Source organism: Carassius carassius, chromosome 22 (genome assembly GCF_963082965.1).
Source record: "Carassius carassius chromosome 22, fCarCar2.1, whole genome shotgun sequence".
NCBI lineage: Eukaryota > Metazoa > Chordata > Actinopteri > Cypriniformes > Cyprinidae > Carassius > Carassius carassius.
Window position 1 is genome coordinate 13,427,212 of NC_081776.1, and position 121,896 is coordinate 13,549,107.

At 40.6% G+C, this 121,896-nt stretch overlaps 3 protein-coding genes and 1 long non-coding RNA gene across 4 annotated transcripts; 3 read left to right on the forward strand and 1 right to left on the reverse strand.

Annotated features, from left to right (window-relative positions):
* Window positions 1–48,603: 48,603 nt before the first annotated feature.
* LOC132099013 (sialic acid-binding Ig-like lectin 7) lies at window positions 48,604–113,191 on the forward strand. The gene is made up of 6 exons (XM_059505375.1): window positions 48,604–48,713; window positions 48,904–48,974; window positions 49,446–49,814; window positions 49,970–50,296; window positions 50,378–50,665; window positions 113,097–113,191. Exons 2-6 carry the CDS (start codon window positions 48,929–48,931, stop codon window positions 113,189–113,191), a joined length of 1,125 nt encoding a protein of 374 aa, XP_059361358.1. The 5' UTR covers window positions 48,604–48,713; window positions 48,904–48,928.
* On the reverse strand, window positions 59,136–61,295 carry LOC132098394 (uncharacterized). Its single transcript, XM_059504518.1, has 2 exons — window positions 59,946–61,295; window positions 59,136–59,519 (listed from the first exon to the last, which is right to left on the reverse strand). The coding sequence occupies exon 1, from the start codon at window positions 61,047–61,049 to the stop codon at window positions 60,297–60,299; it is 753 nt and encodes a 250-aa protein (XP_059360501.1). The 5' UTR covers window positions 61,050–61,295; the 3' UTR covers window positions 59,136–59,519; window positions 59,946–60,296.
* A 1,710-nt stretch (window positions 113,192–114,901) lies between the features above and the next one.
* LOC132098578 (uncharacterized) lies at window positions 114,902–117,818 on the forward strand. Its single transcript, XM_059504643.1, has 9 exons — window positions 114,902–115,122; window positions 115,815–115,968; window positions 116,225–116,447; window positions 116,528–116,654; window positions 116,807–117,105; window positions 117,196–117,286; window positions 117,374–117,490; window positions 117,582–117,593; window positions 117,765–117,818. Exons 1-9 carry the CDS (start codon window positions 114,955–114,957, stop codon window positions 117,816–117,818), a joined length of 1,245 nt encoding a protein of 414 aa, XP_059360626.1. The 5' UTR covers window positions 114,902–114,954.
* A 165-nt stretch (window positions 117,819–117,983) lies between these two features.
* On the forward strand, window positions 117,984–118,760 carry LOC132099016 (uncharacterized). Its single transcript, XR_009423009.1, has 3 exons — window positions 117,984–118,022; window positions 118,191–118,362; window positions 118,659–118,760. It is a non-coding gene; the product is annotated as an uncharacterized LOC132099016 (long non-coding RNA).
* The last annotated feature ends 3,136 nt before the right edge of the window (window positions 118,761–121,896 follow it).

Sequence of the window (121,896 nt, forward strand, 5' to 3'; positions counted from 1 at the left end):
CAGTGGCGTGATGCATTTCCAAATGCATTTCAAATCCACACTGACTTTATATTCATCAAGAGGTATTAAGTGAAAATGCAACTGAAACATCTTGTAAGTGTCAATCCACTTCTTCAAAGCACTAAGAATAATAGAAATTTAAACCATTTTGCGGCACCTTTGGCTCAGAATGCATTCTGAAATTCTCACTGTATTTTGCTACAATTATCACGCTTTATTTTGATGAAAATGCAATCCCAAGTGTCCTACCCCCAAGTCAAAATTTGTTTAGGAAAAACAGCATTTAAATGATAATTTAACTACAGTTTTTTCTTGGACTTATTAAACCTAATCAATTTTTGTAATATATTTTCATTTTAATTTTGCAACTTATAAAGCATTAAAATATGTTTTTATTTTGCATAATACAAATATGACTTATCAAATGTTTAAACTGAGAAAATTTATCACTTAAGAAAATAATCACTTAAAAGGGAAAAATAAGTTGATTTTAAATTTCATGGCATCAACACATCTCAAAAAAGTTGTGACAAGGCCATGTTTACGACATGTGTGTGGCATCCCCTCTTCTTTTTATAACAGTTGGAAAACGTCTGAGTGCTGATAACAACTTGGGTTGTCCTTGTTCTCTTTAGTCCGGATGACATGGCGTCCCAGTTTTCCAAAAAGAACTTCAAATTTAGAAAAAATTCTGAACCACAGAAGAGTTTTCCACTTTGTCACAGCCCATTTTAAATGAGCCTTGGCCCAGAGAAAACACTTGTGCTTCTGGATCATGTTTAGATATGGCTTCTTTTTTGACTTATAGAGTTTTAGCTGGCAACGGCGAATGGCATGGTGGATTGTGTTGACAGACAATGTTTTCTGGAAGTATTCCTGAGCCCAGGTTGTGATTTCCATTACAGTAGCATTCCTGTATGTGATGCAGTGCCGTCTAAGGGCCTGAAGATCACGGGAATCCAATATGGTTTCCGGCCTTGACCCTTACGCACAGAGATTGTTCCAGATTCTCTGAATCTTTGGATGATATTATGCACTGTAGATGATGATAACTTCAAACTCTTTGCAATTTTTCTCTGAGAAACTCCTTTCTGATATTGCTCCACTATTTCTCGCCGCAGCATTGGGGAAATTGGTGATCCTCTCGGTCCTCTTTACTTCTGAGAGACAGTGCCACTCTGAGAGGCACTTTTCTTACCCAATAGTAGTTAAAATGCGCCAGCACCCTTAAACTATTATGATTGATGTGACCTTTGACCTATAAATTATGTCCAGATGTGAACCTCCGGCATGCGTGAAATTGATCCATCATCCTTTGGGCTTCGGTAGATGGTGTTGTTTGTTCAGCGACCAAGTGATGAATGAGCTCCTTGAAGAATTTGTTTGAAGAATTTGTTTGAAGATTATATGGCTCGTTCCCATATTCAGACTCTTCTGGACATGTCTGTGTGTAGCCTACTTGACCGCGATATCAGGTTGCACCCTGTAATATGGGAGCGCGCTCTATCACTCTCTGTGTGTTTGTATGTGTGTGTGTGTGTGTGTGTGAGAACTGTGATAAAAACAAGTACATGTTGATGAAAAAAAAAAATATTAAATGACTTTAACCGATCGTATCAGTGTGTGTGTGTGTGTGTGTGTGTGCGTGTATGCATTTAATATGACGATGTAACAATAAAACCTTCATAATCATCGGCAAGAAGGAGGCGGCAACCAGCGGACAATCAACTGAAACTTTAATGATCAAAATAAAGACAAAACAGCGCATCAGCCCCTCACCGATGACTGACGACTGAATTAAAATCAAAACACAAAATAAAGTCCAGGCCTGGTCCTCTCTCGTCCGTCACTGTCGTCGCTCCGGTTTTGTATCCCTCCATCTCCTCCGTGGGACTCGAGACCGGTGAGTGTCGCAGGTGTCGCTCATTTCCCAATCACTCCACCGGCCTCGCTCCGGTTCCCACGTCTCTCGGCCCCGCCCCACTCGTCACATACCACCATCGCCCCTCGCAGGCAGGGGGGTATTCCCGAGACTGCGCCCCCCCCCCCCCATCGGGGACCTGCGGGAACCTGGGGGTAGGACAGACGAGGCGAGAGAAAAGGAGATGGAAGGAGGAGCGACAGAGACGAGAGAGGGGAAAAATAAATAAATAAATTCCGGTTCCCAGAAGCACTGCTGCTCGGCCCTCCACCAGCTGGGTGATCTCCTCCGCGGTGCCTGGCGGTGGCACTGGATGGCCCCCGGCGGACGGCACGACACTCCTCCGGTTTTGGGCAGCCGGCAGGAGTCCCCCTTTCCCTGCTCCTCACCGTTCCGGCGGATGGCAGCAGGCTCCGGCCCCCTGGCGAACGGCGCTGACTCCTCTGCTCCCTCACGGACGGCAGCCGCCCCTCCACATCACAGGCGGCCGGCAGCGAGCTCGCCCGTCCCCGGCAACTCACTCCAGCCCACCGCCTCGAGCGTCCATGGCGGCACACTTCCTCGCCAGCTCAATGGCACCGCGGATTCACCACAGCGACGAGGGATCTTCAGCAGCGCGTCCCTCTTTCTCCCGGGTTTTGGCACCACTGTAACAACAAAACCTTCATAATCATCGGCAAGAAGGGGGCGGGAACCGGCGGACAATCAACTGAAACTTTAATGATCAAAATAAAGACAAAACAGCGCATCAGCCCCTCACGGATGACTGACGCGCACAAATAAAAATCAAAACACAAAATAAAGTCCAGGCCTGGTCCTCCGTTTCTTCATCGTTCCGGTTTTATATCCCTCCATCTCCTCCGTGGGACTCGAGACCAGTGAGTGTCGCAGGTGTCGCTCATTTCCCAATCACTCCACCGGCCTCGCTCCGGTTCCCACGTCTCTCGACCCCGCCCCACTCGTCACAGACGGTTATATAAAACAATTCTAAACTTATTAATAAACAGCGAATAAATAAATATAAAATTCCCCATACATTATTTTAGGAGAGAAAGTCTCCCGCGTGAAAGCACTACGATTCCTCAATGAGGTTCACAACATTCTGTTGTGTTTAAACTAAATCGCGAGCCCTCTATTTCTCTCTCTCTCCGCATGTGTGAGCGCATGCTCCTGTCATTTCGGTCCGCTGCGAACGATAAAGCGGATAAGCTGAGTAAACTTTTTAAATGCAGTACATCTCTCACGACTGAACAATATTACTTTAATGTTTAAATAAACAGACTCCCATTACATCTGTTGTCCAGTGGTTCTTGTTTTAACTAAGTGTCTTATTTTAATCATGGTATGGCATTTTTACGTGATCTAGATTGGATAAGCGGTCTACGCAGTCAAATTTTTACAGACTTCAGGCTCTGTATGTAAACAGAATGCTATGTTTACCCATGTGGAAGTAATCACACTGAAAAGTTTATGGTGTCTCATGCAACCCTTTTACAAATTAAAATATTAACCATCACACCTTGTATATTAGAAATAAGCAGTATATTAAAAATAAGAATAAGCACGCAAACAACGATATAACTTTTGTTTTAACAAATAAATATTTAGTAGATTTTTCCAACATAATCTCATGATGCTCTAATGCAGGGGTTAGAAGTAGGCTAGTCAAATGAGCCTCTGGTGAATGCAATGCGCTCACAGAGAGTTTTCTTTATGCATTAGACCTATACTGAAAATCAGTGGTCATAAGTTTGTTTGCAACAGAATAACTTTTAAAAAGGCGCTACAAATGTCTCACAGAATTTTTACAACCGATTACATGTTCTTTCTCACTAAAATTGTATCGTTTACCATGATGTTTAAATGCACTGTATTTATGTTCACACTATGATGTTTTATTTTATTAAAATAAAAACAAGAGGGTCTATTATATTATTAAGTATTATATTATTAAGCTTTGATCAAATAATTGCTAAGCAATAATCAGATAATCAATAAGTCAAACTTATCACCCCTCGCCTGATTTATCTGATGGCTTTTGATTATATAAATATCTTACTGACACAGAAGTTCAATATTACTGTTAAAATTGTTTAAAATGTAATCTTTTTAGTTTTAATGTCCACCAAATTAATGTCCACAATCAAATCCATAGAGAAAAATATTTCATACAATCTATTTTCATTTGTCTAAGTCACTAAGATATTTGTAATTAATGACTAAAAACTTCAGATTGATTAAAACAATCGAGTTTATACTGTACATTTCTCTTGAATACGTATACAACTAGCAGCGAGTATACATGAAACAGTATAAATACATAAACTCATCATGATTCTATCATATTAATGAATAAATATATAAATATAAAACTTAATTTATATACATTATCAGACTTTCTCTTCAAAACACAACAAACTTTCTTATGACTTTTTGTTGTTGTTGAACAACCGGTTTGTTGGGGAAAAACATACTGCAGTGTTATTTTTCTAAGGTAGGATGTTTGTAGTTAAATAACATCTTTAACCTAAAATGTGACAGAAGAAGAAACTTGAAATACACTATAACATCTATAAAGACACCCTTCATGCTTTCAGTGTGGAACTAGCTACAGCTAGACCAAACTTATTCTCAAACCTTATAACTTAAACACAAATGAACAACAACATCTTAAAACAAACAACAATAGCAACATTTTGGAAGAAATAGTACAGCACCTTAAAACATTAACCTGCTATCTTGGAACACTTCTCACATCTTTTTTCAAAAGTGTGTTTAACTGTTTGGAAGTGGATGTCTTAGAAGTGGTGAACGCCTCACTTCTTTCTGGGACTCTTCCAAATTTGATGAAACTGCAGTTGTTAAACCCCTTCTGAAAAGGGCAGTCTTGATAACACCATATTGAGCAACTATAGACCAATATCAAATCTTCCTTTTACAGGCAGAACTATTTAAAAAAAAATGTAGTTTTTAATCAGCCAAACAGCTACTTAAATTCAGATGGATTCCTGGGACATTTTTCAATCTGGTTTCCGACCACAGCACAGCACAGAGACAGTGCTCATTAAGATAGTAAATGATGTTCTATTAACAAGATTCGGGAGGAGCGCGTCAGATACTTAGCCTAAACCAACACAGGTGGACCACAATCAAGTAATCAATACCACAGTAAAAATATTGCTTACTTACCTCTGTCCATTGACGTTTATCAGCATCCCTCCTACACCCCATCTCCTCACTTCGAGTTCACTTTATAAATAGATGGGGAAGAGGGGTGGTACTCTAGGTTCGGGCCATTCCCGAGCTCTGCGACCTTCCCCCGAACAGCACGCCAAATACGCATACTATACCTCAGCTATTTATATTTTAAGCGTGAACTCGTGAAATTATATTAGCTTAAATTCTGATTCTGGCAAAATATCTGTGCTGCTATTACTAGCTCGGAGTGCTGCGTTTGACACTGTCGATCAAAACATATTACTAGAGAGACTGGATAACGGGGTCTTGCTTTCTGGGATGGTATCAATTGGTTCAGGTCATACTTAGAAGGGTGAGGTTATTATGTGGGTATAGGAGAGCATAAGACTAACTGGATGTCCATGACACGCGGAGTCCCACAAGGCTCAGTTCTTGCCCCGCTCTTGTTTATACTGTATATGCTCCCACTATAGGACAAATAATGAGAAATAACCAAATTGCCTATCACAGATTTGCAGATGTTACCCGGGTTTACCTAGACTTGTCACCTAATGATTACGGCCCCACTGACTCCCTCTGCCAATGTACTGATGAAATTATCAATTGGATGAGCCAAAACTTTCTTCAGTTAAACAATGAGAAAACTCAAGTCGTTGCATTTGGAAACAAAGATTTATTTCTCAAGCCGTATGCATACCTTGACTCTAGGGGCAAACAACTAAAAATAATTCAAGAATCTTGGTGTGATTATGGAGCCAGAGTAATTTTCTTTCTGTTTAACCGTGCATTTACTGAATGAATTAAGCACTGTGTTATGTCCGAATCAGTCGTACAGTATCTTATCAATAACCATTTTCTATTCTTAACGGTTTTAATTCATTTTAAATCATTTAAAAAGTATTTTATTTTATTTTTTATTCCTTGTTTACTGTTGCGATTATTATTTTTTATGATTATTCTACTTCCATTTATGTAAAGCAAATTACCATTTTGTATGAAATGTGCTAAACAAATAAGCTAGCCTTGCCTTGCCTAACAGCCCTGATCACCCTAAATACAGGTCACACTCAGTGAGATGAAGACATACCTCTTTGGGTCATGGAGCACCCTGTCTAACACACCACACATTCTCTCTAGAATGGTTTCATGATTCATGATGAAGACAGACTGAATATTCAGTGAGCAGACGGGACTGTTTGACTCTTTCTTAAGACAAAGACAATTGTCTGATTTAAAAAACACACAACCGAATCCTAATGACATTTCTTGAAATAACACAACAACGGCTGATCCATAACAATGCATACATGTCAAGTTTGTTTTATCATAGTTATATCATATTATTCTTGAATATAATTGTTTAGTCTAATTATGTTTTAACAAATCTTTTCCTTTTTTTATTATTTTTTTTTCCCCAAAGCTGTTAAATTTAACACGAGCAACTAATACCTCATTCAAATGCTACAGACTTCTAGGTCGGGGGAACTAAAAATCCCAGCATAAAGCGCAGACTTCAAACATGACCGCTGGGGGCAAGACCCCAGAATGCTCATACAGGGCCAGTGGTCTAAAACGTCTGATTTCTAAATATACACATGTTCAGATTCCCTATATAAATGACTTGCATCTCCGCACTATTTGTGAAGTATACGCTCCTTCCCTGTGGCGATGTGGCAATTTGGCAATGTTAGTGATGAAAAGTCTGATTCATTTTCACGAAACGATTCTTTTGGGAGTTTGACTCAATCACATTAATGAGATGTTTTGGTTCGTGTCTTACACAACGGTGTGTTACTAAATTTTACATTAAGTTTTAATATAAAAGATAAGTTTGTTTACAATTTAGATTATTTTATTATGAAATCACACAAATAACCACTATTTGTTAACACGTTATTAATTGTTGAACTATGTGTTAATTTCCGGTCTGTCTACGAAAATGCTGCGAGACACAAGGCCTCAAAATTACTATTTCTCTGTACATTTAAAACACTTAAACTTGAAAGATGGTGAGGAACATAGGCGGAGTTTGACATTCGAGTCAGGGGGGGCAAAAAAAAAAATCATTGTAGCAGCTGGGACTTGCATGGCCTATCAATTGGGGAACTCAGCACTAGCACATATGGACAAAACAAACATGCTAAATAAACACATATTTATTTTTAACCCAAGAAAAAACACTACAACAATACAATCATATTTGTAAACAGGTAGGCTACTTCGCATAAGCAGCCACTTGACTTCGCATCGCATCTTCGTTCGAACACAATTAATCAATGAAATGTGGACCACTTTTGCACTGTTAAAATATTATCTTCAACCAAAACGAAAAGATTTTTTAACATTTTTCTTTCCTTTTTTCAAAACACACTGTGGCAATGAGAGTGATTAAAAAACAAGTTATTTCGCATTTTGTTGTAATTCATGAAACATTTAAAACATTTTGAGAGGGAAAAATGAACAGTCACACAATACTCTCCACTTTTGAAACACATTGTGGCAATGAGAGTGATTAAAAACAAGTTATTTCGCATTTTGTTGTAGCCTACTTCATGAAACATATAAAACATTTTAAGAGGGAAAAATGAACAGTCACACAATTCTCTACACATGACCACTTCTCTCCCTCTTCACTAATTTCTCTCAAACACTCCATAATCGCAGAGTAGTGACTTTTCACTGATTTCACACATCTCCACTTGCATGCCCATCTCGTGTCACTGGGCTGAACTACTTCAGTTACTTTCCCGTTTCAGCCACCAGGGGGGGCAATGCTCCCCCTGCCCCCCGCAAACTCCGCGCCTGGTGAGGAAACACTAATTTCTTTGTATGAGTCTCTAAACACGGCTTTAATAAATCGGTTGTTTTAAGCAAAATCGATGATTCAATCCGTTTTGTTCAGTCATAGTGTTTTAGGTGTCCGCCTTTTAGTTTTGTTCCAGAAAATAGGTATGACTGTAACTGGGCGTTGTCATATCTGGCTTTAAGAAATCATGAGGTCAGCAGCTTTTAACATCTATTAATTTTTCACAATTCGAAATGTTTGATTAGCTTAAATGTTAAAAGTTTTTTTTAATAAATGGACTCGTTTCAGTTACGTCAAACTTATATTTATGACAGGTTTCTGTTAGTTGGGCAAACACTTGACAGAGTCTTACCCAACCAGTCCTGAGCATTATCTTTTAACAAAATATTTCATTGTATGGCACAAAGACAAATTCTGTAACAGCGTCTCAAATATGACGAGATGTATGTAAACGTACAAATAGTTATGATGGCAATGAGTACAATATAGCCTAACAACACAAGCACAAATGCTTGTTCTATAACACTAGTCTCATTCCTGGTAAGTAAACCTACAAGTGCTAGATATCTTGACTTTATCCTAGTGTATAAAGGCGCTACTTTCGAGGGTTACACCTCGAAACAAGAACAACTTTATATGTCTCCATGATTTTGTTAGTCCTTTCTGCTTGAATTTGTTTACCGCAGTTTCACCACTCTTATAGTATTTTCCCATCTAATCGTAATCGTTAGGCCTCGTGCTTTGTTTCCTAGTTTTTGATGTCATGTTAGAGAGGTAAGAGGACAATTTTTCTGTGAATTTACTTGATTAAATGAAATATTGCTTTAGCCCTTCGTCTTCTTTCAAGACATTTACGTTGTATTATCATACTATCCTAGTTTATATCAGGTACAAGATCAATTCTTAATAATTCTCTTTCATAATCGTACATTCTATTCCCGTTAGACTATCCAGGACTTGTTGCATCTACCGTGCTCATTTTTAAGTCGCTTAGGATAAAAGGCGTATGCAAACTCAAAAATCCAAAATTTAACTCTGAGGAAAAAAAACAACAAGTAACGTGATTCAACCTTTTATTTACCTTATAAACTGTTCGAGTCATTATTACAAACACTGGTCTACCCAGAAAAGAAAATCTCTGCATGCCAACATGTTTTTGTGTGGTCTGAGAACCGGGGTCCATATCCTCATAAAAGTTGGTCTGGTCTTCTGTCAAACACCACTGAAGCACAGGAGACAAGATGAGAGCTCACATAATTTTAATGGAGAGATAACACACAGGGAAAACACCGCGGAGGTGATAATGATGAGAATGCCCAACATCCGAGAGACTTAACTTCAAAGCACAAGTTCTGGTGTACTTCAGGGAGGAGGAGAATCGTGGACCACTGACCAATGGCTGACGAAGACAATCAGAGAACTGGAGATCGGGAGTTGGGTAAGTCTTGCACATATGCGACAGACGAGACCAGACAGGTAGGTGTCTGTGAGTGCTGATTTATATGCATGTCTTGATTGGGCAGAGGCAGGTGCAAGGACTTAATACTCAGGTGAGCAGGAATGGGAAGGTTGAGCTGTAGGGTCTGATGCTGGTTGGTTGGCTGGATCCATGACCGTTTGTTAGGGTAGATTTCATCCTACATTTTTGAGTAAAGAGTACCTGAATTCAACAGCTACACAGAAAATGACTTAATTTTCATAAGTAATAATATTTTTATTATTAGCAGAAAACAGTTCATCTACTTAGTTATTATTAATAATTATAAAGTCAATAGAAATAATTAAACCTTACTTATTCAGAGATGGTTAGATTTACCTAACAATGGCTGGAAACAGTAATTCATTGGTCACAAAATTACTCTTTATTGACTACATATGTAGACAAAACATTTAATTATTTTTCAAACTTATTATTCTTATATTCTTATTATGCTATCATTTACTCACCCTTATGAATTCTTTATTCTGTTGAACACAAAAGAAGGTATTTTAAAGAATTTTGGCAATCAAAAAGTTGACTGTAGCCATTGAAGTCCATTATATAGAGAAAAAAAATTATATTAAAGTTAATGGGGCCTATAAACTATTTGATTACCAACATTCTTTATAATACTTCTTTTGTATTCAACTGAACAAAGAAACTTAAAGGTTTTGAACAACAAGAGGTAATGATTACAATTTTTTATTTTTGGGTGAACTATCCCTAATGCTATCCTTAGTGCATAAAAGGTACAAAAGAACAGTTTAATTTAATGTGACAAATCTGCTGGATTCTTTCTAATAACTATTCAATTCCTCACCTTATCCATCTGCTCGACAACTTTATCGTATCACCTCCCGATGCAATCCCAGCCGAAAATATCACAACTGTCCAAAAGGGTTTTCTCAGAGCTAGGAATCCCTATTGCGCATGAGAAATCTTTGGGACGAACCCATTTCATCAAATTCTTCGGTATTAACCTGGATTCCATCAAATTCCAGGCTTCTCTGCCAAAGGAAAAAAAAAAATCGACAGAATAATTTTAGTGGATTCTTCCTTGGCAGAGCGCCAAAGTTGTTCAAAGCGCGATCTCCTTTCTTTGCTCGGGCATCTTAACTTCGCAATGCGCATAATCTCGCAAGGCTGCCTCTTCATCTCTCATCTTCTCGCACTCACATACAATGTGCATGCCTTAGATCAGCGGTTCTCAATTCCAGTCCTCGCGCCCCACTGCTCTGCATATTTTGCACGTTTCTCTGTTAACACACCTGATTCAGATTATCAGCTCGTTAGAAATGAACTCCGTGCATGAACTGTGTTCCAATTTTCCATTGCTCCCTACTCCCTGAGCAGGGGAAATCTTTTGAAGTTTACCTCACATCGAAACATTCATTCACTGATTTGTGCTGTGTAGCGTCTTTAAACATGGACAACTGTGACATCATATATATTTTCTCTCCTCTCAATTACTTTATTTCCTTCCTCAGTTCCACGAAGAATCTCCAAGCAGGGTCTATTAAAGGTTACTTAAGTGGTGTTACATTGTTTCACAAACTAATCCACGGCTTCCCCTCCTCTGAGATAAATAATTCACAAACTTCTATTCTAATCAAAGGAATTCAGAGAACTCACCCATCAAACCCGGATTCCAGACAACCCATAACCCTGGACATCCTCACAAACCGCATCCAAAATCTCTGCACAGGGTATCATTCGATCCATAACACTCGTACCCTAGATGCCATGTTCCTATTGGCTTTTTCGGTTTTCTGAGATGCTCAGGAATTACAAGAACCTCTAAATTCAACCCCGAACTCCACCAGACAATCTCTGATTTGTGCATACTGGATAACGAAACCATCGCTTACTCTATTAAACGTAGTAAGACGGACCAAGAAAGGAAAAGCCACTACATATACATTTTCAATCTCCCATCTCCAAATCAACCTTATCAGGCTCTCGTTTCTTATATCCAATTCAGGAATGTCCAAATCTAAATCCGCACTGCACCCTCTCTTTGTTGACGACTCCAACCATCCCGTTACATGGTTTTGGTTCCAAAAACACTTAAAGCTGATCCTTACGCAATCAGGCTTTCCCGCAGAAAGTTTTTTCAGCCAATCATTCCACATCGGGGCAGCAACTACAGCAGCTCAGAAAGGCCTCTCCCAGAATCAGATACAGGCTCTGGGTCGTTGGTAATCAGAAGCTTTCAAAAGTTACATCAGATACAATCAAAGCCACATAAAGGCAGCCCATGCAGCCCTGATCAGCTGATAAAAAAAAATAAAATAATTTGAAGCCTTTCTTTCCCAATACAGTCAGTTACCGCTTCTTTGGCCAAAGTAAGGGCCCTCCAGCCGTAGTTACAATCTCCTCGCATATTCAGCATCGGACAGGGCTCTCCCTCCCGGTGCAGCAGAGCCACAGGCCCCCTTCGGTTGTTGTGACAGCCCTCCATCCGATGCATCAAATCATGCCTCGTATACAATCGCAAGGGGGACTCTCCCTTCCGGTGCAGCAGAGCCCTAGCTCCCTTCGGACGCAGAGTCCCTCCATCAGTCGCATTTTCTTGCCTACTCCGCATCGGACGGGGCTCCCCTCCCGGTGCAGCAGACCCATCGGCTCCCTTTGGTTGCAGGGTCATTGTTCAGTCTGTCGTTCTGAGTATGATGCATGCTCGACGGTGGACGGGGGATCTCCTTCCCAGTGCAGCAGAGCCGTTGGCTCCCTTCGGTCGCAGTGGGAGCCCCCATCAGCTGCATCAAACCATGCCTCTTATTCAGTCAAAAGGGGGACTCTCCCCTCCGGTGCAGCAGAGCCACAGCTCCCTTTGGACGCAGCGAGAGTCCCTCCATCAGTCGCGTTTTTCTGCTTGTTTAGGATCAGAGGGGGCTCTCCCTTCAGCAGGAACGTGGCTCCCTTTGGTCGCTGTGAGAGCCCTCCATCTGACGCTTCAAATCATGCCTCATATCCAGTCACAAGGGGGACTCTCGCAGTGAGAGTCCCTCCATCAGTCGCGTCTTCTTGCCTACTCTGCATCGGACGGGGCTCCCCTACTGGTGCAGCAGACCCACGGCTCCCTTTGGTCGCAGGGTGAACCCCCCCCCATCTGAGTTATGTTGCATGCTCAATGGTGAACAGGGAATAGAGCCGCTGGCTCCCTTCGGTCACAGCAGGAGCCCTCCATCCGATGCATCAAACCACGCCTCGAATCTTCTTGCCTGTTGTGCATTTGACAGGGCTTTCCCTTCCGGTGCAGCAGACCCACGGCTTCCTTCGGTCGCAGGGTGAACCCCCCGTCTGAGTTATGATACACAGTCAAGGGCAGACAGGGATCACCCTCCCAGTGGTATAGAGCCGCTGGTTCCCTTCGGTCGCAGTGAGAGCCCTCCATCAGACACATCAAACCATGCCTCGCATCGCAAGGGTGACTCACCTTTCCAGTGCAGCAGAGCCGCAGCTCCCTTTGGACGCAGCAAGAGTCCCTCCAACAGTCATATTCCAGTTAGCGTCAATCAGGGCTCTCCCCTCCAGGGCAGCCCTCCCGATGCAGCAGAGTTGCAGACCCCCTACGGAGGCTGGGAGAACCCTCCGAGGCATAAAACTGTGCCTCACATCAACCCGCAATGGGGGACTCCCCCTTCTGGTGCAGCAGAGCCGCAGCTCCCTTCGGATGCAACGGGAGTCCCTCCATCATTCGTGTCTCTTTGCCTTCTCAGCATCGGACTAGGGCTCCTCTTTCGGTGCAGCAGACCCACGGCTCCCTTCGGTCGCAGTGTGAACCCCCCTTCTAAGTTATGTTGCATGCTCAACGGTGGCTAGGGATCTCCCTCCCGATGGGGTACAGCCGCTGGCTCCCTTCGGTTGCATTAGGAGCCCTTTATCTGATGTGCCAAACCGCGGCTCGAATCTCATTGCTTATTCAGCATCTGACTGGGCTTTCCCTTCTGGTGTAGCAGACCCACGGCTCCCTTCGAACCCAGTGTGAACCCCCCATCTAAGTTATGTCACATACTCGATGGCAGCCAGGGATCTCCCTTCCGATGGGGTACAGCCGCTCGCTCCCTTCAGTCGCAGTGAGAACCCTCCATCAGATGCGCTAAACCGCGCCTCGTACTCAGCCGCAAGAGGGACTCTCCCTTCCGGTGCAGCAGAGCCGCAGCTTCCTTTGGAGGAAGCAAGAGTCCCTCATTTTTTGATATCCGTCATCGTGCTCCTCTCATAAGTGGCACGGAGGGCTCACTGGTAAGACGTTGCGAGCCGCAGCTCTCGTCGAACACTGCACTGGTTCTCCCGGTCGCTCTGCGTTTTTCTTCTCAACACGCATATTTTGGGGGACAACTAAATTTAGCTCTCTAGCTGCTGTCCTATGCCTTTCAGCTTCTTTTGGGGAGTTAGGGCTATGCTCAGGGCCCGGACCCCTCCCCCAGGACAGCACGCCAAAATATGCCTACTATTCGCCTTCAGATTAGATGTAAGGGTGAACTCGTGAAATGTGGTTGTATTAAAGTTCGGGAGGAGCACGATCAGATAATCATCCAATTTGGCACAGATGCATCTCGTTTAGCTAATCATCTTAACTAGCACACAAGCGTGTATATATATATATATATATATATATATATATATATATATATATATATATATATATATCCCTTTCCTGGGGGACCCCTCCCCCAGGAAAGCACGCCAAAATGCGTCCTACTATTCGCCGTCAGATTAGATGTAAGGGTGAACTAGTGAACAACTTCTTAAAAACTTCCAATTCAAAAATAAGATGGTCTCCATGGTAACATTTTGTGGCAGTACAACAGCTCATTCTATTAATTTTCAAGTGACAATTCACAAATCACTAACAACTTCTTAAAAACTTCAAAAACAGATAAATATCACTGTTGATCAAGTTATATTTCTGCAGTCATTCTGATGATGTTCTGAGACTGACTTTTAATTATGGTCTTTAATGCACATAAAGAACCTGACTCCGTTCACACATCCACACTTTCCTACTTTCACAGCAGACACAGACTGCAGCCTTAATTCTGTAAACTGCCTTTGAACACTGATGCAGGTAATGCAAGGCCACACCTTGAAAGTGGAACTGAAAACTGGGAAACAATTCTCCCAAAAAACAGGAATCATGCCTAGAAACTTTTAATGCAATTTATTTTTTTTAATAATAAAAAATGGTCTCCATGGGATGGAACAGTCTATTCCATTAATTTGCACTTGATACTTTGAAACTTTTTAAGTATTTTTGTTCCATCAAGATCCAAAAAAAAAAAAAAAATGTCTGCTTGTCAAAAAGTGTATTTAAGGCTTTTCGGGTATTCCAAGTTGAGGGCATACATAAACCCCATCAACAGAATGCATGCTGTGGATTTGTTTCCACATCCAGTAAGGACTTTGTTGCCCTCAACAACAACCCATACATCTGATGGGTCATCCTCAGCTGTGGGATTTTGAATCACCAAAATCTTCATCATTTGGTGTGTGTTGCCCTCAGTTTCGTGCTCCTGTTAAAAAGAAAAACATAAAGCATATAAATTTTTTACATTAAGCAAATTAACATTCATCACGTTCATTTATTTCAAGACAAAGCAAAATATTGCCTTTCTGTGTGGAAACCGCATGAATTACACACCATGCATGTGAAGGAAAGACAACTAAACCAGGCCAGCTTCTGTGGATGAAACCTGGACAAATGTATCCTAAAGGTTCAAGGGTAATCAGAATGGAGAAAGGGTATGGACTGATTTCAACTAAAATGGCCATGTTGTAATCTATAGTGTTTTAATAGGTCTAACCTTCTTGATGTTTTGAAATTGCATATTTTGCTAAATATGAAATTCATTTCCCAGAAGGTAAACAGCTATAACATGATGCATAAATACAATTCAAAGATTAGATCAGCATTTAAAACTAGGTGAAATATAATGGAATATGATCCTCTACACTTCATACATTTAAGTTCTGGTTTATTTTTGAGGTTGTAGTTTGCAGTGGTGTAAAACTGGACAGCATTACAAGAGGTGTTTCTAATATCTTGACCACTCCATTTACTTAACGTTACCTGAATCTCAAATTCATGAATAGAATATTAGAAAAACCTTTTAATATAATGTATTCCATTATAACACTACATTTTTATATTGTTTATTGAATAATGTACTAGATTCTGATTTTAATATTGCAAATAAATCACAGATGATTCTTGAGATTCGTGTTCGTGGGTGTGGCTTACCAATATACTGTCCTTCCCTTTGGACTGTCTCTAGCTCCTCGCACTTTCACAAAGTGCATGAACGAGGCGCTTTCCCCTCGAAGACAAATGGGAATCCACGTTCTGACCTATCTCGATGAGTGGCTCATTCTAGCCCAGTCGTGAACTGAGCTAGACCACCACAGATCCGTGCTCCTGAGCCACTTAGAGTGCCTAGGACTCAGGGTCAATTTTGCCAAGAGCTCACTGCTCCCCAGCCAACGCATTACGTTCCTGGGAGCGGTTTTCGACTCAGTCCATATGAGGGCGGTCATATCACCAGAGCGCGCTCTGGTACTTCAGCAGCTCATGGTCTTAATAGACAGAGCCGTAGATCACTGACAAGCTATGCAATAATCGCGTTCATTATCGAAGGCGATTCATCTGCGATAATGAACGCGATATTGCATAACTTGTCAGTGATCTATGACTCTGTCTAGTGCCCCTCCATTTGAAAGCAGGTGATGGCGATTTAGCGTTAATCATGGGACCAGATTAACTGACTAAATGTGCATAATCATATCGCCAAGCCCTAGTCCCAGTGTCTGTTACAATTGTATGCATTCATTGTCTCTTAAAGTGACTGCGCCTAATTTAGCTACTAGATGCTGTAATGTTTGTCAAGTTACTACTTGGATTTCACACATCAGTTTTGCCTCCAACTTGAAAAGGGGCTTAGTCAACCACGGACACAGGAATCACCTTAAAACTGGCTTTTACTTTCAATAAAGTTGTTACAATCTTGATTTGCAATCTGTTGATTTCATATCACGATAGATTGGAACAGATTAATTTTGTTTGCAGTTAGATTAGTCTTGAAACAGTCATTCCTTTAGTAGAAAAGTTCACGCTCAAATTAAATTGATAACCTTTAAAGAAGAAAGAAAAATACAATTCCTAATTACAATCAACAATCTGACACCCTACAATATATACACCTTTAACAGACAGTTAAGTTCATATATGAATCGTATGCACTCTAATGCAGCCTTCATACTCAAAATAAAGAGGTCCCAAAATTGTAAACATTACAAATAGCACACAAGATGCATTTATCTGAATATAAGATAATTTAACTTCAAACAGTCATCCTACCAGCAGCGTCTCGGGTTGATTAATCACTGATGCACATCCCATTTGAGTTGTACTCATTTAGCCTACTCACACCTCATAACGTTTTCCAGTCGCAAACTCAAAAGGAGAAAAGCTGGATAAAACATACTCGGTTACTAAACGTAACCTCGGTTCTCTCTAGAAGAGCGAACGAGTACTGCGTCTTAGCTAAGACGCTACGGGAAAAGTCTCTTTTCACGAAATACTGAAGCAAAAAATTATCCTTAATTTTGTATTTTTGTAAAGCGCATTTGCAGCAGTACACAGCCATAGGCGAGACGGCTCGTTCGCTCATTGGCTTGTTCTGCGGCAACTGCACAGCCTATCGAGCGCAGGCTGATGCAACATCAGACCAATAAGGGCGCTTCGCGCCCTTCTTGCCACTTCCCGCCGAAACGGGTGTGGCCCAACCTATAAAAGGAGCTTGAAAAGGCTCACTCACCTGATTTATTTCATATATCCGTAGATGCGGCAATATGACATCACACAGCCGAGGCAAGGCCTGACTAATGTGGCACTGCGGGTCTTACGCAATACTGCCCATAGAACAGTCGGCAGCGCATAGCGCTCGTGAACTCAGAATTCCCCTCAGGGCCCTGATTCGACTATACCGACAGCAGCCTTGCTTGCAAGGCGGGAAGCTCCAGGTTATAGAACCTGATAAATGTAGACGGCAAGGCCCAACCTGCCGCCATACATATATCCTGCAAGGAGATCCCAGTAGACCACGCCCACGACGAGGCGATGCCTCTTGTGGAGTGTGCTCTTACGCCCAACGGGCACTGAAGGCCCATGGAAGCGTAAGCTAACGCTATGGCGTCAACTATCCATCTGGATAGAGTCTGTCTCGAAACAGCCATTCCCTTGGAACGTCCACCGAACGAGACAAACAGCTGCTCCGTCTGCCGAAAGGCAGCAGAGCGAGACACATAAGCTCTTAAAACCATGACAGGGCAAAGAAGACTCGAGTCTCCATCTTCCCCTGACAGGGCAGACAGGGCAATAACCTGAGCCCGAAACGGTGTGTTGAGGGATTTCGGCACATAACCGTGCCTAGGTTTGAGTATGACTCTTGAGTCATTGGGCCCAAACTCCAAGCACGACTGGCTCACCGAGAGCGCGTGCAAATCACCCACACGCTTCACGGAAGCGAGAGCCAACAAGAATACTGTCTTGAACGACAGATGCTGAAGGCTAATCGATTGGATAGGCTCAAAAGGGGGACCCTTCAAGGCCTCCAAAACCGCCGCGAGGTCCCACATAGGGACTGACGGAGGTCTGGGAGGATTCAGCCTCCTAGCTCCTCTGAGGAACCGGATGACCAAATCGTTCCTTCCTATTGACTGACCGGACGCAGTTTCAGAAAACGCCGCGATGGCCGCCACATAAACTTTGAGCGTGGATGGGGCTCTGCCCTTATCCAACAGCTCCTGTAGGAAGGAGAGGACCTCCGTCACCTCACAACTAAGGGGTGAATAACCTCGAGCTGTGCACCAGCTGGAGAACACCGACCACTTCGAGGCATACAGACGTCGTGTCGACGGAGCTCTAGCCTGAGTGATGGTATTTAGCACTCCCACTGCGAGATCAGCGGGTAACCGTTGAGCGCCCACACATGGAGGGACCACAACTCCGGTTGAGGGTGCCAAATCGAGCCCCTGGCCTGCGAGAGGAGGTCCCTCTTCAATGGTACCGGCCACGGGGCGACATCTGCTAACTGCATCAAATCTGGGAACCATGGTTGGTTCTTCCAAAGAGGTGCTACAAGCAGTATTGAACATCTTGTTTCTCTCACCCGTTCTATCACCTGCGGAAGGAGGGAGACGGGAGGGAACGCATAAAGCGGGCAGCACGGCCATCTCCGTGACAGCGCGCTTTCTTTCTTGGAAAAGAACGCGGGGCAGTGAGCGTTTTCGTGGGACGCAAAGAGGTCCACCTTCGCCATGCCAAATCTCTCCCACAACAGCCGGACTGTTTGCGGGTGTAGAGACCATTCGCCCGTAGGAACATTGCCTCTGGACAGCCTGTCTGGACCCAGATTCTGCAGTCCAGGCACATGCACTGCTCTCAGCGAGCGCACGTTGCGCTGAGCCCAAACCAGGAGGCGTTCCGTCAGCCTGCACAGGTTTCGGGACCCGAGACCGCCCTGGCGATTTATGTAGGACACCACGGACATGTTGTCCGAAACACGTGGTGATCCTTGATATGGGGACAAAAGTGCATCAGCGCGTTCTCCACTGCCAGCATTTCCAGGCAGTTGATATGATGGAGCTTTTCCCGTTCTGACCATAGGCCAAAGGAAGGTCTGCCTTCGAGCAGCGCTCCCCATCCCGAAGTGGAGGCGTCCGTCGACACCATTTTCACACTCGGGGAAGTCCCCAGGCTTACACCTGATCGGTACCAGCCGTTCGCTGTCCAAGGTGCTAGAGCCGCAACACAGCTCTGAATGACCTTGAAATGCAGCCGGCCAGACGCCCACGCTCTGCGCGGCACCCGAGCCTTCAGCCAGAACTGCAGGGGGCGCATGCGGAGCAGGCCCAGCCGCAGAACCGGAGATGCTGAGGCCATGAGACCCAGCATCTTTTGACAGTGTTTGAGCGACACGGTCGTGCCGCAGCGGAAAGAACTCGCTGCGCGCTGAATGCCCATCGCGCGCTGTGGTGACAGCCGCACCGTCATGGAACACGAGTTCAGAACCATACCCAGAAACAGGATCGTCTGACTGGGGTTCAGCGAACTCTTCGCCCAATTGACACTGAGGCCGAGCTTCTCGAGGTGATCTTCGTATGCCTTCGATCTCCTTCGCTGAGCGGGGCTCTGCACGAGCCGCACGAGGGCATCTTTAAAAAGACGCAGCTCTTTTGTGAATGTGCGTCGCAGGGCGAACACACACACAGGATATAACAGAATAAGGATGTAAAGGATATGGGCGCCGGATAGTGCAGCAGGAACGGCAGTGGAAGGCGGCGATGCCAGCGGCTTCAGGATGGCTCGTCCTGCTGATATGCTCTTCCAGACGGCGCTTGCTTCCTCGTGATCCAGCGATGCGTGAGCTTCGCTGAAGAGATGAAAAATCAGGTGAGTCAGCCTTTTCGAGCTCCTTTTATAGGTTGGGCCACACCCGTTTCGGCGGGAAGTGGCAAGAAGGGCGCGAAGCGCCCTTATTGACGTCATCTGGATGAAGACGCTCTTCGTGGCTTTAAATAACAACTTCTATGACAATTAATTCGGCATGCAAATTTTCTCTTCAGTCATCCCCAATAATCTTTAAACTAATAATAAATAAATGTGTTTAACTTGTGTGCTTAATATTAATTAATTTATAAAATAAATAAATTTGTTTAAATTCACAATGTTAATCCAACAAAATGAAAGAGAATCACACATTGCTCTTGAATGAATTTGTAGTTTCAACAAGAATTAAATCATAGTAAAACCAACAATTACTATATATATATATATAGATATTTTTTTTTTTACTAGTAATATATATTTCATGTGAATATAGCAAAATAAAGCGAACTGTGACATGTTATACACAAAAATTCTTCATACAGTGGACTACTAGTGAAAGTGGAAAAAAAAATATTGTGACACTTTGACCTCACCATGTTTGGCTTGTGTGTTTTTTCCTGAATTACAAATGCAACATTCACAGACTGAACAAATTTAAGGATAGCTTGGTAATTGTTCAAAAAAGTATTGATAGTTGTGTAAATATTGTCTTACTAACATAAGTTTTGGTTCATTGTAATTCATTAGCCTACATACCTTTCTATCAAAGTTATCTGATATTATCAAGATTATTTTTTTCTGACAATATAACTCTGAGTTCTTGTCATATTTTATTACCATTTTTAAATGATAGCAAATAAACTGTGATAATGTGAGAAATGTTGAAGGTGTCTGAATACATTTTTGGTTTGACTATTTTATTTATTTATTTATTTCTTTACATTGAAGACTATGCAGTACGTGCTATTTTACATTTAATTATTTGATTTCTGTACCTGGACAGCTACAAAATTGAAAAAACTTAAACATTGTGTAAATAGCACAAATAAAGAAATAGAACAAACAATCAAATTAAACCATTTCAAATGGGGCCCACTGGTACAACCTGCACTGGGGCCCCGCAGACACCAGCTATGACCCTGTCTCTAACGACCCCCTGTAAAAACGAATAGGTCTATAGTTACATGTCCGGGCATGAACACATTTTGACTGACATTCAGTTCTCCCGATCTAAACCAATGAAATTACAGGAATGATAGTCAGGTGATTCAGAAATATGTAAAACCCTAAAGTGCAACAAATTAAATGTCCAGCAGAGAGCAATAGCATCATTAGAAATCATAGTCTTTTGTACAAGTATATTTCTTTCCTTTCTGTGTCATGGACACTTCATTATAATATGCTCTACATTTTCCTCCATATTACAATACACACATTTTCCAGTTTCATGTCAACCCATTTTCTTCAAACTGCTGTTAAGAGCAGTGAGACCAAATCTAAGCCTTGAGATGATATATTCTTCCTGTCTATTTCTTCCCGTTACTCTGTACTTACCAACAATTCTTTGAATGCTATAAAACCATCTCCCTGTTCTTTCTTCTTCCCAATATTTCTGCCATCTATTCTTCACATGTTGCCAGATTAAACACTTAATTTCACTCTTACCATACTTTATCTGCATATCTACAGTATGTTTAATTTCTATGTTGCTTCCTTTGCATATAGGTCTGCTAACTCATTTCCTTTTACTCCCACATGCGCTGGTACCCAACAGAAAGCTACATAAATTTCCATCATCTGGATCCTATACAGTATTTTGTTTGAAGAATCTCAATCATTATATCTGCTCTGCCCTCTGAATGACATGTTTTAATTGTAATTAAACACTTCCCATCCAAAACTTCTTTCTTTCCTTCCTTCCTTCCCAGAAAAGGTTTTAGAACTACCAAGCCTGGTCCTTTCTCCTCCAACACGGTTTACAATCCTCCTTTTACGTTTACGGAGCTACTCCATGGGACTAGAGACCGGGGGTCATTAACTCCACTGGCCTCGCTCCGTTCCCACAGCTCTCGGCCCCGCCCCTCTCGTCACATAGACATTATTCTTCTATTTCAGCTGATAACAAGTCTTAGGGAAAAAAAAATCAAAGAGAAAGCCTGTCTGGTTTTTACCACTTTCATTCCAGTTAAATATTTGTATGTGCATGTGTGTTTTAACTGATATAACATGCTAGAATTTAAGATTGACAAAAATAATAGACAAATTAAAGTAATTAGGCTACTAAATTAAGATGAAAAACTAAATAAAGGAAAATTAAACAAATAAACAAAATTTTCCTGTGGCTTAGAGAAGAAAACTTGTGTAACCTAAAAGAAAGAAAAAATGTCTGGGTTATATAGCAAGCCAGAAGTCTTAAGCGTGACAAAAACCAAATAGTAAATAAAGGAATTACTAATTTAAGTATGAATAACATAAATAAAATAAAACAAACCAAACAACATTATTTCCCCATTTGGCTTAGAGGTGCTTGTTTAGAAGAAAACTTGTGCAACATAATGTTTAAAGTGGAAAAAAATGTCTGGGTAATATAGCAAGCCAGAAGTCTTAAGCTTGTCAAAAACCAAATACTAAATAGAGAAGTTACTAAATTAAGTGTGAATAACTAAACTAAAATAAAATAAAACAAAACAAATAAAAACTTTTTCCTGTGGCTTAGAGGTGTTTGTTTAGAAGAAAACTTAGGCTATTCTAATTTTAAAGTAAAAAAATGCTGGTCTAATATTGAAAACAGGTATAATGTTTTCATCAATTAATAAATGATGATGATTTATTAAAAACATTACTTTGTTGACTTCTTTTAACGCACATTTAAATCTATGTTTGCGATGTATCAGTGTAAGATGGTCAAGTCTTTTTTCTTTTGTTTAACTTTCTGACAGTAACAATGTCTAGCTTTTTAAAGTTGTAGCTAATGGTAGAGTACATTATAGATTTTGACAAGCATCTTTTGCTGGCATTTTAACGACTGCGTCTGATGCATTTTCTTTTAGTTGCAGTTCTTTTTCTTTTGTTTAACTTTTCTACAATTGTCACAAAACGCTAACTTTCCTGAATTGTAATGATAGACTACAACAGATTTTGACAAGTATCTTATTGCTTAACGTTCACTTCTGAACTTATGTTTTGTTTAGATCATGGTAATACAGTCAACATTTTTCTTTTCTTTTATAAGTGGTAACAAACTTTTAAATCGTAATGTTAATGTTACAAGATTTTGACTGCCACGTGCTGTTTAACAAACTTATCTAAACATTCTTTTACTAAAAATTAACATTTTTATTGTTTTGTTTGTTTTAGATAGATGGTCAGTAGCCTACTTTTCATTTGATTTAACTTGTTACAAACTCTAACTAGTTGTTTAATAGGGGTGTAACGATACACCAATGGCACGGTTCGGTTCGGTTTACGGTTTTGGAGCCTAGAATCGCATCGAAAGAGTTAACAAGCCATTACTTGCATTGGTTCTGTATTTCCTGAGTAAAGTGTCACGGTGCATGTAAAGTATGATGCATAGATTCCTGTTGAATCCTGTTAGGAGTGAAACCTTCATCATTTCATCCATGGGTTGACTGCTCCGAAGTGAATCAACAAAGTTGCTGAAAAATGCCAGAAGATTGGACTCCCCGGAAGGGGAGTCGCGAGGTTTCCAAGGTGATGGGCAGGGGCAGACTGGCCATCAGGAGCACTGGGACATTTCCCTGTGGCCTGATGGTCATTCTGGCCTGCCGGCTGCCGCTGTGCAGTCGATCAGGCTGACGTGCAATAGGCTGGTATGCAACTGCGAATTAATTGAGAGACTTATGAATCTACGAATCAGGCAATCGCGGAGTGAAAATGACACCACCACAAGACCCACTTCAGCGAAGCACTGCCTAATTGGCTATATTCAGAGGCAGGCTTTATCTTAGAAAATCTTGCAAAAAATAGAGCGTAAATGCAAAGGAGGAACAGAGAGGGAACATATAAAAAGGAAAAAAGCCCTGGCCACAGACACAGCAAGTTGCTGCAAAATCCCAGCCATGTTCGCCGGTAAGGGAGGAGGTCGGTCAGGATTAGGCTACATTTATATTTACTAGGGGTGGGACGGTTCACTGAAAAAATCGAACCGTTCGGTTCATCACACACGGTTCGGCACACGCTGGGACGCGTTTCTGCTTAAATCCGACAAAGCATTTGCAATATTGTTTACTATAAATAACACGTAAAACTAACAGGGTTCAGTTAATATATGTTTCTGCTGATGGATGCACATTCTGGATTCCCAGACATTACAACAACAGCGATGAAAAAAAAAAAATAAATAAATAAATAAAAAAACACATGGGCAAACCACTCACTTTTGTTTAATACGATTATGAACACTGGATCAGTGCATTCTTTTAAATTGACAGTCTTTATATTAATTGAACAGCAACAACAAAAAAATCACTCACTGCTCTTGATTGAAAAGCTTTTGTAACTTTAATAAAGAACAATCTTTAATTTATAGTCCAAAATGCAATGCTCTTTTACATTTGATTACTTTATTCAATTTCTGTACCTAAAATCTAACGCTATAGGCCTCCCTAAAAAAAGTTTAATTTATTTGTATATTTACTCTGTTGTACTTATTTGTGTTGTTGCATGTAGTTATAATATTCTTAATAATATGATAAAATATATATTCTTTGAAAGTATAGTTTTTCCATAAACATAGCACATACAATGGTACCGAAACTGTGACTCTAAAACCGTGAAACAAACTGAACCGTGAAAAAGCTGAAATGTTCCACCCTAATATTTACATAATAATTTGGCAGACGGATGCTTTCATCCAAAGTGACTTACAATAGATAAAATATATTCTAAAAAAAAATATATATATATTACAAATAAAATAATAGAAGTTTTAAAATAGCATCTTAATGACAAACTAGCACATTGTTTTACATATGGGGATACAGTATTTTTTTGTGCCAAATTTGACCAGAAATTCTGATTATTTTACAATATGTAAAAATCTACAATGTTTATTTATTTATTTTGAAGGTGACGTAGGAAGCAACAGTAGCACTAGTGCACAGTTCAGCTTTTGAGTCAGTGCAGGAACCTTTAAGTAAAATTTAAACTATAAGCAAAACTTAAGATGCTGGCTATGCTCTTAGAAAAATATGTTTTTATGATTTATAAGATCATCAGTAGTAGGACTGTGATCATGGGGACATACAATTGATGGCTGCATATTTAATATAAATTATTGAAAGTGCTTATTTCATATTGCAGAGAAACTCGATGTTCAGAGTGAGAGAGAGGGGAATCAGGGAAAGGTGATATAGAGACAATGAATGCTTTGATACTCCATTTGATTATTTTGCCTTATTTTGAATTATTTTTTAAGTTTCACCCAATTCAAACAACTGAAAGAGCCAAAGAGTTTAGCAGTCTGGTGGACACATGAATTGGGTGGTGGTGACTGCAGCAACAGAGGTGGCCTGGGGTGGAGTCATATTCCCTGCCAGATTTACTGTCCCAGTCCGCCACTGGTGATGGGTGTCTCCATCAGAGATGGGTAGAAGATGGCGCCGCCGAGTCTGGTCGCCGTCCAGGTCGCTCCGCTTAGATTATGTTTTTGTTTACTTTTTTTTACCTACTTTTGCTTTCTCTTTTTACACACATTACCTCTGCACTGATCATATACTACAAAGAAACACTTTTGGACATTGGACACTGCTTCACTTACCCGTTTCAGGACACTTTATCCTTCAACCCATCGTGGCCATCTGAGATTCTCCGGAACGCCGAGATGAACAATCGCCACCTGAATAACCACCCGAGGCGACGGATCAAGAAACACCACGGGAAACGTGCTGGGATTCGCAACAGACTGAGGAAAAGAGCACACAGCCCTCCTTTACCGAGCATTCTGCTCGCCAATGTCCAGTCTCTGGAGAATAAGATGGACGATCTTAGAGCCAGGATAAGTTTCCAACGGGACATTAGGGACTGTAACATCCTTTGTTTGTCTGAAACGTGGCTCACGCCCTTGGTCCCGGACGCTGCTGTAACGCCGTCTGAAAACTTCTCTGTTTTACGGATGGACAGGACAGCCGAGGCCGGCAAATCCAAAGGCGGAAGTGTGTGTTTCATGATTAACAAGAAATGGTGTGACCCCAGGAATATCTCCACTCTGTCGCGCTCCTGCTCGCCTCATCTGGAACATTTATCCATTATGTGCCGCCCATTCTATCTGCCTAGGGAGTTTTCATCGATCATCATAACTGCTGTTTACGTCCCACCACAAGCAGACACCGGTTTGGCTTTGTCTGAGCTTCACGATGCGCTCAGCGGCAACATCAACAAACATCCTGACGCTGCTATTATCATCGCTGGGGACTTTAATAAAGCCAAACTCAGGCAAGTTATGCCTAATTTTTATCAACATGTATCCTGTTCAACCAGAGGACCGAATACACTGGATCATTGCTACACTCAGTTTAAGAATGCCTACAAAGCTCGCGCAAATCGGACCATGCCGCCATTTTCCTCACACCGGAATATAAACAACGGCTTGTTCAAGATCCCCCGGTGCAGAGGGTGGTGACGCGATGGTCCGCCCAATCAGAAGCAACGCTACAAACTGCTCTTGATGGCGTAGACTGGGACATGTTTCGCGCAAGTTCATCTGACGTCAGCGAGTTCACGGATGTAGCATTAAGCTTTGTAAACACACTAGCCGAACAAGCTACGGATACAATAACTATAAGGACATTCTTTAATAAGAAACCGTGGGTGGACAGATCAATCCGTGCAGCAGTAAACAAACGCACTGCTGCTTACAACGCCAGTCTTCTGTCGGGAAACATGAGCGAGTACAAAGCATCGTGCTATGCTCTCCGACGCGCAGTAAGAGCCGCCAAACACAGATACAGGGAACGCATAGAGTCACATTTCCAGCTAAATGAATCCTGACGCATGTGGCAAGGACTAAGGACCATCTGTGCCTTTGGACATAAATCCTCTGCAGAGGTGAGAGCAGATCCGTCGCTGACTGGCGAGCTAAACACTTTCTACGGCCGCTTTGAAAGCAATCTAAGCAGTGTGAGTCTGCCGATCAGAGCGTCAGGAAGCAGCAGTCAGATCAGCGATCATCATGCGATCACCGTGTCGGAGGATGAGGTTCGGAGGGCACTAAAGCGAGTGACTGTAAGGAAAGCAGCCGGACCTGATGGGATTTCTGGCCGTGTTCTGCGGTCCTGAACTGATCAGCTCGCTGGTTTGTTTACATCCATTTTTAATGAGTCCCTTGCTACATCGGTGGTTCCCTCCTTATTCAAAAATTCTGTCATCATCCCTGTGCCTAAGAACAATAAACCCTCTTGTCTGAATGACTATCGTCCAGTTGCCCTCACATGAATAGTCATGAAGGTCTTTGAGGGACTGGTTAAAAACGTCATCTGCTCCTCCATACCGGATACTTTGGACCCTCTCCAGTTTGCCTATCGCCCAAACAGATCCACAGATGATGCCATCTCTCACATCCTGCACTCTTCTCTCACACACATTGACAGCAATAACAGGAATTACGTAAGGCTGCTATTTATTGACTATAGCTCAGCTTTTAATACTATGGTCCCCTTAAAGCCAGCTTCTAAACTCATAGACCTCGGCCTGAATTCTTCACTCTGCAACTGGATTCTTGATTTCCTCACCGGCAGAACTCAAGTGGTGAAACTAGGCCAGAACACCTCCAGCTCCATCACCCTGAACGTAGGAGCCCCAAAGGGCTGTGTCCTGAGTCCCCTGCTCTATTCTCTCTACACACATGACTGCATGTCGCACAGCTCCACATCTATAATCAAATTTGCTGATGATACTGTGGTTCTGGGCCTCATTCACAACAATAATGAGACCGCATACTTGGATGAGGTAGAGAAATTAACATCATTCTCTGAATGTGAGCAAAACAAAAGAACTGATTGTGGACTTCAGGAAGAGACAGCAGCAGCCCTATTCACCTCTTATGATCAGCGGGACCCCTGTGGAGAGGGTGAGCAGCTTCAAGTACCTTGGTGTAAACATCTCCGTGGACCTGACTTGGACTACTCACATTCAAACACAGGTTAATAAAGCCAGGCAAAGACTGTACCATCTGTGACAGCTGAGTAAATTCAGGGTCTCACCAGCAATCCTGAAAACCTTCTATTCTGGGGCTATAGAAAGTGTATTGACTCAGTATATCTCAGTGTGGTATGGGAACAGCTCCAGTCAAGATTGCAAAGCCCTGCAGAGAGTTGTGCGCTTAGCTGAGCGCATTTCAGGGTCTGCTCTCCCCTCTCTGCAGGACATCTACCTCAAACGCTGCATAAGCAGAGCTGCTAAAATCATCAAAGACTCCACCCACCCCAGTAACCATCTTTTCACTTTGCTGCCATCTGGTAAGCGCTTCCGTAGCCTGATGGCAAAAACCGAGAGACTCAGGAGGAGTTTCTTCCCCCAGGCCATCAGGCTCCTAAACTCAAAACCAGCCTCTTAACATCCTCATGCCTCCACTTAATGTACACTTTATCAGTAAGATATTCATCATTCACTACCTCGCATAGACACACTGACAGTCTCACCCTGTTTGCACATTTGCTTCTTGTACATTCCTGTGTATCTTAATATTTAAGACTACAGTATAATGCACATATGCACATTGTACATCCCTGTATATCTTAATATTTAAGACTACAGTTTACTTTCATGCACATTATTTTGCGTTCTATATTTAATCCTACAATATACATCTTTTTTATATTTTATTCTTATATTTTTATTGTTTACTTTTATTTCATTCATACATAGCTTTATTTATGTATATTTTCATCTGTGTTGTTTTCTTTAATAATTGCACTGTCCATGGAGTGGACCTGACTCACATTTCACTGCTGGTTATATATGCTATATATAATTTTGTATGTGACGAATAAAAATCTTGAATCTTGAATCTTCAGGGAACCGCAAGTTAAGAGAAACTCCTTCTTGGGTGTAAGAGAGGTTTTATCTGGTTTCCCGGTAACACCCCTTTTGGTTGGATTGACCAGTAACAAGGCATATAGTTTCAGTGGGAAAGTTTTTCTTAGTCCCAGTGACTCCTCATTTGCACGTTTTATGACTGGTGTGATTATTAACTGGTAACCCAAACTATGGTACAAATAGTATGATGCATTTTAGGATCACATAGTGTATATAATTTTTTGAGAAATAAAAAGCAGATCATTTTGATACCAAGGACGAAACATGTAGAATACCTTGAAGTAGAGATATACTCATATACCTGAATATAAGCATTGAGAGTTTAACGAATACAAATAAAGAATTGTAGCTAGGCTACTACATGGGGAAACATACAAACAATACATGCATATACCAGATATATTTGTTACTGATTAATTATAGTCTAAATCAGGGATTTCCAAAGTGTTGTACGCGCACCCAGAGGGGTACGCGAGCTGCCACCAGGGGGTGCACGAGAGGAAAAATGTAATGGCATTCTGTTTTTTTAAGTTGGATTTTTCCATACAATAAAAAAACATGAACAGTAAACATTTCCTTTGTAATCGCTTTTATTTTAAATAAAACAAATGTAATTTATTCGTTTTTGATAGAAACGTAGAAGACAGCTGCTGTCTTCCTCTACGCACTGCTCTTCTTTTATGCACTGCAGGCTAGGCTATATGCATGGAAGCTTGTGCGTAGCTTTGCTGCATTATATTGAAACTTTGTTGATGTTGTTATTGTCATGCCTGTTCTGGTTAATTGCGCATGATTAAACATGATTCTTTATATGGCGATAAAACAAAGCTTTGTTGCATTTTGCTTATTTTAATTTTTTTTGAAGTGGGGATTGGGAGTGCGCCAACCCGGTTGGGACATAGAAGGGGGTGCGCAGGAAAAAAAAGTTCGGGAACCGCTGGTCTAAATGAATAAAAGTGTGTGTGTGTGTGTGTGTGTGTTGTGTATTGTGAGCTGGCTGGTCAGCCAGGCCCATTTGGTGTCTGGCATCGAGGGCTATCTAGTTATCTCGTAGTGTGTTTGAAGTCGGAAGGGGAGACCCAAGAGTTGGTCTGTTCAGTATCTTCCAGATTATGGGGGTAAACATTGCCATTAAGCAGTCATATAAATATATACCATAAGGCCAGATTCTGTAATTTATATGCAAATGGCAAAAGGCTAAAAGGAATCCGTACAGCATAAAGCCCAAACGTGTAACGTATGACAGACACAGGATGTAAACGCAAGGCGTATTTATTGACAAACAGCACAAGAGTCAGATAATGAGCAAGATCACAGGAGACACAGGCGGGCAGACACAAGGCTGATGGACAGATGACGCAGGGACTTCGGTGGACAACAGGTGGTGGTGATCGGTCCAGTGATGATCCCTTGAATCCCGGTGAGTGAGTAATCCTCGTGACGATCCTGGAACGAACGACGAAGACAGGAAGACTAGGCAGGAACTAAGGACACAGGAACAGCACGGGAGCACACCGGGGAGAAACACTCTCTCCAGATCTTGGTTGGCTCTCTCTGATTGACCATTACTTTGGGGATGAAACCCCGAAGAGAGACTAACCGTCGCCCCCAATAATCTACAAAACTCTTGCCAAAATTTGGACACAAATTGGGGACCCCTGTAGGAGACCACGTCCATCGGGAGGCCATGTAAACGAAAGACGTGATCTATGACAGCAACCACTGTCTCCTTGGCTGAAGGTAATTTGGGCAAGGCGATAAAATGAGCCGCCTTCGAGAACCGGTCCACGACCGTCAAAACGACAGTCTTGCCCTGGGAGGGCGGGAGGACGGTGACAAAATCTAGTGCGATGTGGGACCAGGGTCTCGAAGGGACTGACAGCGGTTGTAGTAACCCATCAGGGGGTCGGTTGGACGTCTTACCAGTGGCACAAACCGAGCAAGCCAAAACAAAACTACGGATATCACGAGCCATTAACGGCCACCAGAATCGTTGCTTAACCAAAAAACTGGTACGATTAACTCCTGGATGACAAGCTATACTGGAGCAATGACCCCACTGAATGACTTCAGACCGATACTCCTTAGGCACAAATAACAGGTTCGGTGGGCAATCAGGCGGAGGCGTAACCCCTTCTAAGGCCTTCATGACCCTCGACTCGACCTCCCTTCTGAGAGTGGAGACCACTAATGTCTCGGGTAAAATACACTCGGGAGTATAATGGGGAAACTGGAGACAGGTGGGGAACAATCAATTAACTAAAACAAGGAGGAAGGTGACCAAATAAGGAAACAGGAAGTGATAATATGACAGACACCGTGGGAACGGAGGACACCTAGTGGACACCCAGGGGGAGAACATCTCCCTCACAGGGAGGGCGGTCCAAGCGCTTGTGACGCAGATGTCCGAGCTCACCCAGCAGATACAACAGCTACGAGTCTCCACTCCGCCACCCACACCGCCGACTCCACCCCCTCTTCCAGAGCCGCAGCCGCGGCGCGAACCGAGAATACCGACACCCGAAGGTTATTCAGGTGAACCAGAGTTTTGCAGAGCTTTTCTGACCCGATGTTCTATGCACTTTGCATTACAGCTTCAGATCGTTCTGTAACGTATGACAGACATTGGATGTAAACGCAAGGCGTATTTATTGACAAACAGCACAAGAGTCAGATAATGAGCAAGATCACAGGAGACACAGGCGGGCGGACACTAGGCTGATGGACAGATGACGCAGGGACTTCGGTGGACAACAGGTGGTGGTGCTTTGTCCAGTGATGATCCCTTGAATCCCGGTGAGTGAGTAAACCTCGTGAAGAAGCTGTAAATCCAGTGCTGAGTGACGATCCAGGAACGAACGACGAAAACAGGAAGACTAGGCAGGAACTAAGGACACAGGAACAGCACAGGAGCACACCGGGGAGAAACAACGATCTGACAACATGAAACACAAGTTACTGAACTTATATAGGAACAAACAATTGAAACCAGCTGGCGCTGCTGATCATCGCTGATCAGTGATCACGCCCACACACACACACACAACAGCACGCTAGACGAAAGAGAGAGAGTGAATTCATGAACCGTGACAAAACGATCATACATGACCCTAAGCAGATGCTACATTTGACTCAAATCTGTTTAGATGTATGAATTAAACATTTATTTTTCTATGCATGCACTTTTGCTATTGGTTTGTTATACTTGTAATTAAAAAAGTATATGTATCGTGTTTATGTAATTTTGTGAACTATTATATGGACTGTCTAACAGTAAATAGACATTTTTTATTCTCCTTTGTTTTCTTTATTCATGCTTTCAGTTTTCAGTCCTGGTCCTGGAGAACCACAGCACTACACATCTTGTATGTCTCTCCTATCTGACACAATCAGTTGAGTTCATGGATTTCTCTTATAATGAGCTGATAATATCAGTCAGATTTATTCATAGGGAAGACATATACAATGTGCAGTGGGAGTCTCCTGGACTGAAAACCACTATTCTAAAGGAAAGGTATGTGGAAAATGGGTGGCAGAAGGCATGGCGAGGGCAAGCAGCATCTTGTTCCTTCTTGGGAAACCATGGTTAAATGCCTAACCCTCGAACGAGTTGTTTCCAATCAGGTATCATTGTTTCTTACACAGAACAACAAACTGGACACTAACCAGTCAACCAGGAGTGGCCATTCAACTGAGACTGTGATATTATCAGTCCCAGAAGCCTTGCTGATTGCAAAAGCTAATTACAATTCATCAGTTCTTATTCTGCTGAAGCTATCTGCTGCTTTTGACACTGGCAATCATCAGATCCTCCTGTCTCCCCTCTCATCACTGGGCATCACATGGATCCCACTTCCCTGGTTTGAATCCTATTTCACTGGTAGGTCTTTCAGGGTGGCTTGGGGAGAGGAGGTATACAAAGCACATCAACTAGTCACTGGGGTTCCTCAGGGATAAATTTTTGGAACCCTCCTCTTCTCCATATACACTACATCAATGGGTCCCATCATACAGGCACATGGCTTCACCTACCATTGCTATGCTGATGACACACAGCTCTATTTCTAATTTCAACCAGATGATCCAACGGTAGCTGCACAGATCTCTGGCTGCCTGGTGGACATCTCAGCATGGATAAAAGAACATCACCTACAGCTGAACCTGGGAAAGGTTGAGCTTCTTGTCTTCCCTGCCACTCCAACTCTACAGCATGACTTCACCATCCAGCTAGGTTGTTCTACAATTACCCCATCAACTTCAGTCAGAACTCTTGGTGTAATATTTGATGACTAGTTGATATCTGAAGACTGCTCAATCTTGCAGGTTTGCATTGTACAACATTAGAAAGATCAGGCACATTCCAATGGAGCATGCTGCACAAATATACACTTATACTTCCACTCACTACCACAAATCTGCATCCCCTCAAGAAGATCCACTAGTGAGTGACGCCTCATGATACCATCACAGAGAGGCTCAAAATCACTTTCCAGAACATTCTCGTTCACCATTCCTTGCTGGTGGAATGATCTTCCCACCCCTATCCGGAATGCTGAATCCCTGACAATTTCCAAGTGACAGCTGAAAACTAATCTCTTTCAAAACAACTTTATCCTTAAAAAAAAGAAAAAAATATTCCTTTCCTTTCTAGCTTGTACTTATTTTAACAATGCCTGAAATTTGGTATTACAAGCACTTCCTGTGTCTGTTTGCCTCTTTAAGAAGAATCACTTCATATTCCAGAATTGTAAGTCGCTTTGGATAAAAGCATCAGGAAAATTACTAAATGTAAATGTTACACGAGAAGTTCCCCTTCTAGGGAGCGTGCTGCGTCCTGAAAGAAATGCAAGCTGTGCCATGTTGCAGCGCATACCTGCCCACCTAGTGAGAGAGTTCAGAAAGAGGTCAAGACACTGACACCCTGGGTCGCTCATCACAGTTTAAATTAAACTAATTTACACTTTTTACCAATCAAAACAAGCACACAAACTGTTGAACAATTTCAACAAAAGCTTTCCAACACTAATTCAACTTTGTCAATCTTTTATATCATTCCACAAGAGAAAGAAGGGGAATTCTGAACATAAAACACTACAAAAATGATGAAAGTTTGTTATGAGTACTAAAAAGGCTAATAGTTCATGAATGTACGTGTAACAGAGCCAATGAGACGAGAGATGTGTAGATCCATATGCAAGCTTTTTATAAAAAGATGTGGTCACAAACACAGACAGGGTCGCAACACCATCAAACAGGTATGCTATGGGTAAAACACAAGATCAGACCAGTAAAAAGGCGTGAGTTGTTCGATGGTGAACAATATCCAACACGGCAAGGCAAAGATCCAGGTACACAGCAATAATCCAGTCAGGGCAAACAGAGTCCAAATGGCAAGACAAAGGGGGTAATCTGAACATACAAAGGTGAGAATCAAAACACAGGAAAAATTGGAAAGGCAAGACTATGAATAAACTGGGAAAGAGAGAACAGGCTCCTTAAAGTAGCTATCAACTAAACAGTGATAAACACTAAACCAGTGGTTTTCAACCTGTGGGCTGCGGTTCGCAGTGGTATTGCAGGTGGGCTGCCAATTACTATCAAAATAAATAATAATATTGTTAATACATGTAAAAATGTCTAAGTGATAACATAATGTGTGGAATAGCGTCCACTATTCAAGCTCACTGGTTTAAGAATAAACCACCAATTTATATTTTTGCTACATGTGGAAAGAAAACAAATTCAAACATGCATAAATGGCTGTCAACAGTGTCAACATAAATGGCTGTTAACATGTTCCCTCCTGACTGCTTTCTCCACTGACTGTCTACCCACTGCCGAGATCTGCCTGGGTCTGGTTTTCCCGTTTTGATGAGCGGTGCCAGCCCGAGTTATTTTCTGTTCATTTCCAGTTCAGTCTAGGGCTGTGTGGTTAATAGAAATCATCATAAAATCCCGATTTGAGTGTGCCCGATTTTCTAAATCTCTTTATAGCACAATTTTCCATGGCCCTGACCTCCCGCAGTATGCTATCCGATCCAATCAGAATGCAACGCGTCTAGCACGAGAACAGAACAGACTGGGCATATGCCTACGTAACTCCAGGTTCACACACTGTCTGTGATGCGCCTTTTTTCCAAGCCCATGTTAACGGATCAGAGCGTTCACACTGCACGCGGTAAAAGGATAGAAATAAAAACGTGCGATTATAATTCATATCTAGCACATGAGCATAGAGAGAATTGTGAGTGCACAGGACGCAGTTTAAGTGAGAGGAGACATGTTTTAAGTGCGCACACTCTCCCCGGGCAAGAGCAGCATGTATCTGAGCAAGCACGTCTGGTTTTGTGAAAGAGCAAAGGAAATCTGCATGCGAACAGTGAGATTTGCACTTGTGCATTATTTTAATGTGCTTTCGCATTACATTAAGGTGCTCTTGCTGCTGCTTCTGCACTGCATACACATACTGTATACACACTGCAAACGGAGTAGGCCTATGTGTGAACCTTTATAATGTATAACAAAGATATTTCAACACCTGAGGCACCACTACAATTAATGAGCTCTATGAACAATGCATGGCAAAAAAATTTTTTTGCCATAAGTCTAGAAGTTTTGTTACACCTTTACTATAGTGATTATTTTGACTTATGTCTGTTCTAGGGATGTTACAACTTTTTGATAAAGCTCTAATTGGTTTTCTTTTGGAAATATGTTTCAAATTCATCCTGAATGCATTTATGACTGTAAAGCATGTCTCTGTGTGTCAAAATTGTGATTAAAATTGAAATCACAAAATTGATCAAAGAAAAAAAAAATTCCATATTGCACAGCCCTAGTTCATTCAATAAATACATTTAACAATCTAGCTTCTGAGTCCTAAGTTATTAACCCAACAATAGCGGGGTCAGTTAATTTTTATGCAGTGGGCCGTGCAAACATATGTGTTTGGTTGTTTGACCGGCAAGTTGAAAAATGTTGGGAACCACTGAACTACTTAATTACATCTTCTCTCTCTGTTACTTTTAAACAAACAAACAAACAAAAAACTATAGGTGATTGTCTTCTGAAATTGTTTTTGTTATACTGGTTGAAAGTCTCCTCACATCCCGATAGCAATCATTAAGTCAAGCTAACTTTTAGAGTTTTCTTGCTGGTCAATGACACATGATGTAGCCCAGCGGTTCCCAATTCCATTGCTCACATAAATGGGTGCCCCTGCTCCAGGTGTGTGTTCACGGCATGTGTGTGTGTTTTCACTGGTGTGCACTTTGGATTGGTTAAATGCAGGGCACAAAGACTGTATCAGAATTTTGGTCTGGAGAAGATTTGAAAAGCTTTTTTTAATGTGTGAATTATGAGCAACAAGTTACAGTACATGTAATTCAAAATACATTATTGGTAATTCAGTAGCCTAATGGTTTGCTTATAATTGTGTGTAAATTAAATTGGTATAGCACATTATTAGACTCTATAAAATGCTTTTGGCCTGGAGAAAACAGTTTCCTTTATTAGAGTGGATCTGAAAAGCCCTTCTTAAAGTGTGAATGCTGAGCAGGAAGCTGATAGTGCTGCCTCATTTATTTTTAATACTGAAGATGATGTTGACTGTCTTCTTAAAGAAGCTGCCGTCACAGTTCACATTAGTTTCATTTTCCAATTATTTTTGTGTCAACAAAGTCCAGGAGAAATTGTTACATTAAAATTTTTTTTTTGAATAACTTATAACAAAACAACACCACCAACAACAAAAAAAGTGACATTTATATAAAATATATTAGGACAAAACATAAAAAAAAAAAAATTTGTTAGGGTTTAAATGATAATAGATAAATTATTTACAAAAGAGACTCAAAAAAGTACTTTGACTATTTGTGGCTGTCAAACACTAATGTGATGATCGTTGCTGTTGTTTCTCTGCTATATTTGTGTGAACTTCACAAGAATAGTCTTTTCACAGCTACTAAAAGCACATTGATAGCAGTCGCCATAACAAATAAAGTGCAGAGAGGGAAGGTAGTTCAGAGAAAGTCTTTGTGTGCGGATCCATATTTGTCATTTTGTATCATGACTTGACATTAATACATTGTGTCACCATACTTTTTGGGGTCTCTGCATTTTAATTCAGTTGAAGTTCAGCTGGTTTTTGATAACCACATCTGCACTAGATAACAGACAGTTGAAGGAATCAGAGGAAGAGCTGTTGACAGACTCTTCTCAGCTTTCTTTCTCAGCAGGTGCATTTTTTGGACATTGAATCAATAGTAGTGACTTGGAATGTCATAACATGAATGTGGTAATCATTAAGTATTAAGGTATTACCATGGTAAACCCACCAAACTTCCTTTTTGTTTCATTTCCACTCTGCCCTTATCACCCAATTTTTTTCAGTAACCCCTCAAAGCAGAACACAAGATCCAGGGAGCATGGTTAGAATCACTTCTAGGGGGTGGAAATTGCTAGGTTTAGGGGTCGAGCTCTGGGAGATGGGTAGGTTTAGGAATCAGGGGGTGAAGATGGGCACGTTTAGGGGTGGAGCTCTGGGAGATGGGTAGGTTTAGGAATCAGGGGGTGGAGACGGTAGGTTTAGGTCTATGTAAGGTGGGAGGAGTTGGATCTGGATCCAGCCTCACCCCCTGGATCTTGTGTTCTGCAGTGAGGACCATTTCAATTTTTTTACTGTCCAACCATCTGTATAGATTGTCAGTTTTTCAAATATAATTATAACAATTTGCTACATTTCTTGAATGTTTATACTTTATCTTGTAGTGTTTCATTATTTATAAACAATATTAGCATATTGCTGGTTACAGGGCAGAGAGCTCTTACTTACTGCTGCATGTCTTAGACAACCATCGCCACCTTCAGCTTATTTGCCTTATTTCACTTGTGTGGTTTGGTAAAGTTTATCACAACTCCACTAACCAGAGTGCCTATGACCCCCTGTCCACCCTCGAAAACACCTACAATGGGCACGTGAGCATCAGAACTGGACGATGGAGCAGTGAAAGATGGATTCAATGACAACGACAAACTGGTGGAGAGAGTGTGATGCCCTGGCCAGTGTTCTGCTGGGAATCCTTGGCTCCAGTTATTAATGTGGATGTAAATTTGACACGCGACACCAACATTAGTTAATTATTGAAACATTTTTTTTTTTTTTACAAATATTTTTAATTAATAATTAAAATTAGATTTTTTTTGGACTAATTGAAAGCACTCCCATTGGGTACTCACTTTGGTTTTCAAAAAAAGAGCAAAAAAAAAACCAACAAAACAAGAAGAAGAAAAAAACAGATATTGAGTTTAAAATTAACAGTTTGTGGTTGTCTAGCACTAATGTGATGTGTTGTTCATCATCCTTACTCTGCTGGGTGAAAGTGAAGGGAACTGACTTCACTTCACACATCCACTAAAATTATTTTGACCCAATCTGGTTTAGCAAAATAATGCATGGAATAGAGTAGTAAGTTCTAAAAAAAACTCTTGCATAATTTCTTTGCAAATGCCTTTTCAGAAAAGAAAAGAAATTACTTGTAGACAAGCTATCAAAAACATTTCACCAATGAAGTGCGTTATAACTGACATAAGTTGTGGCCAAGGTTGTGGGTTTGAGTCTCAGGCTGGCAATACCATGACTGAGGTGCCCTTGAGCAAGGCACCAAACCCCCAACTCCTCCCCAGGCGCTACGCATAAATGTCTCCCCACTGCTCCGGGTGTGTTTTCACTGCTCTGTGTGTGCACTTTGGATGTGTTAAATGCAGAGCACAAATTCTGAGTATGGGTCACCATACTTGGCTATATGTCACTTCACACATAAAATCACCAAAATATTTTCACAACACAAAAACATTATGTTTTAAACAAAGTTACACTTTTTACCAACTAAAACAAGAATTCAAACTGCTGAACAATTTTTAACAGACACAGCTTTCTTTACACTACTGCAACCACGTCAGTCTTCTATATCACCTTTTTATGAGACAATGAAGAGGAGTTTAAAATAAAACTTGCTTATTAAAAAACAAATAATGATAATTTATTTTAGGTTCATTCATGTATGGGTGATTGGAGAAACATTGAAGCAGGAGCTAACTGTATTCTTTGTTGTAGTGACTCTAGATTGCAGTGGGAGTTGGAGGTGAGTGGAAATAAGTCAGTTATAAGGCACATCATACATTGCAATTTATGTTCTAGAATTATCGTAAAAATCAAATAAGTTCGATGACCACCAACTGGATAACTCGCATAAATAAATAAATAAATAAATAAATAATAATAATAATAATAAAACACATTTCATTTGGGTCCTATGTTTTGATAGATTGTAAAAGCATGAAGACCATAGGCCTCACTGCCAACAAAATATCAATTTCATGGCATATTTGACTCAAATCTATTTAGATGTTTGAATTAAACATTTATTTTTCCATGCATGCATGCACTTTTCCTCTTGGTTTGTTATGTTATTTTAAAAAAGAATTAAAAAAGGGTGCATAAATATTCAAATTTTTTATACTATATATTTATCTAATTTTGTGAACTATTATATAGACTGTCTAACAATAAATACACATTTTATATTTTCCTTTTTTATCTTTAATCATGCTTAAACCACAGCACTGCAGATTTTGGATGTCTCTCCTATCTGACACAATCAGTTGAGTTTATGGAGTTCTCTTCTAATGAGCTGATGATATCAGTCAGGTTTATTCATAAGGAATACATACACAATGTGCAATGGGAGTCTCCTGGACTGAAAACCACTGTTCTAAATGAAAGGTATGAGGAAAATTGGTGGCAAGGGGTTAAATGAATAACCCTCAAACTAGTTGTTTTCAACCAGGTATCATTGTTTCTTTCACAGAACAGCAAACTGCAAAACCGCATTCTTCCATCTTAGAAACATTGCCAAGCTACGAAACATGTTATCTGTTTCTGATGCAGAAAAGCTAGTTCATGCATTCATGACCTCTAGACTGGACTATTGTAATGCACTTCTAGGTGGTTGTCCCGCTTCTTCAATAAACAAGCTACAGGTAGTCCAAAATGCAGCAGCTACAGTCCTTACCAGGTCAAGAAAATATGATCATATTACCCCAATTTTACAGTCTCTGCACTGGCTACCTATTAAGTTCCATATCAGTTACAAATTATCATTACTTACCTATAAGGCCCTAAATGGTTTAGCACCTGCATACCTAACTAGCCTTCTACCACGCTACAATCAATCACGCTCTCTAAGGTCACAAAACGCTGGACTTTTGGTAGTTCCTAGGATAGCAAAGTCCACTAAAGGAGGTAGAGCTTTTTCACATTTGGCTCCCAAACTCTGGAATAGCCTTCCAGAAAATGTTAGGGGTTCAGACACACTCTCTTTGTTTAAATCTAGATTAAAAACGCATCTCTTTCGCCAAGCATTCAAATAATGTATCTCTTAAATTGTGAGTGCAGTTGCATCTGATCAAATGCACATTCTTATTCCTTAGCTTGGGTTAAACTAATTAATTTTACTTTGTTGGAACAGCAGCTATGCTAAGGATGTCTCTATTCGTTTCTATGTTTTGCCACGGGATGTAGGATTTACAATAGCTCCAGTCTGTATCTAGAACACCTGAGAAGAGATGATGCTGACCCCTCAGAGGACCCCAGATGACGCTAGCGCAACTTCGTTTATTACACACACGGAACCACGTGTGACACTCGCTGTGATTTCAGCATCTGCTGTCTCTCTAAATAAGGACGTGAACACATGAAGAACATCTCCAGAACTGCACTGAGAATAACTTCGTGACTGTTTGATTTGAGTAAAACGTACTCGGTTACTAAACGTAACCTCGGTTCTCTCTAGAAGAGCAAACGAGTACTGCGTCTTAGCTAAGACGCTACTGGAAAAGTCTCTTTTCACGAAATACTGAAGCAAAAAATTATCCTTAATTTTGTATTTTTGTAAAGCGCATTTGCAGCAGTACACAGCCATAGGCGAGACGGCTCGTTTGCTCATTGGCTTGTTCTGCAGCAACTGCACAGCCTATCGAGCGCGGGCTGATGCAACATCAGACCAATAGACCTTCCCGCCGAAACGGGAGTGGCCCAACCTATAAAAGGAGCTCGAAAAGGCTGACTCACCTGATTTATTTCATAGCCGAAGCGAACCAGAGTGAATCGTGCGCACGGCAGAGAACGCAGTACTCGTTCGCTCTTCTAGAGAGAACCGAGGTTACGTTTAGTAACCGAGTACGTTCTCTTACGAGAGCTCCCTCGTACTGCGTCTTAGCTAAGACGCTACGGGAACCCAATGTAAAACGCCGTGCGCGCAGGGATCACACACCAATAAACCTGAAGCAACGCCCAGGATTTACAGTGCACAGTCACCTGAGGGACTCACAGAGAGTCCGGGACAGAAAAGGGGGAAAGCCCTCCGTCCTATATCTAGCAGCATCCGTAGATGCGGCAATATGACATCACACAGCCGAGGCAAGGCCTGACCAATGTGGCAATGCGGGTCTTACGCAATACTGCCCATATAACAGTCGGCAGCGCATAGCGCTCGTGAACTCAGAATTCCCCTCAGGGCCCTGATTTGACTATACCGACAACAGCCTTGCTTGCAAGGCGGGGACTTCCAGGTTATAGAACCTGATAAATGTAGACGGCGAGGCCCAACCTGCCGCCATACATATATCCTGCAAGGAGATCCCAGTAGACCACGCCCACGACGAGGCGACGCCTCTTGTGGAGTGTGCTCTGATGCCCAACGGGCACTGAAGGCCCCTGGAAACGTAAGCTAACGCTATGGCATCAACTATCCATCTGGATAGAGTCTGTCTCGAAACAGCCATTCCCTTGGAATGTCCACCGAACGAGACAAACAGCTGCTCCGTCTGCCAAAAGGCAGCAGAGCGAGACACATAAGCTCTTAAAACCCTGACAGGGCAAAGAAGACTCGAGTCTCCATCCTCCCCTGACACCGGCAGGGCAGACAGGGCAATAACCTGAGCCCGAAACGGTGTGTTGAGGGATTTCGGCACATAACCGTGCCTAGGTTTGAGTATGACCCTTGAGTCATTGGGCCCAAACTCCAAGCACGACTGGCTCACCGAGAGCGCGTGCAAATCACCCACATGCTTCACAGAAGCGAGAGCCAACAAGAATACTGTCTTGAACGACAGATGCTGAAGGCTAATCGATTGGATAGGCTCAAAAGGGGGACCCTTCAAGGCCTCCAAAACCGCCGCGAGGTCCCACATAGGGACTGACGGAGGTCTGGGAGGATTCAGCCTCCTAGCTCCTCTGAGGAACCGGATGACTAAATCGTTCCTTCCTATTGACTGACCGGACGCCGTTTCAGAAAATGCAGCGATGGCCGCCACATAAACTTTGAGCATGGATGGGGCTCTGCCCTTATCCAACAGCTCCTGTAGGAAGGAGAGGACCTCCGTCACCTCACAACTAAGGGGTGAATAACCTCGAGCTGTGCACCAGCTGGAGAACACCGACCACTTCGAGGCATACAGACGTCGTGTCGACGGACATTTAGTGCTAAATGAGTGATGGTATTTAGCACTCCCACTGCGAGATCAGCAGGTAACTGTTGAGCGCCCACACATGGAGGGACCACAACTCCGGTTGAGGGTGCCAAATCGAGCCCCTGGCCTGCGAGAGGAGGTCCCTCCTCAACGGTACCGGCCACGGGGCGACATCTGCTAACCACATCAAATCTGGGAACCATGGTTGGTTCTTCCAAAGAGGTGCTACAAGCAGTATTGAACATCTCGTTTCTCTCACCCGTTCTATCACCTGCGGAAGGAGGGAGACGGGAGGGAACGCATAAAGCGGGCAGCACGGCCATCTCCGTGACAGCGCGCTTTCGTTCTTGGAAAAGAACGCGGGGCAGTGAGCGTTTTCGTGGGACGCAAAGAGGTCCACCTCCGCCATGCCAAATCTCTCCCACAACAGCCGGACTGTTTGCGGGTGTAGAGACCATTCGCCCGTAGGAACATTGCCTCTGGACAGCCTGTCTGGACCCAGATTCTGCAGTCCAGGCACATGCACTGCTCTCAGCGAGCGCACATTGCGCTGAGCCCAAACCAGGAGGCGTTCCGTCAGCCTGCACAGGTTTCGGGACCCGAGACCCCCCTGGCGATTTATGTAGGACACCACGGACATGTTGTCCGAACGGACTACGACGTGGTGATCCTTGATATGGGGACAAAAGCGCGTCAGCGTGTTCTCCACTGCCAGCATTTCCAGGCGGGTGATATGATGGAGCTTTTCCCGTTCTGACCATAGGCCAAAGGATGGTCTGCCTTCGAGCAGCGCTCCCCATCCCGAAGTGGAGGCCTCCGTCGACACCATTTTCACACTCGGGGAAGTCCCCAGGCTTACACCTGATCGGTACCAGCCGTTCGCTGTCCAAGGTGCTAGAGCCACAACACAGCTCTGATCGACCTTGAAATGCAGCCGGCCAGACGCCCAAGCTCTGCGCGGCACCCGAGCCTTCAGCCAGAACTGCAGGGGGCGAATGCGGAGCAGGCCCAGCCGCAGAACCAGAGATGCTGAGGCCATGAGACCCAGCATCTTTTGACAGTGTTTGAGCGACACGGTCGCGCCGCAGCGGAAAGAACTCGCTGCGCGCTGAATGCCCATCACGCGCTGTGGTGACAGCCGCGCCATCATGGAACAAGAGTTCAGAACTATACCCAGAAACAGGATTGTCTGACTGGGGTTCAGCGAACTCTTCGCCCAATTGACACTGAGGCCGAGCTTCCAACCTTCCACTGATATGGAGCGTTCCAAGCCTTCACCACCTCTTCGTGAAGCTCAGGAAGAAATGAGGCGGGCTTTGAGAAGTACGCTTATCCGAAAGGGAAATACCATCCAGCCGGGAACGAGAGGGGGGGCGCTGGTGCAAACCACTCGCGGCCGAGACTCATCGCGGCCAACACAAGCATTCGCCCCGGCTCTTCTCGATGTCAGCTCGTCTGCTTGGCTTCTGAGCAGAAGGCTCGGAGCTCGCCCAGCCCTCACTGCCCAAAGCTAGCAGAGAGCGCGTGTCCTCTTCCCCCGACGCGGCCCTGAGATCGACTTCCTCGGACGACGCGCCGGCAAACAGCAGGCGCTGCCCACCGGGAAGCGATGCAGGGGGGAGCCGGTGAAGCAGGGCGAACCGGCGAGCTCGGTTGAGCTGAAGACGGTTCCGGAATCCGCTGGAAGCGATGCTTTTACGGCGCCTCAGCGCAGCGGAGAATGCAGGCTCAGAGAAAAAGGCCAGGCGAGTCCTCAGAGTCACCATGGCAACAGCTTGCAGTGGGGGCATCCGCCCCTGGATGATCTTCACCCAGGCAGGAGACACAGATGACGTACCGGTCTCCCTCGCTGAGTGGGGCTCTGACGAGCCGCAGGAAGGCATCTTGAAAAAGACGCGAGCTCTTTTACGAGTGTGTGTCGCAGGGCGAACACACACACACACACATAAAGAACAGCTTGGATATAACAGAATTGAAAGGATATAGGCGCCGGATAGCGCAGCAGGAACGGCAGTGGAAGGCGGCGATGCCAGCAGCTTCAGAATGGCTCGTCCTGCTGATGTGCTTTCTCAGACGGCGCTTGCTTCCTCCGTGATCCAGCGATGCGTGAGCTTCGCTGAAGAGATGAAAAATCAGGTGAGTCAGCCTTTTCGAGCTCCTTTTATAGGTTGGGCCACACCCGTTTCGGCGGGAAGTGGCAAGAAGGGCGCGAAGCGCCCTCATTGGTCTGATGTTGCATCAGCCCGCGCTCGATAGGCTGTGCAGTTGCCGCAGAACAAGCCAATGAGCGAACGAGCCGTCTCACCTATGGCTGTGTACTGCTGCAAATGCGCTTTACAAAAACACAAAATTAAGGATAATTTTTTGCTTCAGTATTTCGTGAAAAGAGACTTTTCCCGTAGCGTCTTAGCTAAGACGCAGTACGAGAGAGCTCTCGTAAGAGAACTAGCATCACATCACATACACAGAACTTTAAAGCTATTCACGGTAACCCGAGAAAAATAAAAGTCTGTTTTAATTTAAAGACAAGTATTTGCCAGTAATGTATTACTATTGTTCAGCAGAATGTACATACTCTACTACTAAAATGAAACAAACGTTATTTTTTTAAAGAAATCAAACAACACTTCTTCTATGTTTTACTTTTTAATAGTAAATCCCCTTTGTTTACCAAAAAAATTAAGTTTGCTTAAATTTCAATTAAAAAATTTATAAATAAATGAATGTTTTATGCCTTCATTTGATAACCAGAAAATTTGGATATACAAAAGAATTTCTGAGGGCGAAAAAACATTTCATGAGGCTATTTTAAGAAAGAAATGAATAAATTAAGTTGTTTTATGCATTTAAATAATTAGACATGCTAAAACACAGAATTAGGTAACAATAAAAAATAAAACATTTCATAGGGCCCTAAACATGTAATTTTTTGTTAAACTTTTGATAAATTGTTGTGAAAATGTATGTGACATGACATGATTAATACAATTAAATGTAACCATTAAAAAGAAGTGTAGAAAAATTAAAACAGGAAAAATGGAATCCAGAAAAAAATTAAACAGAAAAAAAGGAATTTGGAAAAAATTAAAACGGAATTTGGGAAAAAATAAAACTGATTTCATAGGGTCTTACACAGTGTCTGTGCGAGCAGGCTCACTGGGAGATACATATACTTGTGTAGAGCCCGAGGCCAGCTGTGTGTCAGTGCATCCATGACCAGGGTCGTCTGGGTCAAGGAAAAGTACAGCTGGCAGTGAGAGGACTCGTGTAGGCAACCAGGTCTATCTGGGCTTCCCCGAATCGACTTCGGATCAGCTGGACCATCTGGGGATGGAGTAGCAATTCCCCGGGGAATATGAGCTGTCATGAGAGTGAACGATTTTGCACCCCCGGAATATGGGCAGCGCGCAGTGACTTGAGCCATGTCTGACTCTATGAGGAGATGGCAGGCAAGCTCCATACAAGTGGCACCAAAAGGACAGCAATGGAGAGTTGTATTGGATAGCCCTGAAAGCATCGCGTTCTGAGTCATCACAGAAAAACTCCCTGTGTTCTCGGAGGAACTGGCCAGAGATGTGTGGAGAGGCATTGCATCTCCGAACTGCGACCTCTTGGCCACTGGCGAAAGTAGGCGTTGTGGGTGATAAAGAGGAGGCAGTGCGTCACTCATTGTCAGTCCACGAGCCTTGCAACTGTGAGGAAAAGGAAATTGCTCTTTTATTGAAAATGTGGGTACTGCTAACCATTGGACCAGCGTCAGAACAGAAAGAAAAGATAACTGAAGATTCTCCACCCGGCCCTCCCCCGGGGGAAGGAGTGGCGCTGTCTCCGCCAGCTCCTGAAGAGCAGTCTCCCACATCTCAGAGTTGCCCGTGTCAATTCGTGGTATCTTCTTAGAGGATTTCGTGGCCGGATGTGACACGGGGGGTGCCGCTCTCCTGCATAGGGCTCGACGCACCGGCCTCGAAGAATTTTCAGTGCGGGGCGGAGCCGGTGTGGTAATGGTGGTAGCTGGAGGATTCGATTGGAAATTTTCTCTAATTTCTAGCTTTTAATTGGCTTAGAAATCTATAACTGCTGGATGATAACAAATAATAATGATTTTTTTATATACTACAAACATTGTTTATCACATAATAAGGTAATGCTATGTCAATCAGCACTGCATTGTTTATTTATTACCTGCTGGAGATGACTTGAAAAATCATATATTGTCGTAATCGTATATTAACGTCTTTGAGTTTCCAAAAGTTTTAGTTTTTCTGTGAAAACAGAATATAGCTGTGATAGCTGGATGCTTTTGTCCAGGGACGTGCACAGACATTTTGAGGGGCATGGGGCTCAAGTGAAATAAAGGGCACTTCTCATAATTAGTGTTTTTTTTTTTTTTTTTTTTTTTTTTTTTTACTAACACAACTCTGACTTCCTTTTAAAAAAAAATTAAAAAGTTAATTAATTTTATCTTCCTCAAATTCACGCAATTGTTTCATTTTCAAAAGATGTCTACAAAATAATCAGTTCACAGAAACCATGGTCTCCTTAGTATTCACTAGGTTTATAGAGCAGCAAAGGAAACCATTTCACAATGTGCATGTTTTGAAAACATTTTCTATGCTACTAGTTTCAAGTATATATATGAAGAGTTCAGATGCAAAAGCCTCTAAGTGCCATCTGAAATTTTCTTATGAGCTTTTTTTTTTCAAGCTCGTATTTTAGTTCAGTAATTTAACTTAAATGACAATTAATAGGTAATTTCCATTGCGAGTAATGTGAAATAAGTGAACATAAACATACAATCTTGATAAAAATGATCAGTATTGAAGGAAATTTCAGATGGCACTTAGAGGATTTTTCATCTGAACTCTTCATATTTAGAATAACCTAAATAACTGCATCAAACAGAGGGGCATGTTTTACTAATAATTTGTTTATTTTTGCACAAGGCACTACATCGTTTTAATTATTTTGGTGTTATCAGAATACATAACACTTTAAAATTAAACTTACCAAAATAATTGAGTAAAAATTCAATAAAAGCCAATGTCATGTATGTATTTGTGGTGGTATGGAATACTATTTTATAAAGGTTTCGAGGAAATAAAAAAAGTTAAATTACTTAAATAGTTAATTTATAAATATTGTTATTTTTAAAGTTTAATGTTAACTTATTTCTACTCAGTTTAATTTATTAATGTACCAGATGCAGTTACTCAGATTTACTACATTTTTTAGAGTGTATCCTCCATCTGTTTGCATCTGTAGATTTCTTCTAAATTATCCAATTTAGATTTCTAAATTTCAGGGGGAAAGACTCTTGATGTAAGTCAATAACTGGGGACGTTCTGTATGCAAATTAGGCGTCAACTAGTTAAAATGCTCACATTTGCATCTAATTGACAGGGAAATGCAGGTAAATAGGATAAACAAAATAACTAAAGCATATCACCTGGTGGTGATATATGCTTATTTTATTAACTTATTTTATGACATGGCTTGGTTGAATTCCAATGTAGAATGCGGTCTGTTATAACCAACAGACCGCTGTGCGGAGTATAACAGACCGTTGCCATGAAAAACAGAGCGTTGCTATGGACTCACAGGATTCTAAACCGTAGAGACGGAGCGGACTATTTTCTTTAGCGGAAGCAATACAATCGGGTTTAACAATTGGGGGAGAGGGAGCGCTTCAGAACTCCTGACCTGATATTTAGATACTATATTTCAGTAAATATATTTGTTTGACAGGGAAGCTGTGTGCAAACAGAAATAAATATTATTTTTCAAAAATAAAAAAAAATCATCACAGAAAAAAGGGCACTTTCTCTCCAGGAATAAAAAGGGCAGGTGCTCAAGCCTCCTTTCATGTCTATGTGTGCATGTGCCTGCTTTTGTCCATATTAAGAATTTCCTAGAATTTCCTATTAGATAAGTGATGTGTTGAACATCATGTTTCCTCTGCTGGGTTTTTGCACTTGCGAGGAACTGACTTCACAGACACTAAAATACACTCTGACCCAGGTTGGCCTGACAAAAATAAAACACCAAATAAAGAGGTAGAACAGGAACACATGCTTTATAGAAAACAAACTAGAAAACTTCCACAGAGCTGACAAGCTGCAAGAAATTGTCCATCACTAAATCAACTCTTCTCTATCATTCTTTTCTATCAATCTTTTCTATCATTCCTGACTAAAAAGCACTTTCTCATTTACAAGTTAAACATGCAAGCTGATGCTGACACAGGAAGTTCAGTCAGTATTTTGTGCTTGTGATTCACACACTTCCACTCAGTCTCAAATCAGCAGCAGTTCAGACTGTTTTCTTGTTTCTGGTGAGTCTTGAATTCTTCTTTTTCTTTAGATGTTTCATTGTTGGAAACCTTTTGTTGTTGTTAGAAGCTTAATTTTGTATATTTTCAAACTATTAATTTGCATTATTTGTAGGGCTTAATATGTGATTCACATGAATCCTTTTTTTAGCTATTTATGCATGTTCATACTTAAATGTGTTATTCCCCGCAGGTACTGATCATCTGCTAATAAAGAGATGGACACTGCAGAGAAAATCATTATTTTCTGTTTTCTCTTACCAGGTTTGATTTTCATTCCTTCTTCATTTTCTTCATCTTCTTCTAGTAAACTGTGTCCTGTTCAGTGTGACTGAGAATGTAAATTAACTAGATTAACTAGTTTAAGTGATAAATTATCTAGTAAATTAACAAATTTAAGAGTTTTACATTTAGTCTAAATACATCAAATTATACAGAAATTGTCTATACTGATACACAAAATGTTTTCTGAAGTTTGGGATCTCATTCAATATACACAATTTTACGGTTATTATTAAATACATTAATAATACGGTTGAGTTAAATTGCACTGTTTCTGTTGTTCTGCTAATGTTCACCCTTTAAAATGATGCTTAAATACAATTAAATGTAACATAAAAAAAACATAAATTTAGTTTAAAACAGATCAGAAATGTGTTGGTGTGTAAGAATGCTTCAGTGTTTATTTCTGCTTGTGTTTAAATGCTTTTCATCGTGTGTGTGTTTTTACTGTAGCTGTTTGCTGTAGAGATTTTAGCATCAGTCTGCAAGAGAAAATCAAAGCTCTCAGTGGATCCTGTGTGATCATAAAGTGCAGATTTGAGATTCAGGAACACTATGACAAAGACCTCACTGAGAGAGCTACAGGACAGTGGTTCAGGGACGGGTCTGATGTGAACAACAATCTAGTGTTTAACTCAAGCACATTAAGCCAGAAATCCTTCATGAAAGGAAATATAACTGGAAAATTAAAAGACAAGGACTGTACCACTGTTTTTCACTACCTCGGAACAAATCACAGTGGTCAATATTACTTCAGGATTGAGGGTGAAGCTGGACTGAAATATACCTATACAAAAACAAGTGTTTCAATTCATGTGATTGGTGAGTGACTTTATGACTGGAAAATGTTCTAAACTTTAAATTGTTATCTAGTACAGGACAATGAAATCTCTTTCATTTCATATATATATATATATATATATATATATATATATATTTGTGTGTGTGTGTGTGTATGTGTGTGTGTTTGTTTTCAGACTCTCCCCCCAAACCCACAGTGCAGCTGTATGTGGATCAGAAGGAGGTGCAAGATCAGGAGGAGGTGTTGGAGGTGTTGGAGGGGAGCTCTGTGAGTCTGCGCTGCTCTGCTGAGACTCTCTGCTCCTCTCCTCCACCAACTCTCACATGGAGCTCCACTCCCAGAATCCCCCTCAGAGAGAGCAGCAGACGAGAGGAGCTCATCTCTGATCTGAACTTCTCTGCTACTCACCGTCAGCACAGAGTCACTTTCACCTGCACTATAACCTACCAGCTACAGGACCAGAACAAAACAGCACAGGACAGCATCACAGTACACGTTCAGTGTAAGATTTTTGTGACATTAGTTCTTTTATCCTGCATAAGATGTCCATGTATCACATCATCAATCTCTTTCTCTTTTTCAGATGCACCTAAAATCTCTCCATCCTCCAGCTGTACCAGGACTGATGTAACTGTATGTTTCTGTGAGGCTGATGGGAATCCCTCTCCTGAACTGGAGTGGCATCTGTCTGGACGTCCTGTTACTAACTCTTCAAACACGTTCATCAGTGAAGAGCGATTGAGCAGCACAGGCTTGAGGAGCTCCATCACTCTTCATCAGTCTCTCACACACACATCCACTCTGCAGTGTGTCAGCAGAAACATTCATGGAAATGCAAGTCAACTCTTTCAACTGCCTTCATCTGTTGCATGTGAGTTTCAGTTCTGTGATTCATCCAATAGAAGACCATCTGTCAATAATTTATAAATTAAAAAACATGTAAATCTATAGAAAGGCATCAAGGTACATCTGAATCGTCCTGAGATGCCTTCCTCTGATAAATTTTTAAAGGAAGTGTAGCAGAGCGAAAAGAAATTAGATAACCCTAGGAATACCCAAACACTAAGATGATGTATTAATGGTGACTATGCCGACCCTTTAAAGTGAAGGGAACTAACCACTTAACAGATTTTATACACACAGTTTCGTTACCATGGAGGGCAGAGACAAAACAAGATATTAATGTACACAAATGTTTATTAGGTTTAGAATAATCAGAACACTTAAGACCAAAAATTTAGCTCAGTTGAGCTAAACTACCACAACTCAGTAAAACACACACAAAACAAAAAGGCTAAAACTTACCTATGGCCAGGTAGGCTAGCTGTAAAGTGATTATTCTTAAAACGACACACACACACACACACACACACACACACACACACACACACACACACGTGAGGCAAGTGATCACAAGCGGCAATCCACACTCCATGCTCCAAACAACAACACCAAGGTTCTAGTACAGCCAGCCTCCTGACACAGGGGCCTAAAACACACAAAACAACACTTTAATGAAACATGCACAATGCTTAAAATCAACAAGACAATTGTCACATAATAGCAAGCAAAACAAAGCAACAAAACAGCAGCGCCGTCTTAATCCCACTCCATGTAGGAAAGGATCATCTCAACCCCCACAAGATGGAGCACTCCCAACAAAAATTGTTTGTCCTGCGACAATCGGTCAGCAAGACAAGTTGTATGGTTGATCACAAAATGAATCTTAGCAGTTTATCTAATAATTCGACTGAATTATATTCAGATGAATAAACTAGGTGGAGAATAATGACAGCCTACACACCATCGCAAAGTCGCAAACCAGATCCGATTCAAACTACAATAAGAAGATAACATCAGCTAATATGCACAAGGTCATGGTCAAATTAGGTAAACAGCTAAAAACATATCTTTTACGCTGAAGCCCACACGCCAGGTGACCTACTTGCAGCCTTTATATTACACATATCTGGTTCTGGTTCTGTCATTTTAAATGCAGGGGAGGGTACTTACCCAATCTGCCACAGTAGCATAGGTGTATCATTTGAGAGCTAAAAAATAAAAAGTTAGTTATAAGTTAGTATTCTGTTTAAATGTAAAATGTTAAGGTTTACAATCAACTGTTCCTAGGTGAAAAAAAGAAAGACACGTATTTGTACTAATATCAATGTACTTATATTTTTATTATACTATACTAAGTGCATTATAAATGTGTTATTTTGGAACAACTTTAACTTTGTTTAGTGCTCTTTAAGATATACTTAGGATAAATTTTAAGCTAATTGCAGAATATTTAAAAATATTTCAATATATTTAGTTTTGTTAAAATGTCAGATGTCTGAGCTTTTGGAAGCAAATGTTAACATAAGTATGAATGCTAATGCTAATCTGTTTTTAAATACTCATTCCTGTGCCATCATGGTTATTTTGATGTTCACGATAAACAATGTATATGTGTATATTTACACTATAACTCTCTAGAACTTGCTTAATTGAACAAGTGAATCATCAGTTATTTTTTTCTGTATTTTTTAGGTTTGGATCTTGTCTCTGTGCTGACTGGAGTTGCTTTGGGTTTGGTTTTCGTGTTGTTGTGCACCATTACATGTTTCTGTGTACGGTAGGTGTAAGACACATATGAGGTATCAAGAATGATGCATAATAGAAGAGCACTGTGAAACCAGTAACAAAAACAGATTCAGCAAATTTGATCTGCTGAATTTTTTGTACATTAACCAATTTCTGATACATTTTTAAATGTTTATTTGTCAATGGAACACATTCTCATCATAAAAGAGGTTCATTTTGGTCACTGTACATGTTTATGAAAAATCAGTAGATAAAAAATGAGTATAATATAATGGACCATTAAGTCACATCTAAAAATGTTTCAGTGTTGTTGCAGCACTAACATTCTTCTAAACCAAGTGGCATTTATTTTAAGAAAATTATAATAGTATAGTACAATATTGTAAAGTATAATAGTACGAGCTTGTTTATATAATATAATAGTACAAACAGTTTTACAAATTTTCCAAATAGAGGCTTTTGTGGTTATATACTATAGATATACTCTTCAAACTGAAAAAAAGGGAAAAAAAGACTTTGACACGTGTGGTTGTCATGTATTACCGTGATGAACATTGCTGTGTTTTGTCTTACATTTCTATGAAGTAGGGTGGAACCCACTTTAGGTGTGTGTTCACTGTGTGTGTGTGCACTTTGGATGGGTGAAATGCAGAGCATTAATTCTGAGTATGTGTCACCATACTTGGCTGTATGTCACGACACTTTGTAACTACTTTTGTCATCACTTTGTCAAATTCACACCACTAATAATAACCACCTTCACACCATTTGGTGTGGTTCAAAGAATAGAGTATTTAGATATGTGAAACCATTGAGCATACCATAAATAGGTTGTAGATACCAGTTGTTTTGATCATTTGTATCTAATGCAATGGTATTCATATATGCAGGGGCGGAGTGGCAATCGGGACGACCGGGACTTTTCCCGGTCGGCCGATCGACCGGCCGGCCGGTTGATGAATTTTCATGATCGGCCCATTATAAATTATTCATAACGGCCGTGAGAGTGGCTGGAGCGGGAGCGGGCGGCCGGCACTTTATTTCTCAGTCATAGTTACCCCCCTGCACACTCATCTCATCTTCCCCGTCATATTCTTCATACAGAGCTTTCATTATATATATTCATACTATAATGACGTCGCCAATGCCAATTAATAATCAGTAACCCTTTATAATAAAAGTTCAGTTGTAAGTAATTCATAAGTGGTTAGTTTATGATAAACTATATAATTTACAAAAACATTCATAAATGATTAGCAAGTGATATGCTCACATTTTATGTATGTTTTGAAAATTCCGTTACAAGTAATTTACAAGTGATTAGTAATGATTAACTAAATCATTCACAAAACATGACTTTGGGGTTTTTTATGGGACTATGATGGATAAACTGTGCAATTAATCCGATAATGATAGGAACGGCGATTATCAGCTTCTCCTCCATTTTCTCGGAACTAATGTTTTTGTAGGAACGAAAGTTTACATCGTATGTTTCTGCGGAATCAGCCAGCGCGAAGGACGTCTATATTCTGATTGGTTGCTGGCGTTTTGCCGCTGAACCACTTCATAGCTCATTATTACCATAAAGTTGAGCCATTTTCAACTCTCGGATTGAGGCTCTGGTCACTCAAAACGCAACGTCAAGGAATTTGACGCTCCTTGCAGCTGAGAGAAGCCAGCTTCCATTGAAAATGAATGACTTCCGGTAACTTTGGAAGCTCGAGTCAGCGGCGGTGTGAACACCTCTCACGTGGCGTTGTCAAGGTAGCAATTTCACTGGATCTAAACAAATCAGTCTAACCATAGACCATGTGACCAGTAGCAGTGGCACTCTTAATATATGTAAAATAATTTTGCAAGGGTTATGACGTTAGTAGGATATATTTTTCAGCATTTTTTTTTTTTTACCACCGAGGGCCGGTGGTTTACAAAATTTCCCGGTAGATTTTTTGGTCCCACTCCGCCCCTGCATATATGTGGCTTAAATGTCAATCTTGTCAGATTTTTTTATTTTGCTAACTGTGAAGCTCATTTAGAATACAAATTATTTAAACATTGGACTCATGCTTTTTTGTTTGTTTTTTTGTTTTAGAAAAGAAAATGGGACATTTTCACTGACTACACAAGAAGGCCCTAAGAGAAGTGATCATACTACCAATGAAGTGAGTAACAACAGAAACTAGAAACTAGTACACAATAATACACAACTGGTAAACTGCTAAATACTTTAAACAGACACACTGGAGCTTTTCAGCACTGATTCAGTCCTGTCAATCTTTCAGGTCATTCCACAGGAGAATCAAGACAACTCTGTTTATGTCATGATGTCATCTGCTGGAGCCGCCACAGCAAACCAAGAATCCATCATTTATTCCTCCAATGACTTCAGAAACATTAAACCACGAGAGGTCGGGAGCATCTCCTCACTTCATGCTAACTACAGTATGGTCCAGGATTGTTCTGGAGGGCTGGCAAAGTATGAGAGCTCAATGGGAGAGTCTTCAAGAGCAAGAGAAGCACAGGTGATTGTGAGTGCAGATATGCTTACTAAACAAACAGATTCAAAGCAATCAAAGGGAGAGCTGTTTGTAGACTCCTCTGAGCTTTATGCAAAGGTTAAACGCCGTACCCTATTGCTTTAGTCTTTGCCATCCCTCTATTAGTTTTTTTTCTTCAGATATAAGCAAGCTAAAAAAAAAAAAAAAAAAAAAAAAAAAAAAAGTTCCAATTTAGCCCTATTATTGCTGATGCATCACGTAGCTTTAGAGGTTACTGATGGGTTGTGAAATGTGTTGGTTAAAAAACAAACAAGCAAAATGATGACTGTGAGACAAGGATGAATAGTGCACAGTAAAAACTTAGTAGTTCTTACAATTAACTAATTTGTTTTGTATTTACAGTTTTTAAGTTTTATTGTGTATTATATCCGTATTCCCTGAATGTTTCCATTCTTTGATGTCTTGGTATTAACTGAAATGCCTTGGGTTGCCATGAAAACTGGAACATGATACACACTAGTTTATTTATAATACTGCGTTCAGAGCAACACATATTCTGGAGTAATAGCACTTCTGATTGAATGAGTATAAAAAAACATTCTGAGGGTGTGTTCACACTTGTCATGTTTGGTTCGATTAAAACAAACCCTGATGCAATTGCTCTATTAGTGTGGTTCATTTGAGTAAGTGTAAATGCACCAAAAAAGTGGACCGAAAGTGCTAAAAAGATGGGTCTCGTTCCGCTTCCAAATGAACTCTGGTGCAGTTAATATGAATGTAACACGGACCAAATACTTCTAAACGAACCAGAAACAGGAAGTAATGACAAGATGTGACACTATGCAACATGATTTGATGATGCGGAATGAGCGGTGTATCCAAAACAAAATAAGTAGAGGGCAAACGTGGATCAACGAGGAGGTGAAGTGCCTTTTTTGAGCACTTTATGAGTCATAAAAATAAAATATTGCATTTTGCATGAGAGCTGTTGTAAGGTGGTCTTCAAAACACATTACCTCAAAAAAGACACACTAGCCCTGATGCATGGTAGCATGTATGTTCATGTTAGAGTATTTGAAAAAAAAATCAGAAACTTTGACATTCACCACACATTAAATTATGGCAAAGTACAGATCGGCCGTTTCGGATTTCTCAGAAGAAGGTCTGATGACAAGGTCAAGATTCTGCAAAATGCATATAGACTGAAAAAATAGGTCCTGTGGGAGTGTGAATTGAACAAGTTGAAACAGACCGACCCCTTGGTGATTGCGTTTATGAGTACTTATTCGGCTCCCTAGAGGTTGAAGCCTAAGACGCACTTTTTGGCGGTCGAACAAACACTTACAAAGTCTATCACAAAACGACCGAAGAGGGGAACATAAGTTATATTGATTTTAACAGGTTAAACCCCTTCTGCCAAGCTAGGAAAGCATCAAATCGGTCACCCCCAAATCATTTTTAACTGAATGAAAATTATTATGAACTTATCAAGGCCACTGTTTACCCCACACGCAAATTACTACACCCTGCCCTGCCTTACAGATACAGAGGTAAACTAATGTTCCCTGGAAAACCAGACGTCAAGCTGTAACCACACAGATGAGGAGAGGCAGCCTTACGGATATCTTACGGATATACTATAAAGCAAAAACACAGGAACAATATAGGCCCAGAACAGGGTTGCTTTCCAATCGCCAAGTGGTCTACCTCCAGAAAAAAAGAAGAAGAATCTGATCATTCTTCATTGTCTGCCAAGCTTTGTAAGCATCTACCTCTGCTTAAGATGCTACATAAAGCTATGCCTAATCAGCGACGTATTATTTTACAGTCGTCATCTGACAAACTCATTTTAGCACTCTCTACCAATAACTGAAAATCTGAAATTAAATTTCTCGCCAATAAGAAAATCAGTAAAGCCATTAAGAAACGAGTTTTCAACTAGAGCAGAGGCTTTTTTTTACCGCTCTTTAGCATCGCTGTACCGTTTATTTCCAGTTTAATATAGTTTAGACAGGGTTGAACATGGAATATGGCGAGAAGATGTATCTCGTTCACATGCTTGATTAAAACATTTTACAGCTTCACACCAGAACCCTTGTTCAAATCACTGTCGTTCAATCGAAGACAGTGGTTCGAATTTTAATGATGTAATTTATTTAAATGTATGTCTCTGTGAAATTATGCGTATGCCTGCTGTTTGAATATTTAAAAATAAATGACAAAAACAGAATGCTTTTTAAAGACTTTTTATTTATTATCAATCACATACAATGGATAATTCAATCATGGGACATAGAAGCATTACATGTTTGCACACAATGAACACGGCATCATTTTATAATTTTTTATATAATCGTCACTGTACAAATTTATTACATAGTTATAGTCTCGGCCCCTGGCTAGGTGATATAGAAAAAACACACAGTGTTGTCCGCACGTATTCAACATAAACTCCTGAACCCTTTTGGTAGAATATAACACAACAGGGAAGCTGGACATCAGAAAATGTCTGATGGACATTGGGAATAATTCGCTGTCAGGGGCATTAACAAAGCTATCAAAAAAACAGCCATAACCATGTTGAGCTAAATAAACGGCGATCCAATGTTCACCAGGCTGGCTCAACGGGTGAGTGTTAATGATCATCGCCAGTAAGTTCCTTAATGGGGTTTCAGGCAAATGATAGCTTAGGAGGACACCAAGAAAATGCATGAAGTTTTGTCCAAAATAGCAGTAAGTTGCAATGTGTTCATTTTCTGTTCAGTAGTAATCGACCAGGACCTGTCTGTGGTTAGATACTTTGATGATACTGTCAAATACTGTAAACGATGAGATTAATAGTATGCTGTAGCAGCTGTTTGAAGAGTGCTTTGAGTCTTATATTCATTAACTTGATGAGCGATATGTGCAGACCACAATCTTTGTCAGGCATTAGGTTAACCTGTTAGCCAGCACCCAACGCCCTCGTCCCTGAAAGCCCCTAAACTTGCAGTGTTTATGAATAGATTAAATGAAAGGGGACAAATTTAATCTTGACACACTATGTATCATTATCAAGATCTAAGCCTCAAGCATCGATGACAGATCACTGTTTTTCAATGGAAAGCTTATAAAGACTGTATTTGCTACATTTGTGTAAGCAGTAACACATAAAAACATGAGCAATGGAAATGCTGTACATACCAGATCCGTCGTAATAACGAGTCATAAACACATCCACAGCTGTAAATACCTGTTTAGTTAGAAAGGTAAGCGTCCACTGAACGACATCTCATGAAGCACGTTTAGTCCAACGAAGCAATAACGTTGTAATATTGATCATAATTCCTTTGTTTACGTTTCAGTTCTTCAGCAACATAACTGTTTGTGTCCGTTATGGAATAACTCACGGTCGGAAACTGCGTCTTTGTAGTAAAAAAACGGCATGGTTTTGCAGCGTACAGTATCACAAACAGAATGAGATGATCCACCGGAAAAAAGTATGAATGAAAGATAAGCGAAAGATAGTATATTTGAATTTTGGTGCTCCCTTGTGACTTGCTCTGATGCACCTGTCAGCTGATGGAGGCAGAACTTATAGCGATCGCCTCTTTCTTTGTTTCTTTTATTTTTCAACAGTTTTTATATATGTGAGAGTGTGTTTTATGTTGAATGTGAATGTATCTGCATGACTATCATCTGTTTGAGTGCAAATCAGCCCAAATCAGCTCGCTATTACTGTATGATCACAGCTTTCAAAGTGAACGCGTCTATATGAATAGAGAGAGTGGATTATTTACTGTATGGCACAACCTTACTTCCAGCTGTGTAGATCCATCTCTTGGTCAGTCCCGTATTATTCCTAAGAGGGTCAGTGTCATTCTTCTGCCCCACTATGTCTTTGGAAAAAACAGTCCTGCAGAGACGAGCGATTCCAGAGCATCTTTGCTGTAGTTGAGAAGACTCTCGATGATACATCGGTAAGGATATGTGCTTGAACTCTGAGATATCAAGCGGTCACAGAGACTGACGTCAACTTGTGAAAATATAGTGGCTCCGGGGTAATTTATTAGGGATACCTTTGCAGTGTCTGTGATGTCACCCCCATTAGGTTTTGTGATTTTAAGGCATAGAAACAACATTGTGTTATTTAGATTGATGTAATTGTAACAGGGAAAACAGATTAAGTTTAGTGTATTTTACCCAACAAAGTTTAAATAAGGCCTAGGTTCGGCTCTAGGAGGATTTAAATGAGAAGTTTGAGACAAATTTAAATTTAAGCAATTAACAGCCGGCAATTTTATTGCAGAGACTAAAAAAAAAACTTTGAGTGAACAATTTTTCACAATGTACATGAAATCACAATTTTCTGGTTTCCACTCAAGAATGTGAAGTCAAGGAATAAAATAAAATAAAACCAAACAAAAAAGTCTCAATAGTCCTTCTGGATCCCTTGTGTGCATGTGTGTGTAATATACTCAGATGTCCATTGTGTATAAAGGCCTCTTTGTGTTTTCTACCCAGGTAGTGTGTATGTGCTTAGCTCGCAGTTCGGATCCGTGTTGAATCACGATGATTCTTTTGAATCGTAGATCAGGGTCTGGCTCGCCGTTCAAAAGGTGAATCCTCAAACAGAATCAGCATACAAAAAAAAACAATCTGCACAAAACAATGCAGTCACATTAAACATTTCTAAATGTCAACAATTTCTACACCGACATTCACTATCAGCTGCACAAAATGTCTGTGAGTACAAATGTTAATCTAACATGTGAACACAAAATTGCACATAAACATGCTTAAACACATAAAAGTGCTTAAATATACAAAAAAATCTTGTTGTACAACACCTTTTTTTCCCATTTGGTGCATTTACATACTCATAGATGCAATCATTTAACCAACACAGTTAAACTAACGTTGTACACAAATTAATTAACTCTATGCCAATTTGACCTTTTAAACAAATAATTAAATAATTCCCAAAACATCATGTATAACTCTGATTGGTTTTTTAGGACATATAAAGTGAAAGATGAATGTCAATTTGAATGTCAAAGTAATGCATAAATAAGCAAAACTCACCAGAGTTCTCGTAAAAGACAAACCAGTAATCAAAAGCATTGACTGGTGTTTTTTTCTTCCTCAGTAACAGGATGAATTAGCAACCTCGTGCATGCATGTTCAGCTGGCTTCTTCGTCGGAATTCAATATACATCGACTCTCAACATGCCGCGGAGTTAACCACCTCTAGTGGTTCATCAAAGTATTGCACCAAAGATACCAGTTTCTTTTTTTTTGTAGCACACGAAACAAAAATAGTTACAAATAAATTTACTGTAGGACTAAAAAAAAAGAAAGAAAATATGAATGTACAATTCAAAGGGGTTACATCCTCCCCTCCTGAACCTGCAAGCGTCTCTGAATTCAGTGAACCTATAAAATCACTGATCTATCAGGGGTCAGTATCCTAACCTCAGGGAAATCATCTGACTGAAGGGCTTGTGTGAAGGCTTTGTTTAAACCACTTAACAGGGATTGCATAACTAACACTAAGGGGTTTCCTAACGATGTGTAAGTTAGCCTATCAGGTGGCTCCCTGATTCTGGTAGAAAGTCTGGACTCTGGCTCAGGTATTTCCTGCACAGGTGTATTTCCATTTCTTTCAACAGTCTCAATTAGTATTTCACTGTCATCATCCTCTTTCCTCGTTCCATCTCTTTTTCCATCAACAGGTTCCATCCCATCCATGATCAAATCCTCAGTACACTCATCATCGTTGACATCAACAGCCTCAGAATCCAGTTCCTTGACAGGTGAGTTTCCCACATTCTCTTCCAGGATGTCCTCAGGTAAGTTTGTTTCTCCCTTTTCAGATAAAGCTACTTCTTCCTCTGCGTTTCTCCCATCCAATTGCACATGCTCAAATTCAACATCAAAACTTTCCACACCTCCAGAAGGTTCAAATGGTTGTGCATTTGGATTCAGTGTTGTCTCACAGGAACTTCCTTCCACCTCTTTTATGTAGGGCACGTCCTTGACAATGGTTATGGTAGGATATGTCTTTTCCTGCATCATTTGGGGGAAGTAGAAATCTGGTTCTCCAACAGTATCATACGTTTGTTCATCGTCATCCTCTGGAACTATTAGCGTTTTCCTAGAACAAGTCGTTTTTTCCTTTCCCTCCATCCTGTTGTCCTCATCACTGGAATAGGTGGGGGTTAAGAAACCACAGGGCAGGAGTAAATCTCGATGGAGGGTTCTTTCAGGTCCGTCAGTAGTAAGAGGCTTTATGACATAAACTGGAGAATCAGCTATTTGCTTGACTACTTGATAGATGGTCTTGCTCCATCGACAGCTATCTTGTGCTTGCCTCTTATGCCAACATTCTTGAAAAGAACACGGTCTCCAGCTTGTAAAGTGGATTCTCTCACCTTCAGGTCATACCGTTGCTCGTTGCGAAGAGCTGTCTTCTTACTGTATTCAACAGCAATTTTGTAGCTTTCTTGCAGGCTCTCTTGAAGCTTTTTGACATAATCAGCATGTCTAACTCTCTTTTCCCCTTCAGGCTTGATACCAAAGGCTACATCTATGGGAAGGCTTGGCTGTCTTCCGAACATTAGCTGATAAGGAGAAAACCCGGTGGTGTAATTATTCGTACAATTATAGGCATGTACCAGAGGCTGCACAAAATCACGCCATTTTATCTTGTCTTCTTCTTGAAGAGTTCCGAGCATTTGGAGAAGAGTTCGGTTAAACCGCTCCACGGGATTTCCACGTGGGTGGTAAGGAGTTGTTCTAGTCTTCTTTATACCCAGCAAAAGACGAAGGCCTTTGATCACAGCAGATTCGAAATCTCGACCCTGATCGCTGTGCAGGCGTTCTGGTATCCCATAATGAATGAAGAAGTTACCCCAAAGTGCTTTAGCAACTGTTCTTGCTTTTTGATCAGCTGTTGGAATTGTTACAGCATACTTGGTAAAGTGATCAGTGATGACTAAAATGTTCTTAGTACCTTTACCATCTGGCTCAAGAGAAAGGTAGTCCATGCAGACTAGTTCTAAAGGTCGACTGGTCTCGATGTTAACAAGGGGAGATGTTTTTTCTGCTTTTGCCTTCCTTCTGATACACCTCTCACAGATACTGACCTTGGTTTCGACATCCACACACAAAGCACACAAAACAAAAATAGTTACAAATAAATTTACTGTAGGACAAAAAAAAATAAAGAATAAAAATATGAATGTACAATTCAAAGGGGTTACATAATCTTTGCCAGTACCCAAGATAAAATCTCAGTATAAACAGTATAAACATACAACGTATACATGCCCCTGTTGATATTGGCTTGATGAGGCACATTTGTAATAATGCTTTTTGTAAAGTGCATTTTCAAGGTAGGGTGAACGTCCTAAAGAATCCTTGTACCTAAAATAACAGAGTTTCTCGTAGAAGCTTAGACTTTGTTTAGAAATTGATCATAAGACAGTAGTGCCGGTGGTGCGATAAGCTCATTTATCCTACTCACCACATCGCGAACGTTCTCGTAGTCCCCACCATTTGTGGAACTTCCTCGATATGTAAAGCCCTGATAAGTCTTTAAAAACAGCTTCGCCAGGTTTATTTGCATGTTTTTTATTTGCAACTCTTTTTCATAAAACACCCCTTCAATAATGTTGCCATCATAATCAGAGAGTCTATATGCAGGTGGGTCATGATGGATACAGGCGGAGATGGTGAAAAATTCATATATTTAAATCTTTATATCTAAATATTGGGTGCGAATTCTTCTTCATACTGCTGTACACGCTATGAAATACATCACTTTTATTTTCTTCGCAGACATCCATTGGTCTCATCTTAATGCTCCTATGGTAACTGGAGTTGTACCCCTGCTTAAAATCTTGCAAAACGTCTATGTATCTCTGTGAATTTGTAGATGATAAAAATCTCCACATTCGACTTTTTAACATTCTATTAATTTGCTTTACAACACTGGCCTTCAAATCAATAGCCATAGCAAAATGAACGTTGTGGTTTTTTTTCATCAAATCTTGAAAATGCTTGTTAAAAAAATTCCATTCCTCAGTCCGTCTGCAATTTCTTTGACGGATATTTATTATTATCATTTGCAGACATGTCAACTAGATCCACTTGGTACTGCATATCGATACCACAGACCACGACTTTATTACGTTTGTAGTTTATAGGAGCTGTTCTGTGTAAAGTTTACTAATCCTCCCCCGCCAACCAGTCTGAGACCTGTTTATCGCTCAGAGGGATGCCAGTATCATTTAACACAGCATCTTTGAAAAAAAATTGCCTCCTAAAGATCCAGGGTTTACCGGGGTGTAATAGACTTTTTTTCATGAGCTCGGACATGTAGCCGTTACAAAAGAATAACAAGTTTAGTGTTTCTGGCTGTCATTTAAAATAAATAATAATAGTGATAATAATAATAGTGACAAGAATATATATATATAATTTAATTGGATAAATAATGACAAGAATAAAGTTTAAAAGTGTTACATAATGAAGATAATTAAATTTAAATTGATTACATAATGAAGAGAATAAAATTGTGTGAATAATGTATGATATAAGTAATAATGAAAAAACTGATAGAATGACGCTACAGACTGTCTAACCAGTAAAGAAAATTTACACACAACATATACCCACGATCTAGTATGTATGTAGTCGACCAGAATTTCAACCATTTTGCAGACCTTATTTTTCTCATTTTTTGATCAAGTTTCATACATAGATCGGTTACGTATGTACACATACATAGTCCCTCGCTAACACCTATTCATTGATCAGCTGCAGATATCTCATCTAGAATTTTTAGAACAACTTCCAGAACAACTTTCTTGTAGGATTCATCCAGCAGCTTTTCCCTAATTTCTTGCAGTTTTGCGACGATGAATGGCTCGTCTCTTAATTCATGCAGGATAGCGCCGGCAGTTCCTTGAATACTCAGAATGTTATTGGTCATTAAACCGCAGCGGCATAGAGTGAAGTCGATAATGGTCTGAAGATCGGGTTTAAACAGTTTGCAAGACAGCTCGTTGAAGCGTGTGTCTAAATAGTAAGCCATAGGCTCAAACAGACAGGAATGCTGCAGTTGACTCGGATGGTCCGTCATGCAACCCTCACACTCCTCCCTCAGTTTGTTGTTAATAATGTGTTTCAGCACAATCGTGGCTTTTATGATTTTGAACCAGATGCCGCTGAAGCACCCATCTATGGTGTCGAACACTGTGTGGGAGGAGGTAGTGCATTTAGGTAGTTTAGGTTGCGATATCTAAGCTCCGTGCAGAATTTATCCAAACATTCTTTGTGCAAGTCTGTCGAGGTATAATCGATAGAATTAACATCAGGTTCAACAAGGTTGAAAGGAGCGTAATCACAGCGCAAAGAGTCTTTTTGAGACATGATTAAAATGTGATGTGGGAGGGTACTTACTGTTATTTATAATGGCGGTAATAAATGAGAGGGGACGTCAACACCCCTGGTACTTTGCTGGGGTACCTCTCGGGGTACCCCAGCAAACACTTATACATTTTCATAACAATTTATTAAAAGTTTAACAAAGATTATGTTAAGGGTCCTATGAATTTTTCTTTCTTCATATGTTTTATTGTTAACAAATTCTGGGTTTTAGCATATCTAATTATTTAAATGCATAAAAACACTTATTACATTTTCTAAAAATAGCCTCATGAAATGTTTTTTTTTTCCTCAGAAATGGTTGTGTATTTACATTTTTCTGATTATTTTTTTTCTTTATTTGTTTTATTTTTCTTTCTTTTGTCTATAATTTTTTATATATGTGTGAGTGTGTTTTATGTTAAATGTGAATGTATATGCATGATTACCATCTGTTTGAGTGCAAATTAGCGCAAATCAGCTCGCTATTACGGTGTAAATCCATCTATATGAATAGAGAGAGTGGTTTATTGACTTTATTGTGCATCTCTATGATTACCGTCTCTATAACTGGCCATCAGCACATCAACACGTATTTTCATTGTAATTCATTGTAAACGCTGCATTTCTAGCAATCTCAGTATGATCTGTAGTTTTGTTTTCTTTTTTTTTCTTACTCAAATTATTCTTATTGTATTTTTCTAGTGCTCAAATAAATCACTTATATGATGTCTAAGTTTCTGATTCGTTTTTTATAATTGAAAAAAAAATGCAGTGGTACGTTGGAAATGGGGGAGGGGTGCTGGCTAACAGGTTAATTATTTTATTATTTTATTATCTTTAAGGAGATCAGTTAGGGGTGTGACGACAGTAGCAGAGTTCTTACAAAAGCCACCGTGGTACCCGGTCATCCCTAGAAAACGGCGTAACTCCCGCTTGTTACTTGGCCTTGGGAAATTCATAATAGACTCTATCTTAGCTTGCTCAGGCCTCACTTGGCCCTTGCCAACTAATTTGCCAAGGTAGGTCACTTCTGCCTTAGCAAACTCACACTTAGCTAAGTTTAAGGTAAAATGGGCTTACAGCAATCGTTTAAACACCAATTTAAGAGTTTGTATATGTTCCTCCCACGTTGCAGAGTAGATAACTCCATGGACTTCGACTTGGCACTGCAAAGCCATGAGTCAACAAATATTCTACCTCAGTTTTCATAACCTGACGCTTGTTGGGATTTGCACGATATGGATGCTGTTTGATAGGCCTGCATTCCCCAACATCAATGTCATGAGTGACCAAGGTAGTTTGTGATGGTACATCATTAAACAGCATATCATACTTTTCAATTAGCTGGACCACACAATCACACTGGGCTGCAGGTAGATAAGATATATGTGACCACATGAAGCAATGGCATCTTTACTCCAAAGACCATCTAACTCAGGAGAGTACACAGAAAACAAGTTAAAAGCAGTGTTAGCAACAACAGGAAAAAGGGGAACAGGATAAAGCTGAGACTTAACACGATCTCTACTAATGTAAGCCTTAAGCATATTAATGTGGCAAACATGAGTCTTACACTTAAGATCGGGAGTAGAAACTGCATCATTTGTGTCATTCAGATTCTTCTCAATCTGGTATGGTCCAGAAAATCTTGCCTACATGGGTGAACCAGGCAGAGGAAGGAGTACTAAGATCTTATCACCAGGCTGGAAGTTGCGTTGAAGACTACCCTTGTTGTAGCGAAGTTTGACTGGGCTTCAGCAAGATGAACTCTAGCTAACTCCCAAGCTTTGTGTAGATGCCCCCGACAGTACTCACATAGTCTAACACAGACTTCAGAGGAGATTCCTTAGCTAGAAACTGATCACTTAGGAGTTTTAATGGGCCACAAACTGAATGGCCAAAAACCATCTAAGCAGGGCTAAATCCCAGGGACTCTTGAACGAGCTCAGTTTTAGCTTTGATAGTCCGCAAAGGAACAGCTTCAGGGTAATGTGAACTAGCACACATAATTGTAAAAAGGTATTGGTGTCCAGTTTTAGCTTTAGGCAATGGTCCTACGCAGTCAATAATGAGCCTCTCAATGTCACGGTTCGTGAATGCACCGTCTCCAGCTGTATTCATATTACGTCTTGTTGATTGGTTCATGTGGGTGTTGCCGCTGATCGTCTGACTCATTCCAACTGCCTATTTAACGCCCTGTCTTTCGTCTCCCGTTTGTCAGATCGTTGTTTGAGGTCCTCTGTGTAGATGTCTGTTCGTTCTCCTGTGTTCCTGTCCTTGCTCGGTTTCCTGTTTCGGCCATCTCTGGATTATCACAGCCACTCACGGATTATCACCGCCTCTCACAGATCTACCACCACCGTCATCTCTACCAACGCACTCAAGTCACCAACTCACCTGTCTGTGCTGCCGTCGTGGTCCCTGCGTCACTCTCCAGCATTCATTCATCACACCTCCTTTCAATAAACTCTATTTACTTGCATTTGCCTCCTCTCCTCCATTGCTAGTGTCACAGAACATTCCCAGTTTTGTTTTGGCTTGCTCGGTTTGTGCCACTGGTAAGACTTCCAATCAGCCCCCGGATGGGTTACTCCAACCGCTGCCGGTCCCTTCGAGACCCTGGTCCCACATCGCTCTAGATTTTATTACCGCCCTCCCGCCCTCCCAGGGCAACACGGTAGTTTTAACCGTGGTGGACCGGTTCTCGAAGGCAGCCCACTTTTTTCCTTTGCCCAAATTACCCTCAGCCAAGGAGACAGCGTTGACCGTCGTAGACCATGTCTTTCGGTTACATGGCCTCCTGATAGACGTGGTTTCCGACAGGGGACCCCAATTTGTGTCTAAATTTTGGCGAGAATTCTGTAGACTACTGGGAGCGACTGTAAGTCTGTCCTCAGGGTTTCACCCCCAGAGCAATGGTCAAACCGAGAGAGCCAACCAAGATTTGGAAAGGGTGTTGCGATGTTTGGTCTCCAAGAATCCTTCCTCCTGGAGCCAACAATTGTCTATGGTGGAGTACGCCCACAATACCTTACCAGTATCAGCTACGGGCCTATCTCCTTTTGAGTGTAGTGTAGGTTACCAGCCACCTATTTTTCCCAGTATGGAATCCGAAGTTGCGGTCCCTTCCGCTCACGCCTTCGTCCAGAGGTGTCACCGCACTTGGACCAGAGTCCGTGAGACTCTACTCCAAGTGGGGGCGCACACCAAGGCCAAGGCCGATCGCCACCGGTCTAGGCCTCCCGTATACGTCGTGGGTCAAAAAGTGTGGCTTTCTACCAAGAATATTCCTCTCCGTTCCGTATCTAATAAATTGGCTCGCAAATTTATTGGCCCGTTTACTGTCACCAAGATCATTAGTCCAGTGGCAGTCCGCCTTAAACTCCCTCCTACGTACAGGAGAATTCATCCCGCCTTTCATGTGTCCAACATTAAGTCCGTATTTCATTCTCCCATTAATCCGCCTACCCCGGTCCCTCCCCCGCCGCGTCTCGTAGATGGGGAGACCACCTTTTTGGTTAATCGCATTCTGGACTCTAGAAGGAGGGGACGCGGATTTCAGTACTTGGTGGACTGGGAGGGTTACGGTCCAGAGGAGAGAAGTTGGGTACCTGCTAGGGACATCCTGGATCACTCCCTTATCGATGATTACAATCGACAGGTAAGAGATTCTGGGGACGCCAGGAGGCGTCCTTAGGAGGAGGGGTACTGTCACGGTTCGTGAATGCACCGTCTCCAGCTGTATTCATGTTACGTCATGTTGATTGGTTCATGTGGGTGTTGCCGCTGATCGTCTGATCAGCGGCAGGTGCGACTCATTCCAACTGCCTATTTAACGCCCTGTCTTTCGTCTCCCATTTGTCAGATCGTTGTTTGAGGTCCTCTGTGTAGATGTCTGTTCCTTCTCCTGTGTTCCTGTCCTTGCTCGGTTTCCTGTTTCGGTCATCTCTGGATTATCACAGCCACTCATGGATTATCACCGCCTCTCACAGATCTACCACCACCGTCATCTCTACCAACGCACTCAAGTCACCAACTCACCTGTCTGTGCTGCCGTCGTGGTCCCTGCGTCACTCTCCAGCATTCATTCATCACACCTCCTTTCAATAAACTCTATTTACTTGCATTTGCCTCCTGTCCTCCATTGCTAGCGTCACACTCAAACGGTTCTCCAAGAACTGGGATGGGCTGTAGTGGAGCAAGTGGAATTGTTTGATTTTGCTTTCCACCTAACTGACAGACATGATATGAGCGTACGAACCTAGACACAGCGGTTTTCATGCCCGACCAAAAAAAATTGTCAGGCAATTCGGTGATATGTCTTTGTGACACCCAAGTGTCCTGAACACAAATGTTCATGGGCCAATTTTAAAATCTGATTACAGTATGCCTCAAGTAACACAATTTGGAACACAGTCAAAAATTCTGCATCTGTAGCACGTGGTCTCCACCAACGCATGAGAATATCATCATCCCAAAAATAACCCACTGTTATCTGAGGGACTAAAGCCTTGTCCACGGTACCAGCAATACATGTAGCAAGTGACGAATCAGAACGTTGTTCAGTAGCTAACTGGGTTCTATTCACATTTAAAGGGAGTTTACCGTCACCTCTCCTGCCACTATATTCCAACAAAACAGGACTGATACAAAGCTCACTCTCTGCAGTCTGTGGGGAAGACAGAATGGAATCAGAGAGAGAGAGAGAGAGAGAGAGAGAGAGAGAGAAATATCGAATACATTTTCAAACTTCTGTGATTGAGCACGAGTCACGGCGCATGCCGCAAAAGTCAGCGCAGAACTAGTATTATATCTAACATATCACACTACTGCAACTACACTGGATACATCCTTGTCTTGTTACAGGTAAGTTTTAAACTCTTCTTGTTCTTTAGTTGTTTCTTCAGAAGTACTGTTTAGTTTGTTGAGCTGTAAGATGCTTGCTAATACTGTTTGTTCAATATTCCTTATGTAGCCCTCCTGCCAAGTAAATGTCTTATGGTTCACACAATATCAATCTGTCTAGGAGATATTTCCACCACTACCACAGTAAAGAAACATTTCTCTTTCATTACAGTATTTACTCCAGGTATATACTGTAATTTACCACACTAAATTCTTTTTTCATTTGATATAAAAATACACAAAATCAGTCCTTAAGCAATCTAGACAAGTAATGGGTTAAAAGTCACATGTCTCACGAGCTTCTATTTCATATCTGAAGAAGATATCATGAGAAATGAGATTCCTTCAAATATTGTTCTGAGACTATGTCTTCACCCCCCCCCCCCCAATATAATTTTTTTACCAACTGTATTGAATTTAGTCATTAAACATACCACTGCATTCTTTTCAATTATAAAACACTAGACAGAAACTTAAACATTATATAAGTGATTTATTTGAGAACTAGAAAAATACAATAACAATAATATGAGTGAGAAAAATAAGAAATATAAGAAACATAAAGAAGCTTTTACTTTGTATTTTAATTACAGAACATCCTGAGATTGCTAGAAATGCAGCATTTACAATGAAATACATTTTAAATACGTGCTGGTGTGCTGATGGCCAGCTACAAAGATGGTAATAATACAAAGTCAATAAACCATTCTCTATCCATATAGACACGTTCACTTTGATAGCTGTGATTACACCGTAATAGCGAACTGATTTGCATTCAAACAGATTGCACACACTACCACTCTCCTATTAGACACGGGACATATATATGTGGCACCAATGCTCGGCAGTGATGCGCGGGTCAATGTATTAATAACCCGCACCCGACCGACGTTTTCAACTAACCCGCCTGCAACTCGGACCGCAAAAAGAAAAGAAAATATTGTACCCGTCCCGCTTCCTGACCCGCATTTTTTAAAAATAGTAAATGCTTATCATAGCGTCATAGCTTATCATAGCGTCATTGGGCCATAGACGTAGGAACTAGGCAAAAAAAAAATCCTTAATATATTCTAATTTTGTCAAGAATTATAAAAAAAATCGTCAATAAGCTAATAATTTGTTCTAAAATAGTCTAGTCTGGCTATGTCTATTTTGATGTTTCTGTTCAGCAGACAGTGAGGTTCAGGTTTGTTCCGATCAGAGCTCGTGAACAGAAAGCACATTTCTCCATATATTACGCTCCGCTCGCTCATTCCGTGGGGTCTCGCTCAACCCAGAATGGCCTGCTGGTTCGAAAATATGCAAGGAGACATACAATTGCTTAGTATTAAACTGGTGTTTTCTGTGTCGCTGCAAAGATGAAGTTGACGATGCAGACTCGCCACACCAGAGAGAAATGCACATTTCATATGAATTACATAATCAGCGAGTAGCCTATTTATTTTGGTTTTAATATTTTCCTTTAAAAATAGACATTTCAAGCTTTCTGTAATATATAGCCTATATTTCTCAAATCTGCGAGGCACAAGCTGAGTTTCGGCACCCTCCAGTTTAGGGTGACCTGAGAGTAGTTATTGTCTGATAAACATTAAAAACTGTCTGCGGAGGTTGAGTCATCCTGCAACCAGCCCCCGCCGGCTGCTCATTGGCTGCAGAATCTTTTTTCTAAGTTCTAAAAAAATACGGTAGGGGGCTCGATATTTATTTATCTAACTAATCTATATGCACAAAGACAATACGACCTTTTGTCCCCTTTTTGTTTTAAAGCTTGATGAAGAGAGCGCAAGTTGCTGCAGCTGCGAGGAGGACAGTGATTCACACGTACAGGAGTGATTGACAGTTCACGGCATTGTGTACAAAAAAATCCTCCGCTACACAATTATTTTGTTATTTTCGTTTAAGCTTATTAGCATTAGCATTACAAAAAGGTCTGATTTACGCACTGTTACAACAGTCATTGTTTTTTTTACTTTTTACATTGACATTTGAGTTCATGATTTTAATGTTGTTGTTTTTTGTGGCAGACTAAAGACTAATGACAGACTGTTGATCTTTGAATAAAGATGTGTTTAGTTAAGGTTTGAAATTCATTAACTTTTATTATAGGCTACGCAGTCTAATATCAAGCCCCCCCATCCCGTCACCCAAGACCGCAGACACGACCCCCCCCCCCATCCCGAATTTCAGCAAATATCATCTGGTCACCCTACAGTTCACATGCAATTCAAGTGATCGTGTCAGCGCCTCATCACATTGTCTGCTATATATTTGCTTCTTATTTATAAAATACGGGCAATTGATTGATAAAACATTGATCAAAATTAAGATACAATTTATACAAAACGAAAATCTTTTAAAAAGAGTTTTCTTATAAAACAAAACTCAATGAAGTCGTCAAAATCATGTTTTACCAAAAACAGCGTCTTCACCTTTTTTTCTTGCCGCCTCCATCTCTTCCTACAGACTGAGCTCGTGTGTCATCTTCGTGCCAGTTATTCAGCCAATAAAGTGGCCTATGTATTTCAAAATTGTGTCTAATACTATATTGATTACAAAGGTTTAATTGGCATCTTTATTTCAAACGACCCGACCGAGCGCGACCCGAATATCATTCAAAATATTTTTGGATGACTCGTAACCGTGGGCAACCGCGGGTGACCACAGGCACCCGCTCATTTTGGATCAACTTGCGCATCACTGATGCTCGGTAAGCATGTTCAAACGGCTCACAACCCTCCCTCCCCATTATAAGCATGAGCATTTTACCATGCGACTTCTGGTTGTTGTCTTTGTTTCAGATCAAGGATTCAGATTAAGGCTTTCAAATCTTGGCAGGCATGGACCTCACTGCTGAGAGACACTCATCTTCATAACCAGGCTACAGGATAAACGTCCCACTGCAACATCTACATGATTATCACTGTTTGCTTTAAAGACATTATTAAGAGTCTTAATTGTATCTCATGTATCTCCAAGCTGATGGTTCTGGGGGGTTAATGTTTAAAGGTCACATATGTTAAATTATTTTGGGAGCAAGAACCCCAATAAGGAACCATACCGCCAAAGATAAAAGTGTTCAATAAACTCAAGTAAACTTGCCAAAGTGGTTCCTGTCTGAAATCTTATTGTAAATACTGGCACGTGCGAGTTGAGGGGTGTCGAGGAAGCGGGCGTCAGGGTGCAAGCTAAGAGGTACCACCAGAAACGTACTCGGTTACTAACGTAACCTTGGTTCTCTCTAGAAGAGGGAACGAGTACTGCGTCTTAGCTAAGAAGCTACGGGAAAAGTCTCTTTTCACGAAATACTGAAGCAAAATTATCCTTAATTATCCTTAATTTTGAATTTTTGTAAAGCGCATTTGCAGCAGTACACAGCCATAGGCGAGACGGCTCGCTCGCTCATTGGCTGCTCTGCGGCAACTGCACAGCCTATCGAGCGCAGGCTGATGCAATATTAGACCAATAAGGGCGCTTCGCGCCCTTCATGCCACTTCCCGCCGAAACGAGTGTGGCCCAACCCTATAAAAGGAGCTCGAAAAGGCTGACTCACCTGATTTATTTCATCGCCGAAGCGAACCAGAGTGAATCGTACGCACGGCAGAGAACGCAGTACTCGTTCCCTCTTCTAGAGAGAACCGAGGTTACATTAGTAACCGAGTACGTTCTCTTACGAGAGTTCTCTCGTACTGCATCTTAGCTAAGACGCTACGGGAACCCCATGTAAAACGCCGTGCGTGCAGGGATCACACACCAATAAACCTGAAGCAACGCCCAGGAATTACAGTGCACAGTCACCCGAGGTACTCACAGAGAGTCCAGGACAGGAGGGGGGGGAGCCCTCCGTCCCATATCTAGCAGCACCCGTAGATGCGGCAATATGACATCACACAGTTGAGGCAAGGCCTGACCAATGTGGCAATGCGGGTCTTACGCAATACTGCCCATATAACAGTCGGCAGCGCATAACGCTCACAAACTCACGACGGCTGGAAGAGCGAGAACGGGGATCCGAGCTGCGATGCTGACGCTGTCGCGATGAAGCAGCTGGAGGCGGTGGGCGTGACTGAGAGCTTTGTGGGGCCGGTCTAGCGCGGCTCGCTGCAGAACCGGAGCGCTTTGGCAGGAAGTGCTTAAACGCTTGTGACGCTTTCTGATCCTCGACGAATCTCTCGACAAACTCGTTGACAGACGATCCGAAGAGGCCAGCAGGAGTCAGCGGCGCGTCGAGGAACGCAGCGCGCTCAGACTCTGCGATGTCCAAAAGCGTTAGCCACAAATGCCTCTCAGCCACCGTAGCGGAAGCCATGACCCGTCCCATGGCCTGTGCAGCGGACTTAGTAGCGCGGAGGGAGAGATCCGAGATAAACGCTGAAAGCGGCGCTTTTTACGGCGCTGCGGCGCAGCGGAGGATGCAGGCTTGGAGAAGAATGCCAGGCGAGTCCTCAGAGTCACCATCGGCAGTAGCTCGCAGTGAGGGCAGCCGCCGTCAGCGAGCGCGAGCACTGCATGATCCTCACCCAGGCAGGAGACACAGATGACGTGACGGTCTCCTTCGCTGAGCGGGGCTCTGCACGAGCCGCACGAGGGCATCTTTAAAAAGACGCTGCTCTTTTACGAATGTGCGTCGAAGGGCGAACACACACAAGGATATAAAAAGGATATAGGCGCCGGAGAGCGTAGCAGGAACGGCAGTGGAAGGCGGCGAATGCCAGCAGCTTCAGAAGTGGCTTGTCCTGCTGAGATGCCTATCAAACGGCGCTTGCTTCCTTCGTGATCCAGCGATGCGTGAGCTTCGCTGAAGAGATGAAAAATCAGGTGAGTCAGCCTTTTCGAGCTCCTTTTATAGGGTTGGGCCACACCCGTTTCGGCGGGAAGTGGCATGAAGTGCGCGAAGCGCCCTTATTGGTCTGATATTGCATCAGCCTGCGCTCGATAGGCTGTGCAGTTGCCGCAGAGAAGCCAATGAGCGAGCGAGACGTCTCGCCTATGGCTGTGTACTGCTGCAAATGCGCTTTACAAAAATTCAAAATTAAGGATAATTTTCAGTATTTCGTGTAAGTGTATCTTAGCTAAGACGCAGTACGAGAGAACTCTCGTAAGAGAACTGTGTTAGTTTTAAACTTGAGAATACAAATCTTTAGAATTTCCACAGGAAAACACAGAAAGATAATGACGATAAGTAAATGTGCATTTATTTTTTCCAGGAACTCCTTTCTGTGATTCTCTTTTGTGTGACTAAATGATTCAGTTCACACAGTCTCAACCTTATTAATCACAATAAGCATCATAATAAGAAGAAATTAAAAAAAATAATAATAATAATAATAAAAAAAAAAATGAACCCAATGTCAATGTTATAATCTGGTTTTGGTTACAGGGCTGCTGGTGTGTTAGTGAAGAAACACGAGGAAGAAGATATATAAACGGGTTATTTTAATGTTTGCAGGAGAATAAGGGCACATCCAACATAACCATACTATGAGATACAACACTACATCAACATAACATCAACAATATCATACATCCGGATACAAAAATCACGGACGAGGGGGAACTAAAATGACAGGGTATTTAAACACGAGGGAAGTAATCAGGTGAATGGAGACAGGTGGGGATTAATCAATTAACCAAACAAGAACAGGAAAATGACCAAATAAGGAAACTGAAAGTCAATGAATGTAACAGTTCAGTAAAATAGGTTTTAGTAGCAATGTGTTAAATTGGTTTTCTAATTAGTTGAGTGGTAGAACTCAGTGTGTGGCATTAGATAACTGTACTTCATCCCTGCTAGAAGTAAAAATGGGTGTCCCTGAAGGATCAGTTTTGGGCCCTATTTTATATTCCATATATATAAATAATTTAGGTTTGAATCTGAATCAAGCTAAGGCTCATCTGTACGCAGATGATACTATTTTGTACACCTCTGCTATGTCATTGAAGGAAGCAATTCATAATTTACAGTCTGCCTTTAGACAGGTACAAAAATCTCTGGTAGGATTAAAGTTGGTATTAAATGCTAAAAAAAACAAAATTAATGGTTTTTACACGTTCACATTTTCTTATCGATTTCACTATTTTAACACAACGTGGTATATATCTCTCCAATAGAGAGAGTGACTTCCTACAAATACCTAGGAATTTGGTTGAATGATAAATTGTCTTTTGGGGTCCATATTGAGAGCCTTTTAAAAAAAACTCAGACCCAAGTTAGGTTTTTTTTTTTTAGATTAAAGAAGTGCTTTCCTTGTTCAGCAAGGAAAATGTTTTATCAGTTTTGGATTATGGTGACCTAATTTATATGCACTCTACTTCTTTTTTATTAAAAATACTAGATTTACTATACCACTCAGCATTACATTTCATTACAGGTGCAGCAGCTAGGACTCACCACTGCACACTGTATGAAACTGTACAATGGTCCTCCCTCTCCCTCAGAAGCAAAATCCATTTATTGCTTTTTATCGCTAGAGCACTAATGGGTAAATTACCCATCTATATTTAAAATTTGCTTATTTACCAAAATAGTGTTTACAGGACAAGGTCGTCAAAGAAAATAATATTAATTACTCCATCAACAAAAACGGCCATCAGTAAAAAAGCTTTCTCATCATATCCACCAAATGCCTGGAATGAACTCTTTAAATGTAGCATCACTTCCATCTATTAATACTTTTAAAAACCTTTTAAAGTCAACTCTGACTGAACAGTGTAATTGTTTTTAATTAGATATCTTATGCAATTGTATGTTTGTAGCCTATTTGCTGACGTTAATGTCTTGTTTTGTTTTCTAGTATGTATAGTGTATAGATTTTTTTGGTATATTATGTAATTTATGTCCTGCATTTAACCCTTTAGGCGCCAGAGGTTTTCCCTAAAACGTTCGATTTTGACATCTTAATTTCAAAAGGCTATATCTTAAAATTGATAAAAGATAGAGACTTTCTGTCAATTATAAAAATATTAAGGATGACCCAATGTTTATGTAAGGATTACAGTTTCCCATCTAATTTGCATATTATGACGTCATATGGGGGTGGCCATCTTGAATTATAGAATTTTCATGAAAAGTCACATGTTTAAATGATAAAATGCAGCACTTATTTCCCTCCAAAATGTCCCTCATCTTCTGTGTACTATATTGCACAATACTGAATGCTCAGGTAAATAGTAAGTAGTAAACAAACTGTGTAAATCATTACTAATAAATGGAAGAAACAAACCGAATGCATGTAGCGGTTGGTCTTTTGCTGTAGAGATTTTCTATTTACTACATACAGCAGGCACTCTGATTCCATGTATGAGGCACATATATATTATTCATATGACACACAAACACAAGTAGACAAGACCTCTTTAGTTCAAAAGCTCTGCCCCATGTCACATCGGCCAGATCTGCCTCATGCACGCGCCGAGTGTGCACAGCTCGGACTACTGTCAGTGTCATTGCGACTCCCCACCTTGCCTCCTAACTGTCCTATGAATACTTCGACCTCGTCTAACATACCCAGTGGCATTAGACAAAGTCTCCACTACAATACTGTTGCAGCGATTGCGGAGAGGTGCGGTCAGAAGACAAATATACATGTCTAGTGCGGTAAAAATCTCTTGCCTCGTCCCCGCAACAATAACACGCCTGCTAATTTCGCGATGAACACTCCGACCTCGGCAAACATTTTTCACACCTCTGACATTTGGCAAAGGACCATCTACATTGGGCAAATGATTCACCGTTTGTGCTTGGTGTAGGGCTATACTTTCACTTTCAGTATCACCGTCATCTTCTGAATGCAGATATTCCCCTTCAGAATCATTTTCCGCGAATAGAAGTCCCAACACTTCATTGCGGGTTTATTGAAGCTTTATTGATGCCATTAGATAATAATAATAATGATAATAATAATAATCTAATGCCAATACTCGATGACGTTGACAATATTGCTCTGATAAAATGGCTCACTCTCACACTAGCTCTGCTTTTGTTCGCACTGATTCAATGCGCTCTAGCTCGAGGATTTTGTATAGAAGCATGACGTTTTTTTGAGATGAAGTATTACATGTCTGCTATCTGGTGCAGGGGAGGTTGCATGAAATTTTACACCCTATTTGATGTGGCGCCAAAAGGGTTAAACTTTTGGCCACCTGTCTTGGCCAGGACTCCCTGGAAGAAGAGTTTTTGTAACTCAATGGGACCTTTCCTGGTTAAATAAAGGTTAAATTAAAAAAAAATTCATAAGTTCACCCCCTCCCGGAACGGGTGAACTTATACCAGCGGAGGGAGGGTGGGGGTTCTGGAGGCGGGCGTGGGGCAGGCAATGGGCAGGCAAAGAGGAAGCAAGGACCTTGGAACCAGGGTGAAGTGGATGGAGGGAGGAGCCTGGAGCAGGAGGAGCCAGATGGTGCTCCAGAGACCAGCCAGGATGATGACCCACGGGGGAGTCGATGGCGGGAGGAGCCATGGTGGAGGAGCCGACGAAACCAGGGGACCGACAGACGGAGACTGCGCCGGTGGGTGAGGAGCCCATGATGGAGCAAAGCAGCAGCAGAGCCAGGGTGACGCCGAGGGTCACGGTGAAGACGAGGGGCCAGGGTGTCAAGGCGGAGCCGCAAGGTCAAAAGACTGAGGAGGAGTCCAGGGCTCGGAGGCTGGATGCGGAGACAGGGAAATCAACACGCCAAGGCGGAGCTGGAGACTGGAAGTCCCGCGGCGAACCATCGCACCCAGATGGCGCTGACTGAGGGTGAGCTGCAGGACTGACTAGCACCAGTGGAGATGAGGTTGAGGAACTGGCTGGTCTAGGAGGAGATGAAAGTGGGAGGATGGGAGGAAACACAGGAGGATCAGGGCTGGACAGAGCCAGCAGAGAAACAGGAGATACGGGGCTGGACAGAACCAGCGGAAGTGGAGCAGAGGGACTCGCAGGTCTAGGAGGAGGCGGGAGAGGGAGGCTGGGAGGGAATACAGGAGGATCAGGGCTGGACGGAACCATCGGAGAAATAGGAGATTCAGGGCTGGGCGAAACCAGCGGAGAAACAGGAGATTCAGGGTTGGACGGAACCAGCGGAGAAATAGGAGATTCAGGGCTGGGCGAAACCATCAGAGAAGGAGGAAATTCAGGGCTGGACGGAACCAGCAGAGAAACAGAAGATTCAGGGCTGGACGGAACCAGTGGAGAAACAGACGATTCAGGGGGCTGGACGGAACCAGTGGAGAAGGAGAAAATTCAGGGCTGGACGGAACAGGCAGAAAAACAGAAAATTCAGGGCTGGGCGAAACCAGCGGAGAAGGAGGAAATTCAGGGCTCGGTGTTGCCGGCTCACACACCTGGTCAGTCGCGCTCTCGAGTCTTTGCTCTCCGACAATGATTGGCTCGGGCTCTGCGGCTGCTGGAGAAAAATGGATTTTTGTTTACCATCTGCACCACTGAAGAGGATATCTCCAGCCCCACTCCTGAACCTGAGACCAGCCAGCTGCCATCCCGCTGCACGGAGTGCAAGCCAGAGCCCACCGCAGCTGCAAAGCCTGAGCCAATAATTGTCGGAGAGCAAAGACTCGAGAGCACGACTGACCAGGTGTGTGAGCAGGCTACACCGTGCATTGTGGGATTACTGGTGGAGATCGAGGGCATGAAGGAAAAAGCCCTGCCCACACTCCTGCTACTGAGGGTGAGCTGCATTCGGCTTCTGGAAATTATATGGAGGAATTAATGGACCTTATAGAGGTAAGCCCTGAATTTTCTGTTTCTCTGCTGGTTCCATCCAGCTCTGAATTTTCTGTTTCTCCGCTGGTTCCGTCCAGCCCTGAATCTTCTGTTTCTCCGCTGGTTCCGTCCAGCACTGAATTTCCTCCTTCTCCACTGGTTCCGCCCAGCCCTGAATTTTCTGTTTCTCCGCTGGTTCCGTCCAGACCTGAATTTTCTGTTTCTCCGCTGGCTCCGTCCAGCCCTGAAGAACATAGACTGCAGGAAAGTAGGTTTGATGAATCAGTCTGGTGTGTTTGCAATTTAGACTTTGCTTGTGCAAACAAATGAGGTTTTAGTAACAAGGTTAAATTTAAATTTATGCATTTAGCAGACGCTTTTATCCAAAGCGACTTACAGTGCATTCAGGCTATCAATTTTTACCTATCATGTGTTCCCGGGGAATCGAACCCCCAACCTTGCGCTTGATATCGCAATGCTCTACCACTTGAGCTACAGGAACACTAATTAAGGAGGAGCGCATCAGATACTTAGCCTAATCAACACCAGTGGAACACAATCAAGTAATCAATACCATAGTATAAATACTGCTGACTTACCTCTATCCATTGACAGGCATTCAACCAGCCTGGGCCGCACCAGAGTTCTCATAGCAGCAAGCCTCTCTTGCTTCACCATTTACTGGCATGATCACTCAGAATGTATCTAAAATGCAACTACCCTCGTGTTTTGCCGCAGGACAGCAAGTGAGAGTAAAATTTCTGTTGTCTTTTTAGGACTGTAATGTCAGTGCAAAATTCTGTTGTTTATTATAGCCTTCACACAAAGTAAATACCTATAAAAACCAACAACATGCTTTAGACTCATACAGTGGCCCCAAAAAGCGCTTGGATACTAAAAATTTATGAATATTCTAGCATTAGTTGTCAAACCAAGTCACATTTATTACTAGGACTAGCATGCCAATCAAGGCCAAGAAGACTGGCCAAACATTAGTTGGTGTGATGAACAAAACTGTGGTTAATCTGTTTGCATGATGCATCTGTTTGCAAAACAAATAAATAATAATAATAACTATGACAAGGTTGTTGCAAAATATATATAATTTGTTAATATACCTATTATTCTTAACTTATATATTTTTTATACCCCAGACTGTCCACTAAGCAAAAGGTGAGTCTTTAATTTCATAGTGGATATGTTAAGGCAGCATGATGATGATGATGTTGTTGAAGAGTGTTTCTGTTTTCAGGCTCTGTATGAGGAAGCAGGCACATATGTGTCTCCTCAGCTCTCTGCTCCATCCTCTGAATATGAGACTTTGAACATTAAGAGAAGAGACACACAATAATCAACAAACACATGTCTGATTTTCTCCTTTGTCTTCTTCAGTTAATTTCAAGATTTCTATAATACATATATTACATGAAAGACTCATAAAAACAAAACATTTCACTTGTGTCCTGTGTTAATACGCTGTACGAGCATGAAGACCAAGAAATACTGACAGCAATTTATGAATGTAATTACTTTGCAAATATATATTTGAGTGGATTAAAAAAAAAAGTTTTTTTATGTGCATGCATTCTAGTTATTGTTTAGTAAAATATAACTGTTAAAATACAGTACTCTTTTTCTTTGCCTTCTAAAATAAATGTTTATACATTTTAAATGCTTTTTTTCCATTTAATAACTCATACAGTTATTTGTTTTTGCTTTCTGCTGTTAAAGATGATAACCATAAATAAATGTAGCTGTTGATATAAAGAGAAGTGTCACAGCTCTTTAGCATTTCCTCATATGAACCAGTATATTCTAAACATACCCAAAACTAATTTTGAATCCCATTTGTCGAAGCCAAAATATAATCTGTAAATTAAAAATGGCAAATGTTGTATAAAATGAGTGTAAAGCATGAGTTCACTGCCTTTTCTGGTATGGTGCAGATAAAAGTGATTTACCCAGTTAGAGCGATTCACAATGTAAATACACGTAGCTAGCTACAAAAAAGTTCACTGTATTAAATTAATAATTGAAATGTTATTTTAATAATTGATGGTAAATTAAAACAAAATATACATTTTAAAATGAAGAGAAAAAGTATTTTGAGAAGTATTTGAGAAGTGATGTGTTGAACATCATGTTTCCTCTGCTGGGTTTTTGTTCTTTCGAGGAACTGACTTCACAGCCACTAAAATGCTCTCTGACCCAGGTTGGCCTAACAAAAATAAAGCACAAAATAAAGAAGGAGAACATGAACGCAAGTCCTTTAGGAAATAAATTAAAAAAATTCCACAGAGCTGAAATGCTGCAAGAAATGTTTCAGCACTAAATCAACTCTGTCAGTTTTTCTATCATTCCACAAGAGAAAGAAGGGGAGTTCAGAACATATACACTACAACAACGCTGAAAGTTTGTTTTAAGTGCTTAAAATGCTGAAAGTTCATTCATGTACAAGTGATTAAAGAAGCTTTTTCTCATTTACAAGTTAAACATGTAAGCTGATGCTGACACAGGAAGTTCAGTCAGTATTTTGTGCTTCTGATTCACACACTTCCACTCAGTCTCAAATCAGCAGCAGTTCAGACTGTTTTCTTGTTTCTGGTAAGTCTTAAATTCTTCTTCTTAATTTCTTTTCTTTAGATGTTTCATTGTTGGAAACCTTTTTTCGTTAGAAGCTTAATTTTGTATATTTCCCAACTATTAATTTGCATTATTTTCTTCTTCTTCTTCTTCTAGTAGAGTGTGACCTGTTCAGTGTGACTAAGAATGTAAATTAACTAATAAAATAAAAAAATGTATTCAGACACTCATACACAAAATGTTTTCTGACGTTTGGGACCTCATTCAATATACATAATTTTACAGTTATTATTAAATACATTAATAGTAGGTTTGAGGTCAATTGCACTGCTTCGGTTGTTCTGCTAATGTTCACCCTTTATAAAATGATGCTTTAATACAATTACATGTAAGATAATAAAACATACATTTTGTTTATAACAGATCAGAAATGTGTGTCTGAATGCTTCAGTGTTTATTTCTGCTTGTGTTTGAATGCTTTTTATCGTGTGTGTGTTGTTACTGTAGCTGTTTGCTGTAGAAAGGTCGACATCAGTCTGCAAGAGAAGATCGAAGATCTCAGTGGATCCTGTGTGATCATAAAGTGCAGATTTGAAATAAAAAAAATACATGACAAAAATCTCACTGAAAGTGCTACAGGACAGTGGTTCAAAGGCAGGTCTGATGTGAACAACAATCTAGTGTTTAACTCAAGCACATCAAGCCAGAAATCCTTCATGAAAGGGAATATAACTGGAAAATTAAAAGACAAGGACTATACCACTGTTTTTCATGACCTCAGATCAAATCACAGTGGTCAATATTACTTCAGGATTGAGGGTGAAGGTGGACTGATACATACCTATACAAAAACAAGTGTTTCAATTCATGTGATTGGTGAGTGACTTCATGACTAGAAAATATTATAAACTGTAAATTGTGATCTAGTACAGTACAATGAAATCTCTTTCACAATCACTATCTGAAATGAACATTTTATGACAGTAGTCTAAATGACAACACAGTTTCAATCCAAGCCAGAGTTTCCATGATCAATATATACTTTTTTATTCATTATTCATCTTATTTGAGGAAAAAACTAAACAAAACAAACAAAAAAAACTTTGGCTATGATAGTCTTCGACCAAAATGTTTCTTTATAATCGGCATATTCATATATACAACATAAATATGTGTTTGTTTCAGACTCTCCCAAACCCACAGTGCAGCTGTATGTGGAGCAGAAGAAGGTGAAGGATCAGAAGGAGGTGTTGGAGGTTTTGGAGGGGAGCTCTGTGAGTCTGCGCTGCTCTGCTGAGACTCTCTGCTCCTCTCCTCCACCAACTCTCACATGGAGCTCCACTCCCAGAATCCCCCTCAGAGAGAGCAGCAGACGAGAGGAGCTCATCTCTGATCTGAACTTCACTGCTACTCACCGTCAGCACAGAGTCACTTTCACCTGCACTATAACCTACCAGCTACAGGACCAGAACAAAACAGCACAGAACAGCATCTCAGTACATGTTCAGTGTAAGATGTTTGTGGCATCAGTTCTTTTCTCCACCATAAGATGTCCATGTATCACTTCATTCTCTATTTCTCTTTTTCAGATTTTCCTAAAATATCTCCATCCTTCAGCTGTAAAAGGACTGATGTAACTGTGTGTTTCTGTGAGGCTGATGGGAATCCCTCTCCTGAACTGGAGTGGCATCTGTCTGGACGTCCTGTCACTAACTCTTCAAACACGTTCATCAGTGAAGAGCGATTGAGCAGCACAGGCTTGAGGAGCTCCATCACTCTTCATCAGTCTCTCACACACACATCCACTCTGCAGTGTGTCAGCAGAAACATTCATGGAAATGCAAGTCAACTCTTTCAGCTTCCTTCATCTGTTCCATGTGAGTTTCAGTTCTGTGATTTATCCAATAGAATAAAATGTCAATAATTTATAAATTAAAAACATGTAAATCTATAGGAAGGCATCAAGGTATGTCTGAATCGTCCTGAGATGCCTTCATCTGTCAGGGATATGCAGGATTCAGTTGCAGGTAACAAAAAAAAAAAAAGTTTATTTAGCCCTCACTGGGAAAACAAAAGAATGATCACTCCACAGGGAAAAAAGAAATCTCTCAGCGGGGACCGGTCCTAGCGTCCTCTGTGACGCAACGGCAAAGTCACATCAACCAGAGCGTCATTGGGGACGCAACGTCAAAGTCACACTGATCTGAGAGTCCTTGGGACACAGCGTCGAAGGCCCACCAAACTCCCTGAATTAGAGGATAGAGTGCAGAGAGGAGTTGGAGTCAAGTCTTGGGGGATCCCAACAGAAAAGCGATGCAAGGACCGGAGGCAGAACCAGTCTAGTCTGACAGGAAGAGAGGGAACAGTTCCAGACAAAAACAAAAAATCAAAAGACACTTGGAGCCTAAAACAACACTGACAGCAAAACACATGAGCTGCCAAAACAAAACCCATGTGTTCTGAGACTAGGCACACAGACAACAAAGCAAAAACACAGCAACTCAGACCTAAGTCATGACATCATCTGATACATTTTGAAAGGTAGTGTAGCATCAAGGTACATCTGAATCCAATGTTAGCTTCACTTACTCCTGAGATGCCTTCATCTGATCAGTTTTTAAAGGTAGCACAGGAGTATCCTGGTTCGCTGACAAATGTTAAGGTTTTCACCCAACTGTTCCCAAGTAAAAAAGAAAGACACTTAGTTGTACTAATATCGACTTATATTTGTATTATACTATACTAAATGCATAACAAATGAGCTATTTTGGAACAACTTTAACTATGCTAAGTGCTCTTTAAGATATACTTAAAATCAATTTTAAGCTAATTGCAGAATTTTTTATATATTTAGGTTTGTTAAAATGGAACTGGTCAGCTGTCTGAGCTTTGGGAAGCAAATATTAAAATAAGTATGAATTCTAATGCTAATCTCTTATGTAACATATATATAACGTTTAAGATTACACTATAACTCTCTAGCACTTGATTAATTGAATCAGTGAATCATCAGTGGTTTTCCAAACAACAAAACTCATTCATTTTATTTTTTTAGGTTCTAATCTTTCCTCTGTGCTTAATGCAGTTGTTGTGGGTTGGGTGGTCGTGTTGTTATGCACCATTACATGTTTCTGTGTACGGTAGGTGCAAGACACATATAAGATATCAAGAATGGTGCATAATAGAAGTTCACTGTGAAACCAGTAAGAAAAACTGATTATACAAATTTGATCTGATTCTTTTTTTGTACATTAACCAATTATTGATATAGTTTAAATGTATATTTGTCAAGGGAACACATTCTCATCCTAAAAGAGGTTTATTCTATTCACTGTACATGTTTTTGAAAAATCAGTAGATAAAATGTATTATAATTTAATGTACCATTAAGTCACATCTAAAACAATTTTAGTGTTGTTGCAGCAGCACTAACATACTTTTAAACAAAGTGACATTTATTTAAAGGAAGTATAATAGTATAGTAAAATATTGTAAAGTATAATCGTACAAGGCTGTTTATATAATAGTACAAGCAGATTTACAAATTTATATTTTTCAAACAGAGGCTTGAAAGGTTTTATACTATAGATATACTGAGATATACAAACTCAGCACAAAAACACAACTAATAATAACCACCTTCACACCATTTGGTGTTGTTGCAAAGAATAGAGTAGATAGATCTGTGAAACCCTTTGGCATACCATAAATAGTTTGTACATGCCAGTTGTTTTGATCATTTGTATCTAATGCAATGATATTCATTTGTGTGTCTTTAATGCCAATCCTGTCTGATTTATTGATTTTGCTAACTGTGAAGCTCATTTAGAATCTAAATTATTTAAACATTGGACTCATGCTTTTTTGTTTGTTTGTTTGTTTTAGAAAAGAAAATGGGAAACTTTCACAGACTATACAAGAAGGAACTAAGAGAAGTGGTCGATATACCAATGAAGTGAGTAACAACAGACACACGGAAACCTACAAATCATGAATTCATACAAAGTACACATTCACAAAAAAGTAAAGTAAATAAATAATTTTAAAAAATAAAAAAAAACTAAGAAATTAGTACACAATAGTACACAACTAGCACACTGCTGAACAATTTAAACAGACACACCTGAGCTTTCCAGCACTGATTCAGTCCTGTCATTCCTTCAGGTCGTTCCACAGGAAGATCAAGATGACTCTATTTATGTCACAATGTCATCTGCTGGAACCGCCACAGCAAACCAAGAATCCATCATTTATTCCTCCATTGACCTCAGAAACTTTAACCCACGAGAGGTCGGGAGCGTCTCCTCACTTCCTGCTATCTACAGTATGGTCCAGGATTGTTCTGGAGGGCTGGCAAAGACTGACAGCTCAATGGGAGAGTCTTCAAGAGCAAGAGAAGCACAGGTGATTGTGAGTGCAGATATGCTTACTAAACAAACAGAGTAAAAGCAACCAGAGGAAGAGCTGTTTGCAGATTCCTCTGAGCTTTATGCAAAGGTTAAACTTGAGTCTTTGCCATCCCTCTATTAGTCTTTTTTTTTTTTTAGATATAAATAAGCAAAAAGAAAATGTTCACATTTAGCCCCATTATTGTTGATGCACCACATATCTTTAGAGGTTACTGATGGGTTGTCAAATGTGTTGGTTAAAAAACAAACAAGAAAAATGATGACTGTTAGAGATAGTGAAGAGCATAAGGATGACTATTGCACAGTAAAAACTTGGAGTAGTTCTTACACTTGACTAATTTGTTTTGTATTTACAGTTTTCAAGTTTTATTGTGTATTATATCATTATTCCCTGAATGTTCCCATTCTTTAATGTTTTGTTATTATCTGAAATGCTTTGGGTTGCCATGAAAATTGGAACGTGAAATGTTCTACAGTAGTTTATCTATAGTACTGCTTTCAGAGCAACACATATTCTGGAGTAATAACACTTCTGATTGAATGAGTATCAAAATCATTCTGAGGGTGTGCAAACTTTTCATGTTTGGTTCGATTAAAATGAGCCCTGGTGTGATTGCTCTGTAGTGAGGTTCGAGTAAGTGTAAGCACTGCCATCCGAAACCCTGGTGTGCACCAAACAAGTGACTGAAACCGCTAAAAAGATCGGTCTCATTCCACTTCCAAATGAACTCTTGCACGGTTCGGGTGAAATTTGAATGCAACACGCACCAAATACTCAAAATGAGCAAAGGGCAAACGTGGAGCAACGAGTGTTACGGATCACTCGGAGACAGAGGAGTAACAGATGAAAGATGGTTTTTATTGAATAGACACAAGCAGAGGAGCGGGAAGTGAGGAGTGGATGGGTGTTGGGATCCGTGCCGGGAAGGTAGTAACCACACACATGCACGGTAGGGGTTAGGAGGATCTTGGAGGCAATCCTTGGAGAGAAGATGGAGGAAGAGTCTTCGGAGGTTATCCTTGGAGAGAAGGTAAAGAGGAGTTAGTCCAAATAGTTAGCGCACAGGAATGATCTTGTCGCGAACGTGACCGGACAATGACTGGGTGCATGTGTGTGGTTTTATTGGTGCTGTGGTGGATGACAGGTGATGAGGATCAGGTGGTGATGATTAGAATTCAGGTGAGGGTGTGCGCCGTGATTGTGTGGAGGTGGAACCTGGCGTGTTTGTGACAGTACCCCCCTCCCCAGGGCCCGCTCCTGAGGGCCGGGGACCCCGACGTCGTGGTGGGCGTCCTCTTCCCCTGGGAGCTGGTCGATTGGGGTGTCTGGAGTGGAAGGTTTCCAATAAGGCGGGATCCAAGATGTCGTTGCGTGGGACCCAGGAGCGTTCCTCTGGACCATATCCTTCCCAGTCCACTAAGTACTCCAGCTGCCCACCATGCCGCCGGGTGTCCAGGATGTCCTTGATCGAGTAGGCTGCGCCGTCATCTAGGAGGAGGGGGGCTTCCGTCTTGCCAGGTTCTGTGGAGGGAAGAACAGAAGGATGGTGAGGTTTCAACAGTGAGACGTGGAAAGCGGGATGAATCCGGTACTCAGGGGGAAGTTGAAGTTTGTAGGTTACCGGATTAATCTGCTGGATGATTGTGAACGGGCCAATGAACCTGGGACTGAGCTTACGGCAGGGTAGACGCAGGCGGATGTCCCGGGTAGACAGCCAGACCTTCTGACCGGGTTGATATTGGGGGGCCTCGGAACGGCGAAGGTCGGCTGCCATCCTGCGTCTACGGAGCGCCCGTTGCAGTTGGTGATGGGCCGCGTCCCAGACCCTCTCGCTCTCCCGGAACCAATAGTCGACCGCGGGAACATCAGAGGGCTCTCCTGACCAGGGGAATAGAGGTGGTTGGTACGCCGAGTACGCACTGGAAGGGTGTGAGTCCGGTGGTGGGTTGACGGAGGGAGTTCTGTGCGTACTCGGCCCACCCCAGGAATTGGTTCCAGGAGTTCTGGTGGCCGTGACAGAAGGTACGGAGGAAGCGTCCGATCTCCTGGACCTTTCTTTCAGTCTGCCCATTGGACTGTGGGTGGTAGCCGGAGGACAGGCTGATGGCCACACCTAGGAGGGAGTGAAATGCTTTCCATACCCGGGGGATGAACTGGGGGCCCCGATCCGACACTATGTCCTCTGGAATGCCGAAGTACCTGAAGACATGGTTAAACATCAGTTCTGCCGTTTCCATGGCAGTGGGGAGACCCTTCAGAGGAAGAAGACGACAAGCTATAGAAAATCTATCCACAATAATCAGAATACATGTGTTGTTGTCAGAGGGTGGAAGGTCTGTCATGAAATCCACTCCTAGGTGTGACCACGGGCGATTGGGAACGGGCAGAGGATGGAGTTTGCCAGATGGTAGATGGCGAGGAGTCTTGGACATGGCGCAGCTGTTACATCCACTCACGTACCTTCTGACATTGGAGGCCATGTTGGGCCACCAGAAGCGTTCCCGTAGCAACGAGAGGGTTTCATTGACCCCCGGGTGACCAGTGCCAAGTGATGTATGGGTAGAGTGGATGAGTGGAGTGCGACGTGTCCTAGGGATGTACTGGTGTCCTGGTGGGCAACCCGGCGGAGTGTTGTTAGGAGCTTCGGCTGGAGGTAGGGTCTCTGCAGACCAGGTGATAGGAGCGACTATTACCTTGTCCGGGAGGATGGGTTCGGGGTTCTCAGATCTCTCTTCGGGTGAGTAACATCTGGACAGAGCATCGGCCTTCACATTCTTTGCCCCTGGGCGGTAGGTGATGGAGTACTGGAAGCGGGTGAAGAATAGCGCCCAGCGGCCTGTCTGGGGTTGAGTCTTTTGGCTGCTCTGAGGTATTCCAGATTTTTATGGTCAGTGAGAACTTGAAAAGGGTGTTTGGCTCCCTCCAGCCAATGTCTCCACTCCTCCAGGGCTAGCTTGATGGCAAGTAGCTCCCTGTTACCAATTTTGTAGTTTACCTCCGCCGGGTTGAGCTTCCTGGAGAAGAAGGCACATGGATGGAGGCGGCTGGGCATCCCCTGCTGCTGAGACAGGACCGCACCCACTCCGGTGGTAGAGGCGTCCACCTCCACGATGAATGGCTGATCGGGTGTTTGGATGTACGAGGAGTGGGGCGGTCGTAAAGGCCAGCTTCAAGGCCTGGAAGGCTTCGGTGGCGGCAGGAGTCCATGACAGGGACTTGGGCTTCTGACAAAGGAGGTTGGTTAGAGGGCTGGTGATAGTACTAAAATTCTGAATGAATCGTCTATAAAAGTTAGCGAAGCCAAGGAATCGCTGCAGTTCCTTTATGGTGGTAGGAATGGGCCAATCCCGGACGGCGCTTACCTTCCCCTCGTCCATCCGGATGCCACTGTGGTCGATGGTATAGCCAAGGAACTGCACTGAGGGTTGGTGGACAGCTGGATGAATCGCTCGAGGCCGATGGTATCCTCGTATGCAGCGAGATGCAACCGCACTCTGGGCTCCAGTCGTTGGCGATAGGTAGTGAGAAGGGCCTGTTCATTCCACCCACTAGAGGCCGCCAGAGTTCTGAACTGCAAGGCATAATCATTGACAGACATATTCCCTTGTTTTAAGTTGTATAGTCTCTCACCTATCGAGGAGTCCCAGGCTGGTCTGCCGAAAACTTCCCGGAAATGTTTGATGAAGCTAGATTATGACTGGGTTACAGGGTTATTCTGAGTCCAGAGAGAATCTGCCCACTGTAATGCCTTGCCTTGCAACTGGGAGATAATGAAAGCTACCTTTGATCGGTCCGTTGGATATGAGAGCGGTTGCATCTCCAGGACCAGTGAACACTGAAGCAGGTAACCGCTGCATTCCTCCGCCGAACCAGAGTAGGGCGCTGGCCGTACCATGGGACTGGCGTGCATGGCAGGTGAAGGAGGGATGACGGGGTTAGTGGAAGTGCTCGCTGGTGGTGGTGATGCAGGTGCCGACATGAGTGTCCGACGGAGTGCATCCACTAGTTCCTGGAAGGGGTCCGTGAGGCTCATGCTTGTGTCTCTCGGTGTTGGTCCGGTCATCTGTTACGGATCACTCGGAGACAGAGGAGTAACAGATGAAAGATGGTATTTATTGAATAGACACAAGCAGAGGAGCGGGAAGTGAGGAGTGGATGGGTGTTGGGATCCGTGCCGGGAAGGTAGTGACCGCACGCACGCACCGTAGGGGTTAGGAGGATCTTGGAGGCAATCCTTGGAGAGAAGATGGAGGAAGAGTCTTCGGAGGTTATCCTTGGAGAGAAGGTAAAGAGGAGTTAGTCCAAATAGTTAGCGCACAGGAATGATCTTGTCGCGAACGTGACCGGACAATGACTGGGTGCGTGTGTGGTTTTATTGGTGCTGTGGTGGATGACAGGTGATGAGGATCAGGTGGTGATGATTAGAATTCAGGTGAGGGTGTGCGCCGTGATTGTGTGGAGGTGGAACCTGGCGTGTTTGTGACAACGAGGAGGTAAAGTGCCTTTTATGAGCTCTTCGTGAGTTTGCAGGTGGTGAAAATAAATTCATAAGTAGATGCAGCAATGAGCACGCTAAGTCCAGCAGATGGCATTAGGTGTGTTCAACTTAAAGTGGTGCTGACCAGAGCGATCTGTGCAAAATTTACTTTGATGTCATACACATCTTAATATTAACCTGTCAACCATATAGTTGTGTTGTTTTATTTTCTTTCAGTTTTGTTCATTTATTTGTTAAGAATTAAACAATCTTTTAATCTTTATATGTATGTTTTTCAAGGAAAAAAAGTCTTGTTTTAGAAGAGGTGTATTCAAGTCATTTGTTTTTGAATAATTGAGAGTTCAGGTCACCTTTTAAAATGTACGAATGTTGTTTCAATATAATTTTTTTGTTGTTGTTGTTTAGGAGAAACAGAAATGAAATAACTGATAACTTTGAAACATATGCAAGATTATTCAATAAAACCTGCTCTTTTTCAGAAAGAGAAATTGAAAGCAAAAATTACTTTGTGCTTTGTAATCACACCCACATACTGTACAAAAGTTATATATATTTATATTTATTCATTTAGCAGATGCATTTTACCTAAAGTGACATTTCAACATAGGAATACATCAAGTGATTCATCATAAAGAGGCAAATAAACAGGAAGTTTCAGACATTGTGGAGATAAGTACAAACTAGACAGGGAGGGATTCAAGAAAGAGAAAGCCAAGTTTTTTTATACATATATATGTATATATATATATATATACATATATATGTATATATATATATATATATATATATATATATATATACATATATATATATGTGTGTGTGTGTGTGTGTGTGTGTGTGTTAGGATGCAATCAATTTCCATGGAAATTAGTTCTCCGCTTCTATTGCTCAGCAATTGGAGAGGTTGGAGGTAGTTTAAGACCGGCTGGAGCGGGAAGGGTTAAAGGTTAGGCTGGGGAAATGTGCTTTTCTCCAGCAGGAAGTGAGATATTTAGGTCATTTTATTTCTTCTAGGGGAGTAGCAACCGATCCAAGTAAGATAGAGGCTGTGGCCCAGTGGCCCCGTCCCTCTAGTGTTACAGTGGGCCATGACTGAGAAATTCCGTGAGTACTTGTTGGGTAATAAGTGTGTGGTATTTACAGATAATAGCCCCCTTAGCCACCTGACCTCCGCAAAGCTTGGTGCAACTGAGCAACGTTGGGCTTCTCAGCTGGCTGCCTTTGATTTTGACATTAAGTACCGTTCAGGGAAGAGTAACAAAAATGCAGATACTCTTTCACGGCGAGACCCCTTGGAACCTGGTGTGTTGGATGGGTTGGCCCCCGGCTCAGCGATTCCTCAGTCATTGCGTTCATTGGTCGGGTTTGAGTCAACTGGGGTGGTGACCCAATGTGTGGTCTCTACTCTTCCCGGGTACTCAGTTGGTGAGTTAGGGTCGCTGCAAGCAGCCGACCCTGTTATCCAGGAGGTGTTGCGATTTTGGAGACGAGGTACCCGCCCAAGTCCTGATGAATGGCGCCGACTTACTAAGGCAGCCCTAACGTTGCTCCATCAGTGGGACCATCTGGTTGAGCAAGATGGTATGCTTTATCGACGGGTTCACTGCCCTGCGGGTAAGGAAGAGATGTTCCAATTAGTATTGCCTGTGGCCTTGAAGTCGGAGATTCTGAGACAGTTGCATCAGCAACATGGACATCAGGGCAGAGAGCGTACCCTTGAGTTAGTGAGATAGAGGTGCTATTGGCCGGGATTGTCCGCTGATGTGGCAAGCTGGTGTCAAGAGTGTGATCGGTGCCAGGTAGCCAAGGACACCCAGCCACTTGCTCAGGGATTTATGGGGCGGTTATTGTCATCTAGGCCAAATGACATCCTTGCTGTGGACTTCACTGTTTTGGAGCCCACACATTCTGGCATTGAAAGCGTCTTGGTAATGGCAGACGTTTTTAGTAAATATACCCTGGCTGTTCCAACAAGGGATCAGCGAGCCGAGGCAGTGGCCCAAGCTCTGGTGACAGAATGGTTTTATAGGTTCGGTGTTCCGGGCCGTCTCCATTCTGACCAGGGTCGGAACTTTGAGTCCTTGTTAACCCGTCAATTATGTGAGCTCTATGGTGTAGAGAAGTCTCGTACGACCCCATATCACCCGGCTGGCAATGGCCAGTGTGAACGTTTTAAATTGCACCTTACACAACCTGTTGCGCACACTGCCAGTGTCTAGGAAACGAGATTGGGTAACTTGTCTTCCCCAGGTAGTGTTCAGCTACAATAGTACTCCTCATTAGGCCACAGGGGAATCACCACACTTTCTGATGTTCTGTCAGGAGCCTGCAGGTGATGGCCGACAGGCGCAAGGCCCATCACGATCAGTATGTCCGAGATGAACCGCTGGTGGAGGGTCAGCTGGTGTACCTCCGGGAGTATGGGGCAAGGGGCCGTCATAAAATCCAGGACCTGTGGAGCCCAGTGGTTTATTTTACACAATTGCGTCTGTAGATGACCTCATCAAGACCAGGAATGTGCACCGTTCACTGGTAAAGAGTCACGTCTGTAAGGACACTGTGGTTGTGGACTGTGGTAGTCCTTTGCATGACCCAGTTGTGGACCCGTCCTCATTGGATGAGGATGAGGTGGATCTGCTGGCTTTGGTGCAGGAACGGGACCAATTCGCTGTTGAGCCAGAGCCGAGGGGGCTGGCACCTGAGATGGGACTGGGCCCACAGGAGTGGATCGATACTACGGGACCAGTTCCTGTGATTGGGCCAGGACAACTGTGTCCAGAAGGAGGTACAGCTAGTACTCCGGGACCCCGGCCTGAAGGCTTGCCTTGGGCTAATGAGGTTGTTTTGCGCAGAATGAGATGCGTAACTGCGGGGCTGCACCCAAATCGACATCACCTTCCCCGTTCGGTGGGAGAGATGGGCGGAGTTTCTCTTTAGCAAATACAAGGTATAACAGGCATTTTTAGGCCATGGGATTAAGTAGTTGTGATCTGGTTTTGGAATCGTCGGGGCTACGATCTGAGCATGGGGGGTATATTGCGGTGGGACGTATGGTTGCGTCCCTAATTAACCTTATGCTCTTGGGTCATCAAGGTTCCAATTATGAATCGTGCGGGATCATATAAAAGGGGATGTTAGTAACCGTTTGCGTGTGATTTACCGTCTGTGTTTTGCATCATTGCCCGGGGACCGCCCCTTCTGGTTCTTTTCATCTTTGACGCATTGAGGATAGTTCGCTGCGGTGGGCTGTTGGTGGCTACTATTCCCTTACATGCCCTTCTTGCAGTCCTGTGCTTTGTGACGTGGTGGTATCCTTCGGAGTGTGTGTGATTTGGATGTGCGACTAGTATGAAATGAAGGAAGAGTAGACTGTTCCCCGATACTGGCCGTTCGGCGAGGCTTGTGGAGCAACGCTGTTTGGTGCCGCTGCTTTGTGTATCCAGATTTCCCTTATGACAAACTTTCTCGCCAACACGTGCACGCTCAACTAATGTGTTTTGTGTGACACCTGCTAAAAGGGTGGCGTAGTCTTGTATATGAAGAGGCAGTTTTCTCCTCTCAGCGTCCTGCTACATTACTATGACAAGTTAGATATGAATTGTATCACAAGCCAGACTGTGTTTATTGTCTGGTTGTTTAGCTGCATTTAATTCTGAGTTATAAATTTCAGTATTTATCTGACTATGAGAAGTTAAATATATGATGATACTCATCTTTATATATCAATGAGACCAGATGAAACTTCTAAATTATCTAAACTAACAGAGTGTGTTAAAAATGTAAAAGATTGCATGGCCAATAATTTTTTCCTATTAAATTCCGATAAGACACAGATATTACTTATTGGACCAAACAAGAGTACACAGAATCTTGTAGACTACAGTTTGCAACTAGACAGATGTACTGTTACTTTCTCTACAGTCAAAAAACTGGGTGTTATATTAGACAGCAACTTTTCTTTTGAAAACCACATTTCCCATGTTACAAAACAGCATTCTTCCATCTTAGAAACATTACCAAGCTATGAAATGTTACCTGTTTCTGATGCAGCTAGTTCATGCATTTATGACCTCTAGACTGGATTATTGTAATGCACTTCTAGGTGATTGTCCAGCATCTTCCATAAACAAGCTACAGGTAGTCCAAAATGCCGCGGCTAGAGTCCTTACCAGGTCAAGAAGATATGATCAGAGCAGCGAACATCATGTGATCAGCGTGTCTGAGGATGAGGTTCGGAGGGCACTAAAACGAGTGAATGTCAAGAAAGCAGCCGGACCTGATGGGATTTCTGGCCGTGTTCTGCGGTCCTGCACTGACCAGCTCACAGGTATGTTTACATCCATTTTTAATGAGGCTCTTGCTACATCAGGTGGTTCCCACCTCCTTCAAGAAATCTGTCATCATCGCTGTGCCTAAGAACAATCTCTTGTCTGAATGACTATCATACAGTTGCCCTCACATCAATAGTCATGAAGGTCTTCGAAGGACTGGTTAAAAACTTTTTTTTTTACTCTGCTCCTCCATCCCGGATACTTTGGGCCCTCTTAAGTTTGCTTATCGCCCCAACATTATCCACCCATGATGCCATCTCTAACATCATACAATCTTATCTCACACACATTGACAGCAATAATAGGAACTATGTAAGGCTGCTATTTATCGACTATAGCTCAGCTTTCAATACTATAGTCCCCATAAAGCTAGCTATACTGCACTTCACTCTGCAACTGGATTCTTGATTTCCTCACCGGCAGAACTTATGTGGTGAAAGTAGGCCAGTACACTTCCAACTCCATCACCCTGAACCTAGGAGCCCCACAGAGCTGTGTCCTGAGTCCCCTGCTCTACTCTCTCTACACACATGACTGTGTGTCTTCCCACAGCTCCACATCTTTTATCAAATTTGCTGATGCTGTGGTTCTGGGCCTCATTCACAACAATAATGAGACCGCACACTTGGATGAGGTAGAGAAACTAACATTTAGTAGGACTTCAGGAAGAGACAGCAGCAGCCTTACACTCCTCTTATGGAGAGAGTGAGCAGCTTCAAGTACCTTGGTGTAAACATCTCCGGAGGACCTGACTTGGACTTCCCACATTCAATCACAGGTTAATAAAGCCAGGAAAAGACTGTACCATCTACGACAGCTGAGGAAATTCAGGGTCTCACCAGCAATCCTGAAAACTTTCTATTCAGGGGCCATAGAAAGTGTATTGACTCAGTGTATCTCAGTGTGGTATGGGAACAGCTCCAGTCAAGACTGCAAAGCCCTGCAGAGAGTTGTGCGCTTAGCTGAGCGCATTTCAGGGTCTGCTCTCCCCTCTCTGCAGGACATCTACCTCAAACGCTGCATAAGCAGAGCTGCTAAAATAATCAAAGACTCCACCCACCCCAGTAACCATCTTTTCACTTTGCTGCCATCTGGTAAGCGCTTCCGTAGTCTGATGGCAAAACCGAGAGACCCAGGAGGAGTTTCTTCCCCTAGGCCATCAGGCTCCTAAACTGACAGTGTCAAACTGTTTGCACATTTGCCTCTTGTACATTCCCATGTATCTTAATATTTAAGACTACATCTGATATCTCAGATCATTATTTAGTTTTGTGCAAACTTAATATAGCCAAAATTGTAAATTCTTCTTGTTACAAGTATGGAAGAACCATCACTTCTACAACAAAAGACTGCTTTTTAAGTTATCTTCCTGATGTATCCAAATTCCTTCGCATATCCAAAACCTCAGAACAACTTCATGATGTAACAGAAACTATGGACGCTCTCTTTTCTAGCGTTTAAAATACAGTTGCTCTCTTACGCTTAAGGAAGGTTTAGGAAACCAGTATGACACCATGGTATATTGAGCATACTCGCACCCTAAAGAGAGCAGCCCGAAAAATGGAGTGCACCTGGAGGAAAACAAAACTAGAGGTATTTCGTATTGCTTGGCGGGAAAGTAACCTGTCCTACAGAAAAGCATTAAAAACTGCTAGATCCGATTACTTTTCTTCTCTTTTAGAAGAAAACAAACATAACCTCAGGTATTTATTCAATACAGTGGCTAAATTAACGAAAAATAAAGCCTCAACAAGTGTTGACATTTCCCAACATCACAGCAGATAAAATTGTAACCATTCAGCCATCAGCTACAGCATCGCATCAGACAGTGCACTATAGACCCCCTGAGGCACAGTTCCACTCATTCTCTACTATAGGAGAGGAAGAATTGTATAAAATTGTTAAATCATCTAAACCAACAACATGTATGTTAGACCCTATACCATCTAAGCTCCTAAAAGAGGTACTTCCAGAAGTCATAGATCCTCTTCTGACTATTATTAATTCCTTATTGTCATTAGGATATGTCCCCAAAACCTTCAAACTGGCTGTTATTAAGCCTCTCATCAAAAAACCACAACTTGACTCCCAGAGAACTAGTTAATTATAGACCAATCTCGAATCTCTCTTTTCTGTCCAAGATACTAGAAAAGGTGGTATCCTCACAATTATATTCCTTCTTAGAGAAAAATTGTATATGTGAGGATTTCCAGTCAGGATTTAGACCGTATCATAGTACTGAGACTGCTCTCCTTAGAGTTACAAATGACCTGCTCTTATCATCTGATCGTGGTTGTATCTCTCTATTAGTTCTATTGGATCTTAGTGCTGCGTTTGACAAAATTGACCACAACATTCTTTTGCATAGATTTGAACACTTTGTTGGCATTAATGGAAGTGCATTAGCATGGTTTAAATCGTACTTATATGACCGCCATCAGTTCGTAGCAGTGAATGAAGATGTATCATATCGATCACAAGTGCAGTATAGAGTTCCTCAAGGCTCAGTACTAGGGCCGATACTCTTCACGCTTTATATGTTACCCTTGGGAGATATCATCAGGAAACATGGTGTTAGCTTTCACTATTATGCTGATGATACTCAGCTCTATATTTCTTCGCGGCCTGGTGAAACACACCAATTTGAAAAACAAATGGAATATATAGTCCAGGGGCGTAGTTTATGGGGGGGATGGGGGGAGGTAACCCCCCCAATATGCAAATCCATCAGTTACAACCCCCCCCCCAATATTTCAACATGAAAATCACAGTAGATCAAATGAAAAATATAATATGAAAAAATATAATTCATTTATTTTGTAAAAATAATTTTGTTCCTAATCAAATATGAGTATGTCATAATAAATCAGACAAAAAATACTCCCCCTCCATTGAACCGATTGGTAACGCCCAACCAATGAGTCGCACTTTCACCAAAACAAGCGAGTGGTGTTTGAATGCGAGAGCACACGGTTAATGTTAATGGCAAAAATGAAGAGAAGCGCTGCACAGCGGACTATATTTAACTGCTGGTCAGAGAGGGATGCAAAAAAAAAAAAATACAGCATGTACTGACAATGAGGTATGAGAACATTGTGTAATAGTTAGTACACACCACATATATTTAGCTAGCCAATCCATTGCAATGTATTTAGCTATAACTATCAGTATAACAAGTTACCAAAGCAGCTGTCTGTTTTGCTAGTATATTTTTCAATAGTGTCGTAATTATCAACGACAAAAGTATTCACATCTGTGTTTGTTTTCTTACTAAATTAATCTGACTTTTGAACGAATTGGATGAATTAACGATTTAAGTGGCTAACTCATTAAAATAGTGAAACACCGCCGCCTACTGGCGGTTTCAATACTTAATTTCTTTCTTTTGATAATCTCTACTATGTTAGAATTTTATGAATGATGATTATACACAAATTTCATAACGTTATGAGGTGTATAATCTCTTAACATGTTTTTATAACAGATTCGAGGTAAATATAGCTGCAGGGTAGAAAAGTCAGCAGAGGGAGAGGAGGAGCAGGTAGTCAGGTAAAGAAGATGCCATTCAATCAATAAAATAAAATAGGAAACAGTATAGAAAAACAGCAGCTTTGTAAAGTTAGGCTATACATTAATGCCTTTTAATGCGTTTTAAAGATGTGTTTCCCTTTAAAAAAGGTGGAATGTAAAATCTTAAAATAAATGTCTAAATGTTGTCTCTTTCATATTTGTATATGTTGAATTTGTAATCAGTTAATGCATGTTGCCAGATAGATAGATAGATAGATAGATAGATAGATAGATAGATAGATAGATAGATAGATAGATAGATAGATAGATAGATAGATAGATAGATAGATAGGAAGAAATAAATTATCCAATAACAATACACATAAAAAATATAATAGAGTAATTTCTTACTGCTAAATTCTGAAAAAACAGAGGTGTTAATTATAGGACCTAAAAACTCTGCATGTAATAACCTAGAACACTGTCTAAGACTTGATGGTTGCTCTGTCAATTCTTCGTCATCAGTTATGAACCTAGGTGTGCTATTTGATCACAATCTTTCATTAGAAAGCCACGTTTCTAGCATTTGTAAAACAGCATTTTTCCATCTCAAAAATATACCTAAATTATGGCCTATGCTCTCAATGTCAAATGCAGGAATGTTAATCCATGCATTTATGACCTCAAGGTTAGATTATTGTAATTCTTTATTGGGTGGTTGTTCTGCATGCTTAGTAAACAAACATACAGCTAGTCCAAAATGCAGCCGCAAGAGTGCTTACTAGAACCAGGAAGTATGACCATATTAGCCCGGTCCTGTCAACACTGCACTGGCTCCCTATCAAACATCGTATAGATTTTAAAATATTGCTTATTACTTATAAAGCCCTGAATGGTTTAGCACCTCAGTATTTGAATGAGCTCCTTTTACATTATAATCCACTACATCCGCTACATTCTCAAAACACAGGCAATTTGATAATACCTAGAATATCAAAATCGACTGCGGGCAGCAGATCCTTTTCCTATTTGGCGCCTAAACTCTGGAATAACCTACCTAACATTGTTCGGGAGGCAGACACACTCTTGCAGTTTAAATCTAGATTTAAGACCCATCTCTTTAACCTGGCTTACACATAACATACTAATATGCTTTAACTGTCACCCCCCCCCCCCCCCATTTTTTAAATAGGCATTAAAGTGAACTATCCAAACTAAAATTGTTGTAATTTATGAACACTTGGGAATATAAACATAAGGTTGGTCTCTTTTTAAAGAAGAAAATTTGCAGATGTTGGCAAAAGTGGAATTTAAAAAAATGTAAGTATCAAAAAGTTATAGAAGTTTAAATGTACTGTAAATAATATGCGCTATATTAATTTTATTTTATTTATTATAAATATTTTACATAACAGGTTTTACTCTAAAATTGGTATAAAATTAAAGCCTTGTGTCTAAATAAGTTATGTTATAAATTTGAAGTTGATATGAAAAATATTGAGGTTCCTTCCAGTGAGATTTTATTTAGGGCATCATACCACACACAGCCACTGGGAGTCATCAAAACTATTTTGAATTTTGCTTAATGAATTTTTCTCTAGATTCCTCTGTGAATTTTACTTCTATCTCAAAATAGACTCAGACCTTTCCAATGATATGTGTGTTGCCAAGATTATAAAAAGTTTTGGTTCTAGAAGACCGTAATGCATTATGTTTTATTACACTTGACCCTGCCCACTAAGGGGGAGGTGACCACCATTAGATTTTAAAGTACCATTTCCATAGTAAAGCAATGTCCGATTTTTCACAGGATGAATCTTGGGCTTCTAAGCTTTCAAATGATATATAATTTATGATGATTACTAAAATATTTTATAGAGAAAAAGACAACAACAAAAAAGACCCCAGTTATGGGGTCCAAATCCGTTAAAGGATTTTTAGGCTGCATTAATTAGGTAGACCAGAACCGGGAACACTTCCCATAACAACCTATGTACTTGCTACATCATTAGAAGAATGGCATCTATGCTAATATTAGCCACCAGATCCAGTCTGTATCCAGATCAGAGGGTCACTGCAGTCACCCGGATCCAGTACGTATCCAGACCAGATGGTGGATCAGCACCTAGAAAGGACCTCTACATCCCTTAAAGACAGCGGAGACCAGGACAACTAGAGCCCCAGATACAGATCCTCTGTAAAGACCTTGTCTCAGATGACCACAAGGACAAGACCACGGGAAACAGATGATTCTTCTGCACAATCTGACTTTGCTGCAGCCTGGAATTGAACTACTGATTTCGTCTGGTCAGAGGAGAACTGGCCCCCCAACTGAGCCTGGTTTCTCCCAAGGTTTTTTTCTCCATTCTGTCACCGATGGAGTTTGGGTTCCTTGCCGCTGTCGCCTCTGGCTTGCTTAGTTGGGGTCACTTCATCTACAGCGATATTGTTGACTTGATTGCAAATAAATGCACAGACACTATTTAAACTGAACAAAGATGACATCACTGAATTCAATGATGAACTGCCTTTAACTGTCATTTTGCATTATTGACACACTGTTTTCCTAATGAATGTTGTTCAGTTGCTTTGACGCAATGTATTTTGTTTAAAGCGCTATATAAATAAAGGTGACTTGACTTGACTACAGTATAATGCAAATATGCCCATTGCCTCTTGTACATCCCTGGGTATCTTAATATTTAAGACTACAGTTTACTTTCATGCTAATTATTTTCCATTCTATATTTAATTCTACAGTATACATATTTTTATATTTTATTCTTATATTTTTATTGTTTAATTTTATAAAAAAATGTATAGGTATATTTATGTATATTTATTTCTATTTTTATCTGTGTTGTATTATTTAATAATTGCACTGTCCATGGAGCGGCCTGACTCACATTTCACTGCTGGTTATATATGCGCTATATAATTGTGTATGTGACAAATAAAAATCTTGAATCTTGAATAGAACGTTTACGCACACTAGGGATTACCAATATGGTGGTGTAGCGGCTTGATGTCATGAGCAATCCAGTTCTTTATTATATATCAGAGGATACAACCCATCACACTCCATAAGGTCACAAAATGCTGGACTTTTGGTAGTTCCTAGGATAGCAAAGTCCACTAAAGGAGGTAGAGATTTTTCGCATTTGGCTCCCAAACTCTGGATTAGCCTTCCTAATAATGTTCGGGGTTCAGACGTACTCTCTCAGTTTAAGTCTAAATTATGCTCTTTCACCAAGCATTCTAATAATGCATCTCATAATTTGTGACTGTAGTTGTATCTGATCAAATGCGCATTCTTATTCTTTAGCTTGGGTTAAACTAATTAATTTTACTTTATTGGAACAGCAGCTATGCTAATGATGTCTCTATTTGTTTTTCTGTTTTGCTACTAGGATTTACACAAGCTACAGTCTGGATCCAGAACACCTGAGAAGAGATGATGCCAACCCCTCAGAGGACCTCAGATGATGCTAACCCTGAAACAACATACAGAACTAACAAATATATGGCTATTTAGGCCCAGTCCCAATTCTATTTTATACCCCTTCCCCTATATTCTCCTAAAAATTAGGACACCACTACTATAATAATTAATAATAATTCATTACATTTGTATAGCGATTTTCTAAGCACTCAAAGCGCTTTACACAGTCACGGGGTATCTCCTCAACCACCACCAGTGTGCAGCATCCACCTGGATGATGCGACAGCAGCCTTAGTGCGCCAGAACACCCACCACACACCAGCTTACTGGTGGAGAGGAGACAGAGTGATGAAGCCAATCAGCAGATATGGGGATTGTTAGGAGGCCATGATGGTCAGAGGCCAATGGGCAAATTTAGCCAGGATGCCGAGGTCACACCTCTACTCTTTTCGAAAGACATCCTGGGATTTTTAATGACCACAGAGAGTCAGGACCTCGGTTTAACATCTCATCCGAAGGACGGTGCTTGTTGACAGTATAGTGTCCCCAACACTACACTGGGGCGCTTGGACCCACACAGACCTCAGGGTGAGCACCCCCTGCTGGCCTCACTAGCACCTCTTCCAGCAGCAACCTAGTTTTCACAGGAGGTCTCCCATCCAGGTACTGACCAGGCTCAGCCCTGCTTAGCTTCAGTGGGAAACCAGTCTTGGGCTCCAGGGTGATATGGCTGCCGGTTTTATTATGGTGGCCGGTTTTATTTACTATGCCATCACATGTCATCATTCGTCGTATAGCTCTTATAATACACACATATACTGTTGTTCTGGTGTGCATTAGAGCCTTTAATTATCGTTCTGTATTAATGCGCAGCTTACTGACACACACACACACATCAGAAATCGCGCAGCTCACACATCCAGGAGAAAATAAACTTGTCAACGCTGACCCAAGACTTTTATTAAATACAGTTTAAATACAGAATCGCTAAATTATATTTTCCAGCGACGAGAGGATACATTGCTGTTTTTAAGTAAACTCACTCTAAAAAGATAAACGCACAGACGCGAATACACGCAACTTCCATTCCATTATTCCATCTCGAATCGGCAATATTTGAGTAAATGTTTTATCGATTTCTAATTATTGGGGGGATTAGCCCCCATCAATGTCTACGGCAGTTATCGCCCTGATCAGACATATGCTGTTGCACTATCATGCATTCCCTTGGAATTATAAGTTTCTATCTGCATTCCGAGTAATTTTGAGATATTGAGCTTCAGAGCTTTTGCATTCCATTCGACTGTGTAGATAGAACCTTATTGTTTTTTAAATAAAATTCCCATAACATATAAAACATAAAAAAATCTATCACATAATGTTAAGCTGTCACAGAATAACAATATGGGAATAACTCAATTTTGACAAAAATGTCAGATAGAACCTTATAATTCCAAAGGGATGCGCTGCTCTCAGTTTCTTCCACCCGTGAGTGTAGCAGAGCTGAGAGACTCGCTACCCCTTCAGGGGTCTCTAAAACTATTTTCTCACATTTATAAACACAGCCTCAAAACTACACACCAACTTGTGCAAACTTCAAACTTCCAGGTCAAAATCAAACAGTTTAGTCAAAAACATGTTTTCTTTTGTCAGACTCAAACTTTGGCCACAGACGATACACAAACCTGATGTTCAAGGTTTCAAAACACTGTTACAAAGACCTCCTTTTGGGAAATAGGAATCCTTTTGGTAGTCACTGATTCTTACAGTATACGACATAAATAGAAGGATGCGGATACATTAAAATTAGCACTGTCAATCGATTAAAAACTTTAACTAGATTAATCACACATTTTTTCTGTGATTAATCGCAATTAATCGCAATAAAAAAAGAAATGTTTTTGTACGTTTTTAATATATTTTTTAATGTAATAATTTCACAGTTAATCAAATTAATGTAGAAACAACATAAAGACAGTATATTTTAAATACTTGTTTAAATGGCATCTTTTTATGAATGAAGGCCAGTATTACTGATATTAATACAGCTACTGATTTTTTTTTTAATTTTTTACATTTATTATTAGGCTTCAAAAATATAACAGTTTTTAATTTAAGTAAACTTAAAACAATGCTAACATAATAAATGTCATGTTTACTCCTGCCCTTCCTGTCTTAACAGTTAGGAAATATACAGAAATTTAATAAAGTTATCAAAGTTATATGCAGTCTGCACTGCATAAACTATAAATTAAATAGTTAATCCTTATTAAAGCTACAAAAGTTATTTAGTCAAGAGCAGCGAGTCATTTTCTCTGTTCCCTTTGTTCTTTAACTTTACTGACAGGAAGCTTTATTGGCTGCTGTCCCTTTAAGAGCAGACAGACACGCGGATCTCACCGTTTATATACTGTCTATGGATCTCGCCTCATTCTCTCACAACTCTTTTTGTTCATTTTAGACTTTATATAAATCATTTAAGATTGCTCTTATGAGGATAATCGACAAAACTGGCACTTTGGGATGTTTATTGTTAGTTCAAGCGCTTAAGAGAACTGGATTCTGGCGCCCTGTCTATGCATTGTGTGTGTGTGTGTAGCCTACGTGTGTATGTGTCACATAAGGGCATTCACAGACAGCGCATTCTCTTTTGTCTTGCCACGCTTGAAATGTTTAAAAGCATTTAAATGAATAATAGCGTGATCAACGGATGGCAGAAAATACCGATGCTGCGTTAATTGCGTAAAATATTTTGACACGTTAAACCAGACAAAAATTAATCGCATGCGTTAACGCGTTAACGTTGACAGCACTAATTAAAATACAACTATAAACTTTAAGAAAAGTTAACTTTCATTGCACTAGTGTAAAGCGATCTTACAGTAAAAAAAGCACTACGTAAAAAGGCTGAAGGCCAAACAATTGATGGAAAACACACGTTGGGGGAATACAGCCAGTTAAATATATTGTTTTAAATAAAGAATATAATATGGATAGTAAGGATACTTTTAATATAAAATATATAAAATAGAAAACAGCCGTTAGATGTACAGGTGGTCATTTTAATATTTTATTTTTGCTTTTAAATGGAGGTATTTTGGAACAGCTAAACAGAGGACCTGCAAAATGTCTTTCCTGCTCTGTGTCTGAAAGTACCATAGATATGTGTAAGGTTTATGGCCGTAGCAAAGCACAGTTCTCAAATTGCATCTCTAGGATGCATGAGTCCGCACGGCCATCTGTCCTGAACCATATTTAATGGCTGAATACAATCGAGGGTCTTTCTCTGAAAGAATTCTTCTAAAAGATAAATCAACTTCATCTAAACTCCACAGTCTATGCTGTGAAAAACAAAGCTCCTCAGCATACATTTAAAGCAAAATAAATATTTTTAGTTTTATTTTTAAAACATACAGAAAGACTTTGGCATCATGTTTCATTGTGTGTGTGTGTGTGTGTGTGTGTGTGTGTGTGTGTGTGTGTGTGTGTGTGTGTGTGTGTGTGTGTGAGAGAGAGAGGGATGGTATTAAAAATTTGAAGATCATGCTAAAAATAAGAACTTTAAAGAATCTAAAGTGATTAATGCATAACACATCTAATATAATATAATCACATATATGATATGATATAATATGATATTAATTATTATTTATTATATAATATTATATAAAAATATAAATATTTTAGGTAATATATATTATCATTTTGTTGAATTAAGAATCAACGGACATCAGATGTAGTGGGGGTACTGATTATTCAAACATTACATTAATGTTAGCTTTGAAATAATGTACCCCATTGACTTAGATCATGTGGTCTGGAACTCCACCCTCGCTGTGAGGGGTCTGTGAAGCACCCCCTCAGGTTTCACATACAGGAGAATACCCCTACTAGGACCTGTGAGATTCTGTTTATGATTTAACTTTAAACATTTTATTTTATTTTGGGGATATTTCATTCAGGTTTGGACATCTCTTAGCACTCTAAAAAATGTAAGGGATAATTTTTTTATATTTATCATCAGAGATGTTTATTTTATATACTAAGTTACATATAATCACATTTAAAATAAGTTATCTTTTTTAAAAGAAGAGTATGGTGTGTTTTATAAGTTCGATTAACTTAAATGTTTTTTTTTTGTTTAATGAATGAATTGCTTTAGGATGATGATGTAATTATATAATTATTTATTTCCATATTCTTTAACCCCTAGAGTCTGAGTGGGTTTTGGGGGACTGGAGATATTTTGACATCCCCCGACATTGGTGTTTATCATTAAATGTGTTTGTATATGTTGTATAAGTAAATGTTGAATACATGATTAAAAATGTATGATAAATTATTTGCTTTGGTTTAGTAACATGTCTGTTACTGCGATGTGTTTTATAAGTTTGATAAACTTGGTGAATACTTGTTTAAAATGTATGTTCTGCTTTAGTAACATGTTGTCATATAAATTTTTTAATTTGATTTATTTTTCATATTGTTTAAAATAGAGATAAGTCTCTTTTTATCTTGCTATGTTCATGTGTATGTCTGCTTGTTTATATGGTTTATCAGAATACAAATTTGTATAGTGGCATGGATATTAAAGTGATATAACAAGGTACATGTGATTATGATTAAATTTATAGGGTAGTCATAATTCAGATCGCTTAAAAACTAAATTTAATTGTGTTGCATGTAGCATTTTATTGTGTGGTGGTACTGTAGGTGTACAGGAAAAAATAATTAAACAGCTTTTGAAAAAGATCAGTTATACTACATGATCTTTAGAATGTTTACAATGTTTGTAGGTTTAGGGAGTGATACAATAATTATTAATATGATGTGAATATAAATATAAAAGGTTCTACATATAATGTAGAAAAGGTGTTGCAACAATTAATGCAAATTGAATTGTCAATGACATGTCCGGGTTCCTCAATAGCCCATATTCTTCATTCTGTTCAATTATACACACACACATATATATATATATATATATTATTTTTTTCGATCCTGGTAAAATGCATATTTTTTGTGATGACTAAAACTACTGTAAATGTCTTGTTTTATATTGTTTGTGACTGTATAATTTTTTTTATTTTCATTTAATAGAAGAAAATAAGACTTGAAGAGGATTGAATGTGTACACATGCATGAGAGGGGGGGAGAGAGAGAGAGACATGAATGCAACGTAAAAACCGTGCCACGTGGTCCACAGATGCGTCTTCGGATAGAGAGGCTACGGATAACATTGCCGAATCACCGACAATAACCCCTAAAAAATGACAAATGGTCACGTTGTATGGATAGTTCACATGTTTTAACACAAAAGGAATAGTGTAAAGAGATGGGGATTGAATCTCACAAAATTGACAGGAGCACACAGACACACACACTCACACACACACACACACACACACACACGCAGAGAGACTCTAAGAGAGGGGTGAAAAAGAGGACCATGTTTTAGAGGTTTCAACTGTACAATATTAATCTAGTACTAAGAGTAAACTTTTATTATTAGATATTTTATTTAAATCCTATCATTATACAGTTTCTTTATCGATTTATTTCCATTTAATTATTATGATTTTATTTTAAAACTTTTATTATACAGCTTCTTTATTGATTGTTTTTATTTTGATTTAATTATTAGGATTTTATTTTATACTTTTATTATAAAACTTCTTTATTGATTGTTTTTATTTCCATTTAATTGTTACGATTTTATTTTGAAACTTTTATTATACAACTTCTTTATTGATTGTTTTATTTCCATTTAATTATTATGATTTTATTTTAAAACTTTTATTATACAGCTTCTTTATTGATTGTTTTTATTTTGATTTAATTATTAGGATTTTATTTTATACTTTTATTATACAACTTCTTTATTGATTGTTTTTATTTCCATTTAATTATTAGGATTTTATCTTAAAACCTTTGTTATACAACTTTATTGATTGTTTTTACTTCGATTTAATTATTAGGATTTTATTTTATACTTTTATTATACAACTTCTTTGTTGATTGTTTTTATTTCCATTTAATTATAAGGATTTTTATTTAAAACCTTTATTATACAACTTTATTGATTGTTTTATCTCCATTTAATTATTAGGATTTTTATTTAAAACCTTTGTTATACAACTTCTTTATTGATTGTTTTTATTTTGATTTAATTATTATGATTTTATTTTAAAACTTTTATTATACGTCTTCTTTATTGATTGATTTTTTTTCCATTTAATTATTAGGATTTTATTTTAAAACCTTTGTTATACAACTTTATTGATTGTTTTTACTTTGATTTAATTATTAGGATTTTATTTTAAATCTTTTATTATACATCCTCTTTATTGATTATTATATTTTCAATCTTTTATTTCCATTTCATTCTTGGAATTTTTATTTAAAACCTTTATTATATCACTGTGAAACAGTTTATACCATCACCAGATTATATTTGAGGGTACATATTATGATATGAGGTCACATCATCTTTGATCTTGATTCATTCATCTCGCACGCTGTCCGTATTTTCACTGAGAAACCTCGCCATGCACAATCTACTGTTGTACGGCTTTCTCGGCGCCAAAGTCAGCCTTTCCATCATCTCTTCGTCCAATTCCTTCTCGGGGGTTTTAGGTGAGTTTAAGAAGTCCATGTCTAAGTTTTTTTCACAGCTCTTTTTCTGATTTCCTCAGAAATCCGAGGTGGGTCCTATTTATCTAAGCGAATCCAATCTGATGCCGCTGTTGGGGAAATCCCGCCCCACACGTGACAGACCATAAAATCTTTCGCCCGGTCACCGGATGGTCACGCACACACTGGATTTATCTTTCACCTAAAGCACAGCTGTCGCCGGATGGTCAAGTACCGGAGATCCGGTGTCTATTTTACAAACAGGTGACCGTCACACGTCTTTACGACTTTATCTATTACAGACACACTGTGATCATTAAAAGGTCATAGGCCAAGGGCATGCGGGGGAGGGGTCAAGGACAAAAGTTCAAGGTTAAAAGGTCAATGTAATGTGGGGGAGGGGCCAAGGGTCAAAGGTCAAACCCATCAATCAAATTTGGACAGGTGGTGCCCTATATTTACTACTAATATCTTTAGCTTTTACAGGATTTTTAAGGGAGTTGTTATGTTTCATCATCTACCGTTGGTAATTTTGAGATGGCCACTGTATTAGTTGGAGGAGATTTTAATATTATATAGGATGGAACAATTGATAAATGGCCACCAGGTTGACCTAACATAAATAACAGTAATCTTAGAAATTTCATGGATAAATTCAATCTCACAGATATTTGGAGAGCCAAATTTCCATATAATAAGTCATTTACCTGGAGAAATAAAACAGGGTCCAGTCAGTCCAGAATTGACTTTTGGTTAGTGTCCGAGATTTTTAATATAGATAATGTGGTAGTTGATATTTCTTCTACCCCATTAACAGACCATAAGGTATAAGTATTAATATTAAATTATCTAATACAAGTTGTTTCAGTAATGGGGCATACTGGAAACTCAACAATTCATTGTTAATGTATGATGAGGTAAAAAGAGAGGTATCTAGATTGATATGCCAATTCTGGGGTAAAGCTAACAAGGATAATTTTTTTTGTTCAAATTGTGAACTTCTGAAATTTGGGGTCACTAAATATTTAAGGCAATTTGGCAGCCGATTAGCAAAATATAAAAGAGCTGAAGAAACTGCCATTATTTTTGAAATAACTAAATTAACAAATAAATGTCCAGAAAGTTTATTAAATGAAGAAAAAACATTATTATCTGATCTGCAAATCCAGCTAAATGAACTTTATAGAAGGATAGCTGAAGGTGCGTTTGTTCGATCAAGGAGACGTTGGCTTGAGGAAGGCAAGCAAAATTCACAATACTTCTTTAATTTAGAGAGACACCATATAAATAATAACTAAAGTAAATGAAATGTCAATGGGATTGTTACAAAGGACCATAAACTAATTTCTAATTACTGCTGTGAATTTTATAAGAAAATATATACTTCTAATTAATCTCCATCTACTGTATATCTGATGCTTTTTTGATCTGAATTTATTTTATAATGTTTATTTTTCATTTTAATGGCTAAATTTCAAATCCATAAATGTACATTTCCAGGTAAAAAAAATAAATAAATGTTTTAAAGCATTTAAAAATGAGGTGAAATACTATATTGAATCTATATTAACCTTGAAGAAACAAAAAGCTATACGAATTTTGCAAGCATGTACACTTTTTAATGTATTCCTATAATTTTGTTTACATATCCCCTAGCATTCTTTTTTTGTATTGTTATTGTTACTGTGTGTTTTGTATGATTGTGTAATTCTGTGCAAAAAAGAAAAAAAGAAACAGATCAAGGGTAAAATATAATTTACTGCAAGTTAGAAAGGTAGAAATGTCATTTATTTTGAACATTGATATGGTGGCTGAGAAAGATTAGCGTGCTGAAAAAAAAAAAAAAATTCTGGATATGTGATGCAAAGATGCACAGACCACATCGGAATGACCACATTTCTTTGTTTGTGTTGTGAGAATCTGCAGCGCGTTTCTGCATTTGGTTGTGGTGTGCAATGGGTGTTGTCAAATTGATAATGGTTTCTTTTTAGCAAGTTTTTTTTAATTTTTTTATTTGCATGTGTTTGTTCATTTGCAGCGCATTAGGCATTAGGCACATCAGATGCTTTTGGTCCAAAGAAAAAATTATATTGACAGAAAGGGTTTGAAAAGCTCTTCTCAATGCATGAAAGCTGAGCAGGACGGTTGTGGGACTAACATTTATTTTTAATATTAGGTATGATAGTGACTGAATATGTCTTAAAGATCACTTGAAGTATAATTAGTTTACTAAATTAAATGGTCTTTCACTTTTATGGAGTCTGAACAAGGAGAGGTGAATATTTACCATGATGAAAAAAAAAAAAAAACTTGATTGGTTGATATTAATTGAACATAACTGTGTCTGTATGGTGTCCGTGAACAGAATGTTGATGCTGAAACAGGAAGTTGTTTTGTCAGTCAGTATATTTCTGTATGTTCCAACAGCACAAGGTTCACTCAGTCTCAAATTATCAGCGCAGAACTCAGAAGTGTTATATCTAACATATCACACTACTGCAACTCCACTGGATACATCCTTGTCTCGTTTCTGGTAAGTCTTAAACTCTTCTTGTTCTTTAGTTGGTTTTTCAGAAGTACTGTTTAGTTTGTTGAGCTGTAATGTGCTTGCTAAATACTGTTTGTTCAGTATTCTGAAAAATCTTGATCAATGTGCATTTATTCATAGGGCTAAATTAATGATTTCCATTATTTTTTGTAATTTGTACAGATTTACAAGTGTGTTTTCCCCTCTGGTCCGGAGCATCTGTTAATGAATAAATGGACACTGCAGAGAAAATCATTCTTTTCTGCTTTCTCCTACAAGGTCAGATTTTCATTCCCTTCTTTTTCTTCTTCTTCTTCTTTAAGTAAAGTGTGACATGTTCAGTGTGACTGAGAATATAAATTAACTAGATTAACTTGTTTAAGTGCTAAATTATCTAGAAAATTTACAAATGTAAGGGCTTAACTACATGTAGCCTACATACATGAAACTATACTGAAACTTTTAATTCAGATAGTGACTCATACAAAATGTTTGGGATCTCATTCAGTATGCACAATTTTACAGTTATTATTAAATACATTCATAGTACGTTTGAGGTCACTTGCACTGTTTCTGTTGTTCTGCTAATGTTCAACCTCTATAAAATGATGTTTTTATACAATTAAATGTAAGATAAAAAAAAAAACAAATTTTGTTTATTTCAGATCAGAAATGTGTTTATTTCTGTTTATGTTTAAATGCTTTTCATCGTGTGTGTGTTGTTACTGTAGCTGTTTGCTGTAGAGATTTTAGCATCAGTCTGCCAGAGAAGATCAACGCTCTCAGTGGATCCTGCGTGATCATAAAGTGCAGATTTGAGATTCAGGAACACTATGACAAAGACCTCACTGAAAGTGCTACAGGACAGTGGCTCAAAGACGGGATTGATGTGAACAACAATTTAGAGTTTAACTCAAGCACATCAAGCCAGAAATCCTTCATGAAAGGGAAAATAACTGGAAAAATAAAAGACAAGGACTGTACCACTGTTTTTCACGACCTCAGAACAAATCACAGTGGTCAATATTACTTCAGGATTGAGGGTGAAGGTGGACTGAAATGGACCTATACAAAAACAAGTGTTTCAATTCATGTGATTGGTGAGTGACTTCATGACTGGAAAATATTATAAACTGTAAATTGTGATCTAGTACAGTACAATGAAATCTCTTTCACAATCACTAAAGGACAACAACATTTTAATCCATGCCAGAGTTTCCATGATCAATATATACTTTTTTTTTTATTTATCTTTGAGGAAAAAAAGTCTTCCTCCAAAATGTTACTTTATAATCAGCATATTCATATATACAACATAAATGTGTGTTTGTTTTCAGACTCTCCTCCCAAACCCACAGTGCAGCTGTATGTGGAGCAGAAGGAGGTGAAGGAACAGAAGGAGGTGTTGGAGGTGTTGGAGGGGAGCTCTGTGAGTCTGCGCTGCTCTGCTGAGACTCTCTGCTCCTCTCCTCCACCAACTCTCACATGGAGCTCCACTCCCAGAATCCCCCTCAGAGAGAGCAGCAGACGAGAGGAGCTCATCTCTGATCTGAACTTCACTGCTATTCACCGTCAGCACAGAGTCACTTTCACCTGCACTATAACCTACCAGCTACAGGACCAGAACAAAACAGCACAGGACAGCATCAAAGTACATCTTCAGTGTAAGTTTTTTTGTGGCATCAGATTTTTCTCCTCCATAAGATGTCCATGTATCACTTCATTCTCACTTTCTCTTTTTCAGATTTTCCTAAAATCTCTCCATCCTCCAGCTGTACCAGGACTGATGTAACTGTGTGTTTCTGTGAGGCTGATGGGAATCCCTCTCCTGAACTGGAGTTGCATCTGTCTGGACGTCCTGTCACTAACTCTTCAAACACGTTCATCAGTGAAGAGCGATTGAGCAGAACAGGCTTGAGGAGCTCCATCACTCTTCATCAGTCTCTCACAAACACATCCACTCTGCAGTGTGTCAGCAGAAACACTCATGGCACTGCAAGTCAACTCTTTCAACTGCCTTCATCTGTTGCATGTAAGTTTCAGTTCTGTGATTCATCCTATAAAAGACAAATTGAACATGTTAATGTAAAAACGTGTAAATTGTAAATTGACCGAGCTAATCTCTTACTTGTCAGATTGTTCCTCTTTCCTTGCCATTATTGTTATTTTGTTGTTTAAAGATTATGATGTGTCTTTCTTCAACTTGTTTTACTGAATCAGTTAATCTTCAGTTGTTTTCCAAACACTCATTTATTCTTCTTTAGGTTTGAATCAGCTCTCTGTGCTGATTGGAGCTGTTGTTGTTGTGGCTTTGGTGGTCATAATGATGTGTGTCATCATATATACATGTGTGCGGTAGGTGCATGACACATATTAAAAATTAAGAATGATTGTAAAATATGATGAAGTAAAATAACAATTGTATCGAAGTGACTAAAAAGAACATAATTATCACCAGTGGCGGATCTAGAAAATTTTGCATGGGGGGGCAAAGGGGTGGCAAGAGGTCTTGGCAGGGTGGCAGGGGTACATGGAATCCCTATATATGAATTGCTTTAAAGAAAAAAACACAAAAACACTTTTAAACTACAGAAGTTATTGTTTAATCATGCCCTTACACACTACAACGTTTTTTAATTCACAACACACACACCAGTTATGTTTAGACTACTTAATTCTATTGTATTTGTTATTTCCCCATTTGTAACCTGGTTTCATTGCTGTGATATCTGAGAGGAATTGGATTTAATAGGACTGCTTAGGCTTAGCTAATCAAATGATCGATCTCCTAACTGGCACTGTATTGTGTGTTGTAACGTAACAGCCCAAACTAAAATTGGGTATTTTTATTTAAAGTAATTAATTAATTATTAAAGCGATTTAAGGGAATAAAGAAAAAGAAAGGCTTGTTGTATTAGTGAAATAATTGTAACTATTTGCAACTAATATTTTATTTTTAATTTACATAAACGAATCAAGGAAATTATAGCATATTTTCAATTCAAAAAGGCAAAATTTAATAAATAAATAAAAAAAGTTGAACTGTTCTATTGTAAAACAGTCAAATATTAAATTATCTACTTACATTTTACCAGGCATTTGTTAACTTATATAATAATTTTGACATTGATGAGCTAGACCGCTGAACTTTTAGTCTTCATAACAACAAACAGAGCGTTGCGTAATGTAGTGCATCAGAGCAGCATCAATAATAATATCAAGTGAATCTCTTATCTGCATCTTAAGTTTATTGCCAATAATAATGACAGGTTTGCGAACGTGAACTCGGTGAGCTCGCGCAAAACACATCTTCAGCACAGCGACTCATTTAAACGCCTCTGATTGGCCGATGTGATCAACAGACATGTCTGTGATTGGCTACAATGCTCAACGTTGCAAAAGCACGTCAAAAGTACCTTTAATGCAAAGGGAAAAATATAAATAAAAATGTAATATGCACTGTTCATGATTAGTTAATCGCGGCCGCTGTAATCTTATTCACATTTGTTTTTCTGATGAATTGTTTTGCTCTGTGAGAAAGACAAGTTAACAAAATATTCGTGGCTTTACTAAAAACTCTCGGGGCTTAAAGGCCATCTTTCAATATAATTTTATAACTTAATTTATACAGAATATTGTATGAAAATGTAAATTTAAAAAGACGTACATAAGAATACATATGTTTTACAACACCCACGGGCAGAAATTAAGGAAAAAAAGTGCCTATTCTAAGCTACGCGCCAAAAAACCGCCTTTTCCCAGAGAACGCGTCATATGACGTAACGACAGGCAAACATAGGCGCTGCAGCCCTGGTTCTCAGTGTGGGTTTACGTAGTCTGAGAGGTGGAAACAGAAAATAGAGATTGTCGTTATCGTTATTATAGTTATAGTAGGTTTGAGTTGTCACAATGGTGAATTCTTGTGTTTGTTTTGGATGCAACAACTCCAACTTGTCTGGCCATCGGGTCCACCGATTTCCAAACAAGAAACACAAAGATTTCCGTGCTAGGATACGTTTCGTCCAGGCAAAGAGAAGCAATTTCGCTGCTTCCTCGTTGACTAGACACACGGTGGTATGTGAAAAACACTTCACACCGGACAGCTACAACCAAGGAGATCTTATGGAATTTCGCATGGGATTTCGACGAAAAGAGTGGGTTAGGCTGGCAAATGGAGCTGTGCCATCGGTGCATGCAAGTCCACCTGCAAAATCTGGCGGGAGTGAAGAGTCTAACGTTAATGTTAGCACTAGCAGAGAATCTGCGCGTCGAAAACGGGAGCTTTGCACAGTAAGTCTTATAATACCATATACAAATTGTTGCATCGAAATGTAGCTCTGCATGTAATCTCTGCAAATGTATTTTTCTTGACGTTATAATGGATTAGTCTTGGCATGGCACGAAAGCCCGCCTAGCTGCCGTCAGCTTACTCTTGTTACACCCCGTGAGGCTGCACATGAGCCTCCTGCCACTTATTTTATTGAGCTATTAAGACAGGGTTCCAGAAAATTTAATTTTTTTTAATTACAATTTTATGTGGTCGCATTCGCATATTACTACTCGATTAAATTCACGCATGAATTTTCCTGCATTTAACTTGTTTTAGCGCCCGCCAAATTGATTTTTTTGTCCCGCCAAAGTCTTATTTGATCGGTGAGTAATGTAGATGAAACGCTGCCCTTGTGACAGGGTGCATGTTTGACTGAAAGAAAGAGCGCGCACTTTTCACCGTCTCCAAAACGCATCCAAGTAATTCTTTACAATATTAGTTTTCTTAGTTAAATCGGATTTGCCTTGGTTTTCTTTGACTAATCGAAGCTGGTATCAACAAGGCACATGCAAGGGAATGCAGCTCGGGACTAACGTACTTTAAAAAGATTTTGAAAAGATTAACAGTCTTTTAAATAATGCATGAATGGGGGGTTTTCATGAAAGGACTACATTTTTTAGAGTTCAAAGTTGTGATCTCGGTCTGTTTTCAGATTATGGGAGAGAGTGCTGCCAGCAAAGACGGGGCGGGTGCAACTGCCACTTCAGATCCTGATGGAGATGGAGACATCTCTACAATGGACCCTGAGCCAGAACTGGTCCATCGTGGATCACAGTGCAACATAAGATGTTTACATCGTTCATTAGGTAGTTAGCTTATATATCTAGCATTCAACATACATGCCATAAACAATCACAAATAAGGATTACGTCAAAAAATTTCATGATCTCCATGGTTACTATTTTGTCATTTCCACTTTTCAGACAGTAAACATTAAAAATTAAGAACTTCATAATGTTAGAAAAATACATTTTTACTGGGTTGCATTAGATAGTGCATGTGTTGTTACCAATGAATGTACAATTGGTGAACAATTATTAAGATGAATCTCTTTCATCTAAGGTGTTCAGGTAAAGCCTCAGATGGTGGATGTGGGGACTCAAACCGAAAGGTTTGAGCATCGCAGATCAACTCCACTGGCCAGTCCTGAACAAAGTGATGATGAATGGTCATTTTCTGATATTGTCAACCATTCTGGTGATATGTCATGGAGTCCAGGGGAGGAGATGTTGAGAGAGTCCTCTGAGGAGGAACCAGAAGAGCTGGAATCTCTCAGTGACCCAAAGTAAAAACCTTTTTATTAATGGAAACTGTTTCTGATGTCATAGTCAGAATTAATGAGTGTTTTCCTTTTCTTGTTTTCAGTGCTGTTGACAAGTTCATTGTTTGCCAGAGGCAGTTGCTGTCCTTGTTCACAGTTTGCCCTGCATGCTGTGGGGAAACCCAGGGACGCATAATGCACCCGGAAGGAACTTTCATAAAAGTCAAGCAGGTAATGTCTTAATTGTCAACTGTCTATGAGGAGCTGAATTATAGTCTGTGAATGTACAGTATGTATATTCATTATTTGTGTCTTAACTATACAGGTTTTTTACTGGCTCATCTTAAAGCTGCTTGAGTATTGAATCTTCTATCATCTTTCAGGCCTGCGGAACTTGTGGCTATGAGCGTTACTGGCAAAACCAAGAGAAGGTGCATCGAAACATGCCTGCCTGCAACCTTTTACTCAGCGGTGCCATCCACTTCTCAGGTTGCATGGCTACTCAGACAATCAGGATGCTGAAGCTGTTTGGACTGCAGTGCATAAGTCCCGGCACTTTTTTCCGCCATCAGCGCTATTACACTATCTCTACCATCGTGCAGGCCTGGAGGAATGAGCAGAGTGGGATCATCAGGGAGTTGAAGGAGACTGGGGGTGGATTGATCCTGTCTGGTGACTGCAGGTAGAATGGTCCAGCTCACGTCACTGATGTAGAACAGGTCAATGTGTTTTTGCATTAACCTATAAATGTAACTGTTTTTGACGTTCTTAGATCAGATTCTCCTGGACACTGTGTCAAGTATGGTAGCTACTTCTTGATTGAGGATCGAATTAACAAAGTTTTGGATGTTCAGCTTGTCCAAGTAAGTTGATGTCACACAGAAATCTTGTGTCTGATTTAGTTACTGATATTACAGTTACTGTTCAGTAATAATCAGTTGGTTTTACAGAGCTCAGAAGTCCCAAGCAGCTCTTGGTGTGAGCTAGAGGGTCTAAAGCGGAGTATGCAGTTCCTGATGGACCAAGACATGCAAGTTTCTGCTCTGATAACAGACAGAAATCGGCAGGTAATGATGCTAGGAGAGATCTAAAGCTGAACAGCATTGACAGGCACAGCATCACTCAAAATCAATTCTATAAAATCAATTTGTGTTTTAGGTGGCCAAGTGGGTACGTGAGAAAATGTGTTCAGAAGGAACAAAGCATTTCTTTGACGTCTGGCATATTGGGAAAAGTATGTATTGTGATGTTGGTAGTTCTATATAACAGACTTGTTTTTGTAGTTAAATTCACTTTCCTAATAATTAATTTGCTCTGCTCTGTTTGTCTGCTCTGGAACAGGTGTACAGAAAGCACTGGATGCTGCTGCAAAAGAGAGGGACTGTGAGGATCTGAAGCTGTGGAGGCCTGCCATTATCAACCATCTCTATTGGACCGCAGCTTCCACCCCTACAGGAGATCCAGATGAGATGCAGGCAAAATGGCAGAGTATGATAAATCATGTACAGGACATACATGAACACAGCTCTCCAGCATTTACCAGCTGCGCACATCCACCGTTGTAAGGAGAGGCAAGAAACAAGGAGTGGCTGGAACCAGGTACAACATAATAGCCTATGTTAAAAGATGTCAAATGTTTTGAGGCTAAACTTTTTTCAGTGCTTGTAAATTTTAGTTTGGTTTTATCAATACGTAACCCCATGTGTACTAATAATTACTTGTGTTATGAAATGCGAGAGATTATATGACAGAATACGTTTTATTCAGGATCACCAGCAGCCACTAAACTGGAGAGTGTAGCTGCCAGGAAAGCACTGGTAAAGGATATTCGACAATTGTCACCTCAGCATCAGACATTCTCCCTGGAGGCCTACCATTCCCTTATTCTGCACTTTGCTCCCAAACACACTGGCTTTTCTTTTCTTGGGATGTACAGCAGGTAGTGTTATCACTTAAAAGTATCGATACTAATAAAATTAGTTTTTTTTTTTTTTTCAATTTCAGGAAATTATGACAGAATGAATATGGCTAAAAACTAATGCAGTCTTGTATAGCAGACCAAAATGTTATAGATTGATAACAGCATTACATATTGTTTGCAAAAAAATAATTGCAAAGATGAGTCATTGCCTTATACCCATTTGAACTGAAAACATTAATGTCATATTTCTGTTGCATTTCACTGCATTGGGTTAGCTTTGGAGACCTAATGTTTTATCTACTTATCTCGTACAGACTTCTCTTGGCAGCCCTACATTTCAATAGTAATGGCAACAGAGATGTAGCGCGTACTAGTGAGGGTGAGGTACGCTACGCTGTTCGCTACCCACGGTTTCGGAAAGGTGGCTGGGTAGTCCACCCCATCAAGGAGACACCATCTTACGGTTAGTAGTTTCACTTAGTTTTTCAATATCTTTTTTGTGTGAATCTATCTTTATGCGAGTCATCCATGTTACTAAATGTTTTCTAAACATTTCTCTCCTCAAGGATACGCAACAAATCTTATGGTCTCTCTGGTAGAGGAATACTGCAAGTCACCACAGGCCCTACAAGAAAGCAGTGCCGTCTTGTCCTCTGCTGCACCACCCCCCCCTCACCTCTTCCGTCCAGAAGGTTGCCAAGGATAAGGCAGTCAGCCTCCATCTCGCACGACACTCACGTTTTAACATGTAATAAAAGATCAATTGTACCAGTACAGTTTGTTTCACTATGTATTTATTAATCGTCTTCCAAGCGGGGCCACTGGAAACCTTTGTATGTTTGTCCCTCCTCTGCAAACTGCCTCCTTATTGCTGACACAACACATGAAGGTATGGCTTTCCTAATGTTCCTGCCTATTATTCCGTACGCCCAGCGGACAACCTGCCTGTATGCTGTGTATCGAAACTGCCTGTGGTGTAGATTGGGACATAATTACATTTTGATCATACCATGTTTTCATAGTAAACAATTCCAATGGTAAATATTGCATGTCCTGTTGGCTGATATTCTACTGTACTACACAACACCAAAGTTGTTTTTATAGGAAGTATATGGAAACCACTGAGTTTAAAAACCTGCTTAACAGGATTTACTATTTTGGTGTAGAAAAGCTGTTTCTTTGAATTGCAGTGTGAAAAAATTTTTGCTCAAAACCTACTCTGGTCTGCTGGCTTGAAGAGGGCCATGCTCCTGTCTGAAGTTCATGTATGCTATCTGCAGCACAAAAGGATTCAGACAGGATGCTTCAAACCCTGGATGGAGTGTGAGGCAGGTAATGTCTTCTGGGGGATCTAGGTTTTGGACAAGGGACCAATTGGCGTCGACCTCCCTACAGCACACACTCTCCACTGCTGATGGCATAGCCTCACATCTACCACACAAGCACCTGTTAAACAAATGTGCTAAGATAAACTCACTCTCCTTCCCTCCTTGTAGCTCTAATGGTTGGTGTAAGACCTTGTAAGAAACGACATGTAGACTACTTACTTCCTAAAACTTGGGTAAATATGCACTGTAAAAAGACACACCCCCTGTACAGTATAGGCTGTCAATTAGATGCATTTATCTGCATGCCTTACAACCAGTATCCCTTCACATGACAATAAAAGATCCTTGTTACAATGACTGTATTTACATGAACAGCATATTCCCGTCCTAGCCGGAAGACTAACCGCTTTCATACACGTACTCCACAGTACATGTGAGCTCATTTACATAATGTCCGTCGGAAATACTAAGGTGAGTAGTATAACAGCCGACTAAGTTCGGAATTCCAGCTGTCCGGTTATGTTGTTTAGATATACGGCCCAAACGCTTGACATCTGCAGAAGCAGAACATGCGGACACCTAGGTCTATTAAAAATCAGTTAGCAATTTCTACAAAATTTCACATTAAACTGTGTTGAATAGAAATGCACAGAATTTCTATCCCTATCCAGACTAGCTGACCGTCACATATGTAAGCTATAGCCTACATCCTACAACATTCATTTAAAATCTGGGATCTAAATTAATTATTTTAAGACACATGTTGCTGGCATAAATGGTGACAATCTACATGGATGCTTGAAAAACAACAAAGTCGACAGCAATATTGCTAAATATGATTTATTAAAAATACTGCAATGTGTTAAACATGGAGACGTTAGCCACAATTGGCTTTAGCCTGTGGTCACTCACCAAGACACCTGCCCAATTCTCAACCGATTCTCCTCACACCACAACTCTATCTCTCTCCTCTGTCCATTTACCCTTCCCCTTAACTCTGCCTGACCCCTCTCTCGCCTAGGCGGCTCGTAATTATACGGCAATGGCCCATCGTAAGAGTTGACATTTATCCCTACTGCAACCTCTTCACTGTCTGACTCCATTACGAAGAGACGATGTTTACCGGCCGTTGCGTCACTTCCGATCAGAGCGTTTTCACAACGGAAGTAATTTTACTCACAATTTCTTTTAAAAAACTGTTTTAATGCACATTTATGATTAATTTCTTCACGCAAGTCGAATTCCTACACTATTTATCTACACGTTCATTCACAGGGATCTTCAACTTGAAAGATAGGCTTTAAGCCCCATTAGCCCAGCCCTAGCGCTGCCCCTCAATATTTTATATTTTTTATTAAGCTGTTCTTGTCTTTACTAAAATCAAAATCAGGCTAATCAAAGAGAAGAGTGCTCTTACAAATCACGAGGGAGCGATTTGACCGCTGATTTTGCCTAACGTAATAGACTCGCTGTTTTTGCTGATGCTGAATCGTCTTTAGCATACAATACATTAATTACAAATTTAACTTTAAGTTAAACGTGTGTTTAAACTACACCTGGGGAAACTCACTTCACCTTCAGAGGATCTGTCCGGGGCAGTTCAGTCTCTGGTTGCAGGGCCACCGCACCGAAGCAGACTCGCTGTGTGTATGAGCCAGACTGAGTGAACGCCGCTCTGCACGTTTGAATCAGGGACGTAACTAAGTATTTGAGGGGCAGGGGGGGAGGGCGAATAATACATTTAAAATTAAAAATTAAATTGTTCACTTTTGGTAAATGTATTGGACATAGTGGTGGGTTGTTTTTGTAAGTACAGTTTTTGGATCATTAAAGTTAGGGGGGCAGCTGGGGGGGCAAGGCTCTAGAGTGGGGGGGCACCTGCCCCCCCTTGCCCCCCTGTAGATCCGCCCATGATTATTACCGAATAGGTTTAGCATATTACGATGACTTGGTGTATTTTATAGTGTATTGACATACTGTATATTCCCAATAAAAGGGATGTACACAGTTATAGCAAGATAAATATTTATACAAAGCTGGATTTCATAATATAACACTTGTTGTGAAATATCATAAGTGTGAACAGAGAGCAAACTTTTTGGAATTCTAAAGGCTAATAAACAAAGTCTGAAGCTAAAATACCAGATTCTGTGTCCATCATACACGACTTGATTTTCTGTGAAATCTACAAACTGCAATGACTGGGAGAACCCAAATCTGCAGA

Bases quoted from the DNA above. Each gene is read 5' to 3' on its own strand.
- LOC132098578 (XM_059504643.1), top strand. From the start codon at position 114,955: ATGGAATTTCGCATGGGATTTCGACGAAAAGAGTGGGTTAGGCTGGCA. The intron at 115,123-115,814 runs GTAAGTCTTATA...GTCTGTTTTCAG, and splicing joins GAAAACGGGAGCTTTGCACA to ATTATGGGAGAGAGTGCTGC. The intron at 116,448-116,527 runs GTAAAAACCTTT...TCTTGTTTTCAG, and splicing joins GAATCTCTCAGTGACCCAAA to TGCTGTTGACAAGTTCATTG.
- LOC132099013 (XM_059505375.1), top strand. From the start codon at position 48,929: ATGGACACTGCAGAGAAAATCATTATTTTCTGTTTTCTCTTACCAG. The intron at 48,975-49,445 runs GTTTGATTTTCA...TTTTTACTGTAG, and splicing joins TTTCTGTTTTCTCTTACCAG to CTGTTTGCTGTAGAGATTTT. The intron at 50,297-50,377 runs GTAAGATTTTTG...TCTCTTTTTCAG, and splicing joins CATCACAGTACACGTTCAGT to ATGCACCTAAAATCTCTCCA.
- LOC132098394 (XM_059504518.1), bottom strand. From the start codon at position 61,049: ATGGAGGGAAAGGAAAAAACGACTTGTTCTAGGAAAACGCTAATAGTT.